This window comes from Lactuca saligna, chromosome 5 (assembly GCF_052625555.1).
Source record: "Lactuca saligna cultivar CGN05327 chromosome 5, ASM5262555v1, whole genome shotgun sequence".
Lineage (NCBI taxonomy): Eukaryota > Viridiplantae > Streptophyta > Magnoliopsida > Asterales > Asteraceae > Lactuca > Lactuca saligna.
The window spans coordinates 208667396-208811574 of record NC_136421.1 but is presented as its reverse complement, the minus strand read 5'-3'; the positions used below and the strand labels follow the sequence as shown (position 1 = coordinate 208811574).

The window sequence follows — 144179 nt, the reverse complement described above, 5'->3', positions numbered from 1 at the left end:
TACACCTTGCTGCTAAATAGAGCCGGACCTGCAGGTCTGCGGGTGCCAAACGTCATATCATTTTATGACCTACATTTGTCGTTGTTTATCCAGTCGATAGTATGGTACAATTAATCACATGTTGCCTTAATATAAATCCGGTTTAAGGTAGTTAGTACAGCAGTAGTTCCTATAATACAACACTATAGTACTACATTAATTTACTCTTTACACAATTAGTGATCTTTTCACTTAAACATTTATGTACAAACTATATTTTGAGAATGATAGTTACACTTGAGTAAATTACACACTTTTACAGTAAACGAACATACAAAACAGTTAAGCCTTGGTTAAAGGCTACTTTAATAGAAAATATAGGTTTTTCTGAGAGATTCAAACTTTTACAAACACATACATACATTTTACAAACTTACACTTGAGACATGTTCAAATTTTTTGATAACAAACACCGACACTAAAATACTTATGAACTCACCAGCTTTATGCTGATAAACTCTTTCAAAATAACTTGTATTCTCAGGTCATCAGTAGACAGGTACTGGGACCAGCTTTTGGGAAGATGGAGCGCATCCAAGACTCATCTTATTATTTTGATTTACATTATTTTGGGTTTCTATAACTGTACAGAACACGCTTGTATTAAAATTATATATTTAATGCAATGGATGATGTTGTTTGCTTATTTACTGTTATACTGTGTTGTGATACTTTACATGACGTCCTCCACCCCAGAACGTTTCCGCCATTCATGGTTTTGGGGTGTGACAATAGGGATGGTGTCTAGTTGATCTAGCAACAGTGCGTGTGACTTTGCAAGGCGATGTTTTGATACATAATTTATTATCGGATATCTTCCTTTTGCTTTCAATTATGGCTGGTATTGTTTCTTTGGTTGACCCCGGTTGTTTCTCACTGGGTACCTTCGATCACTTGTTCCTTTAATGTTTATTACGTCCTCCGTGTTTTCTTCTTCTTCTTCAGGTTCCTGCAAAACAAAACTAGGAAAGATCTGTGATGCATCGTTAGTTTCTGTGATGATTGGCTCGGTGGGGATAGTTGTTTCTGTTTCAGCTGGAGTGACTGTTGTAGCAAGAGGTGTGCTATCAAAGTACCCACTCATGCTCTGGTTAAATTCATCATTATTTCCCTCACTTCCTGCTGGTGCATCGGTGTTGTGTAGTACGAATGCCTCCAGATCTTCAGTGAGGTTTTCAAGTGGGTTCACTTTTTTTTTTCTCTCTCCCACTGACGTGGACCTGCATGATCAAAGTAAGGCACTGTTTCGTGAAACACAACATCCCGAGTTACATATACCTTGTCTTCATGGGGATCATAGCACTGGTATCCCTTCTTATAATCTGCATATCCCATGAAAAAACATCGAATAGCACGTGGCTCCAATTTTCCGATGTTTTGGTCAACGTAAGCTGTACATCCAAAGACTCGTGGTTCAAGGGTGTGGTTTAATGGTTTATCAATGGATTCATGTAGCTTTTGAAGAGGGGTTTGAAACTCAATAACTCGTGAAGGTGTGCGATTCATGAGATACGCAACGGATTTTACAACCTCTCCCCAATACTTTCGTGGTACTGTCATATCAAACAGAGATGCATGAACTGTTTCCAGAATCTGTCGGTTTCTCCGTTCAGCCAACCCATTTTGTTGGGGTGTTCGAGCACATGAAGTTTGATGTCTGATTGAGTGTTCTTGACATAATTGCATCATCTCATGATTGATGTATTCGCCCCCATTGTCAGATTGGAAGGTGTGAATATCCCTCATGTATTTGGTTTTTATAAGGGTATGTAGTTCTTTGAAGGCTTGGACAACTTCTCCCTTAGATTTGAGAAGAGATATCCACACTATACGAGTACACACACATCAATAAAGGTAACAAAATAACGAGCACCACCATGGGTGATAATCGGGGCAGGCCCCCAGACATCTGTATGAATTTTCATGAATGGTTCTGTAGTTTTATTATCACTAGGAATATATGATATTTGTTTTTTCTTTGCTAATTCACATATCCCACAACTAAATTCATTATCAGATACATTCAAAAACAAATTTGGTTTCAGTTTTCTAACGTAGCTAAATGATAAATGCCCAAGGCGGCGATGCCATAACATAGCCACAGACTTATTTGCTTGAGCTACTCCTACATGATTAGCTTGACTGAGATGGTGTTCTTCCAGGTAGTACAACCTCCCCTGCCTAGTACCATAGCCAAGAATTTGATGTGTCGCCATATCATGAAACACGTAATCATTTTTCCAAAAAATCACATAGCAGTTTAGTGCTTCAGTAATCTGAATAACTGATAATAGGTTTGATGATAGTGAAGGCACAACTAGAACCGAATCAAGGTCCATGGAGTTTGACACTTTTACTGTACCCTCAGCTGTTACGTGTTCTACGGCCCCACTAGCAGTATGAATGACCACTTGTTTGGGTAAGTATGATGTGGTTAAGTTTTCAGGATTATTGGTCATATGATCTATTGCCTTTGTGTCGATTATCCAGTTATTATTTTGACTACAGGTTGGACGAGACAAACCAGAGTTGGCGGAGGTGTGGGCTGCCATAGGGGAATTGACTTCATGGTTTGACGGAGGTGGTGAAGCAGCCACAGAAGCTTGACTAATACTTTTCCTTGGTTTTTTAGTGAAGTCCCACCATTCCGGATAGCCTATGATCTCATAGCATCTAGTTTTCGAGTGTCCCTCTTTTCCACAGTGAGTACATGTGAAACTATTTCCTCCTTTTCCATTCGAGTTTTTTCCTTTCGTGGGACGACTGTTGTTTGCCATATGAACTACACTGTCTGGTTCAGTCTTTGGTTCCTCCATAGTTTGACGTTGGCTGTGGTCCTTTCGAATGTATGCGTAGCATGATTCAAGATTGAGAGGTGGGTCTTTCCTCAAAATCCCGCTTCTAGCCTGGTTAAACTCTTGATCCAGACCTGCCAAGAATATGTGTACACGGAAACGTGATATGGTTTTATTGGTTGTTACAGCCTGATCGACGGTGTCTTCAGCAGCACTTAGACATGTATCTATTTCTTGGAATAGACTCACTAATTTATTGTAATATGTTGGTAGGGATCTTCCGTTTTGGCGGGTACTAAAGGTCTTCCTGTTCAGTTCAAAGAGTCGGGTCTCATATGTTCCATCATAGAACGTTTTTGAGATGACATCCCAGATTTCAGCCGCTGTTGAGAGCCTGATGAACCGATGCATTAGGGTTGGACTCATGGAATCAATGAGCCAACTCTTAACCCTATTATTGTCGATTAGCCATGTTTCAATTGCCTTTTCATTCGCTGTTGGTTTCGCCGATTTACCAGTGAGGTATCCGAGTTTATTTCGTGCTCCGATCCGCATCTCCATTAGCTAAGACCATAGAGGGTAGTTCGTGTCATCGAGAATGACTCCGGTGGGGAAAGGTGCGTCTTGCACATTCTGAACAATGACAGACGAAGAGTTGGATGAATCGTCACCGACCGCCATTGCTGATTACAGGCTTCGAAGGGTCAGGCTTTGGTAAGCTCTGATACCGTGTAGAATTAAGAATCAGAGGAGGAATCAACTTCCGTTTTTCTATTATGAAGTCAATGTAGGAGGTAACCCCATATATACATGGAATACTGTAAACAAACTTTGGAATCTATCTTCTATACAAGGGAACTAGATAATTACAATTATTAACAATCATTCCTGACTTTTAGCTCCTGATTTCTAGCTCTCGCCAACACCCTTCACAATTCCTTATTGCCTACTCTGAAGGTGAATGAATGCTGAATGAATTGGTTGTCCCATCACTCAACACTCCACATCATGCTATCGAGTATTTATGGGCCACAATCTTTTGTTCTAGTCTTCTAAACGGTAGGGCACTATCTTTGATAAATTAAGTCATGGGTTTGAATATCAAAGAGTTGCAAATGTAGTGGCTGAAACATGTTGGATTTGAAACCTTCTTTGAGAGTTGCATCGACCTCTTGTCAAAATACCATTTTTTATTATGACAACGTTAGTGCTTTATAAGTGTCAAACAATCCAGTCTAGCATCAGAGAACAAAACACATCGAGATCAATACCCATTTTGTGTGTGATCAAGTAGAGTTGGGTTATGCTCATGTGCTTCATGTACCTTCTTCATCTTAATATTCTGAAACCTAGTTTTATTTCCATGTTGTTCCTTGACTTTTGATTTAATTTAAACGTCCAAAATCATCCACCCAATCAAATTGTGGGGCTGTCAATGTCATATATATATATATATATATATATATATATATATATATATATATATATATATATATATATATATATATATATATATATATATATATATATATATATATATTATGTCTTATGTATTCTTAGCCATGGTATAGTCCGGTCCAATATTTTTCATGTGTACAGTTAATTAGTATTAGTAAATAATTATATACTGAATGTCAATGAGAATGTGTTTTAATGGAAAATATTTTGATTACATATAAAACCGATTAATTTTAATTTATTCAATATGTTTAATAATATATTTACCTTCCCATCATATAAAATATAATATTTTTTGGGTCTCAAGAAAGGCTATAACTAAACCAAATAAATGTCAAACGACACTTAACTTTCTGTACAACAAAGCCATGAACATTCCGGCAAGTAGGTTATCGGAGTTTCCAGAAATTCCTGTGGCCCAACCAAAGAAACGTCTGCTAATCATCATATTAGTCATCATCATCTCCTCTCATCCAACAAACTCACAATCCTTTTCTTCTTCTCCAGCCGATGATCTTTCCGATTCACCGGATTCCGCCACAAATTTCCAGCCAAGTTTAGCAGTTGTCATCGGAGTTCTTGCCATCATGTTCGCTTTAACATTTATGCTCTTGGTTTACGCAAAATGTTGTCACAGACCATCGTCTCTTCAGTACTTGAATCAAGAAAACTTGGGTGAGTTACCTCGACCACTCTCCAGGGTTTCCGGCATCGATAAAACTGTGATCCAATCGCTGCCGTTTTTCCGGTTTTCCACCTTAAAAGGATGGAGAAACGGCTTGGAATGTTCTATCTGTTTGTCGAAATTTGAAGACATAGAGATTCTTAGATTGTTGCCAAAATGCAAACACGCGTTTCATATCGATTGTGTGGATCAATGGCTCGAGCAACACTCTGGGTGTCCACTTTGTAGGTGTAAAGTACGCGAAGAGGATGCGATGCTTTTTGCAAATTCGAGTAGTTTAAGGTTTTTAAATTCTGATCGAACGCGAGAAGGTTCAAACCTGGAACTTTTCATAGAGAGGGAAGGGTCCACACGATTTGGAAGTCAAAGAAGTTATGGAAAAATGGAACACGAAATGATGGGTCAAGATATCTTGGAAGATGAAGACATCTTGCATAAGTTTAATCATCGAATCATTATATCTGATTATGATTATGATCTAATGATGAAGAGCAGATGGAGCAATTTGAACTCATCAGATCTTTTGTTTTTGAAATCGGAGATGATAACTTCTTTTTCAAACAAGGTACTTGATCATCATGGTGATCAAGGAACTGATGCTCGTATGTCGGAGAACAATAGTTTTCATCGTTACCCGCCTGTTAAAACAGGCAAAAACGATCAAACTGATGATCATGATCATCAAGTGATCAAGATCAAAGAAGAACTGAAACGAAAAAGAGAATTCGAGAGCAAAATCAAGAAATTTTCCAATGGAGAGAGAGATATGAAATCTGCTAAACTCGTTTCTCAACGATCTATGTCGGAAATCATTGTACATCCAAGAATTCTTCGTGTTGAATCAAGTAATGAGGTGGGTAATTTGGGAGAGATTAGTGCTAAAGAAGAGAGATTAAAGAAATTATGGCTACCAATTGCTCGAAGAACAGTTCACTGGTTTGCTAATCGAGATCAACAGCTACAGATTAATTAACACGAAATCACAAGTTTAATTTTGATCGAAGAGCTATTTTTCATGGTTCTCGTCACAGGTTATAAAAGAAAAAAAGTCATACTTTTTTTGTAGAGATTTCTTTAGACTTTACACATATTACAGAAATTAATAACCTTTTCTTATTATATTTAGTTGTAAAGTGTCCTAATATATTGCTCTTGTTAGTTGTATTACGTACCTTACATGTGTTTTACTATAATTTTGTGGCTAGTGGATTTAAGATGCTTAAATTAATTATATTTTATATGATTAAATCTGATTACTAATAAGTTAATTTCTACTTTCAGAATCAATATTTGTTAATTATAAATTTATAATTAAATAACATAGAGGTAAAACGTTAATTGGTTTGGGATCAAATAAATTATTCAAGTTTAAGTACTATTAGCGTTGTTATCTTTTGAGTCTGTTCCCTTGATTTTAGCTAATTGCTAAACTGATCTACAAACATGTGTCATTTTTTAAAACTCTTTTGAATAAAAATAAATATTAATTTTGTTTTCAATACACAATGACAACAATGACAGCATAATTTCTTACATGACTTCTTAACTCTTATTAATAATTATATAGCATGTTTAAGATAGTTTCCAGTAAAACAAATTAACAAAATCAACTCTATTGATATTTTGTAATATTAATAAAAGAAATATTGATAAATTTTTTTTAAAAACTTGGATTTTTAGAAAAACCAAAATGTTAGACGTTGTGGTGTTTTTAGAAAAATCCTTTTGAACCTAAAAAAATCATCCTCTCGTTGGAATTAAGGTTAAAGTTGAGGTGCGATATTTCATAGGAGATTTAAGATTAAATTTTCGACACACAAAATATTCATGGTGTTTTGTAATATATATGAGCGTAGGGATGTAAATGAGCCGAGCCGAGCCCGAGTCCGACTAAGCTTGAGCTCAGCTCGTTTAATTTTGAGGAAGCTCGAGCTTGAGCTCGATTCGAACCTTAAAATGAAGCTCGGGATCGGCTCGTGAACAATTTAGTGGCTTGCGAGCCTAATCGAGACTCTCTCTCTCTCTCTCTCTCTCTCTCTCTCTCTATATATATATATATATATATATATATATATATATATATATATAGTCAAGATCAAATAAGAAGGAAATTTTTGGTAGGAAGGTAAGAAGTTTTTTTTCTACATATTTTTTTCGCGAACAAACAAAATGAATCATTAGATGATTCACAAGAAAAAATTCTCAAAAAAACATCTCGATGATTCATTTATACAATGATTTTGTTGCTATTCACTAAAATTATCATAAAAATGAATTTTTTCTTAATTTACTTAAAAATGAATCATAAAGATGTTTTTTTGGAAATTTTTTTCTTGTGAATCATTTTACAAATGAATCATCTAGTGATTCATTTATTTTGTTCGTAAAAAAAATATGTAGAAAAAAAACTTCTTACCTTCCTACCAAAAAAAATTTCTTACCGGATCTATATATATATATATATATATATATATATATATATATATATATATATATATATATATATATATATGCTCCTTTAAGCTCGTTTAGGCTCGCAAGTCCATTAATTGAAGCTCGACTCAGGTTCGTTTAATTCGATCTCGAGTCGAACTTTTAACGAGTCGATCCCGAGTAGCTCACGAGTAGCTCGACTTACTTACACCTAATATATCGATCATACATGGTGGACCTTAGAATGGATTAAACGTAGACCTTGAATTTACCATTGACCGTCCATACAGTGCTTGATTATAATTACAAAAACTTAGATATGAATATAATAAAATAGAAATAGAAAGTTTTTCACCTTTTTTTGGAACAACCCTAAAAATCTAACATGGTGTATGTATGACTTAAGTTCGATATTTACTTGGCTTATTCGTCCATTATGCCAACTTTTGCACTTGAAATAAAAGGGTAATGACATTCTAGTCTATGGGACTTTCAACTTATGGTTTAAGTGGTCCCTAAACTAATTTTCTTGCTTTATTAGGAAATAAGGTGGATTTTGTCTTCAATAAATGGTCACTTTTGACAAATAAAATGGGTAAACAAATTACTATTATGCCATCTCATTTAATAAATCGACTAAATTGTACCCCTCTTATCCACATCTCTCTCCCTCCCTCTCTCTTTGTCTCTCTCACTCTCTCTCTCTCATGTTCACCGTTCGAAGATTTACTGCCACCATCAAAGGTATCGTTGGACACGTGATAACCCGACAGTTATCTAAAGATCCAATTCTTGCAACATTAACAACGGTTGTTGCTCTACGTTAGATTGTATTTCATGGAACGGATCCACTCAAGTTATAGTAATATTTTGACTTTTTTGAAATTGTCTATTTATGCGCTTTAAGGGCTCCAATTCATTTTTGGCTTTAGACCTGTTGGTTGTGACGATCGGCTACATTACCAGAGGTAAAGCTGACAATGTAATTCTAGAGATTATTAAATTTGGGGGAACATGTCAACGCCTTTCTTTTCAAGGTCTATTAGACACCGAAGAGAGGGTTAAATATGCAAACCTAATATAGTAATCGTGATACACAAAGATGATGGCATAAAACATATTTGGAATTCCCATTAACAATTTCTAGAATTTTGTATGAATTTTATCGATTTGATTTGCATGGTTTGAAGGTTGTTCATGTTCATTGCTGAAACTTAGATTGAGATTCAAAAGAGAGGAGATGGAGTCATTGCTTTGGTGTTGGTGGTGTAAGTTGGTGTATAAATGTAACATCCTGTTTAATATTGTGTTGTGATTTAAGGCCCATAGGCCTTAATCCGAGTAAGATAAAGTTGTGAGGCTCTGAAGGATGAAGGTTTAAGCCTTATTGGGATATGGGTAAGGTAGGTTGTGTGACAAAAGAGTTCGGTGTGTGCTTTAGAGCCCAAATGTATTGTTAAAGGCGTTGGTGCGGGCTTTTTATGAATTTTGGGATCTGAGTTTGAGTGGGCGTCAGGAAGAATAAGGTTGATAGAAGTGTAGAGTTTCTTGGATGTAAAGTGCATCGGAAACAGACTTAGAACGAAAAGTGATGGCACTTTAAAAGTTTTGGAAATCTTGGCCCCTATTGTAAATGGTTGACAAGTAGGTCCTATGCATGCAGGGAATGCATGCGTGTATGTAGCTGGGTACACCCAACGTAGCTTGGGTTACGCCCAGCGTATGATTGGAAATGATCGTGGATGCTTTTGTTGGATTAGTGTCTAAGTCCATAACTATTTTGGTATGTACTTGACCCGATGGTGCATGGTCCTTTTGGGTTGCCTTCACCAAAGCAACTTGATAGGATGAATTATGGAGAGAAATGATTAAATATGATTTATTAATATATTATGGGAATAATATATTAAAGGAGAAATCATATTGTTTAATTAATATTAGTCAATAATTAATTGGTAATTAGTTTTGTGACTAAAAGAGATTAATTAAACTTAAGGGACTGGAATTGTAATTATAAGATAATTGCAATTTGGGCCATGGATTGCCTTGTATTAAGGGATGGACGAATTCTAATGGGAAACCCATAAGGAAATCGTCCATGGGCTTAATTAAAGGAGTCTATGGGTTGCTTAGGGCTTAAGCATCCAAATTAGGGTTTCCTTGTTAGATAACCCTAATAGCCCAACTATATAAAGACCCCTTAAGGCTCAAAAACGTGGCTAAGCTTCTTGTAAGGGTTTACACACATTTTGGCATCCTCCAACCTCTCTCCTCTTCATCCTCTTGCTTATGGTGTTTGTGAACCATTAGAGGAGTGACACTTGTGACTCTAAGCATTCCAAAGTCAATACAAGGAGATTTGGGATTGTTATTGCTACATAACAATCAAGGTATGATCTTAAACCTAATTACATGTTAATATGATTACTTGCATGCTAGAATTAGGGTTTATAGTCTTGGATTCAAAGCATGTACAATAGAGAAACCTAGATCCAAGCATTAGGGTTTGTATGAGCACATAGGATGTCTTATGACCAAAACCCATCAGTGGTATCAGAGCCTGGCTTGGTTTCAATTGTATTGATGCATTGTATAACTGGAAAATTCGATTTTTTGGATTCTGGAGGCTGGACTCGCCGAGTCCATAGCTGAACTCGCTGAGTCCATGCAGACTCGACGAGTCCACGCCTGACTCGACGAGTCAACTCGTCAGATAATGCTTATCTCGGGATTTCTTGTTGTTTTTGCATATGGATAGTTACCTTATCATGTTAGATCAATATAAATCCGATTTTATGATATATATATGACTATATTCTTGATCTAATTAAAGATAATTATCAATTAATAAGATAATTGTTTCCTTATAAGATAATTGATTAATTATTTTGAGTAAATTGATAAATTGTTTTGCAAGAAATCATTAAACAAATCAAATATGGATAATTATGTAATTAAATTTTAGTATAGATTATTTGTTATTTGATCCTTGTTGTTATGAAAAGCTTCATATTTTGCCCTTTAGGTTTTATAGTTTAAATTTGAACCCAAAAGTTTTGAAGTTTTGAAATTTAAATAGTTAAAACCCTAATGTTTTGAAAAAGGTTTCAAAATTTGCCCTCAAGTTTTGGAATTTAAATTTTGATTAAAAAGTTTAATTTTGATGTATATTTAAATTCTAACCCTAATGTTTTGAAATGTTTCAAAATTTGCCCTCAAGTTTTGGAATTTAAAAGTTGATTAAAAGTTTAATTAGGAATGTTAAATTCAAAAACCCTAGTAATGTTTTGAAAAAGTTCAAATCACACCCTTATGGTTTTATTAATTAATTAAGGAGTATAATTAAAAGAGGTTTAATAAATCCATAAAAGTTTAGGTTAACCATTTAATTGAATTAAAAGTGTAATTGTTAAAGTTAACCATATAGTATTTTAAAAGTATAAAATACACCCTATACTATATATAACATTAAAAGTCTAACATTATATATATGTATGAGTAAAAGTCAGTCTTACCGTTAGTAGGCCTCATTCACGAAGCTGGTCTATAAGGGGTGTTTAAGGAAATTGCCTATAAAATGGCGATTGAATGGGTATCTACTCTTACCCACCGCACTCTTGACTAGTGGAGGGTCGTTACCCGAACGGGTAGGATAGGACGAAACCTTCCATTATAAGTATAATGAAATACAAAGTAACTAAATGTTTTTCAAATTCCCAATCTTAGTTACTTAGGAAAAAGTGAATTGATGCAATTCCATAAAATTACACTTTGTGCCCTTGCAAAGACGTTAGTGGAGCGTGTGTGGTTTACCGGCACACTAAATGGTTCTAAGCAAAGGTAGCAAAGGGTGACTCAATGTTTGTCATAGTTCGGTGGAGCGTGTGTGGTTTACTGACACATCGAATAGGTGATTGTAACATGTGAGGGCACCATGTAGTTTGCATGGTTATTCACACCCGTTTTGTGATCCTCGGCATCCCAGTCACAAACCAGAGGATCATATCGAGATTTAAACATGCCATTGAAATATTCAATGAATCTCAAAGGATCTAGGAGTTTTCATAGATTTAAAACTTAAAATTATTTTTCGTTTTTCATGGTGGAAATTAGTGAATCGTCATTCACTTACCTTCAAATGTTCTTCAATTTGGGTTACGGCATCCCTCTCCCGAGTTGTAGAATATTGTGTTGGGTCCTAGCCTTGGAATTTCATTTGGGTGATTTACAAAGGACTCAATCAATCAACTAACTTGAATTCGTTTTTCTCCCGATGTCAAAGTTCGACAACTATGGTCTTCTCAAATCCCGTGGAACAAGCATTCCACATGAAGGTGATATTCCACGATTCGAGGAACAAGAAATCATGCTTCACTTCCTCCTCCTCCTCCAATTATTCTCCCTAACCCACAAGATTGTAAAATTGAAAGGTTCAATATCACTCAAGCCCTTTTGGCAAGTAAACATAAAGAGGGCAAGTCGGTGTGTGAACACGTCTTAGGGATGAAGTCACACATTGATAGATTAAGAATGATGAGATCCGTTGTTGGTGAAGCGATGGCTGTTGTTTGGGTTCTTCAGTCACTTCCTAACTCGTATAGTGAGTTCGTAAGAGAGTACTATATGATGAACCACGACGTGGCACTTATAGATCTCACCTACATGCTGATTGCTGCTGAATCAGCAATGGTTTGGCGCAATAGAAAAGCAAAGTTGATTGGTGAATCTGCCTTCAAGACCTCTATGGATATAGACAATGGCAATGAAAGACATGCAATGATCGAAAAGTTTGATCATAAGAGAAAGGCGATGTCTGAGGTAGTTCCATGTTCCAAAAGAGTCAGTTTGCTTTTATTGCCAAGAGAAGGGGCATTGGAGACGAAGTTGCCCTATTTACCTAAGAGATCTAAGAGATGGGAGAGTCAAAAGTATGACTACGCTTTAGGTAAGAATCCACTATCTAACTCCATTAAGTTCCTATTCATTGATTCTTAATACATGATGTGATATGATTGCATTTGAATGTTTTGAAGGATCGGTGAAAAGAAAGGAAGCTTGATAAGAGAGCAAGATGAATCTAATCACAAGAGATGAATCTCGATCTCATGGACTTGAAGATTGGATTTTGAGCTTAGATAGTTATGATAGAGTTGTTAGAAATTTTCTTTTTACATAGTTTTCAATAGATTTTGCATTGTAAGGACAAATGTTTTTCCGCTACTTTTATAAATAAAATAAACTTTGTTTGGCTTATTTATTTATTTGTTTACTTCCTTGCAATGAAATTGTTATGAAAATTGGTGTTTGCAACGAATGGATATGATTCTTAGTTATGTTATTTATGGAAACGTCGAGAATTTACCAAATAGGGAGAGTTTCTCATCGCCCAAAGTTTCAATTGGATAGAAATTTGGAATCACGCAACTTGGTTGCATGATGAATGAGAAATTTCATATTTGGAAATTAGACTAATTCATTGACAAAGTGTAAAATGAAGGACTAGGAGATCGAGTACACAAAGTTGTGTGTTGATCAAGTTCACCATAAGAGTAACAAATATATTCGTCATGATTTACTAAAGGCTTAGTAAATATGATTACACTTACAAGATTAAGTATAATTCTGAATTGATTAATGGGTTTAGATCAATAGTAGAACGAATAAGAAGAATCAAGTAGGCAGAAAGATAAAAGTTTCTCCATTCTAAGAAGAAGGGAGAGTAGCTTTTATGCTTTATAATGGGTCTTAATGATTAAGAACCATATCTCAATTAATCCTCTAAGTAAGTCTTAGTACTATTGTATGAGGTATCAAGGATTGAAGAAATGGTTAAATCAAGAAGTCTATCATACTTCGTTCCAATAACAAGTCTTAAAGTTAAGATTGTGACAATGAGTGAAAAGTATTAAAGGTTTATAACATTCATTAAATGTGGAAAGTTGTGATGTCTTGAATAAGACAAAGACCGACTAGGACCAATTAATGAAGTGTTTTGATAAAAACTACACTAACTCTTGAATATTTGTATTGACAAAAGAATCTTATATGTCAAGGAGTCAGTGGGAGTCTTAATGGTCTTGAAAGGTTTCAAGAACAAATCAAATAAACCTTATCGATCATCACTAGCACATGAGTTGAGGTTTACAACCTATCGTGAAGATATTATTTTGTTTCTGTGCCAATCCAATCGAGTTAATTATGCATGTGAGTCCTATGAGTTCTCATTTGAATGCATAAAAGGCAAGGGCCTTGATCAATGGAAAGTACATTGATAGGAAAAGGTGAGCTGCTTAACTACTTGGAAGACGTGGTGGGCAGCTGTGCTACCATAAGGCAAGAAATCAAGATTAAGAAAGTTCGATCCATATAAGTTTGAATTTGTCGTAAACTTTGGTTTTTAACAAATTCACATGGATAGGAACACATACACCGTTTAAATCTAAGTGTTATAAGATTTCCTCCTTCATGAAAATGATTGTGAGAAAATGCTTTCACTAAGAAAGATTTTAAGAAGACAGTGATTGTAAAATTGCATTCTCAAATTCGATTATGGTTACGACATCCCTTTCCATAATTTGAGGTTTGGCAATTAGTCTTAATTGTTTAGACACACATATGAACTATCGAAGGCAAAGGTGTATAAGTTCAAGAAGCCTTGATAAAAGATTATCAAAGCACTAAGTATTAGAAACATGAACTTAAGAAATTCAATAAGTATTGTTTTTCTGAAAGTTAAGATGTTTATGAATACATGTCGAAGCTAGTGGGAGCATAAGTGTTATGTTTTATAATAATCATCATGATAGTGGGAGCATAAATGTTATGATTGTATGATTATTAAGGCACGTATTGCATAGTTGGCAATATTAATTATAGAAAACAAGAGTCATACTTTGCAAAGTTGTAAGAGTTGAAAGGTTGTTTTGCTATAATTAAGGGAGAGAATATTATGCTTCATTTCAAATCTAAAGGATTAGGTTGAGAAATGTTAATAAACTTAGTCAAGGGTACATAGTGTGTTCTTAAAGTTTCGATTATGATTACGGCATTCCTCTTCACAATTCGAATTTTGAGAACATAGCAAATAAAACATTATGCGTCGTGTCCCATACGCTTCGGGTATAGGATCGATTGCAAATGATTTAATGTTTGACCATTCTAAAATTTTCCAAATGTCTAGCATATTTAGAGGGAAAAGGGACTAGAATCGGTTTTGACTAAAATAATTAAACAACTATCAAAGGACAATCCAATGTTCGACGAGGATTGGTTGCTTGTAAGTAGTTGGAAGCATGGTATTGAATGGACCATATTGACATTATGATGAATAGAAAAGATTCTATTAAAAAAAATGAGTTTTCATATGGAACATATGGAAGCGTGTCCATACTGGGAAGTAAATATTGAAAATTTATGACTAGATTAGAAACCTTTATGCAAAAGGATGTTCAAAGGAATGTACTTTGAGTGAGAGACATCATATTTAAGGAATTGTCTTGTAACAATCTCCGATAGAGGACTTTGTAATATCATTGGCAATAGTCTTTGTGACTTTGGTGCAGTGACATTACGAGAGAATCATTGCATAGGATGTTAGAATCTATCATATTCTATAAGTAGCAAGAATTTGATATTCTTTCACTTATGAAGAAGGATTTAGAAGTTGTGAAATGAGAATGATTGGAAACGTGTTCAATTTGCTCTATTTCACAAAGTAAGAACCATAGGTAAACATTGTGTGCATGCTAGGAGCATGGGACAAGTGTAATAATTCAAGTAAGAAGTTGATTACCCAAAACGACAAATAATGAGTAATCGATATGGTGATAAATAAAACGTGTTTTATTTATGCTCAAAGGGTTGAGGCCATATGGAATTATTCAAATGGGCCACAGTTGTTCATATGTTGGAAGTAGATATGAATGAAGATTGTCGTGAGTTGGTGTGTGGATTGTCTAAAAGAGTATTAGACATAAGCAAATGTTTGCTGCAACGTTCATGAGTGCTTATGAATATGATTTGAGCATTGGATTAAACCCACGCTCACTTGGATCACTCCATGGATTATATCACGAGTGATTAGTGAGACGATAATATCTTATATTCTTGAAACCGAGATGTGTGAGTTGTATCTTGCTAATCGGTTGCACATTGATAATATGTAAACGCACTAGTAACTTGGTGTTATAAAACATATTGTTGTGTGTGATTTGGTTAGTGAGTGCAAGCAAGCATTGTATCAAAGTTTATCCGTTCCTTTTATCCAAAGAAGGATAAAAGCGATATCTTTGGGCCCCTCGATGGTTTAGTGATGACAAACGTAAATGCTCGGCCGGGCTAGGGCTAATTTGATTTGTTCAATTAGTTTGTCGTCATAAATCAGAAATCGAGATATAGTACAAAGAGAATGATTAAAAATCATATCTCAGACGATATCTATAATGGAGGAATATATGATCCCTTATCTAAGGCCACGCATATCTGATAGGATCAGAGTTGGCAGCGGCTTTGGAAAGCTATGATTGCAGATCGGGATCTGAAGTCATATGCATAATAGTTATTAGACTTATCCAAGTGGGAGACTGTTGGATTAGTGTCTAAGTCCATAACTATTTTGGTATGTACTTAACCCGATGGTGCATGGTCCTTTTGGGTTGCCTTCACCAAAGCAACTTGATAGGATGAATTATGGGGAGAAAGGATTAAATATGATTTATTAATATATTATGGGAATAATATATTAAAGGAGAAATCATATTGTTTAATTAATATTAGTCAATAATTAATTGGTAATTAGTTTTGTGACTAAAAGAGATTAATTAAACTTAAGGGACTGGAATTGTAATTATAAGATAATTGCAATTTGGGCCATGGATTGCCTTGTATTAAGGGATGGACGAATTCTAATGGGAAACCCATAAGGAAATCGTCCATGGGCTTAATTAAAGGAGTCTATGGGTTGCTTAGGGCTTAAGCATCCAAATTAGGGTTTCCTTGTTAGATAACCCTAATAGCCCAACTATATAAAGACCCCTTAAGGCTCAAAAACGTGGCTAAGCTTCTTGTAAGGGTTTACACACGTTTTGGCAGCCTCCAACCTCTCTCCTCTTCATCCTCTTGCTTATGGTGTTTGTGAACCATTAGAGGAGTGACACTTGTGACTCTAAGCATTCCAAAGTCAATACAAGGAGATTTGGGATTGTTATTGCTACATAACAATCAAGGTATGATCTTAAACCTAATTATATGTTAATATGATTACTTGCATGCTAGAATTAGGGTTTATAGTCTTGGATTGAAAGCATGTACAATAGAGAAACCTAGATCCAAGCATTAGGGTTTGTATGAGCACATAGGATGTCTTATGACCAAAACCCATCAGCTTTTTGGCGTACGCCCAGCATACAGGATGTACGCCCAGCGTATGTCCAGAGTCCAGATACCCTAAAATTAGGGTGTGCGACTATATATAGAACATTATGGTTCGAACCCAAGCCTCCATGTTTGTTGCCCAACCTCAGAGAAACCCTTGAACGCCTCATATCTTCTTCCTTGGGGAAAATTGGTTTTCAAGAGGTTCATTTGGTGGTGTAAGTTTGGCATTTGCAAAAGAGGAAGTTGCCCAGGAAGAACTTCGGAGTTTGGAGCTCATGGATCTGGAATAACATCATCATTTGGAGCTCTTTTGAGGTATAAAGTTCATAAATTTATTTAAGAATGCATAGATCTTGTGTAGTGAAGTTTTGGAGTTGTTTTAGTGCCAAGTTTGGACCTTAATTTATGTTGGAATCTCATTTTTGAGCTTATGGTTGCCACCCTCAGAGCTAAAAGGGTCCCATAAGCAGTAAAGTTTCAATCATGATGGTCCTAATGAGTTGATGCATGATATCTAGCCCTTGTTATGGAAGTATGTTGTTGCCTTTTGAGTTTGAGCTTATTTTGTGGATTGCAAGTCACCAAGATTATGACTTTAAGGATTAAGAGGATGATAAGGGCTTGGATCTAAATTTATAGTCTCTGGAATGATGTAATAAGAACTTAATGGAAAAAGGGCTTATCGGGAAGGTTACGTTGAGCGTACGTGCAGGTACGCCCATCGTACTTGCCATCGAGTTGGTACGCTTAGCGTACATAAGTGAACGCACCATGTAACTTGTCTGTGTTGGACTTTGTGTTTTGGGCCTTGCTTTGGGTTGTTGGGCCATCAATAGTCTGAAGTTATGGGCCAAGGATATATTTTAGGCTTGGAGTGAGGCCCATTGGAGGGAGTGGGCCCAGTTTAGTAAAGTGGGCCTTTAGTGGCCTTGGGGAGTTTATCTAATGTTGGGCCTACCGTTTAGATTGAGAATTAGGCCTTGATGAGCCTAATGGGTTTTAGATCATTAATGGGCTGGTCAGTGGGCTACATCTAGACCTAAAGAGTGAGAGTTGGAGTTAGTTCCTAATTGGGATAATTGTGGGTTTTGGCATAGAGCTAGAGGCCAGTGTATAGCAGCAACATTACTAGAGGTTGTTCATCATGTGAGGTGAGTCTTCTCACCATACGTTAACTAGAATGGTATTTATGTGTGACCGGAAGGTGTTATGTATTGTATGAGTTATGTGACTTCATGTGTTATGTATATGTTGTATGATTTGAGACCGAAAGGTCGTTAGAATTATGGTCAGAAGTCAATCAGTGTTATGGCCGAAAGGAAATCATAGATATTGTCGAAAAGCAGTCAGAGTTTGGCAGGAAGGCAAACCATGGTAGGGCTGGAAGGTCTACCAGAGTTGTGGGACCGGAAGGTCCAACTGAGACACATTGACCGGAAGGTCTTACAGAGTTGTAGCCTCGGGTGGCTAATATATGTATGTGGTATTTTGGGGAACTCACTAAGCTTTGTGCGTACGGTTTTATGTGTTATGTGTTTCAGGTTCTTATCAGGATCTCGAGAAGGCAGCGGCTCGATTTTACACACAAGATAAAAGAGTCACGAATGGAGATCCTGGATTTTTTAATTTCTTTTGAAAACTATTTTAAAATATGTTCTGACATCGACACTTGAGATTTTGAAAATTATTATATGTGATGTTGGTAAATCTTAAATTGAAAACTTTGTTTGAAAATTTACGGCGTTACAAGTTGGTATCAGAGCCTTGGTTTGAGGGATTCAGAAACACCTTCGGGTATGTCTGGAATCAAAATGGGGATTTGAGAAAAGTTTTCAAAATGAACGATTTTTCTAAAAATGAGTAAAGGAATTTAAAGAGAAAGAGGAACGAGTAGTGTGTACGATCAGCTGGCGCCCGAACAGTGATTTCGCAAAATACCCTTACTTATGTGTTTTAAGGTGTTATGATATATGATATGCATGCTAGAGAGTAGGCTAGGTATTTCATATTTTAGGACTAGAGTGGCTTGATTTGTGATTCCTTAGTCTAGGAGTTACTGCTATCTATGATTTTGCTTTTGAGTATGTGCGGAATAAGAGTATCCAACAGGAATCCTTTTTAGATAGGGATCTGAGTAGAAGAGTAATCTAGAAGAGATACCTAGATGAGCATTTGAGGAGCCTATCGAGAGAGTAGTCAGATGCCCGCGAGGGGTGGAGTTGCTTGAGCTCAGTGATACCTTTTTAGTACTAGTTTAGCAAGCGGAGTTGTAACCTAGGGTGGTTACACGTGTTGATAGAGATTATTCGATGCCCGAATGCTGCTTGCTTCGTGCTTTGTGGAACTCTCGGTGATGAGAGTTAGCTACTAAGTGAATATGACGATATTCAGGAGGTAGATGGTAGGCATCATTAGGAGTTTTTCAGCAACTGATGGCGGAGAAGTGTGAGCACCGAGGAAGAGCCTATGGGGTGACCGTGGCCAGATGAGTGCGTTGAAAGGGTAGAGCATTTCGTTGGGGAGCGAACACATGTAACGGGATGGACGAATGAGAAGGTTGAGGAGCTACTTAGGAAATCTGGGATGGTCCATGTGGAAAGTATGTGTAGATGTGGAAGGTAGTATGGGCCCATACTACTGAAAGCAGAGGAACCATACTTGATGCAGGGAGTATTCTGAAGGATCTAAGTAGCAAAATGATATGTGATGTCATGGTTCGAGTACCATGGGTTGTAGCAGAATGAGATGTGTTGAAGTACCATGGGTTGTAGCAAATTGAGAGGTGATGTCATGGTTCGAGTACCATGACTTGAGGAGGATTGAGAAGAGAGAACATGGTTCAAGTACCATGATCCGTAGCAGATTAAGGGGAGATACATGGTTCGGGTACCATGATTCATAGCAGATCGAGAGGTGGTCGCATGGTTTGAGTACCAAGACTAGTGATGGTTAGTGCTTCTGGTTAACATTTATTTTGATGTGGTAGGTCAGACTAAGATCAAATATGAAAGAGTATGGGGACAGAGGGCCATGTTGAATGAGTTTCGATGGAGCATACCTTGAGAGGGAAATCGAGTTAGTTTCCGAGGGATTTTTGGTGAGATGCCATTTGGAGTTGCAAGACTCAGGGATGAGTAGAAGATGGTGAGCTATGGAGGAGTACGGTATGAATTGAGGAATCGGCCGATAGTGGAGATGCCACTTCCTGTGACCACAGGGTGCTATTTTTTGTGAGGAACAGAAGGGATATGAGTTTATGAGTTGGAGGTAAACCCTGTGGGGTAGCAAGTGTGGTGAGCTTTTCACCAGAGTATTTAGGCAGTATGTTTGTTGCGAGGTATCCTTATACCAGGAAAGAGTCAATGGTGGAACTAAGATGGATGAAAACAAGGAGGTGCCTTGTTGGGGGAAAAGTACTTTTATTAGAAGTTACAGAGGATAGAAGGGGTATATATCAGGGCGGTGGTCCTCGTGATCTATGTTAGGTGTTGAATGTGGAAATGAGGTCTCTGCTCTTATGATAATTCACATGATGGAACATTGGTTGAGGAGTCAAGGATGAGGAGTAGCATAGCTCATTATTTTCAGACTAAGAGTCATGGTTAATACTGGATAGTTGGGATGTCCGGTGGTGGGATGGTATGAGATTCAGAATGACTAGAGGCAATCATGATGAGAATTTCTTAGGGTTTCATCTATGATTCGGTGTATTTGGTATTGTTTGATCTCTGTCGGTAAGATCATTGAGCGTTGTGTAGCAAATTGAAGGGTAGGTACGATTTTGCTGATGGAAACAGTTTGTGGGATCGATTGTTAGTGCACCAATTGGAGATGGTTCGAACCCTAAGTGGGGGAGAACCTGGTATTTTAATGAGGGGATCCGAGATTTGTTCAAGAGCGGTTAGAGGACTGGAAATAGAAACCTGCGGTTCAGATTTATGAGACCGAGATTATTAATGGTCGAGGCAAGGTGCAGAGCGAGATAATGCATGTGGTACGTGATCAGAAAAGGACGAGTGTCCCCACAGCAGGTGGCCGTTGGACACATACCATGTGGTGATTAGAAATTCTTCAAGATTGTAATGGTAAAATTTGAGGCGGTTGGGTCAAAGGATAGCTTCGGTGATGAATAACTTCGGTTTTAGCGTACAGGTTGTTATGTGCATTTTGGAAAGGGTAGAAGTGGATTGGGAAACCAACTCCAGGGCTGATATGTGTATACTTGCATGCGTTTGGAGAAATAGAGGAGGAACATTCAGATGTTTTTCAATGTGTTCTGAGTCGTTGACGATTCGTCTGTAAGAGTTGGAATATTCCAAAGTTGTGTGTTGTGGGGAAATGAAGATTAGATCCGAGATTAATTAACAATGTGAATTGCAGTAAGAGAAGGAGGTTTGTCATGGCGATGCCCGTCAGGAGTAGTGATTTTATTTCTGGATGGGTGTGTGATCACCTGTCTATGATTAGGCGTGGAACACGGGTTAATGGATGTAGAGTGTGGCATCAACTTGAGGATGAGAACGTGGGATGGTAAGGGAAAGTACTATAAGGCTGCAGGGAGCTGCAATATCCATGAGTTGGTATGAGAGGGTGTGGTGATACTACGGGGAGCCGTAGTATTCACCAATTAACGAGAGGGTGTGGTGGCACTACGGGGAGCCGTGGTCTTCACCAGTCAGCAAGAGGGTGTGGTGATACTGCAGGGAGCCGTAGTACTCACTAGGTAACTAGATGATGATGGCGATACTGCGGGGAGTCGTGGTACTCACTAAACAGTGAGGTAGAGCGTTATGGAATTACGGGGAGCCGTAGTTTTCACCAGCTAGATCATGACACATAAGAGTTCTTAGGATTGTGTAGCCTCATTAATTAAGTATGTAGGATCTTGGTGGTTGAACCAAGGGAGAGACCAAAGTCTACATATTTGTTAGGGATCTTTATATTCTGAGTTGAGTTGTGGTTATCGCAACCGAAGAGTATTGGAGAAGTGGTGTAAGCGTGGATTGCGAATCTTGGGTCATGAGTTGGGTACCAAATTGGAATTGCGTGGTTCCAATTATGTTGTTGAATCCGACTCTCGAGCTTGAGTCTGGATTTATACGTATGTTAGTAGGCAAGATGAGGTTTCAGATTCGTAGATGGGCACGTATTGAGAAGTATTGTTCTCCATCAAATATACTAGACAAGAGTGAGTTAGTTCATCGGTATGGGAAGAACCGCGAAACGCATGGAATCAGTGGTTAGTAGACGACAAAGGTCGAAGGTGAGAAGACTTCAGATAAGTTGTAGTATTCTATTGGGATAAAGCGAAATGTGTGACAAGTATCTCGCAATGAGCTGAGATAGATATTATGAGCATGAGGGTTGTAAAATCATTTTTTTTGGGTGTGCAAGGGGTATCCCTTGGAGGTTCGACTGTTGGGTCGGGATCTGCCCTGGTACTCCGAGTTGGGAGTGTTTCAATCGAGCCTGTTATGTGGTGAGCAATTATCAAGGCGATATTCTGCATGGGCAGTCTGTCGAGGAGACAAACCACTATAGTTTCCATTTCTAGAGAGTCAGAGCAGGTACCTTCACAGAAAAAGGTGTCTGTCCTTCTCTGGCTTGGGGAATTTCTGTGACATCTCTATTTTCACGGCCAGAAAAGACCGATTTTGTTTATTCTTTATAAAAATCAGAGTACCTCTTTTAATAAAAATGTTGTGGAATTTTTTCCCAATAAAACATGATAAATACCTTATCAAAGCATTTCCGAAGAAACGTATTTTTATTCATTTTAAAACATTTGGGATGCCATCGTCAAAACAGAAACATAAGCATAAAAAAACTTACATTCATTATCACTAGTGATTTATATCTCCTTAATCTCTTAGTGTAATGTGACTTTATATCAACACATGTGATATAAATAAACTGAGTGGGTCAGGTTGGGAAACCTGGTGAGTACATAGGGTTTTCAACCCACAATAAATAAGTTTATTAACTTTATCAAACCAAACAAACTTGATTACCTGTTCCCGTTATCCTCACTTTACGTCCCTAAAACGTCTAATACAAGGGACCTAGTCTAAGGACTTTCATTGGGGTGACAACACATGCTTCGGGGGTTCCTCAGCAATTCATGTCAAATAAGGCAACCATGTGGGGGATGGAGTACTGCTGGTGAGTACATAGTTTAAATAAACACCTACAGTTTGCGAGCCTACTAGCATTCCACTGGACTGTCTAGAATAGTCTGTGGTCTTCATCTATACTCTGCTAGATGGTTGGATCATCAATAACATATATATCGAGCCCTCTCATTATTTTATTTGGTCACACAACAACTATTACATCTACCCATGTTTTACCCAACATGTTTTGTAGATATAAAATACATATACAATTTAAATCATTTAAAAGGTGTATAAAAATATTTCACCCAGCATAGACAACAAGTATTCAGACAATATGCACACATAGCATGTAATTTATATTAAATACTTCATATCTATGTGTAAGATGAAAGTGACTATGCACTCACTTGAAAAGGTGGTGAATCTGAACTCAGACAGCGCTTTGCTTCTTAAAAATAATTTCCTTCGACGAAACCTAGTATTATTACCACTAGAGTTTAGTCTATTATTTGTCGAGACTAATTAATAGTCTCGCTATTATTACAATTATGTGAGACTTAAACAATACTTATATAACTCATAATAATAGTCCAAGTACTTATTTTAAGTTCCTAATAACGTTACTATAATTAAATAAACGATATATTAAAAATAGCGTAGGCATAGCTCACTTACAGCAGGTTTTATAGAAAACCGGACTTTGCTTAGAGTAGCGTTCCCTAGCCGAAAGCTCTTCTTCTCGAACCTGTCGAGCACTCCGGGGCTTCCACCTCGTGCTAGGGAGGTTCCCTAGGCTTTTCGGGGGGTTTCGGGCTAGAGAGAGGTTCTAGAGAAAGAGTAAAGAGAAAAAAGAATATGAAAGGTGTGAAGAAGATGAGGGTGGGAGAGATTCTATTTATAGGGTGAAAAATGGCTGAACTTGGTGCCACATGTCACCATCTAGTGGCAAGACTTTGGGAGAAAGCAATGGTCAAGATTGTACCACATCACCCATTTTCGCACAACACACTTCCGACTTCTAAAATCCGTAACCTTCACATATGACCTCCGTTTTTGACGTTATTTTTATCCATGCGTAGGTAAAAATAATATCTACAACTTTCATTTTGACTCCGTCGGATAATTTATCACACCCCAAAACCAAGAACGGCGGAAACGTTTTGGGGCGGAGGACATCATGTAAAGTATCTCAACAGTTTAAAAGTAGTAAACAAGCAACAACATCATCCATTGCATTAATAGTAAGATTTTAATATGTGTGTGTGTTCTTTCATAGAAAAATACATGAAAATAACTAATCAAAATAAAAGACAAGTCTTGACTGCTCCATCTTCTCAAAACCTGGTCATCGTACGTGTCTACTGGTGACTTGAAAATACAAGTTATTTTGAAAGCGTAGATCAGCATAAAGCTGGTGAATTCATAAGTATTTTCGTGTCATTGATTAGTAAAACTTGTAAAGAAAAGACTTGTAAATGTTTGAAGGATAAGTTTGTATAAGTATGAAAACCCTAGAAAATCCCATATTTCCTACTAGTATAAAAAGTAGTTTTCTACCAAGACTCGACTTTTTAAAGGTTTGAACCTCTGCAAAAATGCAGGTTTTTCCCTTGTATAATTATTATTATAAAAATCTAGTCTACCTCATCGATTATATGAATGTGTCACAAAATAAAGGTAGTAAGGAAAATAATATAGTTATTGAAAATAATATAGTTATTGAAATCGTATCTCTTCCTATAGTATGTAATAGTGTCTCTTCATATAGTATGTAATAGTATCTCTTCATATAGTATGTAATAACATCTCTTCATATAATATATAATATATTTGTATAGACTCATGAATGAACTGACTCTTGTGTGATTCCTTGTACTAGGACTAGTAAGTATTATCTCCTAACTATACCTATTATAGTTACTAGTAATGTACGTGTATAACCGAAAGTATGCCTTTGCTACCCAAAGGTACTGAAACGATTGATAGAACTTTTATGTCTATGTATGTATAAATAATATATAGGCATACATTTGACAATATATAAAGTTTAAAAGAAGTTTTGTAAAACTTTTGAAAAGTTTAATAAATAAGAATTGATGACTTGATATTAGTTTATAAAATGATTTAAAAGCAGTTTGTTTGATAAAAACAGTTTAAAGTATAAGAATCCTTTGATTGAAATGTAGTTACAACAGAGTTTGAAAGGAAACATATAATATGAAAGACAGTTTGATAAATAGTTTAACATGTAAAAACGTTTTAGGAAATCATTTGAAGTGCTATGCTTGGTAAAACAACTAAAACCGTAGTAAATCCATTTGTGTACTAGTTATTATTCACATGTGATTGATATAATAACTAATATGATTCAACTTGTATCCCCCCCCCCCCCCCCCCCATAAAAGCATTTAAAAACATTTAAAAGGTTAATTAAGGGGTATGAAATCACAAGTAGTAAGTGGATCGTATGGAAGTGTCGAACAAGGTGCTAGGTGTCAAGTGAAGACTTGAACACACACAATGATCCTATGAACATATCAAGATATATATATATATATATATATATATATATATATATATATATATATATATATATATATATATATATAGTTAATGATTTTAACACTAATTAGACAAGTATAAACACCCTAAAACGTGGTAAACACTTTGGTCTAAGTGTTAGGAGGCCATTGGGTTGCAACAAAGGAGCGTAAGGCATTGTGTTTGAGTTTATGGCCCAGGGACCACACTCAATGGAGTTTATGGCCCAGGGGAGTTTACTCTTGGCCGTAAACTCTCTAAGGGTCAAATTTAGAGGCTTAAAGGTAGGAAGTCTCAAGTGTTTAAGTGCTCCAAGGTTAAACAAGGGTCTATAAGAGTTTAAGGGCCAAGAATTGACCTTAACATGTGTTTACGGCCAAAGGACCATTCCTCCATGAGTTTACGGCCATAAAATCATGGTATTGAGTACCAACTCAAAGTTTAATGTCCCTAGTTCATTGGTGGAGGGTTCTAATCCAAGTTCTAAGCATAAGGAAGGAATTTGAGGCATCAATGCACCCTTATAGGGAGTTTACGGCCTTGGGAGATCCTTGGCCGTAAACTCTCATCCAACTTTTATTTCTTGATGATTCTAAGGCCTAAACATGTTTAATCTAGTATATAACAAGTTAGAAGAAGATTACTTATGATATAGGAGCTTGAAATGGTCGTTTTTGGCCAAGAACACTAGTGTGTGTTTTTGGTGTTCTTGGTGAAACTTGAAATCGATTCGTTGGGCTAGCTACACATCTCGTTAAGTATTTCTGATCACGTTTTGGACTCATACTATACTCTATTATTTGTATTAATTCATAGAATATATTTATCACGGAGTTATAGTTATTTTACAAAATCAGTCATAACGAGAACACTTTAAACATAACTGAAATAAAACTTCAAACTCATTTTTAACGTAGTTTGGCCTTTCTTTCTGGAATTTCGATCAAATATTTAGAATCCCCACGTCCCGGACATCTAATGGGCATATTTGGAAAAAGTACATGAAGTCGTTTTCATCGAGTTTCATCATGCAGTTCGAGGTGATGACATGTGTTACCATCTAAGTGGTGACAATTTTCAAGAAAATGGTAGAGCTAAATCTCTCCTCTTTCTCTATAAATAGAGGGGATGATCCCTCTCTCCCTCTAAACCACATACACACACACACACACTCTCTCTCTCTCTCTATATATATATATATATATATATATATATATATATATATATATATATATATATATATATATATTAGTGGTTTTTCGGACAAAGTTCATCGCACCGCCACCAGAGCAACCTCAGCCACCACCATAACTCCGACCACCTCTCCAGAAGCTCCCCTACAACCACCTTTTCTCCGGTAGAAAAGAAATGTGGTAAGACCGAAACAACCGGCAACTGACAACCGATTACCGATAACTACAACCGGCCGCCAGCTACCGCTGTTAACTACTACCAAAAGCCACAAATATTTGCCAGAAGAACATCCTCACTGCCGCTAATAGATATTTTTTGTCCCAACCTCATCCACTACCGGAAAACTACATTTCTAGCCATCTATTTGTTTAAAAGAGGTTTTTTCGACGATGCACCGACAAGATTTTGACAGCATCGACAGTCGCGGAAAGTACTTTTCTCGAATCGCTTTTACCTGATATACACTCCTCAATTGTTGTTTTGCTCCAAAAGTGTGTCAATTGAAAACTCAAAAATCGCAAATCGAATTACAGTTTCCGATTCGAACAATTTTCCTAAGAATCCATATAGTTTTTCCAACTCGCTTCTGCCCGATCTACAGCCTTCATGTGTCATTTTTGTTGAAAATGTGTTCTATTCGTGAGATCCTGACTGATGGTTTAGAAAATAAAAGTCATTGTTTTGATGAATTCGATTGAGGGTTTTCTTTTGATTTTTTTTTGTCTTATATCAAAAGATTATCATAGAATTGTTAGTCGTTTTCTAAAAATTATATATATATATATATATATATATATATATATATATATATATATATATATATATATATATATATATATATATAAAAGTTCAATAGATAACTATTATTAATCAAGGAACAAATCCAAAGCGTTAAAATTTTAAGCGATCAACGGTAAAAGAAAGGGTTACTGACTTTTACAATGGAATCACATACACCACATTATAACAAAACTTTCTTTCTTTTTTTAGTTTAATTTTTTTATAACATGTTTTCTATCAAAAATACTCGAGTATACCATTGTTCGTGATTTTTAGTTATCTTTCTATAGATATCCATATTGATGTATAAAAATAATTTTTTTTATTTCAAAAAACCTACTTCATTTATTTTTGTTTGTTGAAAAGTTAATGTCTATTTTATTCTAGAAAAAAATTAATAAATATATCAAAATTCATATTTTTTTGGCGCTCTTTAAACATAGATTCATATTAATGTTTAAAAAAATCGAAATTTTAGTTTAAATTCATATTGTGAACCTGTTCAGATTCAAAATTAATATTTTTTGGTACTCTTCAAACATAGATTCATATTAATGTTAAAAAAATCGAAATTTCTGTTCAAATTCACATTGTGAATCTGTTCAGATTCACATGATTTTTGTAATGGACGTACATGCATCAGATTATAACAAAACATACTTCCTTTTTTTATTTTAATATTTTTAGGCCATGTTATTTATCGGGAAAAAAAAACAAATATATCATTGTTCATGATTTTTCGGCATTTTTCAACAGAGATCTATATTGATAAATATAAGAAAATGAACATTTTATTTTCAGAAAACTCACTTTATTTTCTTTGTTTTTGGAAAGTTGAGATCTATTTTTTGTAGAAAAAAAATTAATAAATATATCAAAATTCATATTTTTGGTACTCTTTAAATATAGATTCATATTGATGTTTAAAAAAAATCTAAATTTCAATTCATATTCATATTGTGAACCTGATCAGATTCACATTATCAAACTATTCATATTCACATTTGAATAATAGTATGTCATATTCAAAATGTAAATAAACTCATTTGTTGATTTTACAAAACTAATTTATGAGCAACGAAAATGTTAAAATATTATAAAACTACATGGGATATATTTCAACTTATATATAAAATTCACTAAGTTAATTTGCGAATGATCAAATAGTTAAAATAATAAGTCAAATTCACATTGTGAATCCTACAAATTGAAATATTTACAGTTTAGATTCACAGTGTGAATCTGATCTGATGGAGACTTTTTTTTTTTTAATCGGTGTTGATGATTATTAATAGAGTATAAAAAAATTAATATTTTTGGTATAATTATTTTTTTTGGATAAAAATAAACTTAAATATTGAAAAAATAGCAAGCTGAAGTGAGTTTTTTTTTTTTTTAAATTGTTTTTTATATATTAACATAGATTTCTATGGAATGATGACAAAAAATCATGAACAACGTTATATTTGCCTTTTTCTTTTTTCAATAAAAAATGTAACCTAAAAAAAATTTAAACAAAAAACGAGGTGAGTTTTTTTGGTAAGGATATGAATTTTTGGGTATAACCTGTTTGTGTGTGCGTCCAATGTACAAATGTATATCAATTTCCTTGGTCGTTGATCATTAAGATATTCGATGCTTAGGGTTTGTTTCTTGGTTCTTTTTTAATTATGGTTATCTATTAAACCTTACGATATATATATATATATATATATATATATATATATATATATATATATATATATATATATATATATATATATATATATATATATATATATATATATATACACTATCTTATAAAACAAATCCCACTATTTCTAAAAATATATTTAATAAAATAATAATATTTTTTAAAGACGTCCAAATCATTAATCTAATTGTACAACTAATCACTAATAAAATAATATTAAAATTTAAACAAATTCCTATAAATCTTCTCTTTCTAAGGTTTTGACCATATTTTTTTTCATCCAAATAAATACTCAACACCCTATAATTTGGTCATTTCATGAATTTTCTTTATTTTTAATATGACATGTTTCCCAAAACAAACTAATGATTGAATTGAAAATAATCATTCTCCATCGAAAATAAATTAATTGTCGAAACAAATTATTTGTCGTCCGCCGCTTTGCGCGGGTAAACGGCTAGAATATATATATATATATATATATATATATATATATATATATATATATATATATATATATATATATATATATATATATATATATATATATATATATATATATATATATATATATATATATATATATATATATATAAAAGTTCAATACAGAACCATTATTATTCAAGGAACTAAGAAACCCAAGCAAAGTATCAGAATTTAAAGCGATCAACGGCAAAATGAAAGGTTGTAAATTTTTATAATGGATGCACATGTACTGGATTATAACAAAACTCACTTCCTTTTTTCATTTAAAATTTTTTTTAGGCCAAACTTTTTATCACAAAAAAAATCCGAATATACTGTTGTTCATGATTTTTCGTCCTCTTTTCATAGAGATCCATGATGATATATAAAAAACGAACTTTTTTTCGAAAAAAATCACTTAATTTTCTTATTTTTTTTCAATATTTAACCTTTTTTTTATAGAAAAAAACTAATTATACCAAATTTATTAATTTTTTGTACTCTACATCAATACCGATTAAAAAAAAAAATACTCAAACAGTGTAGATTCACACTGTGAATCTAAGCTGTAAATATTTCAATTTTTTACATTCACATTAAAGAAAATGAAGTGAGTTTTTTTATAAAAAAAAAAAAATCGTTTTTTATATATCATAATGTATCTCTAAGGAAAAAGGACGAAAAATCGTGAACAACGGTATATTCGGTTCTTTTTTTTTTTTTGATAAAAAACATGGCCTAAAAAATTTTTAATCGAAAAAAAATGATGAGTTTTTTTTTTTTTTTTTTTTTTGTAAATGGTGGATTTTTTTGGTATAATCCGGTGTCTAAAAGTGTAGATTAATTTTCTTGGCCATTGATCGTTATGATTTCCGATTCTCACCATTGGTTCTTTGATTTATTATGGTTCTCTATTGAACCTGACCACTATTGTGTTCATGTATGCACTAATGAGAATTCACGAAATAATAAAATAATTAAATAAATAAATAAGGGTATACTGGTAATCTTAGTATATTTAATTATGGTAAATGAATAATTCAGTTAATATATCCTAAAATAAGGGAATAAACACTACAAAACTTGCAATCATGTATCCCTTCTCAAAACCATATTCCTCTCCATTTGGAGGCGGCGGAAGCTTTGGTTGGATTAGGTCTTTTTCCTGCTACAATTTCTGAATCTCGATGTAGTGAATCAACTGCTAAACGAGTCAAGGACGAGTCTAACAATGAGGTTTGTCACAAATCTAGTAATCTCCAAATTATTTTAATGTTAGGGTTTTTTTTTATTCTAAAAAGAACGTCAAAACATCTGTTTCTTCCTTCACAAATTACAGCTTGAATCTCATAACAAATCTGATTGTAATGAATCAATGACGAACATGAGAAATAACAATTTAATTAGATAGTTTTCGTCAACTTTGATTTGTGCCCATGGCTGTGACAATGACATGACAGAAACATAAAACTGTTATCATGATTTTCATTGGGTTATATACATAATCTTGTACGATTTGAAATTCTTTTTGTCTTCTTTTTCTGTTACAGAGCAGTGGCATTGATTAGATATTCCATATCCAGTAGTAGTCTGATTTGCTAAATATGATTCTACTATGGTCTCCATGTGTTCGATAAAATGCCTCAATGAAAAAATAGTTAATAATCTTTAATTTTTTAACTTCGTTTTGTTCCTTATTCTTTTCAGAAATATATAACTTAATTTAGATTGGATTGGATGCCTTTTTCATAACAATAGATTGATGCTAGTTGATTTGGATTAAGTTTGGAATTGCATTCGATTCTTTAATCCCGTTTCACTGCTCTTTTATTATTGGTATTAAATTAGATTAGATAGATTTTGCATTTGTTGTTCCTACACGATTTAATATTATTTGATTGAGTTTTGGCAAAGTGGAATTTGCTTTCAAATTTCAGTGGGTTTTGAATACGTGTGTTGCTTAGTATGTTACCGAAATAAGAAAATAGTTGTATGTACTCTATTTATTCTGTCAGAATTTATTCTATGTATTCTGCCAGAATATATTCTATGTATTCTATCATATTTTATACATTCTTCCAAAATAAATTAAGTCATGGGGATTGCAAGTAACATGCTTTTAACCATTCTTAGTTTTGTTTTATTTGTGATAGGAATGGTTGGAAGAATGGATTGAAGAATTACATTCTTACGATAATACATCACATTTTCGTAAGAATAGATGGAATCAAGTCGATTATTTGGACTATTGAAGAAGATTAAGTGCATTTGTTCAATAACCATTTAACAAGATGAATGGGGCTGCATTAGTTGCTATCATTGCGTTGAAGACCTAATAGGAATAACTTGAAGAATGAATAATGTTTGAACATATTCACAATTTTAGAATGTTGATAATTTTTAAGTTTTTTTATTCATTTTTGTTGATATTCTTTTAGAATATGTATAATTATATTAAAATGTATAAGACTTTTAATCTATAAGAATATGTATGAATTTGTATTTAAGTTCAGATGTATAAGAATATATATATTAGAATGTTGTTATTTTTCAAACTCTGATTCAAGAATATTGTTATTCTTCAATAATATTCTAATAGAATAAAACTATGAAAGAACATCATTCTAACAAAAAAAAATATTCTAACAAAATAAAATCGGTTATGTATACAAATCACGTTAGGATTAAAATTGAATTACTTAAAAAAATTCAGATTTTTAAAATTAGGAGATTTAATCATCCTTAAAAATCCGAAAATTTCCTTTTATAACTATAGTTAATTGTTCAAAACACCATTTTGCTAAAATTTGTGTGATTATATAGTACATATTATCCTATTTTAATATCATACACCCTCAAAACATGTCCATTGATTAATTTCATCTATTGATCCAAATTTGTACATTCTGGCACACAATAGTTAGTAAAAACAAAATAACTTAACCTTTTATATATATATATATATATATATATATATATATATATATATATATATATATATATATATATATATATATATATATATATATATATATATATATATCCTTTATTTAATCTAAAGTTAAGTTTTATTCGACCGGAGAAGTAACTATTATTTTAAAATTATATATTATTATAATAATTATTGTAGTTCCCAATAAGTGTATAAAAATTAAATATTCGTTATATTAAGACGTAATTTATATGCAATGATAATATTTTTATATTGGCAACACTGTTGTTTAAAATATATTTTTTTCTGCAGGTTCTAATTGGACAATGGTCATGCAAGAACATGCTTATGACTTTGACGTCTCCCAATTTTTTGAATTTGATCAATTGTCTTATGATTTTACGTTTCTGACTCATTATTTAAGTTGCCTTATTACCTTTATTATTTCTCTATTTTTAAATTTGTGTTTATGAGTTTACATTTTACAAGCTTTGAATTTACTATCATACGTATTTAAATTAGATATAACTTTACGTTATAAGTTATTAACATGACTCACAGCATAATAATAACAACCGTCAAAAGACAATTAACATGACTCGTCCTTCTGTATATTTCTAATTTTTAATTTATAATTGTTGTTACCCTAAATGATCAATCCCACGCCATATATAAGTAAACGGGTATTATTTTTTATTGAAAATGAAATTAATACATGACAAAATTGTCAACATGACGACTTTGATAATAAGATATGTTTTGCTTACAATCAAGTAGTTGTGATCAAATAAATTATAGATACACTTTTGATCCAAACGAATTCAAAGTCAATGTACAACAAAAAAATACATTTGTTTTTCTTTATCAAGTTTTACATATAGAATTATGTAATTCAGTTTTCTCTGTCTTGTAAGCATTATAAAAGGTCAAAAAGTCTGACAATAATCTCAAAAGACAATTAGCCCAATAATAATATAAATTATTGACATTTTAATATTCTGCTTTTTTGACACGTAAAACATTAAAACATAGTGTTGGTGATTTCAGTTTAACATCAATATTGATGTAACTGAAATTTATATGATATCAAAAGATATATGGTTTGTGTAGAACGTTGATTTGTGTAAGACTAATTTGATGTTGAAACGTAAAACATTAAAACATGTGATGTTAGTGATTTTAGTTTAGCATGCATATTTGATGTATTTGAAATCTATATGAATATCAAAAGACATGCATTGTGATCTAATACAATTCAGTTTGTGTATAACACTGGTTTATGTATGACTAATTTGACATCAAACACAACGAATGACGAATGTCAAGAGGGTAGGGATGAGCAAAAGAACCGGCCAGAACCGGCCAGAACCGGTCCGAACCGAACCGGACCGGGGAACCGGATTCGGCCAAAATGAAGAACTGAACCGGCCTGGCGGTTCTACCGGTTCCGGTTCCGGGTCCGGTTTTTGCCGGTTTTTCGAGTTTGGAACCGGCTAAATTTTGATGTATCCAACGACTAAATTACTTTGCGTTTTATTGGTATTTCGGGTCCGATTTTTGCCGATTTTTCGAGTAATTCCAAAGACTAAATTACTTTGAGTTTTATTGGTTTTTTATGAAGAAGTGAATGTTTAAATACTAGTAAATAATCAACATTTTAATAAACGATTCAACATTCAAGCAAATTAACCATGGATCTTTTATTTAAATTATTACAAGCAAATTAAACATGGATGTCGTCAAAGTTATGTTATTAAATATCCAACATTCAAACATTCAACATTCAAAACACACTTTCGACATTCAAAATATACTTCCAAGTTTCACCAACAAAAAAAAAACAAAGTCTAATATGTGGATTCCAACATTTCTTTGACATTTTGACTAATTCTCCGATCTCTTCCCCGTTAGCTTCAAGTTGTGTATAGCATCCACAATGTCTATATATAATACAAAAGAAAAATGTTATTACTTACTAAAATGTAACAAATACTAATAAGAAGTTAAAAATAAGATGTAACAAGTATTAGTGTATTACCGATAGCGAGGTCATCGTCAGCTAACACATCGTGCACTTCGTCGTAGTCATATATAGGCAAGCTACTCTTTCTTAGCCAATCTTGAGTGCATATTAATGCCTCCACAATCACAACGGACAAATTAGTACGGTAGTCGGTAATTACTCGACGACCGTTACTGAATGTGGATTCGGATGCTACGGTGGAAATTTGCATCCCCAAAATATCTATTAATAAAGAAATTAGTGTATAATACATTACACAAATTTATAAATTAAAATTTTAAATTAGAGTAAAAGAAGGTCGATACCTCTTGCCATTCGAGCAACGATCGGAAACCGCACCGCATTATTTTTCCACCATGTGAGGATATCATATCCTTTGTCAAAGCCGATTGGGTCCTCGTTTAAGTATCGTTTCAATTGACTTTCTGACGATGTCGAGGGGAACTTCCCGAAGTCATATAGCTACCAAAGAATTCGTTTTCGTCATCAAAATTAACAACTTCTTAAGGAGTTTCTTGTTGAGACGATGAGGTCATGTTTGACCTTTCCAAGTATGTCTTGAAAAACTTGTCCAATTTGCATTCGATATCAATAACCTTTGCACGTGCTTTGGATTCTATCTCATCAGCGGACATCTTTTTATCTTTGTTCTTGGCTTTAAGCATTTGGGTAAAAACAACTTTCATAAACTTTGACTTGCATTGAGGATCTAACAATGCCGCAAAGAAGACATAATCACTTATAGTATCATAGTCACCCCAATATTTGTCATATTTATCTTTCATATTTGGTACCATAAACATAAAATCCGGGTTGGTTTCATGTTTCCTAAGATGTTGCTCTATATCTAGGATCTCCCGGGTATACGTATGGAAGATAGGCTTTGTTGAACACGAAACTTTTTCAGTTTTCTTCTTAAACTTCTCAAGGAACTCCATCATCTTTTTAATCATCTCAAAATCTGAATGTGATGGTACCCTTCCCACAGTTTTCTGAAACATTGGATCTACAAAAAAGAACAACAAAATCAGATTACGTTTTATTAATGTTAGAAAAAAAAAATCAGATTTGACACCCTTCCTTGCGGGGCTTGTAACTCATTTAATTTTTAACCAAATCAAGCGTTTTTATAGTCTAAATTCAACTACAAATCCTAATCTACATGTAGGAAAAAGATTCAGGTCAAAACAAGTTAAATTGAATGAGTTATACACATTTAAACAACAAAATCACATCACGTTTTATTGCTGTTAGAAAAAAAAAATCAGATTTGACACCCTTCCTTGGGGGGCTTGTAACTCATTCAATTTTTAACCAAATCAAGCGTTTCTATAGTCTAAACTCAACTACAAATCCTAATCTACATGCAGGAAAAATATTTAGGTCAAAACAAGTTAAATTGAATTAGTTATGCACAATTTAAAATTTGGACAGATTGCTAAAAAAGTAAATATTGCTAATTTTAGTGGTGAAATATATTTGATTTTATTTACCTTGATGGCTATATTCGAGAAATGCGTATTTCACATCGTATGCTGATCTTAGCAATTCAAAGGTAAAGTTCCACCTTGTTGGAGTTTCACCACACAAAAACCTTTGACTTTCTACAGCCGCATCCTTCATGGCTTGTTTAAAGGTCTTGATCCGTTGCGGGGAGGCTCTAATGTATTTCATCGCATCTTGTAGGTTTTTTACATGATAAACTTCGTATTTTAACCCCATTTTCACAACTAGGTTTATGATATGAGCCATACACCTAATGTGAAAATGTTTGCCATTCTCGTAAATACCCGGTAGTTCTTTCACAATGATGTTGATTGCAGCATCATTTGTCTTGGCATTATCAACGGTCATCGTCATGACATTCTTCATCCCCTACTCGTTTATGCAAATTAGCAACTCCCGGGCCATGTCTTCAGCTTTGTGAGTATCAACCTCTCTAAAGTTGACTACCCTTTTGTGCATGACAAAATCTTGGGTAATGAAGTGGGCCGTGACAACCATATAATTTATCTTTTGACACGAGGATGTCCACGTGTCGGTTATCAAGTGGATGGCTGTTTTGGGGTTGCTCAAATGTTTGTACAACTTCTGCCTCTCCATTAAATAGAATGACACAACATCACGAGAAATTTTATTCCTTGAAGGCAATTTCACCCTACCATTGAGGGCGTTCACAAATTCTATGAATGCCTCGTTTTCAATGAATTTAAATGGTAGTTTGCCGCTGGTGAAAAGGCCTAGCAAGGCAAGTTGGATCCTAGTATCATCATGTTTCCATGTGTATACATGACCCTCACCATTAGGAGCTTTCGTAAATGACAACTTTTGTTGTTTGTCATCAACTTCTTTCGGTATGTTGTCTGGATTTAACTTGCACCCATTAAAATGTTTATTTATTGAAGTTTTCCCATTCCGGTTTGGATCCGCAGCTATTAATGTAAACAACAAATACATTCGGCCCACTTTCTTTCAATTCCATCATCCTCCTTTATCCATTCTATCTCGAAGTATTTCCAAACAGGAGCGGTACAATTATCTCTACCCTCACCTCGTCTAGTTGGGTTAATCCGGTCCCTTAACTCTTTTTGAGTCTTTTTTTGTTTTTGGGTTTTGGTTTTGTTGGGTATTTTTCTTGTGTTCGTTTTTGTGGTGGTGGTGGTTTTTTTGTTTGTGTTGGTTTTTTTGGTTGTCTTCGTTTTTGTGGGGTTGCAAATTTTCGTTTTTTTGAAGGTTGTTGTTCTTGTGGCTCCTCTTCTTGGTTTGATTCATCACTTGGTATAACATTCCATGCCGGTGTTTCTTCTATATAATCTTCTTCTGAATCTTCTCCATAATCCTATATTCTCAAAATAAAACATATTATAAGTCATATTATGTTTAAATGCTGAAAAATAAATATAAAAAAAAAAAAAAAAAAATCAGATTTGACACCCTTTCTTCTGGGGCTTGTAAGTCATTCAAATTTTAACCAAATCAAGCGTTTTTATAGTCTAAATTCAACTACAAATCCTAATCTACTAGTAGGAAAAAGATTCAGGTCTAAACAAGTTAAATTGAATGATTTATGCACAATTGAACAATAAAATCAGATCACGTTTTATTGCTGTTAAAAAAAAAAAAAAATCAGATTTGACACCCTTCCTTGCGGGGCTTGTAACTCATTCAATTTTTAACCAAATTAAGCGTTTTTATAGTCTAAACTCAACTAAAAATCCTAATATACATGTAGGAAAAAGATTCAGGTCAAAAAAAGTTAAATTGAATGAGTTATGCACAATTGAACAACAAAATCACATCACGTTTTATTGCTGTTAGAAAAAATAAATCAGATTTGACACCCTTCCTTGCGGGGCTTGTAACTCATTCAATTTTTAACCAAATCAAGCGTTTTTATAGTCTAAAATCAACTACAAATCCTAATCTACATGTAGGAAAAAGATTCAGGTCAAAAAAAAGTTAAATTGAATGAGTTATGCACAATTGAACAACAAAATCAGATCACGTTTTATTGCTGTTAGAAAAAAAAAATCAGATTTGACACCCTTCCTTGCGGGGCTTGTAACTCATTCAATTTTTAACCAAATTAAGCGTTTTTATAGTCTAAACTCAACTACAAATCCTAATCTACATGTAGGAAAAAGATTCAGGTCAAAAAAAGTTAAATTGAATGAGTTATGAACAATTGAAAATGTGGACAGATTGCTAAAAAAGTAAATATTGCTAATGAGCTAAATGCTAATCTTACGTGATCATCAAAGTCTTTTCCAATCCAATTAGCCAGATTACCATCTTCAATATTGGCATCATGAACATCCGAGTTTCGGTATCTTGATGATGGTACATTTGGTAACCCATCCAAATCCTACATTGTCAATTTTACACATTAATTATATAACAAAAGTACTAACCAAATTCGTAGTTTTGACAATCTTACATAATTACATTCATACTATAAAAAATAAACTAATCTAACAAAAATCTTGCATGTATGTCTACAAAGTACATTGTTAAATGGAGCTTAAAACATGAAACATATATTAATGTACAAGAATCAAGATCTTTTAATTAAGTAGGGATAGGAATGCATATCTTTGGAATGGAGACAACAAAAGCAAAGAAAAAAAAACTTGCATGCATGCCATTATTTGGTGAATCATTGAAGTATTGAAGCAAATATTGAAATATATAATCTTAACACATGAAATATAAATATATGCCCTTACTTGATCTTCATGAACACCCATAGTTTGAATCATTGAAGCAATTGAAGATGAAAATCAATTAATGATGATGAAGAATTGAAGATCGATTGAAACTTGGAGATGGAAAGTTGTAATCAATGGAAACTTGGAGTTGGAGATGAAGAATTGAATGATGATGAAGAGATGTCGTGACTCGTGATTGTTGTCGATGGTCGCAGTAGGGTCGCTGATTCGTTCGTGACTTGGGGAGTTGGAATCACAATTTTTTTTGTTATGGGGACTAAGAACTCCAAGCGACAGCCCAACTACCCAAGGGTTTTATGTAGCCGGACCGGTTCCCGGTTTTGAGCTAGTTCCAACAATCGGTTCCAACAGCTGGTTCTTACCGGGTCCCGGTTCCAAATAAGCACGAAACTGTAGTATAGGTCCCGGCCCGACCGGTTCCATCGGGTGCCGGTTCCGGGACCGGTGCCGGCCGGTTCCCCGGTCCTTTTGCTCATCCCTACAAGAGGGTCATGCCTCTTTGAGAAGTCCAGGGACATAGACATTTGGGGTAAATGCCCAACTCCTTAAACACTGACACAATTTTGTACTATTAATTAGTACTAATAAAAAATGAATTATTATGAGGGAAACTTATATAACGTAGTGTTTGGTTTGCGGTATTTTATGGGATTTAGTACGAATTCAAATATAATTTGGACTAATTCCCGTATTTGGTTGTAATAACATAAGAAATTTAATTTCATTGAAATTCAAGAAACTACCTCGATAAGAATTTTAGAAAACGTTCACAACTCCTAAGAAAATCGATTCAAAACTTTTATCATTTGTTTAATTAATGAGAAATTAAATATCCTTCTAAATTTTATTCCTACATATCTTCCTTTTTTTTGGAAACAACAAATATTATTAATAAAAATAAAAACCCCCGACTAGTAAGTAACTATCAAAGGGAAAAAGACAAGCAACAGAAACAGAGTATGAAAGTTATCAAATACAAAAATGTGATGATGACCACTCTACCTATGAACATATACCATCTTTACCCCTACATTTAACCCACATGTATAGAAATTGATTTGATTTTCTCTACACCATACAAATGACTAATAAACACCTGATTGAACATCTGATCGTTACGATATTTCCATAGATTCCAAACTAGACCATAGCAAATGGTATGGAACCTAGCTTTCATTTTAGGGCTCCTCCCCCAATATGCAGTAAATCTGAGTAGTTCCCTAATGCTATTGTGTGACAACCCAAAATTTCCTAACCGATACATCCTTCATTTTAATCAAAGTTAGCCTCATTTTGCTATTTTGTAATAAGTGTTGGGTCCATATAAAGTGCTTTAGACTTAATACAATCGAGATAAAAGTCTTAGGGAGGGTTAGAATGTGTAAAACATCACAAAACCGGGCCAAACACACCAAACATGGTGTGTGCGGCCGCACACCCGAGTGTACGTCCAGCCAGCCGCACACAGCCAGCCGCACACCCCCTAGCCTCACATTGCAGCCTATATAAAGGACCTAAGTCAACCTTACACCCTTTTTTCACACTCCTTCAAGTTGGAACATTCTCTCTCAAGAGTTCTTCAAGTTTTCCTCTCCAATCATCAAAACAAGTAAGTAAACACCCTTAGATCTTTACAAAAACACGTTGGAAAGACTTTGCCTCGAGTTTGACCCATGAAATCATCATTTTAGATGATCTTCGTGTGTGTACGGCCGCACATACATCATGTGTGACCGCACGCACATCTTTTGGCCCTAAAATGGGTTTATACACTCACCCAAGCTTAACATTGACCAAAACACCTTCTTAGAATCATCATAAAGCCTTGGAAGATCGATTTGGACAAGTTTGTAGGACTGTGTACGGCCGCACACAGGCCTGGCCGCACACACCATGCACAACCGCACACACCCTTTTTAGGGTCCAAAATGGCCCCAAGCTCCCAATCTGGCTAAGCAATGGTCAAAACATCTTCACTAGAGCGTCCCAAAGGCTTGGAACCACGATTTTGACACACTCCATAGTGAGTGTACGGCCGCATATACACTTGGCGGCACACTCTGGCCGCACACACACAGAAGCCATGCTTTTTGTGGCCTTACACTCCGATATAGGGCTATACACTCCTTATGTGCAACCATATGAGTTGATAACACTTAATTCTAAGTGTTTTATGTCCTTAACACATGCCCTTATCACCATTAGTGATTATAACTACTAATGTACTCACATATATGTAATTATTTGTTAAATAGGATTCATTTGCGCCCAAGACTCCATTTGACACCCTACAATCCTATAGCGATCTTTCATTCGAGTTACTCACTATACGTGAGTTCATACCCCTTAATCAACCTTTTAATTTTTTTAAAAGCTTTTATGGGGGGGGGGGATACAAGTTAAATCAAACAAGTTATAGTATCAATCGCATGTGATTTATAACTTGCAACCAAAAAAGGATTTTCTATACTTTTAACTGCTTTAAATGGTTATCAAACTCATTTTTCATGTTAAATTGTTATAGAACTATTTCCAAACTCTTTTAAACTCCTTTGTTTTCCCAAACCATATCTACACCAATATATTTGTATAAGTAAGACTTGAAGGACTTAGGACTGATAACTCACCTTACATGATGTTCTTGTTTGATTGTGGACTTAGGGTACATTGTTATCTTTTCGACTGTCGTTGAATTCTTAGTTATATATATATATATATATATATATATATATATATATATATATATATATATATTTGTGTTGGATATAAAAGTCAACACTTCAATTCAATACCTCTGTCTATCAAAGGTAGGAAACTAAAATTCTTATTTAACTATAATAGGTATAGTTAAGGATTACTGCTCATTACTACAATTACCATGACACTTACTATAGTTAGTACAGTTATGAGTCTATACATGCTAAATACTATGCGAAGAGAATACTACACACTATAGAAGAGAACACTCAATACATTATACTATAATACAAGAGAATATACTAAAATAGAATGTGACATACTACTTCTCGATATGACACTTCACTGTGCGATCACCATGTAACCAGTGTCTCCTGGAGGGAGAGCGGGCATTATGTGTATAGATATATACGGTACAGACACTCCCACATCCCAACTGCTAGCTACAGTCCGAGCCGACTAGGCCCAGGGGTGACAAAATGTCACCATACTACGTGTGACCTGGAGGGTCATCTGTTATTCGATCGTCAATCAGCATGGTTACATACGAGTTCACATTTAGACCTTTAATTAACACATTAAGAATTAAAGGTAAGACAGACTCCCCGAGGTGTATTGCACATTTAATACTACCTGGAGTTTGCATCTTTATTACATTCAGCCGACAGTGATACTGCAAGGGTAAAACATTATTTTCCCAATTACTTTATATGAAAGAAATTTAAAACTATACTTTCATACTTATAGTTTCACTGGGAAAGCTTTTACATTTTCAAAGGATCGAACATGAAAATAACCGAGTCTTGGTAGAAAACTACTTTTGCTGGAAAATATAGGATTTTCTAGGGATCATACTATTTTCAAACCTTGATAACAACTATTATATTACATGATTGTAAACACTTTTATACAAGCAATGACACGAAATACTTATGAACTCACCAGCTTTATGCTGATACTCATTTTCAAAATAACTTGTATTCTCAGGTCATCAGTAGACAGGTACAGATGTAGCTTTTGGGAAGATAGAGCATATACAAGACTCATCTTGTATTTTGATTATACTTTTGGTGTCTAACAAACTGTACAGAACACGCTTGTATTACAAATTATTATACTAATGCAATGGATGTTGTTGATTATCTTTACTATTATGCATTGTTATGATACTGTACATAACGTCCTCCACAATTATTATATTAACGCTTGTATTACAAATTATTATATTAATGCAACGTATTCCGCCGTTCTCGGTTTTGGGGTGTGACAGATTGGTATCAGAGCATTGTTTATAATGAATCAAGTATATTAACCCATAAAATATATACGAACTATAAACACATCAGAATTAAAACACTCTGACCAAGAATATTTACTTTTAAGTAATAAAATATTTAACTAATTATATATATACATCCATCCATCCAAAGGGCCAGTATCATACTAGAACAGAACAAAAGTATTAAGATTGTTGAACAACACAATTAGGCTTAGAGACATATAGTCAAACCTGGGTGGATGTAGCCTGATCAACTACATTTTCCTAGGAGTGACTAGCATGTGCCTAAGAATGATTGTGGTGTTGCAACAAGTATAAAAACTTACCAACACTACTACAAGAAAATTAGAAAAAGAATACTATAGGAGTACTCTGTATTACTATAAATTACATATGTGAGAACTAAAAAGGTCGTTACTAGTAGAGCAATGGTTGCTAAGTGGGTACTATACGGTTACATGTGACTAAGGCGCTATAGACTTAGAATCTGTAATCTTTGCTTCACTTCCTGTTCCTTGTTTGGTTGAGGATTTAGAGTTAGGGTCACTTATTCGAAGGTCTATTCTATTTTGGTCGCATGTAATTAGTATGCACTATGCAGGTATTGGTCTAACTCATAACGATCATCTTATAAGTATCTTAGATTGGAACGCCTATTAACTATTCTTTCCCCATTCTTGCGTAGATAGCATGGCTGGTTTCCAACACTACTACAAGAACATTAGAATAAGAATACTATAGGAGTACTCTGTATTACTATAAATTACATATGTGAGAACTAAAAAGGTCGTTACTAGTAGAGCAATGGTTGCTAAGTGGATACTCTACGGTTACATGTGACTAAGGTGCTATAGACTTAGAATCTGTAATCTTTGCTTCACTTCCTGTTCCTTGTTTGGTTGAGGATTTAGAGTTAGGGTCACTTATTCGAAGGTTAATTCTATTTTGGTCTCATGTAATTAGTATGTACTATGCAGGTATTGGTCTAACTCATAACGATCATCTTATAAGTATCTTAGATTGGAACGCCTATTAACTATTCTTTCCCCATTCTTGCGTAGATAGCATGGCTGGTTTCCACCTTCCCGGTGATCTGTACTATCTGAACCAAGGCATTGGATGATGGCTCAATGAAGAGCTAGAAGATGATCACCCGATCCCTTTGGATGATCACCGTGCAGAAGGTTTTTTGGATAGCTCCGACTCCGAACCAGAAGTCAACAACCTACCCCCAGTAGCTGCAAACCCCAACCCCCGTCCAGCATTTCAAGGTCCTACTCCCATGTGGGCAACAACCTTGAATCGATGGAGCAATGAATAAGGTCAACCTTTACCTTTCAACGGAGACCGAAGTTTTTACAACATAAGCGAGGGAGGTTCAGCTGACCGAGTCTTGCCCATCATGGTCCGTAGGATTACTAGGAACGTCAAACAAGGTCACACAGCCATCGACAGAGTTGTGGGAATTGACGCCAACTCTAACCTTAACACTGTACGTATCCGTCAACTTGAAGAACTTATGGTTAGGACCAGGAGGACCAATGAGGCTCTGCAGCAATAGCTAGCTGCATCCTGAGCTGAAGTCAGGGAACTTTGAGTGCATCAGAGAGCTCATGAACAACATCTTCAGGAAGTTGTACGCCAACTGGCTGATCTTAGGGTCCGCCCAAGGGATACCCGTCGCCAGTAGAAGATGTCAACCCATCTTTCTCTTTTGTTTAAGAAATAGCTTTTTCTTTTCTATGCTCAGCAGAGCACTTGTCTGTAAACATTCCTAAACTTGAAAGCACTCTAACTAGACTTTTAAGCTGCCAACATTTTCCTTATGGTTTGATGTAAGACCTGCTATTAGGTCATTTTTCCCAAACTTATTTACATCAGTAATACCAGTAATATTGGCAGTTATCTAATCTGTTGGAAAATTCTATACTATTATGTTTCCCTACTCTGTGTTATGACTATATCTGACAGTTAGACTATAGCAATTTAGTCCATGAAACACCCTATCATGCTTACAATTGTTTCTCACTATTGTCATCATCCTTATGAATTTTTAGTAAAAGATGCCTCCTCGCAAGCATCCAACCAGAAACCCGCCTGCGAATTAAACTCCGCCTCCACCACCTCCTCCTCCGCAATTCGATGCGGTGATGTTCCAGGCAGCTTTAACCGTAGATGTGACCGCAGCTATGACCCAAGTAAATTCTGGTGATGCAAGTGGAGCGGGAATAGGCACCAACTCCAGACATGGTGAAATCCACTCGCGTACACATGGGTGTACCTATAAGGATTTCCTGAGCTGCAAACCCATGTACTTCAATGGGACCGGATGGATCATTGCACTGTCCCAATGGATCGAAAGGACTGAAGCCATCTTTGAGATGTGTGTCACACCCCAAAACCAAGAACAACGGAAACGTTCCGGGGTGGAGGACGTAATGTACAGTATCACAACAGTGTAAAGTAGTAAACAAGCAACAACATCATCCATTGCATTAAAAGTAAAGTTTTAATAAATATGTGTTCTTTCATTGTAATAAGACACCAAAATATACAATCAAAATAAAAGACAAGTCTTGTATGTGCTCCGTCTTCTCAAAAACCTGGCCATCGTACCTGTCTACTAGTGACCTGAGAATACAAGTTATTTTGAAAGCGAGTATCAGCCTAAAGCTGGTGAATTCATAAGTATTTAAATGGCATTGTCTTGTTTTGGAAATCTGTTATGTATGCTATGTAAATATTTGAATGAAACAGTTGATATAAGTATGAAAACCCTAGAACATCCCTTATTTCCTACTAGTATGAAATGTAGTCTTCTACAAAGACCCGAATGTTTTGTAAGTAAAATGATAGTTTTTCCTTTCTATTGACTAGTACTAAAAGTACTTAGTCTAACTCTTCGTTTATGTGAATGTATCACAAAATAAAGTAAATAGGAAAATGTACTAATGTAAGTGTTATCCTTTTGTATTAGGATTAACATGACATCGCGAAAAGCGAAATGTATAACCTAATGAACATCCGAAGATTGTCCAATTGTCCTATGTAGCAGCAGCAGGGTGGAGGAAGGGTTAGTCCTGTAAACGAATCCTAATATAAGTATTAACCATAGACATCCGTAGATGTTCATCAACCTCTATAGCGAACAGTAGGCTCGAGGACTGGTTAGGCCCATAATTGACTCCTAATATAAGTAGTAACCGTAAGCATCCATAGATGTTCATCAACCACTGGTGCTAATCAGCTGGGATTCGGAATGGTTAGTCTCGTCTAGATATCCCGTTGAACTGGGATAAGCAGGATAATTTACACAGAATGTACTAATAAATCATCCTCGTGAATCACGATACAAGTATTCATGTAAAGTATTCATGTAAGGTATTGATGTAAGGTATTCATGTATCATGTAAGCATATGTAAACGTACTCATGTATCATGTAAGCATATGTAAACGTACTCATGTATCATGTAAGCATATGTAAACGTACTCATGTATCATGTAATGTACTGGTATAGACTCATGAATGAACTGACTCTTGTGTGATTCCTTCTAATAGGAATAATGTTTTGTATCTTCTAACTATCCCTGTGATAATTAATTGGAAGGTAATTGGTTGTTCAAGTTGGTTAATACACCCTTGCTACCCAAGAGTGTGGGAAACTGAATGAAGGATGAAAACTATAACCTCAATACATATATAAGAACATACGTGTATAAGTATAGTTTTATTCAAGAATGTAAAAATGGTTTTGTAAGACATCCAAGAGTTTTGAACAATAATAAAGAGTGAATTGATGTCATTTTAAATAAACGTTTCAAAAGTAATACCTTTGATAACAAAGTATTTTTAAGATAGAAAACCATTTCATGCATCACATTTTGTAGTATGTGAAATCTGCTGAATGAAAACACAGTTATAAATACATATGATTTATTTAATAACATGTTATTTTCTACTTGTATCCCCCCCCCCCCCCCCATTAAAGAATTTAAAATCATTTAAAATATTAATTAAGGGGTATGAACTCACCTGAAGATGGTGGTTTGGATGTACTGAACGGTGTCAGATTGTTAGGTGTCAAGTGAGGACTTGTACACACACTATGATCCTAATGAACATATAATCACACATATATGCACCCAACTAGTCTTAAATTACTAATTGTAAATGTTAAGACATCCTAGAACATGATAAACACTTTATATAAGTGTTATAAGCCCTAAGGATTGCATCTAAGTTGTTGTGGGACAAGGCAATTGGGTTTAGGGTTCCAAAGGACCCTATACATGAGTTTACTCTCTCATACCAATCACACAAGGAGTTTACGGTTGTAAACTCTTGAGTTTATGGCCGTCTCCTAAACTTGGTGACATTTTGTGTTTTGAAGTTCTAAATGATCCCTAGAAGTATTCCAACTTGGTGGATTAATTCTTGGAAGGGTTTAGGGCATAGATACACTCCTTTGAGGAGTTTACGGCCCAAAGGCCAATTCCCTTTGAGTTTACTGCCATAAACTCATATGAAAGGGGTGTTTTTGATGCTTTCAAGTCTCATGCACATGTAGGATAGGTTCTAGACATTTACCTAAAGCAAATGAAGGCCTTAGGCACACTTTGGTGCCCTAGTTTGATGTTCATGGCCCAAGCAAAATCTTAGGGACGTAATCTCTCAAAAAGAGGGTTTTTTGATGTGTTAAAGTCCTTAATTTAAGTGGAAGTAAATCTATGTGATAGTCCAAGGCTTTAGGTGCATTAAAAGCACACTTTGGTCCATGTTTTTGGAGTTCACGGTCCAAGATCTTCTTGGGCCGTGAACACCTAAACTTTTGTGTTTCTTTGTTGTTTTCTTGTCCTAAATAAACCTATATATAAGCCTAAGGTAGTAACACATCACGAGGGAAAGGCTAGGCATCATTCCGGGAGTTTACCGCCCAAGAACACCTTGGGGAGTAAACTCCTAAATCTAGTTGTTTAGCTATGTAATCTATGTTACTAACACATTATAAGCTATATAACTTTACTAGAGAGAGGTACTCATGATTTGGGATGAAAACCCAAAGATTCGTGAGAGAGAAAAATGGCTTTTCTCTAGTTGTAAAAGTGAATAATGAATGAAATTGGTTCAGAATTCTATTTATAGTCCTGAGATTTTTGGCAAAAAATATTTTATTCCTGAAATGATATCTAATATAATAGGGTGTTGGAATAATAGTGTTGCACAAAACCCTAGTGCATCCACTCTCCTGATATTTCCTGAAGTGTAAACCCTGAATTACTCAAACTTATACGAAAAACTCTGAAAATTTACTATGACTGTTATAACTTATATTGAAGTGATATTGTTTGTACAGAATGGAAACTTCAGGCTGTCCCAAGGTGCTCGTGTCCCGAAGAGAGCAAGATAAAGTTCACAGCTTGCACCTTCACTGAAAGGGCCTTGGCGTAGTGGAATGGCCATGTCAAATCACTCTCCTTGGTAACAGCCAATGCCATGGGCTGGGACACACTAAAAGACCTTCTGACAAGGGAGTACTTCCCTAGGGGTGAGATTCAGAAACTCAAGGAGGAACTTTGAAACCTCAAGATTAAGAGGACCGACAAAGTGGCTTTTACGGACAGGTTCTGCGACTTGGCAACTCTGTGTCCTAACATGATCCCCACTGAGGGCAAGAAAATTGAACGATACATATGGGGTTTAGTACCCCCATATTGAGGGAACGTTTTAGCATCACACCCTACGACCTTTGACAGTGCCAAGGAATTGGCCCAAAGGTTAATTGATCATGAGGTTCCTTCCACTCCATCAAAAACCGCGGCGGTTGCCAATGCACTGACCAAAACATCTGACAACAAGAGGAAGCGGTGGGACCAAAAAAAAGGCAAGTCAACTCAATCCTCTTCCAAGAACCAACAGACTTTGGTTGTCCATGCTGCCACTACCCCTGCTGCCCCTGTACCAGCCAAAACATATGCTGGAAACCTACCCAAGTGCACCAAGTGCTCCTTCCATCATAACGGCCCTTGCTGTGAAATGCACAACACTAACTGCGACTGGAAGGGCCATACCGCCCGGTTTTGGAGATCTCAACCTAAACCCATTTCTCAGGTCCCCAGCTCGAGAGTAAGCCAGGCCTGCTATGGCTGTGGCGAAGTAGGGCATTTCAAAAGAAACTTTCCAAAAGTTGGGAATACGGGAGGAACAGGAAGACTACTTGCTATTGGCCACAATGAAGCAGTAGCAGACCCCACAGTAGTCACGGTTACGTTCCTTCTTGATAACTCTTCTGCTTGTATCCTATTCGATAGTGGGGTAGAGAGAAGCTTCGTAAACCAAAACTTTAAACACTTACTTAAACAATCCCCGCAACCATTAAAAGAAACCTTCGTCGTAGAAATGGCTAATAGAAAGACAAAGAGTTCTAAAGAGATCTACATGCGTTGTACCCTCACACTAGATAATCACTCATTCCCAATTGTCACACCCCGAAACCGATGGCGGAAACGTTCCGGGGCGGAGGACATCATGCGTAGTATCACAACCATTGTACATAGTAAGCATAGTAAACACAACCATTACATTACATAAAAATATTTACATTTGTTTGAAAGCTAAGAAATACCTAGTTTATATACAATCATAATAACAAAGTATAGACGAAACTTCTATATGCACCGTATTCTCCAAAAGTAAGCGGGATACCTGTCTAACGTGAACCTGAGAATACAAGCAGTTTTAGAAATATCAGCATAAAGTTATTGAGTTCATAAGCATGCTTTGTAAGGAAAAACGGGTTACTAAATCTTATGAAAATACTTCAGTTCCATTGATAAAGATTTTAGTAAATATAAAAAACCATCATTATTGAGTTATGAAATACATGTGCATGTTTTCCCAGAAAATCCCATATTTTCCAACATGTTTGTCGATTTCCATACGGTAAGAAAACCCTGGTTACCACCAGTAAGTATAGTAGTTTTATTACTAAAGATAAAACCATTAGTTGTGTCCCTGGAATACCCTCCAGTAAGTAAGTAGGTAGTTTTATTACATAAATAAAACTATAGAAGAAAGAAAGTGATTTTGAACAAAGTTAGTTTATATGTATTGTGAGTCGTATAACCATACTGATTTGACCTGTGCCCTCCTTGACATTCTTCAGGCGTCGTACGATTTCCAAAATTTGTCACCCCAGGTGTGCCCGCCTAACTGTAGCTAGCAGTTTAGGTGTGGGATTGTCAGTCCCGAATAGATCTATCCACAAATTTCACGCTCTCCCTTTAGGAGACTCTGGTTATACTACCAGAGAGGATTTATTAGTACCCCGTAGGGCATAAGAAAGATAAGTCTCACAAGCTAGTATTAACTAATTCACGAGGTATTTAGCTGTTATAAAGTTTCGAAGTCGTTTGGAACAAAGTAGAGTATAAATAATTAAACACCAGGTAATTATTTAGTATGATACTCTAGGTTAATAATGGATAAACTAAATCAGACATAGTTTATATATTGACTTTGCATGACATTAAAATCTGGAAGCAAGTAATGAAGATCCCAAATTATTCCCATAATAGTTTGAATGGTTTGATAAGTTCCCATGTTGTTTAGAAAACTATGTAATTATATTTAGAAGGCATCCCTTATGCTCTGCATAGTACAAAAGGGATAAAGGTATCTAAAAGTTTGATCAAAAGTCGTTATAATTACATCAGTTTTTTTGAAATACGAAATCCTTTATGTTTTGCTTGTATTCCCCACCCCCTGAAAACATGAAAAACTCGAAAAAGTGTAGGGGTATGAACTCACCTGACGTGTGTGTGCTGGGTAGGATGCTAGTGTCAATTTAGGACTTAAACACACACGAGGATCCTATGTAACACGAATTGATACATAATTGTATCTAATTAGTCATTAAACCACTAATTAAGCAAGTAAATACACTCAAATGCGCAGAAAAACTTTATTTCAAGTGTTAGGAATGATACGGGTTGCATCTAAGGAGTGTATGGCCTCGTTAAGGAGTTTACTCTTCAAGTGTGAACCCTTAGGGGTGTTTACAGTCCAAAGACCATATCCCCATGAGTTTACGACCATAAACTCATGGGAGTGGTGATATTGGGTGCTCAAAGGTCTTATCTCACTCAAGGACGGGTCCTAGGGTTGAGTCAAAGGGTATGGAAGTGATTGGAACTTGAAATGACCCTTAAATGGAGTTGACTATTCTTGAATGGCTCCTTGGTGAGTTTACGGTTGTAAACACATGAGTTTACGGCCGTAAACTCATGTTTGTCCATTTTTCATGTGTCTTGGAGATGTAGGTTAAGCATGCAAAGTTCTAGACCCAAATATAAGCTATACAAGGTGTTAGGGGCACTTAAAGAACCTTTGGAGGTGTTTACGGTTTTGGGACATTCCCAAACTATAAACTCATTTTTACACCTCTATTTTCATTTTTTGGGGTTCTTAGATCATTCATGCAAGTCCCTAGGCCATTAGCTAAGCATTGGAAGGGTTTTGGAAGGGTTTTGGGGCATCAAAACCTCCTTTTAGGGTGTTTACAGTTTTGGGATATTCCTATACCGTAAACACATGTTCTTTGGGTTTTTTGGATGATTAAACCTCGAATTAGTAAGTATGCTAAGCTAAACATCAAGCTAGGAAGGTTAACTTACAGTTATGAAGCTTGAAAGGGGCAATTCTCGACCAAAATCCAACTTTTCTAGAGAGAGAGTAGAGAGAGAAAGTTCCAAGGGTGTGAAAAAGGTTCAAATGGTGACTGCTCAACCCTTAGATAGGGTTGAGTTCACGGCCAGGTGGGGATCCTCCCAATCCCGACATGAAACGAAGTTTACGATTTTACCCGATTAAATGGCCGTAACCCGACTTAGTTGTGAGCTGGAAATTTTTCCGAACGAAATCGAGGGTATTTCACATGATTTTATTGCTTTAAGACGTATATGAAATATATAACAGTAACCCAAATGTATTTACCTAACTCAAAAGTTAACGAAAAACTTGAATAAAAATAACTTTTTATTAACGGAAGTGGGTTAAAGTGACGGAATAAATTTCGAGTTGTCACACCAATTGACCTCATACCAGTATCGATCAAGAGTTTCGATGTCATTGTGGGCATGGACTGGTTGAGTCTCCATCATGTCGACATCCTATGCTTCAACAAATCCATCTGTCTAAACCTACCGAATAACGAAACCTTGATAATCTACGGAGACAAACCCAGTACGAGCCTTCATGTGATCTCAAGTATTCAAGCCCAGAAGTACTTGCGTAAGGAATATCGTGCATTCCTTGCACACATTGTCAACACGAGCCAGAAAACAAAAGACCTAAAAGACTTCCCCATAGTACGCGACTTCCCCGACGTCTTTCCGGAAGAGCTACCAGGTTTACCTCCCCAACGTCAGGTCGAGTTCAGGATCGACTTAATTCTAGGAGCTACCCCCGTAGCCAAATCGCCCTATCATCTAGTGCCTGCTGAGATGCAAGAACTATCCGGTCAACTTAGCGAGCTGCTCAGTAAGGGATTTATAAGACCAAGCCTCTATTGGTCGCGTCCACTTTTTCTTGGATTTCTTTTGCCTTGTGCTTCTCCGGCTTCACTTTTCCTAACACTAGATTTCGATTGAATGAAAATGATAGAAAATATTAGATGAGGAAAAGGGAAAGTTGGCGGACAAAAGAAATAGTCAAAGAGGAAAAGAAAGAAAGTGAAAGGAAAATAAAAAGAAAAAGAATGGGGTGGGTATGGGTGGATGATTGGGGAAGCTTGATTTTCTTTTATTAGTTTTAAGTTAAATATATATTAACATACATATAAAAAATGGAAAAAAGAAAATTAAAAGGGTAAAAAAGACTTTTCACTTTTATCAGGGACTAAAACCACAAAAAAAGATTCAATTTTGGACTATTGGTGCAAGTCAGAAACTTTTTGAACTCCATCCACAATTTTTGACAAATCACAGGGACCAATTTTGCAGTTTAGTCCTAATTATACATAAACTTTAAAATCCTTCATTACAATTAGCTTATATTAATAAATAGACAAAATTGCAAAAATGGTCCCTGTGGTATGCAAAATTTTCGAGGTTTGGTCCAAACCTCGACTTTTTAGGGTTCAATGTCCTTTTGACATGGTTTGTTTGTGGAAATGGTCCCCCAACTTAACTCACATTAAATTGTTGTTGTTAACTCCATTACGTGCCTTCCACGTGAGGGCATTTTAGTCTTTTCATGTTCTAGGGACCATCTTTGCAGATGGAAATGTCAACGAATAAGAAAATCCTTTACCCCCTCATTTACGACCCCAAAGACACGTCAACTCCTCACCTCCCTCACTCTTCCTTTTCCTGCTCGATTAGAACCTGCAAAAACCCTCTTTTCTTATCCAAAAACCCTAATCGAAGCAACCAAGAGAAGGTGATTTCATATGTTAAAGTCGAAATTGTGTATGTAATGTGGCAAGTCAGACCAAAAAACGAAGTTTTGGAGGTATCATCTATGTATGGTAAGTTGCTTTGTTTTCTTTAACTTCCTATAAAGTATTTTCCCCTTGATTTTCACACTAAAAACACATAGTTTTGACTTTGTATTCATACAAAAATTTGACTTTATAGCTGGTGCACCCACATGGTTTAGTATTAAGCTACATCATGATGGGAAGATTACTAAATTACCTGATATAAAGTATATTGGAGGTGAAGTGCGTTATATTGATTATGTGGACATATATGGGTTCTCTGTACATGAACTTGATGCCATAATGCTTGACCTAAGTTACCCAGACCCACAGATGACTGAAGTAGTTGATGTCTCGGATTCCCCAGTAATATACTACCATTTTAAGATAGTCAATGGCGACTTTCAATTTGGTCTTAGAGCTTTAGGGAATGATCATGATGTTATCAATATATGATATTCATAGGAAACGAAGTTTTTTTAATTTGCAAAGTTTGAAAAAGTTGTTTCGTTGTAATAAGATTTAAGCGAAAGGATACTTATACTTCATTTCAAATCTAAAGGTTTAGATGGAAGTTTTAATTGGAATGTATCAACATGGGAATTCTATATATGGAAACATTATAGCAAGAGTCTGGTCAAATATCATGTCTTTATGTAAGACATTATGAATCGTATCTCATATGCTTCGGGTATAGGATCGATTGCATATGCTATAATGTTCATGTGTTTTGTTTTTCAAAATGCCTAGGGCATTAAGAAGGAAAAGGGACCCGAATTGAATAGGACTAAAATAGTTAAACAACTGTCAATGACGATCTAAGGTTTTCCAAGGATTGGTTGCTGAAGGACAGTTGGGACTATATTAATGGATGGACCATATTGATATAATTCTGAATATATGATTCTTTTTAGAATGGATTCTCATATGGGAAATATGGAAATGTTTCCATAGTGAGAATTGAATATTAAGAATCTATACACAAATTAACCTAATTAGAATTAAGTCATAACTTCAAGGCATAGGCCAAATCCCTAAGTCCAAACTCCTCTAATAAGGCCCAATAGTCTTTCTTTATTAATGGGCCTAACATCCAACATCCAAGAACAATAATGGTCCACAAGGCCCAATAGGCCTAACCATGTCACCTATGGAACAATAACAAGTTTAAGGGCCCAAATATTCTATTAGATCCAAGACTAAGGCTAAGTAAGGACCAAATGGCTCAAAAGCCCAAAGAAAATACAAAATCCACTAGAAGCATACGCCCAACGTACAACCTCGGTACGCTTAGCGTACTAGGTTCTTTGGTGGTACGCACAATGTACAAGATAGTACGCCAAATGTACAAGTAGATTTTGGACATAAAGCCATTAAGTGCTTAATTCATGAATCCGCTTCTTCTAATTCCAGATCTTGGTTATTCTAAAGATCTTAAGGCATAAAGTTGGGAAGTTTATGTCTTTGCATGCCATATGGGAACCCAACACCTTAATTTATCCATTAACAATCCATTTAAGATCTTAAAGTCTTGCATGGTACCACAACACCCATCAAGTTGGCATTTTCATGCTCTTAACATTCCAAGGGAACTCAGATCTAACATTTTTAGTCTATGGAGTTGCTTAAACTCACAAGAGAGGATCCATGGACCAAGAATGGACTTATAACCAAACCTTAACTCAAACTAACGAAACGATAAGCAAGGTCTATACTCTTTACCTCCAAAAGTTCCCCAAGGTGAAGTAGATGCAAGATCTAGAAGCTCAACCATGTCCAAGACTTGATCACCACAATCTCCTTCTTGCAAACCCCCTAAAATGGAGACCAAAATCACATTTAAGCTCAAGAATCACACTCTTTTGCAAACTATGGTTTAGGGACGATAAGAGGCAATGGAGGCTATTTAGGGTTAGGTCCAAATGACATAAGAGTGCTTAAATAAGGTTTGTAGACCAAAGATTAGGGTTTTGTCTTAAGCCACATATGCCCCACATACACCTTAGTATGCCCCGCATACGTGGTGCATGTCCGTGTCCAAATCACCCTAGTACGCTAAGCATAAGCATATGTACGCCTAGCGTATGTAGGGACCTCCTTTTCAAAAATAATTTCATTCCAAGGGTTAAAGGGTAAAGACTTGCATTATGAATATTACACTACCTTCCACACCTATCCATACTCGTCCCAAGAATTTTCTCATGGTTCCTAACTCACTACTCACTACCAATACTTAACGTTATAATCATATATACACATGCTCAGACGATCATACGTCACTAATCTTCCTAGATTCACCTTCTAGGACTCTTCTAACTATATATATTCCACCTCACCCTACTATCTTACCGAGAAAAAGAAACTTATATCAATGTTAATTAACTATCTTATAAATACTTACTACATGCATCTAAAACCAAACAATCATTCGACTGAGAGGTTCATCACTAAAATGATTGGACTCAAACAAGAGCTGCTCAATAGGTCCATATCAACGAATATAAGACTATTTAATTATGGGGGAATGTAATCACAACACATTCATTTTAACATTTAAATAACATTGATATAGATTTTAAGCAATTCATTAGTCAAGCAACTAATTTAACAAGAAATTCTAGCACACTATCCTGATAAGCTCCTTAGTCTATCTACTAGCATGCAATATCATGGAAGGTTAACTACAAGCTACCTCAGTGGAACTAATCATTTCCTATCATATGATCATATATTGATTGCATATAATCATAACATAAGGCACATAAATCAGTTTCATCACATAAATCAGTATATACCATATCACTTAGTCATGATGACTAACTGTGGAGCTCGGACGATTACATGATCTGTATTCTCTTCTCTGAGGAATGTGGTATTTCCCTTCACTTATATTATCAAAGTTGGTCCATTTTACATAGTTTTTCATATAAAAACAATTCTTTTATGAAAATATAAAGTGGTTTGAGTCTAAACACAACAGGAAAAATATTTAATTGTCTCAAACCATTACTTTGATATCAACTTGTAACATCCCAAAAAACCAACCATAAAATTTTGAAAATCATAGTATATTTTTTACAAAATGGTTTCATTTGTATTCATTAGTAACTCATAAAATTATCATTAACTGGTCACGCCAACATATTCATTGTAAAAACATGGAAGCTAAGTTTTGTTTTGAAAACCATAACGTAACGTGGAGTGGTTAAACGAAATGTCATGCCCTTCTGGGAATTTCTAGATATCCTAATCATGCCAGCTCCTTGCCCTTCGAGCGGAAGAACCTACAACTAAAAACATGAAGTAGCAACTATAATCTTAAGGCTTACTGAGTAATCACAACACTCACCCATTATAAAAATCATATGCATTCCACATGATAACACATAAACATCAAGTTATAATCACATAAATTTGATCACATAACATACAATGGCATGCTAAAATATCTTACCATAGTTTGCAAGATTCCCTCCGGGAGGTCTATCCCTAGTTGACTTGGTATTCACCACTTCCCTTCGTGAGGTATGTCATGGCCCAACATCCTTCTGAGTTAACTAGATCCCCCGAGGGGCTGATATCCAGTTAACATACATATAACACATAACCTACATAATAAGTATCTTCTCTTAGTCCTTATCCTAGGAAAAAAGACTATTTTTCCATTACTTAAAGGCCTAAGATACACTTTTACTAATGTTTGACCAAAAATCAAATTGGTCAAAAAGTTAAAGGTCAATGGTCAGGGCTAACCACATTGTGACAAGACACTGGCTACCATGTGGTCCGGCTAGACCATGATCATCGCGATGATCCTACCCACCAAGCCGTTGTCACCTGTTAATTGCTCCGTGAGCTGATTGGTAGATTCAAAGCCTTATTTTGTTCTTAATCCATTAAGACAACCCTAAATTTTTCTAGAAAGCTTCTTTGCATCCCAAAGGACCAAAAAAAATCGTAAATTTATGGACATACATGTCCTCCTAATATAGGTGAAAATGGTGAAAATAGAGTCAAAACTTTATGCATGGCATCAAGCAAGTGAACCACTTCAAATCTGAAACATATGATGTTCTATGCACCTCAAAGGGTGATAAAGTTGCAAACTTTATTAAACTTCAACTTCTCAAAAGTTACATATCACTAGGAAAGTTGCTCATTTTCTAGATCCAAATGGAATGAAACATAAAGAGAGGCTTGAATACTTACAAATGTCCATGAGGAGCTTTGGACTTTAGCTTGCTTAGGTGCTCTAAGACTCACAAAAGCTCTTCTCCCTTCAAGAACACAAAATGCACCAAAAGAGGCTTAGATCTAAAAAGAGAGTTTAGCTTTTTGGAGGACTCCTCTGGAGGAGAAGGAGGTCGAGGATAGGAAACAACCTAGCTCTAACATCCTTTTAAATGTGGCTCATGATCTGAGACCTAGGATTTTGATCCCATAGCAGCGTCGTCCCATGGCGAGTTACCTACCGCGTCGTTGTTACATGGAAAACACCACGCCATGGTAGACACCCTTCATTGCATTGTGGTAAAGCAAAACTCATAAAACCCAAGACTTAAAACATGAACATGCAAAACATAACTTCATACATGAAATGGGTGGCAGATGATCCCTAACGGAGTCAATTGTGTGAGTTGCATAGTGTCATATGCATTTCATTACATTAGTTTAGTATATATTTATTGTATGATAAATACAATCGTTATACTTAGCATAATATGTCTATTCACTTGTGATATAATGTTACGTATTATTATCTTGCTAGCCAGTAGGCAGTAGGCTTTGAGTAGTTAGTTGTTGATGGAATATGTTATAGGTTCATGTATAGATAATGATTAAGTAGGCTTTGAGTAGGCAGTAGGCTTTGAGTAGGCAGTAGGCTTTGAGTAGTTAGTTGTTGATGGAATATGTTATAGGTTCATGTATAGATAATGATTAAGTAAACTATTAGAAGATAATGCTTATGTGATAATAAGACGAAGTAAAGGCAAACGAGTAACTGTCAAAGTAACAACCCCATCATAGGAAGTGGTTATGAAGTATTGAATAGCTTTAGGGCATGTTAAGGTTAGAAATTATATTTTTATAGTTGATAGATTAGATATAACTAGTTTTTGACACTTATTTTATGAACGATAATCATAGTTGGTTTTCCTCCAAATATGTTGTAGTTACACATTGTCATTCCAAAATTTCAGTAGAATTTATAGAAAAAAATTTGGGATAACTTAAAAAAAATTTAGGATATTACACTTAGTTTCGTAGAAAGAAAAAATTGTGAACATTTATCCAATTTTTTATTTTAAAGTAAAAGAAAACAATTTTAAAAAAATTGTGAACATTTATCCATTTGCTCACCCTTCTTGTTTTTGTTTTTTTAGCTATTTTAGAACTTTCCTTAGGGCGATTTCCTAGTAGTTTAAGAAAGTATATAAGTAAAAGAAAGATTTTTTTTTCGCATATTTTCAAAATATTAAGAAATTCTCACCACTGTCTGCTTGGGCCAAGATAGTTCCAAAGCTTCGGTTAGATTGATGAGTGTCCATTGATTCCTCCTAGTGATTTTGGAACTTTAACATCAATACAACCAGATCATAGACTCATATCACAGTTTACCAAACAGGAAAAAATAAAAAGGCGTTGAGGAAGAAACCCACTAACGATTAAAATAATGACAATCCCCAAAACGAAAATTGCAGAACAATTTTTAGCAGAACAGACTTTGTTCTTGTTCTTTTCATGAGCAAACAAAAAGGCCATCGACACCTTTTGTTTCTCCTTCTTCCTTCCCTTTTGAAAGCCGATAGAAAACCCACAAACACATGGCCATTGTGTACCAGAGTCCTGAGGTAGAAAGCATATAGATAACATTAGATATAAACAACACCAAAATTAATAGTGTGGAATCACAAGAAACGAAGGTGTTGATTGTGTACCAGGTCTGAAAAATCGTGTTCATGTGTATGAAGGAGGGACGTCCACTGTGCATGACGAAGGTATCGGAAAAATGAAAGAAATAAGAAGAGATCCAAGTAATCTTTTTACCTGATTCCAGCTAGCTACCCCGGAGTCTAACGATTCAGCTACCATACACCGCCGTCAGTTCTTGTGGTGATAGAAAAGGGAAGGAAAGTCCTCCCTTCCATTATTGATATTGTTAAGAAAGGATGAAATAGACGATGGCGATGGTGGTGTGCGGTGGTTTTCCTCAGTTAAAACAAATGGGTCAGGATTTAATATGATAAGCATAACCCCTAAAGTTGTTGCTCATTTAGAGCCCTAGCCTTACCCTTAAACCCTTAATCTGAATTTCAGACTCCAAATTCTGCTCCGTCACTGGCGATGCCCGTCACCACCGCAGCCTCTTCATGCCGATTCCAGGTGTGTACTTTGATTTCATAAACCCTCTTCACGGAAACCACCACAAACCTGGCAGACCCACCTTCTTCATATGAACGGAGCGGCCAAGAGAGAACGAAATGTTTTGTGCAGGTAAAGCAAGATAGTTATGGAAAGGTTCGGGAAGTGTTTAGGTCGGTGGTGTAGAAGAAGCTGATTGAAGAACAATAGTGGTGGCAGCGTGGTGTAAAATAAGAAAAGAAAGGGAAGGGAGGTGAGTGTAAAATCCCAAAAAGGCGAGGCAATTGTGTTAAACCTGCATAAAGTTGTGGCCAAATCGAGAGTCAAAAAGCATTCCTGTTAACCAACCTTTTAAGGATTAATAGTATATATAATTATTACATTAAAATACTATACGGAATTTAATAAAATAACTTGTGGAAAAGAAAAGTTAAACCAAAATAACTACAAAATGATATTTAGCAAATTGAATTAAAATGTGACAAATGAAAAAAAAAAAAAAAAAAAAAAAAAAAAAAAAAAAAAAAAAAACTTCATTTATTTAAAATAAATAATATCTAAATGTTAATTTATATTTTTTTATTTCAATTTTTAAAATTAAAAAACCAAATAATACTTACACTTATATATGTAGTAGTAAATTGCAATTAACACGTTCTTCATTTCTTATTTTTTATTTTATTTTTAAAAAAATACATATTGTTTACATTTTAATATATTTTTTTAATTAACTAGTATAATAAAAAAGTTTTATGTAAAAGCCCTTCAATTTTATACCAATTTACTATACGTACACCCTTAAAGTAAACCATCTCACCGGATGAAGAATGAATACTCAAACAGCCCCTCAAGAACAAAATACCCCTCGGATACACAGAGCAATTCAAATTCACAACTACGTGTTTGTGTGCGTGATTGTTGAATGAAGATGGTCAGAATTTTAGGAATGGCGTCCTCCACAATCCGTCCTTTCTCATCAATGGCATCATCTCAATTCGCTGCAACTTTTTCCGCCTTCAATTCCTCCCGGAGCTTTAATTCGTTCGATTTCACCAGAGGTATGAATGCACATAGCCTTCCATTCTATTGGATTCGAGATTCTGATGCATTATTTTGTCGTTTCTAACATTCATTTATCGATCTTGGGCTCCTATTTGGAATCTTAGAATACATTATTCCTTGCATTTCGCATTGTCGGGAGTTTTGGAACATGGAATTTAAGGTTCATCTTTGGAACTAAGCTTCGTTTATTTACGTCCTATTCTAGTTCCAAGATTGATTTTAGCACCTGTAAAGAAATTTATAGCTTTAGTCTAGAATCAAATTCAACATGTTTAGGATCTGGATTATGATCATACGTTACTGATTAATCAACTACTAATCAATATCAACATTCAAAAGCAATATAACACAAGCATAAGCGAAAATCAATCATCATCCTCAATTTCATTACCTACCTTTGTATGTTTATCCAGTGGAAATGCAGTTACAAACTTTGGGTTATAATAAATCGTGTAAGTTAATAAGACGTGAAGGAAACATGGTGTCAACTAAAACTGTCACTAACATGGCCCATGGAAGCACGATAAGTAGCAAAGAAAGTGCCTTGGAATGGGTCAAACGTGACAATAGAAGAATGCTTCATGTTGTATATCATGTTGGTGATATTGATAGAACAATAAAGTAAGGTTTTTCAACTCGCATTTATGTTGGTTCTTTTAGTGGCAATTCTGTAATTTAATCGAAATGTGGGGTCAGGTTCTATAGAGAGTGCCTGGGGATGAAACTGTTAAGGAAGCGGGAGAACACTGAGAGAGATATGCAAAAGCATTTCTTGGATATGGCCCAGAAGATTCCCACTTTGTTATTGAACTCACTTATAGTAAGCCTTACTAAAACTTAGTGTTCTTGAACAAACTTTCTAATGTTATTTTTTAAATGTCACTTACGCTCTATAAACTTTTCTGTTTTGGTTTAAAAGATCTCTAATGTTATTTATTGGCTTTCTAGGGGCATAAAATCCATTTTAATATGTTAAAAAAGTCATTATCAAATAATGGAAGGGATAACATTTGCTTAGTCAAAATGATTTACTGCCACATCATTTGAAATTTGTCCACATGCGTTGCAATGTTTTTTGACTCTCTCTCTCTCTCTCTCTCTCTCTCTCTCTCTCTCTCTCTCTCTCTCTCTCTCTCTCTCTCTCTCTCTCTCTCTCTCTCTCTCTCTCATAGCAATAAACCCTTCAATAACTTATATCGTACTTTTGTTTTCTAGATTAAAAAGTTAAATAGATTTTTTTAATGTTTTATGAACAATATGAATAAATGTTTAATTTCAACCCATCACCAACATCTTTAGTTTGAAACTCCATTTTTGGGGTTTAGATTCAAATCCATAAACCAACAAGCATCGCCCACCAACAACATCTTATGTTGTTCACCACCAGCATCTTCCGCTATCTGCCATTATCTTTTTTCCAAGATCAGAAGAAACAAATCACACCTAGATTTGGAACAAAATCGGGAAAAAAACCAAAACAAAATGTGTCTGGGGAATAGAACACCAGAGGGGACTTCCATGAACGTGAGCTGAGTCCCTGCACCAAAGATGAAAATGAATGGGAGGTCCGGTCAGCTGACACAAATCTTTGAGTTTTGTCGTTTTCATTCTTGCAATCGTTTCTTAAGTTTCAAAAACAGCCACCAGCAATAAAAACTTAGAAGGTCTGATTTGGTTCAGATTTACTATGGTTCTTGTTTTTGACAAACAAATCTCAAAACCATCTCTTTGCAGCACAGATATCCGAGATCGTTGATTACAGTCGGATATCATGATATCATTGTTCCCGTTATGTTTAGTGGTTACATATTGATGTACACAGATTAGATGGCATTCTTGGGTCGATTATGATGGACTTATTTTGTTAGAGGAAGAATGATGGCTGGTTTTGTGAATGGGAGCAACATCAAAGCTTTGAGGAGGATTTTAGTTTTGTGGAGGAAGAAGACGATGGATAAAAAAGTGAGGAGGATTTTAGTTTAATTTCGATTTTAAGTGAAAAAGCCATGTTAATAAGGAAACTGGTAATTACAGGTTAAGGTCCTTTTTTAATAGGTAAAAATGGATTTTATGCCCCTTAAAAGACATAATAAAAAATAAAAATAAAAAAAAAAAGAAAAAAAAAGAAAAAAAAAAAAAAACCATTTAAAACAGAACCTGATAGTTGGTAGGGTTATAGTAATATTAACCCTTTTTTATAATTATACAATGATAAGGATACTTTTATCTTTTGTACAAACCAAAGATTGATACAAATCTCTGATCCCACCTTTTTGAGACAAATAAAAAAAAACATTTTTCTATTGTTATCATTCCACCTTGTTCTACTTTATTAGTTGTTATCATTTGATCCCACCATTTTCCAATTTTTTTGTGGGACAAAAATTGCATTTTTTTTTTTTGTTTTATTAATTTTTTGTCATATCTTGTGTAACAAGATGGGGTTTAAAGGGGTGTTTGGCTTTCCTTTTAGGGAATATGACTTATTAAGGTAATTAACTTTTTGGTATTTTTATATCTGGGTAACTATCTTTTTTTTGTACATATTTAGGTAACAAACTTGTTGGAAGTGTTCACATATGATCATTATGACCTGCTATAGCATGTTAAATCCTAGATGTGAACGCTTTCAATAAATTTGTTACCTACATGTGTACAAAAAAAATAGTTACCCAAATATGAACAAAACGAAAAGTAAAACTTAAATTACACGAATGGTCCTTGTGGTTTGGGGAAATTTGTGTTTTTGGTCGCTAACTTATTTTTTTTAAACTTAGATGGTCCATACTGTTTATTTTTGTTGCGCGTTTGGTCCTTGTCTTACCTAAAAAGACTGTTGTGTTCTAATTAATTTATTTTTTAGTTAATTTTCTTATTTATGTATTTATTTTTACATATTTATAAAATTAATAGACCACACATATTTGTATCTCCTCGAATGATCTCTACTGTTTATTTTTAATGATTTTTTTTTTAACTCGGATGATCCATACTGTTTATTTTTGTTACGTGTTTGGTCTCTATCTTACGTAAAAATACTATTTTTCCCTTATTATTTTTTTTAATTAATTTTCTTATTTATGTATTTATTTTATATAAAAAAAATTAATATACCCCACATATATGTATCTCCTCACCGTAAACCTGAAACCACATTTCAAAAATTTAATTTGGGTCCTACCGGTCATCATCTCATCTCTCATCTTTCCCATTTTCTATTTCTTTTTCATCTTTAGTAACATTAACGTCTTCACCATCTTTTTTTTGGTACTTCAACTTTGACGAACCAACATCATAACCTACTGTCTCTTCATCTTTAGTGAGTTGTGGTGTTGATTTTACGGAGTTGAATGACTGAAAAAAGAAGTGATGATGAAGACGTCGATATCACTAAAGATGGAAAATAAATAGAAGTTAAGAAGAATGAAAGATGAGATGGTGAGGAGATACAAATATGTGGGGTCTACTAATTTTTCTTAAGTATTGTAACGACCCAATTTTCACGCCCAAAAATTTCATTTAAATAAGTGGTTTGTAAAACAATTTGTAACAACCGGAAGTTCGTTCCGTTGTCGTAACCCGTTCCGTCGTTAAAAATTCTTCATTTTTAATTGTTTCCGTTCGTTTCAAAAATTAAGTCATTTATTTGAGTTTGCTAAAATGACTTAATAATTGTCCAAATACATTAGAAATGCATGGAAACGCCTCAATTTATTATTTGGAAGAATAATAAATTTTATTACGTCAATTTATAAAAATAATTAAAATCGGGTACGACTAAAAGCCTCGCTTGACGACAGTATCAAGTAGAATTCCACCGTGCCCCCAACTTTCAGCATATATAAAGTTGAGAGAGCCTCATTTGAAGCTTTTTCCACTCTCTCTCTACTTTCTCTCTCTACTCTCTCTAAAATCCGATTTTGAGCCAAAAACACCCAAATCAAGCTTCAAAACATCAAGGTAATTATTCTAGCTTCTAGTTTAACACATTTCGCCTTTAAATTCTAGATTTTTATGAGGATTAGGACCTTTAGCATGAGTTTACGGTCCTAGAACATCCCTAGGCCGTGAACTCATGAAAATGGGGTTTTTGTGCCATAAAACCCTTCCAAAACACTTCAAGGGCTTAGATTCGATTTAGAAACTTGCATGCATGAACCAAGGACCACAAAATCATGGAATTTGATGTGTAAACATGAGTTTACGGACCAAGAACCCTCTTGGACCATAAACCCCCATGCAAGGACCTTAAACACCTCTTAAGGTGTTAGTTTGCCCCTAAACACCTTCAATGAACTTCTATGGGAGTGTAGAACCTCATAAGCCTTCATGTAATGCACCAAAACATCATCAAATGGGATAAACTTGAGTTTACGGCCCAAGCACATTCTTGGACCGTAAACACCCATTCATGGGGAGTAAACTCATCTTCTTAGACCTTAAACCCACTTTTATGTGTTGAGATGCCACTTAAACACACCATGAGCCTTAGAAATGAGTCTAGAAGCAACCACAATCAAGTTAAGGACCTTAATTCATGCCAAAACTACCCCATGGATGTTTACGGCCATAAACCTCCCAAGAACATCTTCTTAGGCCGTAAACTCCATTACATGGTCCATATGTGGGTTTAATCCATTCCTAAGCCCTAGATTCCATTCTAGCCAATTTTCCCAAGTGTTGTAAGACCATTTGACACCATAGAACACCCCACATGAGTTTACAGTCGTAAACTCATGGGGAATGGGTCATTAGGACCGTAAACCCTCTTGTGAGTTTACTCTTGAGAGGTAAACTCCATATTCGAGCCTTATACGTCCCTAGATGTCACCCGGGTCACTCCAAACACTTGATTTGAAGTGTTTTCGCGTCTTGGAGTGTATAATCATATTTAATTAGTGATTTAAAGTCTAATTAGATACATTTTTATATCATGTCATATTACATAGGAACCTTACGCGTTATCAACCCCTGAACTGATACTTAGCATCGAATCCGACACGCTTCTCGACCTGTGAGTTAATACCCCTACCCTTTTTCAAATGTTTTTCACTGTTTTCAGGGGGGAATACAAGCAAAAGTACAAGGAAATCTTGTACTCCAACTTATTATTTTTAGTTCAATTGATTTTATACTGTATGTTCTAATATCAAAAACTGTGTTTATCAAATAGTTCGAATTACGAAGTTAGCTTTCAGACTAATCATAGATTTCTTAATAAAATGTTACAAATTATGTTTCATAATCTACGAATAACTCATACCAATCATCATTTAGAACGAATATGAATACGAATACGAATAGTAATAGGAGTAGGAGTAGGGATACGAATACGACTGCGAATACGAATACGAATACGAATGCGAATGCGAATACGAATACGAATAGTAATAGGAATAGGAGTAGGGATATGAATGCGAATACGAATACGAATACGAATGCGAATGCGAATACGAATACGAATAGTAATAGGAATAGGAGTAGGGATACGAATATGACTGCGAATACGAATACGAATACGAATGCGAATGCGAATACGAATACGAATAGTAATAGGAATAGGAGTAGGGATACGAATACGACTGCGAATACGAATACGAATAGTATTAGGAGTAGAAGTAGGGATACGAATACGACCCCGAATACGAATACGAATGTGAATATGAATACGAATAGGATTAGGATTAGGAGTAGGAATATGAATACGAATGCGAATACAAATACGAATAGGACTATAAATATAAATACGAATACGAATACAAATATAAGAATGAACATGATTAAGAATAGAGATACGAATACGAAGGCACACATTTAGGTACATTCAAGTGTAACACCATTAGGATATCAGAATACCTAGTTAATATAACAAGTACGAAAGGTAATCAAACATTACATCGAAATTTAGTAACTAAACTTACCTTTAGGAAAATATGGGATTTTCCTAGGGAAACATTGAACATAACCACGTTTCACAAAATACATCTTTTACATTGAAAACCAATATTCAGGAAAGTATGGGACTTTTCTGGGATCATAGTTAAACATAACCAAAACCGTGTAATCAACAATTAATCAAACATTACTTTTAAGAAAATATGGGATTTTATTGGATAACAAACTTTTCGGAAAACCAAGGGAAACTCGTACATTTTCACAAAACAACCATCTTATGAACTCACCAGCTTTAAACTACTTGTATTCTCAGGTCCATATTAGACAGGTAACCGCGAATCTTTTGGAGAAGACGGAGCGTACAGAAGACTTGTCTCTACTTTTGTTCACATATTCATATGTATAACACTTGTAACACTTTACTTTTGAACAAATGTAAATTCGAATATGTAATGTAATGGTTGTTTACTTTCCTTACTATGTACATTGGATTTGATACTCAACGTGGAGTCTGCCTCGGAAATGTTTCCGCCTTAGGTTTTCGGGGTGTGACACAATTGTAGTAAAACATCATCCGATCATATCATTTCATAAAACATATCTCGTGTCTAAAAACCCAAAACATGAAAATAATAATAATGTCGGAGTACAATCCCAGAACATCTCATAATGCAGAAATCCAATGTGTGTGTATGATGTGCCGCTACCGCGCCAACTCCTTCCCCTTCGCTGAAGAGGTACTTGAAACCAAAACTAAAAACTGTAAGCACGAAGCTTAGTGAGTCCCCTCATCGTACCACATACCATACAATCATATCACATACATACTGCCAGACATTTTTAGGGTGCCCGACCTACCCGGTACGACCATTCTGGGGTGCCGACCTACCCATGTCGAGCCATTCTGGGGTGCTGACTACCCTTCGGTCCTAACATCCGAACCTCAGGGACTATTTCACCCCTACTACTACTATCACATATAACATAACATAAACATATTATCAGACGTATCTGGGGTGACTGAGCTACCCTTCGGTCCTAACAACCAAACTCGGGGACTAGTCCCCTCCTACTACCTCTATCACATATAACATACCAAGCCAGCATGCAAACATATCATCACATACTGTCAGACGTACCCGGGGTGTCTGACTACCCTTCGGTCCTAACAACCGAACTCTACTACTATCACATACAACATATCATGATAGCATATAATATATCAGGTAGTAACAAACCTAGATGATATCACAAAGACAATCATCTATCATACGTCTCCTACTGGTGGGCCGACATTGTGGCTATAGATCCACCGCTACTAGAAGGTAACTCACCTCGAAAAGTAGCTGCTGAAAGTCTGCTTGCTAAGCGCCTGACTACTGAATCGGTAATCCTCCGACTATAAATCATAAACATAGATTAGCCTCTCATACACACCCTTAGGTCAGATGACTGACCCACCCCTGGTCCAAGGTCAACTCCTTGGTCAAAGTCAACTTCCAGTTGACTGGACTCGCCGAGTCATGGCACCGACTCGCCGAGTCCTTCTCCCACCAACCCGGTCCTACTCTACAAGTCCCTCATCCCACTCACTGAGTCACCCTTAACTCACTACTTGGGACGATAGAACTAACTCGCGATCCGACTCGCCGAGTCCAAGAACAACTCGTCGAGTCCATACGAGCAGATCTCCTACTCGCTTCCAAATCCTCACCAGAGCATCCTTTATGAGGATTTGGGTTTTGTGGGACCATTGCTACACGTTAAATTGCTAATTCCGCGTGCAGATACGAAGGGTTAGACCTTCAACACCTAAACCCCTCTTACTCAGTAACAGTTCATCTGACTCTCGCCGAGTTTGAAGAACAACTCGTCGAGCACCAGGCAATCTTCATAGGACTTGCCGAGTTGTTCATCCAACTCGCCGAGTCTAAGGCCATCTTCATAGAACTCGCCGAGTTACACTTTGGGACTCGCCGAGTCCCTTGACCCATTTCCCATATAGACCAAATCTGAGACATGCAACACTTCAAAACGATAGATCTATGTTCCTAGGGCATGCTTATCATGTAAAGTTGCAAACTTTACGTGCATGCATGGCCCTACAAGTTACAAAAGGCAAATCCAAGCTCTTTATGAGGTCATACACTCAATGGGGACCTCAATCACTTCAACCACAGAAACTTTATACTTCTAATATGTCCATAAGGTCTAGATCTAAAGTCCTTTCGGATCATTAAGCACAAACACATGGAGTTTGGTGTATTAGGGCTTGACAACCACCAATTAGGGACAAAAAAGGGAATTGAATGAACTAGTGATCAAGGTAGGGACTTTTCTACCTGAATGGAAGCCTCTTGCAGGGTAGATGTCGGATCTACTTCTCCTCCTTGCACTCTTCCACCTCCTTCTTCTTCTCTTAAGCTTCAAACTTCCTTCACAAGGCCAAAATCACTCACAAGGACACAAAGGGGCTAGGGTTTCGCTCTACAGCTCTTCTGGAAGTGTTAGGGACAAAGGAGACCGAGTTAGAGTGCTTAAATATGGTGCAAACACCCGGGTTAGGGTTTTTGCCTAAATAGGGCCTACTCGCCGAGTCCGGGAACCGACTCGCCGAGTCAGAGGCTCAGACCCCGCGTCTCATCCCGCTCCTACTCGGCGAGTTGGTCCTTCAACTCGCCGAGTCCAAGGCAAATTGCATGAATAAAAAAATTGTTAATTACAAGGAATACGTATCGGGAACCAGGTGCTACAAGTATATAAAGCATAAGTATATAAACAAGAAAAATAATTAAAAAAATTAATAAGGGCACAATAGTCTTTTTAAGTAAAACAGAGACCAAGTTCGTAACAACATTAACAGTAGGGACCATCCAAGATAAAAAATTAAATTAATTAAAAAATAAACGGTAAGGATCATCCGATGAGCTACAGATATGTGTGGTCTAATTTTTTTAAATATGTAAAAGATAAATACATAAATAAAAAAATTAATTAAAAAAATAAATTAATAAGGGCACAATATTCTTTTTAGGTAAGACATGAACCAAACGCGCAACAAAAATAAACAGTAAGGACCATCCAAGTTAAAAAAAATAAGTTAGGGACCAAAAACACAAATTCCCCCAAACCACAGGGACCATTCATGTAATTTAATTTATACTTTCGTTTTGTTCATATTTGGGTAACTATTTTTTTGTACACATCTAGGTAACGAACTTATTGAAAGCGTTCACATCTAGGATTTAACCTGCTATAGCAGGTCATAATGGTCATATGTGAACACTTCCAACGTTTGTTACCTACATGCGTACAGAAAAAAGATAGTTACCCAGATGTAAACATATCGAAAAGTTAATTACCTTAATAAGTCATATTCCCTTCCTTTTAAAACAACTTTTGAACTTTTAATTTTTCCAAAAAGTTAAAAAGTTTAAAAAATGTTCGGCAAAATAGAAAAGTTCTTTTAAATTAATTTTTTGTCATGAACAAAAATAAGCCTTTTTAAAAGTCATAAAATTTCATTTTTTTTACTTTCAACTTTTATCTTTTAAAAATCTTATAAGTCCAGCTAAATACATTTTAAAGACCTTTTTAGAAAAAATTCCTTTAGAAAACTCTTTTTTACAAAAGGACTTTTAAGTTAAAAAGGAATCTGAAACACACCCTAAAGCAGGGGTGGACATAGGATTTTACAGTAGGTGTTGCATGAGAAAGTTAGGGGTTGCACGATCGTAGAAAAAATAATAATTAAAAAAAAATCGTAACTTTTTCCACTATGGCTGTAAAAGTCAGGGGTTGCTGGTGCCACTGATGACCCCCCTAAATCCACCTCTGGTCTTAAGCCAACTTCAATGGACCTCTAAAACACCATTTAGTGACCAATTTTACTCCAATCAACCTTCAAAAATCGCACCATTTTTGTTTTGGCTCCATTTTATAACCAAGTATAGAGGCTAAATATAAAAGCCTCTAAATATCACCATTTTAAAGGTTAGTTTGAATGAAATCACTAAAATGGAGCTAAATAATCACCATTTTAGTGTTTATGGTTGGAGAAGCTCTAAGGCTATTATGAAATAATGGCCATGTAGATTCATTAAAGTTGACTAACTATGTGTTCATATTTGCAAGATTATGGAGTTGACAAATATGATCTTGGATCCGGATTTGGTCATTTTGGTATTGTAGTAGATGATGTGAGTTTGTAGATTTTCATTCTATTTTGTTGGGACACCTTAGTATTAATGTTTATACATAACTTGGAAGGACTGTCAATCTGATAAGGCTGGAGGGTGTGGTGTCACTGAAACCGTACTCCCTCTCCCGCCACATAAGTGTCATGTCATTTTTTACCACTCAAGTGTGGTTTCTTACCACATCAAGGGAGTGGTGTCACACTTTTAGTGTTTTTTTTTTTTTTTGTTTTTTTTTGTTTTTTTTTTTTTTTAACTATTTTAATTTAATAAAACTGATTTTTTTAATAAAAAACATAATTTTAAAAAAATAATATTTCATTAATTAAAAATACAAATACCATACATTACTTAATTTAAAAAAAAAAGTTGAAAATTTAGGAAAACAAAGTAGAAACATAAAACCTACAACTTAAAAAACATACACACACACACGAAACAATTAAAAACTTGAAAAAAAACTAGAAATTAGCCACGATTGATGTAACGGTTTTTCACTTCCTCCTTCATCGCCAAAACCACTTCAATCTCAGCAACGGTCATATTCGACGTGTCTATCGCTAGTATTCGCATGTCGCTCTCCCTTTGTTTTCGAAGCTCTCTTTCAGAAGCAATTTTCAAAATCTTGTCGATTCTGTCTTTTATACCCTTCATGTCGGATCCCATTTCTTTCGAATCATCTGGATCTGACGCTTTGCCTTTGCCTTTGCTTTTTGGTTTGTTTCTTCCCATTAGTCGGGAAGGTGGTGAAACTGAAACAGGTTCATCTTCGTTCAGATCAAATTGAACACGAGCATCTGATGTACTGTGGTCAGACTCAGATGTCCTGTTGCGTTTTGACCCACTATCGATATGCTCGTCTGATATTTTGCTACTCAACCATTTCCTGTTATCTTTCAAAAAATTTCAAACTTCAAGAAACTTGAAAGCCTTTAGATTTTCTTTTTTATACACCTTCAACGCTTTCTTCAAAATCACTTCATCGCTTTCTCCACTTTTCCATTGACGTTTCATGTTGTTCCACAAGTCATTAAACAACATGAATTCTTCGTTCATCTTCCCCCATTTGGAGTACAATTGATGTTTTGAACGGTATTCTCCACGGTTCATTCCTTTATGGAACCTGTGTAAAACACGAATCCAAAAGCGGTCATGCTTCCAACCATTGCATCTTCTGAAATATTGATTCAATGGTTCCAACATCTAGCCTCCGCCTTCTCTTTTCCTTTAGTTGCTACTTGAGTGGGCTGAATCTCTGTAATGAATTCCAGTTCAGAATTAGAAACAACCGTTTCTGGTTGTGTTTGTGTTTGTTGAACAAACTCGAGTTGAGATAAAAAATCAAATGGATTAAAATCCGGGTTGGGTTGTGGTAGTGGTGGTGTTTGTGGTTGTGGTTGCTCTGGTCGTTGTGGAAAATACGGAAACATACCGCCGTAGTGGTAATACGGAGGTGAGAAAATCCGTTGATCAAATGAAGGTAGTGGGGTGTTGGTATTTCTGACTGATGTTCTTTCTTTGCTGGATCATTTGGAAGATGACATTTTTCATAAAAAAAAATAGAGAAAAGGAGTAGAGATATGATAAAAAGTTGTGTAAAAATGTTGTGTAGAATGGTAATATATATATATATATATATATATATATATATATATATATATATATATATATATATATATATATATATATATATATATGTGTGTGTGTGTGTGTGTATGTGTGTGGGTGTGTATGTGTGTGTAGTAAAGTTAAAAAAAAAAAGAAATTAACCACAAAGACCATTCAACGGTCAAAAAGCTAGTCAACACCCAAAGACCAATCAAAATTCGCGGTATTCCCTTGTCGCACTGCGGCCAAGACCGCACCAAACCGCGGTCTGGGGACGGTGTTCCAAGTCTATGTGGCATAAAGTGCGGTATGAAACTGCACCCACACCGTGGAGCCTAAAAGCAAAGGGTGGCACTATGACTCGTGAACCGGGTCCAGTAAAAAATGGAAAAACAAATATAGCATTTATTGAATATCCTATGGTTATAAATTTGAACTTATAGAAAGAGGGCCGACACCCGAGCCACTTTGTAGTGTGATGCTTCGTGTTGGAGATCTTGATCGTTCTATTGCTTTCTATGAGAAGGTGTAAGGTTTTAAGTAGTCTTTAGTTGAAATTTCGTAATTTACATTTTTTTCCCTGTTAACTTTAGTTTTTTTTTTCCGTTACTTTAGGCTTTTGGTATGGAGCTTATACGCAAAAGAGATAGTCCTGAATATAAAGTAATCCGACTTTTTATATTCTAATCTTGTTGAAGTTGAAGTTATAATTATTTGTGTTTGTAAAGTTTTTGATAATTATGTAATTTCACTGTTTTTGCAGTATATGATTGCAATGATGGGGTATGGACCCGAAAGTAAAAATTGTTTATTGGAATTGACTTATAATTATGGAGTCACGGAATACGATAAGGGCAATGCTTATGCACAGGTCTTTTTCCAAAATAAAAAAAAAAACTTGTATTTGTTACATGAGACATAACAAGACATAACATAATATATCATGACATCAAACAAAAATAAGACAAGACATAATAGTAACATGATGAGAGAAGGTAAGGAGTGGACAAGTTTTAGAGGGTTATTTTTATATGGGGTGTCATTTTGGGTCCTTAATTGTAATATGAGATATGTTTTTAACCAATCTCTTTTTATATTTATGGATATGTGGACATTTATGACTTTTATACAAACAAGAGATCAAGAATAAGTAGCCCTTGCCCCACCTTTTTGAGAGAGAGAAAAAAATGATAGTTTTTGTGCCATTGACATTAGTCCCTCATCAAATGCACTACAACATGTTTAACTGTTTCTGTTATGTCGTGCCATGTTTAATGGACTTGTGGTTATTAATAGATGGCGATAGGGACAAATGATGTTTATAAATCTGCGGAAGCACTTAAGGTTTTTAGCGGGAAAATTACAAGAGAACCTGGACCATTACCTGATATTGATACCAAAATTACAGCATGTTTGGATCCCGATGGTTGGAAAATGGTAAAAATATTATTGAATTTAACGGTGTACAAATTTTAAATAAATAAATTGGTTTGATAAATTATTTTCAATTAATTGCAGGTTCTTGTTGATAATGTGGATTTTTGAAAGAGCTACAATGATTCATGCTTAAGCAAATATAGGTTCGATTAAGATTTGCTTCTCCGGAGTACCAAAGGCAAGCATGACATCATTATGAACATAAAGTCCCAAGGTATGGAAACCCAAAAAGAGGCTGACCTAACTTAAATGAGATATGATAGCTTCTTTATGTTCTAACATTCGTGCCAATACATTATCATCATTCTGTTCCGGATTGTAATCCCTAATAAAAAATATAGCTCCATGAGCAAAAGCTCCTGTCATGATGAATCCTACAATATATTGGCGATGAGTATATAATGCAGGTTGAGTAGGAAAGTCTTATGCTATAAATGCATAAGCGGGTAAAGAGTACATGTGTTGAGCTACCAAAGAAGTAATAACCCCTAAAAAACCTAGAGCAAGGCCTAATTAATTTTTTTTTTTAAATCTAACATGATATAGCTTCATATACGGTCATAAAATGGATCATCAAGGTGTTACACATTAGAGTGTGTATCCCCCAATTTTGTAGATGAGAAAACAGTGGTTGCTTCAGCAAAGATTGTATTAAGTTATATTTTAAACAACAAGCTTGCATATATGTATTTATATCTTATATGCATAAAAGTTTGTTTTTTTAAACAAGTGTTGAGCATAAATGTTTTGTAAAACAATTTTGTTGTAAGGCGTAAATAATCAACAGATTTTGTTGTAAGCGGAATCGAACAAAGCTCGAAAGTGTCGATTACTCCACATGGTTTGATATAGTTACTCATAGTAGCGGTACAATTTTAGATTTTTGGGTTAATTGCAAGAAAGAGCGTAAATAGCGAGTTATTACGGTCCATATTGAAGTTGGGGAATTTGAAGGACAGAGATTATGATGACGATTTTTGACGAGCCGTCGTCAATACTCAATAGTATTAAATTATCCTAGATCCTACGAAAAAGATATGATAACTTCTAAAACAATAAGATAAAGTCTAACAAATCCCTAAAAACTAGGTTTCATAAAATCTTGAGTAAATGACACGGTTTGTCCCCGGTCGAAATGTTAAATTGCACGTTCTATCCCTATTTCTAGAAATTAACTCGAACCGTCCTTATATTATATATTTTTTTGACTTGAGTTGTCCCTATGGATATAAAATGACTATTTTGCCCTTAATAATTTCTTCTTAAGATTTTATTTTATTAATTTATAATTTTTAGATTAAAAAAAAGAAAAAAATATCTCTACCCAAGAACACCCTAACCCCTTCCCTGATTTCCTTCTACCCATTCGTTTCCTTCTTTTTAATTCGCCTCCATCCCCGTTCAAAACCCTAGACCCACCTGCATCTCCGTTTGAAATACGAGAATCAAAGGTACAGAAAGGTGCGGGCAACAATGATTCAGTTGATGGCGAACACTAGATGGTTCGATGATGGCAGCACATTTCGAAGCCTTGGTCATCTTCTTTGAGTTTGCTTCTCATTTGGGAGTTGAAGCCATGTCCATGATTTCTCTATATTTGAAAGCAGACAACCTGAAGTTAAACCCAACCCTCTCTTTCCCGATTCTAGTTCACTAAAGATCAAGATTACATAACCCCCTCTCTAATTTGGGCTTTATTTATCTCAATGAAGTGAAGAGAGACAATGAATTGCATGTTATGGTGTAATAAGTTGTCGAACATGGACAATGATGATGGTGATTGCAGAGTTGGTGAAATCGTCTACAACTCTCTCAAAAAGAGATTATTATCAAATCAGATAGTTACATTGGCTGGAAAATGGTATCATTCATGTGCTATAGATGTACTTGCGAGGTATGGAACAATACTTTAGAGGGTGCTGGTTGTAACGAACCAATTTTTGGAAAATTTTTAAACTTTTTATTTCACAAATACCATCGATAGGAAGTACAAAAATCCCAATACATATCCATATTAATTTTGAATTCTGAGTACAAAAAGCTGATCGTGAAAATACTAGAGAATACACACCACGTCTTCCAGCCGAGCCCTTGCCCTTATCAACAGAAGTACTTGGAACATTCAATAAAAGTGTAAGCACAAGCTTAGTGAGTTCCTAATCATAGAAATCATATAATCACATAATGTCATGCTCATACATATGCATACAAAGTTGCCATACACTCCCTCTATGGTCTTCAATGGAATGTCATGGCTACCCCTATGGTATTATATCCTCATGTCATGGGCTCCCCCATGGTCTTGCCAAGTGTCATGGGCTCCTCCCATGGTCTTCACATAAACCCATATATAAATCAAATAACAAACCATTTCACACTCCAATACTAATCATATCATATCAATTAATGGGTCAGCCTTGGTGCATTCGACCCATGAGTGTGGTGAAAAGACTTACCTCAATACTGCATGAAAGTTGACTAGGTCGAGATTCCAATATCCACTCTACACAACCCTATATAATAGAAACAATTTCTTAAATACAACTCAGTATGCCCCAAACCCCATTACCGTCAAACGTTGTCAAAGACTAAGGTCAAAGGTCAAAGTTAACGTCCTGAGTTGACCCAACTCATCGAGTTTCTCTATTACCTGCACATATCGGGAAAAATCCCATCAACTCATCAAGTTGGCTAGAAAACCAACCTCTTAATGTAATAAGATGAACCCATCTAAACAAGGGACTCTAACACTCAGATCTCCTCCAAAATGATGTCTAGAAGGGTAAAGTTTCCAACTTTACCCTTAAGAATCATCCAATAAAAAGCAAACCCAAACCCTAGGCTCTTTTTAGTGAGTCTTAATCTATTAAGCCCTTGAACTCTCCCAATTTAGTCCCAAAACAATGATCTACAGTCCAAATGTTGGATAATCACGTAAAGTTTCCAACTTTACGTCTATGCAAGCTAGAAATACACTCTAGAGCTTAATAAGGACTTATTAAGAGACTTAATGCATGAATGAGGCTTGGAACTTATAAGGTTTGCAAGTTTCAGCCATGAAAAGTCATGAAGGGGTTAGATTTAGCATAATAACCCCTAGAACCTTCAATAGGGTGCAACACCCTAAAATTAGGGTTCAACTTCAGCCGCCAACACGTCGATTTGGGACTCCCCGACTCATCGAGTTGGGCCAATAAAACTTGAGGCCACAAAATTTTCAACACAACGAGTTGGAGCTCCCAAAATCGTCGAGTTCTCATAAAATTCTAATATTTTTGAGAAATGATTTATACCTGAATTAAGCATTACAAATCTCCCCTAGTTGAACTAGACTTCATCCTCGAAGTCTGCTAATGCAAAAAGGTCTTCTCTCGTCCTCCGGCTCCCAGGTCCATTCGAATCCTCTCCGATGCAGCCATTTCACTTTTACTAACTTCACTTCCTTGTTCCGAAGAGCTTTTGTTTCCCTATCCAAAATCATAATGGGATTTTCCACATAATTCAGACTCTTATCAATGTGAATATCATCTAGTGACAAAACCATCGACACGTCAGCCACACACTTCTGCAGTGGTGAAAAATGAAATATACGGTGGATCTGCCCAAGATCCTATGTAAAATCCAATTGATACGCAACCTTGCCCACCCGGGTTGATAATCCAAAATGGGCCAATATACATGGGACACAACTTGCCCCGCCTCCTGAACCGGATAACACCCTTCCAGGGTGACACCTTTAGAAGCACCATGTCCTTGACCTGGAACTCCAGGTTTGATTTGCGCCTATCCGTATAGCTCTTTTGTATACTATACGCTGTTTGAAGTCGGTTGCAAACCTGCTGAATCAACTCGGTCATCTTAAGCACCACTTTGGTACTTCCTATAACTCGATGCCCAACCTCCCCCCCCCCCCCCAACAAACTAGAGTCCTACACCTCTGACCATAAAGTGCCTCAAACGGGGGTCTGTCAATACTAGCATCATAATTATTGTTGTATGAGAATTCTGCTAGCAGAAGGTAAGTATCCCAACTCCTTCCGAAAGCCAATACACATGATCGAAGCATATCCTCGAGCATCGGAATCGTCCGCTCACTCTGACCGTCGGTATGGGGGTAATAAGCAGTGCTGAAATGCAGTTGAGTTTCCACCTCCTCGTGGAACTTCCTCCAAAACTTGGAGGTGTAACAATCATCACGGTCCAAGACCACAGACACTGGCACCCCGTTCCTAACCACCACTTTCTGCACATAAAAATCTGCTAATTTCTCGGTGGAGATACTCTTAGAGATCGGAATAAAAATGTGCACTCTTGGTCAACCTATCCACAACAACCCAAATATTCAAACCCTGCATCATCCTAGGTATATTCGTGAGAAAATCCATAGAAATCTCTTCCCATTTCCACATGGGAATAGGTAGCGGCTACATCTTGCCATGAGGCTTCTGATGTTCGGCCTTAACCTTCTTGCAGCTCAAGCACCGCTCGAAAAAAACACACAACCTCCCACTTCATGCAAGACCTCCAATAACTCAATCTTAGGTATCGATACGTCTTTTATCCCCCGGATGTATAGAAAATTTGGACTTGTGTGCCTCCTCCAAGATTCTTTGCCTCACACCGATGGACACCAGAACCCAAACTCTGCCACACTAAGTCAATAACCCTCGACTATCTCGAAAAAACAATGAAATCTCCCCCCCGAATCCGCTTGATCTTCTAGTTCTCTCTTTTTAAACCCTCCACTTGTGTCTCCTTAATCATATCCAATAAAGGTGAAATCACTATTATCCTCAATCAAATATCTTGAATCGGGGCACTTTCTGTCTTCTGCCTCAAAGCATCAACCAAAACATTGGCTTTCCCAGGATGGTACAATATCTAACATTCATAATCCTTTACTACGTCGAGCCATCTCCTTTGTAGCATATTCAGATTTTTCTGATCCATCAAATAGTTCAAACTCTTGTGATTAGTGAAACTAGTGCATCGGACCCCATACAAATAATGTCTCAAAAATTTAAGGAAAAACACCACCGCCCCCAATTCCAAGTCATGAGTAGGGTAATTCGCCTCATGCGGCTTCAATTGTCTTAAAGCATAAGCAATCACATGCCCCCTCTGCATCAGAACCACTTCTAATCCCAATATGGAAGCATCACAATACACTACAAGTCCTCCAATCCTTTGGGTAGTGCTAGAATCGGGGCCTCACGTAATTTTTGCCTTAAGGTTTCGAATGTCGACTGATGATCTGGACCCTAGGGATGAAAGTGGGTCCAAACGCGGACCTGATGGAACCGGACCCGGAAAACCCAAAACCAGTTAATAGGATTTTGAAGAAGCGGAAACCTGATCGGTATGTAGGAACCAATACCGGGTAAAGTGGGTCTAGAACCAGAAAACCTGGAAACATCAAAGTGGGTAGCTTGGAACTGGATAAAGTGGGTTTAAAACTGGAAACCCGGGAAAAACCGGAATTTTTTGGTAATTACTTACTACTTAGTGGGTTGAACTTTGAAAATTTTCATACTGATATCCCGACTTTGGGGTACTGTAACTCATTGAATATGAAACCAAAATTAACAAAATTATAGCCTAAAATCATGTCCAAACTCTAAAATACACTCTGGAAAAAACCGAATGTCAATCTGACTTTAAATGAATGAGATATGCATGTGTTAACATTTTCACAACAATACAAAGTACAAAAACAAATAGCAAAAAGTTGAAAATTTTCAGTTTTGATATCCCGAATTCGGTGGACTGTAAATCATTAAATATTAAACCAAAAATGATAAAATTATAGTCTAAACTCATGTACAAACTGTAAACTATAATTTGGAAAAACCCACATTTCAATCCGACTTCAAACGAATTAGATATACACGTTTTAAAACTTTCACCGAATACAAAAAAACTAAAAAAGTTAAAAACTTCCATCTTTGATATATCAACTTTGAGGGAATATAAGTCAATGAATATAAAACTAAAAATGACAAATTTATAGTCTAAAATCATGTACAAACTCTAAACTACATGTTGGAAAAAACTGCATGTCAATTGGAGTTGAAAAGAATGAGATATGCATCTTTTAAATGTTTCACAAAGAACCGGTTCCGGCCCTAAAAGTGGTTCTGGTTCGAAACACCGGTTTCGGTTTTTAGACCCGATTTACTCGGACCCGATGGAACCAAACCCGGATTACCCGGAACCTGGATAAAGTCAATTTTTAAGTCCGGAACCGAAACCGGTTTTATATATTCCGGTTCTAACTGTTTCGGTTCCGGTCTGATTCCAGTTCCGGTCCGGTTTTCTGGTTCTAAATCACATCCCTACTGGACCCCACTGAAAGGTCATGCTTTTCTTGGTAAACCGGGTTAAAGGTACCACACTCTTGGAGAAATCCTGAATAAACCTCCGATAGTACCTTGCAAGACCCAAGAAACTCTAGATCTTTGATGCGTTTTTCAGAACCTCCCAAAGCATCACCGCCTCAATTTTGGTAGGATCAACCAAACTACCCTCTTGATTGATGAAGTGCCCCCAAAAACTCTACCTCACGCAACAAAAAAAATCACATTTGGAGAATTTAGCATATAGAATCTCCATCCTTAAAGTCTCCAACACCTCCCTCAAATGTTGTTCATGCTGCTCCTTGGTCTTAGAATAGACCAAAATATCATCAATGAAGATGATCACAGACCGATCCAGCATCAGTCTACAAACCTGGTTGATAAGATCCATGAATTCCACTGGAGCATTGGTGAGACTAAATGGCATCCCCACAAACTCATAATCACCATAACGAGTCATGAAGGCCGTTTTTAGTATATCCTCATCTAGTGATACCCAGACCGATGATCAATATTGGAAAACCAAAATACACCCTGACGTTGGTCGAACAAATCAACAATCCTTGGTAGCGGATAACAGTTCTTCAGCGTTAGCTTATTCAGCTCCCGATAATCAATACACCTTTTTCACGAACAGGATCGGTGCTACCTACTGAGAATTGCTTGGGCGAATAAATCCTCGGTCTAGCAGCTCCTAAAGCTACGTGGACAACTCCTGCATCTCATACGGAGTTAGACGATAAGATGCCTTGGCTACCGGAGCTGCACCAGTCACTAAATCAATACGGAACTCCACTTGCCTCTCCGAAAGCACCCCTGACAACTCTTCAGGAAATACGTCAGGATAATCTCTCATAATTAGAAAACTGCTCAGCTCTGGTGTGGCCTCAAACCTCGTGTCTGAAACATAAGCCAAGAACCCAAAAAAACCCTGTTGAAGAAGTCTCCTAGCCCTCGCAGGCGAACATAGAGCTGGCCCTCGCAAGGCTCTCTCTCAATGAATAACCAGTTCTCCCCCACTTGGGGTTTGAACTCTCACCAGCTGATGCTCGCAGTCTGTCATGGCCCCATTAGGCCCTAACCAATTTATCCCGATGATCACCTTCAATCCCTGCAAAGGAATCATAACCAAATCAATAGAAAACCTCTCCCCAAACACATTCAGAATGCTCCTCTAATATACCCTCGCTGCAGTCACAGTGCGGTTATCCACAATCTCCACCTCAAGTGGGGAATCCAAGGTCCCCGAAGCATCCCGAAACTTCTTGATGAGCGTAAGAGATACGAATGATCGGGTAGCCCCCGATTCAAAAAGAACATTAGCCGACAAGCCATTGACCAAGAAGGTCCCTATGCACGATCATAATAACATAAGCATGAAAAAAAGAATAAACAAGACAAAAATAGATCACATACCATTAACGACGTCTGGTGCTGCTCGGGTTTCCTCAGTAGTTAGCTGAAATACGCAACTCTTCACTGCAGGAGCCTCCGCCTTGATCAGGCGGCCATTTGTAATCCTCATCGTGGCGGGCGCAGGCATCGCCACTGCTCCTCCTCCCCTAACCAACCTTGGAGAATCAACATTTTTATGACCTGTATGGTTGCAGTGGAAACAAATCAAGCCCTTGTTTGGGAAATCTCGGCTCATGTGACCATGCTGGCCACATGCATAACATAGTGAGCCCGCTACTCGACAGGATCTACTGTGTGGCCTACCACACTTGACGCAATGGCCATGGCCCTGCTGGCAACTACCATAAGGATTGGAGGTCTTAGGCTTATTGGCCTAACCTACTGTTACTTGAACCTGCTTCGGCTTCCGCTTCGCGCAGAGCTCTAACTCAATCTCCCGTTCCTGGGCCTTCTTCACCATCTCATTTATGGTCTTGCACCCTAAAAAACTCACAAAATCCTGAATGTCATCTCTCAACATTGAATGATACGTAGTCTTCATCTCCTCATCCGCAGCTTACTGCAAAACCAAAAGTGCTATCTCTCGAAACTTAGCGATGATCTCTGCAACAATCTTGGTAGTCTGTTATAGATCCTGAAACTCTTTCACCAAACGCCGCACCTCAATGGATGGTGCAAACTCCTGATCAAACCTCCTCACAAACTTCTCCCAAGTCATTTCAGCCACCCTTGCTAAACCCACCTCACGGGTTACCTCCTCCTACTAGTCTCGTGCTCGATCCCTCAATATACAAGATGTGAACCCCACCTTTGCCGCATCGGAGCAAAAACTCATGTGCTGGGCATTATACATGTCTGCTACCCAGCGTCGGCTAGTAATGGGATCCCTGACCCTAAAGAACTTAGGCGCTCCATACGCCTTGAACTCTATGAAGAAGGGAGCTCGGGTCCTAATCTGGCCTATAACAATCTCAGATTGGAAGTACTCGAGCCTCTTCATCATGATCTGCATGATGCCCTCCTTGATACCAAAAATCACCGGGGTAGCGTCAAGGATGCCACGAGTAACCTCGGCTGTGATAAGGTCGTGCAACCTCCCATCCATGGGCTTTGCACCGGAGCCCAAACCTGATCCCGATCCTAATCCTGATCCTAAAGCTTGCGTGATCATCACCATCCTCAAATGAAATATCACAATTAACCAAAATAAGGAATTATAAAGAGATTCCTCCTCACCAGAATTCTAAGAATTATCAAGTTTGTCATTGCTTTGGGTACAGGTCTTGTGCTTTCAGTAGTACGAGCCCAATACTACCTTTCACACTTACCTGTACCTTCCCCAAGGCCATAACTGATATTCGTAAATCATCCAACTGATGGGTTTTGAGCACTATACCATCCCTACGGTGTACATACGAACCTAATGCTTTGGATCTAAGTTTTCTCATGTTATACTTGCAATTTCATTTTATCCAAAGCATATACCCTAGCTAGCATGCAATTGGAGATATACAACATAAAAACTAGTTAGATGAATACCTCTTAGTTGTAGCTTGTAGTTCTTGGCCTTTCAAGAGCTTAGTACCTCAAGTGTGATACCTCTAATGTGTCATCGTGGATCGATTGACTAAGAGTGCCCATTTTATACCGATCCAGGAGAGTATATCGGCCGAGAAGCTAGCCGACATCTACATTTGAGAGGTGGTGGCTCGACATGGAGTGCCAGTCTTTGTGATTTCCGATAGAGATGTGCAGTTTACTTCCATATTTTGGAAGGAATTCCACGACGAGTTGGGTACCCGTCTACACTTTAGCACCGCTTTTCACCCGCAGACGGATGGACAGAGCGAGCGGACCATCTAGACTCTGGAGGATATGCTGCGGGCATATGTGCTAGACTTCGGTGGTAGTTGGGATACCTATCTCCTATTAGATGAGTTCTCCTACAATAATAGCTACCACGCAAGTATCGATCGTCCTCCCTTTGAGATGTTATACGTGAGGAAGTGCAGGACCCCAATAGGTTGGGGTGAGGTAGGCCAGAGGGTCATGGGGAGCTTCGAAGTGGTGCTTCAGACTGCTCAGAGTTAGCAAAAAAGTTATGCCGACAAGCGCCGCTCGGACCTGGAGTTCCAGGTTGGGGATATGGTCCTCCTAAAGGTGTCGCCATGGAAGGGCGTTATCTGATTCCAGAAGCGGGTTAAGCTGGGCCCCATGTATATTGGACCCTTAAGGGTTATAGCCCGGGTGGGCAAAGTGGCATATAGGCTGGATCTGCCAACGAAACTCAGTCAGATCCATAGCACTTTCCATGTCTCCCAGCTGCAGAAGTTATTGGTGGATGACTCGACAGTGGTACCTCTGGAAGATATTCAGGTAGATGACAGCCTGAACTACATTGAGCAACCTGTGGCGATCCTCGATTGGAAGTCGAAGGATATGAGGAACAAGAGGGTTGAGTTGGTGAAGGTGCAATGGTAGCACCGAAAGGGCTCAGAATGGACGTGGGAGCTGGAGGACGAGATGATGGAGCATTACCCAGAGCTTTTCAGGATCGAGCAGCAGACTTTGAGGAAGAAGTCTAAAATAAGTGGGGGATATTTGTAGCACCCGGTTCCTGGTACGTATTTTCATTCAAGTAATTATAACATTTTGGCCTGGGACTCGGCGAGTTGAAGGTCCAACTCGTCGAGTAGAATCGACTTTGGACGCGGGAGTTTAGTGACCTACTCGACGAGTTGGCAAACCGACTCGACGAGTAGGCGATGTTTGGATAAAATCCTAAATCCGAGGGAATGCACCCTATTTAAACATCTTTACTACAACCTCCATCGTCCCTTATGCTCCCGGAACACCTCATACTGAAATCCTAATCGTTTTGTGAGATCTAAGGTCCTTTTTGGTGATTTTGGTGGTTTGTGATAACAAGAAAGAAGGAAAAGATTGAGGAGCCAAGAGGAAACCAGAAGATTTCGAGTTTGTGCAGCACCTACAGTTCCTTAGAGGTATAAAGCTTATACCTTGTTCATTCATGTTCTATATCCCTTTTTGGAGTGAATTAGGGCTTTTTGGAACCATTTTTGGTGACCAATCATGAGTGCAAGCATGGTTAGGGGTTAAGACTCCAGATCCAGGGTCCTTAGGGGACTACATGGCCTAAAGTGGCTAACTTTGTAGCCATTGAGAGCCATATGCACCTTTAGACCTCATTTTTTGGTCCATTAAGCTTATACTCCCATACATGCACATGAAGTTCATAACTTTACGTGCTAGATCAGTCTTAGAAGCCAAGATCTGTCTTTTGGATAAATGTTGTACATCAGAAATCGAGATATAAGACTGGACAACACCGAGTCGTCGAGTTGTTCTTGGAACTCGGCAAGTCCAGGGCTTGAGTCCCCAAGCTGTTGAGGTTCAAAGGAACCCAGTTGAGTGTTAGAAGGGTTTTAGAGGGATCCAGGGGAGTGACTCAACATATTAGACTTAGAAATGGACCTGTGAATCATAGGACTCGGCGAGTGTATGAATAGACTCGATGAGTCCAAGGCAATCTCCCAACCCTTTGAAGATGGACTCGGCAAGTTGTTCATATAACTCGGCGAGTCGGATGAAGGCTCATTCAATGATATTATAGAAGGAGAACTTGTCGATTCTTTGCTAAACTTGATGAGTAGAGTCGGGAAGGGGTCAGATGAAAGAATAGGGACTCAGCGAGTCAGGTCAATTGGAAGTTGACTTTGATCAGCTTATAAGTAAGTGTCTTTATGAGAATTATAGCCGGAGAATCGTCGAAGCAACAGACAGATACTTCTCACTCAGATTGACAACATTCATTCATACGAGATGAGTTACCTTCCAGAAGTGGTGGATCTTCGGCCACAATGTCGGCCCACCAGTAGGAGTTGTATGATAGATGATTGTCTTGGTGATATTTATCTAGGTTTGCTACTACCTGTTATGTTATATGCTGGCATGAGATGTTATATGTGATAGTGGTAGTAGGAGGGGAATAGTCCCCAAGTTCAATTGTTAGGACCGAAGGGTAGGTCGGGCACCCTAGATATGCCTGACAGTATGTTATTTTATGTTTATATGCTGACATGATATGTTCTATGTGATAGTGGTAGTAGGAGGGGAATAGTACTAGATGTTCGGTTTTTAGGACCAAAGGGTAGGTCAGCACGCCAGATTGGCTTGACACGGGTAGGTCAACACCCCAGAATGGCTTGACACAGGTAGGTCGGCACCCTAGAATGGCCGTACCGTGTAGGTTGGGCACCCCAAAATTGCCCGACAGTATGTATGTTATATGATTGTATGGTATGTGGTACGATGGGGGAACTCACTAGGTTTTGTGCTTATAGGTTTCAGTTTTGTATCAGGTACCTCTTCAGCGAATGGGAAAGAACCGATGCGGTAGCTGCACATCATACACACACATTGGATTTCCGCATTACGAGCTTTCTTGCGATTCTAATCTGACAATGTTACTATTTTTATGATATGATGTTCAGACACGAGATTATGGTTTACAAATGATATGACTTGATGATGTTTTTTGATAAATGTTTTCCAAATCGTTATATTAAAACTGAAATTTTTGGAATTGAAATTTGAGAAGTTAATTAGTAAAGCTTTTAGAGAGCGTTTTCTTCAATTTTGCTTTAAAAAAAAAATATTGTTTAAGTCTATGTACCTCTCAGTTGCTCTAATGTCCTTAATGGTTGTGCTAGGGTTGTAAATTTTAATGTAATTTATATTATTGACTTTGTAGGGTTGAAGGCACGTACCGTATTGTCATAACTTATTAGTCACACAATTAGTAAAAATATGAACAAGTGTTAATACAGGACTATATATGCTGTAAAAGTTTTATAAAGTACTTATCAATATAATTGAATAATGAATATAATATTATAATTATTGAAGTAGCTACGTTCGATTGGGATGCACGTCTTATACAAAACCATAGCTAACACAAAGCCGGCTGTGCACCGGTTCAACTTATGCGTTCGATCATCTCTACAGCATGTACACAGCTTTTTATGGCGTAATACACCTACTAAAAGCGTGTTTATGTATACATGTAAGTATTAACTGTAGACATTCCATATATAATAAAGTATAAAACAAATTTCTTACTCCAAACATTTAAAAAATTAAAAAACAATGTATATACTAGATAAATAGCCAACTCATGTCATAATAAAATTATGAAATTAAATTTTACCGATTTAACATTTTTAATTAATAAACTACTAAATAGTAACCTTTTGGATCGAATTCAAATATGCAAAAATCTATATTGCTAATCTATCATATGTTAAATGCAACAGAAATATGCGTTGTATATATATTCTGAATTTTATGCATGGATTAGGGTGTGCACAATATTCTTGCTTGGCTTCTTTTTCCTTAATAGCACACACTTTAAATTTAACATGAACTTTTACAGCAGAAAGAAAATATATTAAGGCTGCAAGAATGTCAAAATGAAAGACAAGGTCAAGATATATTATAAAACAAAGTCAAAGAATACAAGATTCATCTTGGTAAGGTGCATAGGCAGGACAAAGGCTATATAAACTATCAAGAAACCAACACCACCACCAACAAACCCAGTAAATTTAGAGAAACATTCACCAGATTGAAAAATGGCAGGTTCTCAAGCTTTGCTGATTACGGTTTTGGTGATCGGAATAGCATTCCACTCCACCCTTCTGGTTGATGCAACTATCGCCAAAAGCATGTATTTCAATTGGGGTGCTCACCATTCTTCAATTCTAGGCAATGGTGATGACCTCCGACTTGTTTTGGACCAAACTTCAGGTATATATATTATGCATTTTCAAGAACGGGATGTTTGATTCCGATTGTAATTCCAGTTCAAACTTTGACTTACAGGATCAGGCATCCAATCAAAGAGAGCATTCCTGTTCGGAAGCATTGAAATGCTAATCAAGTTGGTCCCAGGGAACTCGGCTGGAACCGTGACAGCATATTATGTAAGTTCAAGAACCAACCTAAAAATAATTAGGGATAATATCTTAAAACAGCAACACACTTTCATCTGTTAGTTCTTTCTATTTAAACATTGTATACTTCAATCAAACAATATTAAGGAAAATGACGAAAAAGAAAAAAACATTATATCTTGGGCACTTTTGCCGTTTAACCACTAATGTTATATTTTTTCAATCAAACAATATTAAAAGTCTCAAATATTTTTCCAACTTAAGTATTATCACCTATTATATTAATCATGATGACCTGTTATAACAAGTCTAAATGGTTATATTGGAAAATGTGTAAGACAGAAAAAAATGAAGTATAAGTAGTTAAACCTTAAAGTTGTCAAAAATGTAATGTTTTTTCTGTGATTTCCATAAAGTATATACAGGTATACAAATGGAAATTGGTTTGTGTATGGATGACAATACCATAATTAGGTTTACTCTTCAAAGTACAATCCTATTAAAGAAAGAAATATAAGTTTGATGCTAAAATAAACAAATCAATGAAAACACGTTATTTCATGCATTTAACCCTAAAAAACACATCAAGATTGTATAATTTCATAAACAAATCTAAACACAAAGTTGAATAATGATCACAGTTGTCTTCTACGGGTGCTAAACATGATGAAATCGACTTTGAGTTCTTGGGGAACTCAACAGGAGAACCATACACAATCCACACAAACATCTACACTCAAGGTCAAGGCAACAAAGAGCAACAGTTCAAATTATGGTTTGACCCAACTTCCGATTATCACAACTACACCATTCATTGGAATCCTACACAAGTAGTGTAAGTAAAAACCAAATCGAAGAACCAAATTCTACATCTTTAATGATTGTTTAATAGTTATTTTAATATTGTTTATGTATTGCAGATGGTATGTTGATAGTGTGCCTATTCGGGTGTTCAGAAACTATGAGAGTCAAGGGGTTGCATACCCAAATCAACAGGGGATGAGAGTTTACTCCAGTTTATGGAATGCTGATAATTGGGCGACTAGAGGTGGACTGGTCAAGATTGACTGGACTTCTGCACCTTTTGTGGCTAATTATCGGAGGTTTAGGGCAAGAGCTTGTAAGTGGAATGGACCTGTTAGTATTAGTCTGTGTGCTATTCCCACCCCAGGAAACTGGTGGATGTCTCCTGTATACAAGCAATTGAGCAATGATCAACAGGGTCGACTCAAATGGGTGAGAGACAACTACATGGTCTATAACTATTGCACTGATTTTAAGCGGTTTAAAGGCCAGATCCCCACTGAATGCTCTAAGCCACAATTCTAACTAGAGGAAGATTAATTTCAAGTCTATTATTTCAATATTTTGAGATTCTTTCATTGCGTTATGGTCAACTTTTTTCTTTTGTATTCCTCATATGTTTGTTTCCAAAAACTGTACTTATCATATTGATGAAACTATTATTTATTGTATTTTTTTTATTAGTGTTTAAGATTCTTGTTTGCATCAACTATAGACTCTTTTAAGTACCTGATGATTCTAGTTTACATCAACTATAGGAACTATTTATGAGTCGGTAATAAGTAGTGCAATGCTCGAGGATTATTTTACCACAATCGAATATGTTTGAAGTTTCGAAAGATGAAACAATGCAAGTTATATGAATGGGAAGGTATGTTACCCAACGAAACAACTAATGGAAGCTAAAATAAATAATATGCTTTAGACAATTGCTTCAAGCATTTACACGAGCTGATATTGTGAACCCAACTATAAATTTTTCGTTTTTGAAATTTTAATAGATGACATAATTACGAAAATTCTAAAATAGATCTACAATATCATTTGATGTTGATAACCATAGAACAAATAAGAATATACATGACGTTGGTTTTGAGGAATGGAGCATCAGGAAGTGGCACAATATCACGTGATCGATCATCAAGAAATTGTAGCGCCCATTTTCCAGAATGAATCGAATTAGGGTTTCAAGAAGTCAAAAGGTTGGATTTTGGAGAAAAAAGAGCCTCACGGCGTGAGGCATAGAGACTCACGATGTCCAAGTTGCTGCAACCCAAACCCATGATCTTTTAGGGTTTCATTCGTATTTAAGCATCTCTAACTCATTTTAGGGTTTTTTATCAGCCCCAAATCCTCTTTCACCTCAGAAAAACGCTAGTCTCCATCCTTGCTTGATCCTTGGTGAATTGAGAGCCTTTCTTGGTGTGGAAGAAGAAGAAGAAGAAGAAGAAGAAGGTGACCTTTTGTGGATGCTTGCAAGGAATAATCATAATTATCATCACATTACTTTGTTTCAGGACCATTATAAGTGTTAAAGATTCAATCTTTATGATTATATGAGGATACATCTAACTTTTGTCCCACTTTTCTACTTGGATGTGCAAGTTTGAATGAATGGAAAACCATAATGTTGGCAACTTTATGGGTTATTAGGGCTTATGGGTATCTTGGAGTTTAGATCTACACAACGATTGAGTTTTGGAACCTTGCATGAAAGTTGAATGTCTTTTCTTCAAATTTTGACCTAATTGTGATCTACACATTTATTGGACATATATTTCTTCAAAGCATCGACTTTCTAGTATATTAAGAAGTCATAAGACCTCATGGAAAGTTTGGGTTCAAGGCTTAAGGGATGAAGGACTTAAAAGTTGGACCTTTGGCTTCAGACTATACACGACGTGAGACATGGGGTCTCATGAAGCGATGCTTGAATGATGCTGTTTCTAGTTAGCTTCTTGGAGATTACGACATGAGAGGAGGCTGCTCACGATGTGATGTCAGTTTCGTTGAATTTTCTTGACTGAGTTGGACATGGTGAGCCGGGATGAGTTGGAATCGAACCGAGTGAGATCTCTCGACATGACCAAGGGCTGGTAACGACTTGAGGATGTATAGTTGACATTAGTGTTGTAAAACTCACTGAGTTGTCCAATTACTCCTCCAAGTACTTGCTACTCGGCTCCATACCGATGTGAGTAAGAGAATCCCGAGTACTCCCCCGATTGATCACTTACTAAACTGAGCAGTGTTGTAAAACTCGGTCAACTCGGTGATTAATATGCATAATATACTTAATGAACTATTGTTTAACACACACATATGTGATTATTACTGCAAATATCTTAATTTTTCAGTAATTATTCACAAAGTGAGACCATTATGTGTTTTTCAGTTTTTGTGTATTCATATTTATGTAATTTTGTTATATATTTCAATCAACTTATGATTTTGACATATATAATTTCCCTAAAAATACTTCTTCATGAAATTAACAAATCCGAGTACTCCCGAGTTACTCGTTGGTCGGTAGTCGGCCGAACAGGTACCGAGTAACGAATTCTACTACATTGTTTGACATTTTAGGTTGTTGACTTTGACTTTGATCGTTGACTTTTGGCTTCGTTTGACCTTTGGTCAAAATTCTATTTTTTGAACGTCGACTTAGGGTTTACCTTGTATGGATTGATAGGAAGTGTCGAGCACTTGGATTTTGGCACGAGAGTAGTAAGCTAGGGTCAACTTTGTGATTCAGGTGAGTCTCCTCACATGTGGGTCGAAGGCACCAATGCCAACCAACTAGCATATGTTGTGGTAGTTGTTTTTGTGACTGTTACGTGGTTTGTTAGGCTAGGCCTATTTGTATGTTGGGCTAGGCCTATGGATCAAGAAGGGTTAGTCCCACTGTATGTTATGTAAGGTGTTGGTTGTGTAACAACGTAAATTTTAAAACAAAATTTTCATTTTTGCAAACATCAAAAACCATTGTTTAATTTTCCAAATTCAACGTAAACAATGTTATCATAACAAAATACATCCCATGATCATAAAAACAGTTTCTCCGATAGTGTGTACAATCACGCCGGCGCCTTCCCACGGTCCTCGCTAGTACCTGAAACACATAACAAAACAACTGTAAGCATAAATGCTTAGTGAGTTCCCCAAAATACCACTTACACACATACGCCTTTCCAGGCCCTGACCTTCCGGTCCATGTGTCTCAGGGGACTTCCGTCCCGACTAGGTAAACCTTCCGGTCCTACCTACGTCAACCTTACGGTCCACATTACGATGCCTTCCGGCCCATAACATATACGCCTTCCGGCCCATAACATATACGCCTTCCGGCCCATATCAAGCATATCATACATGGCACATAAAAACGTTTAACTTATCACATACAATGCATATAACTCATAACATATCCAACCTTCCGGTCACACAATAAAACCCTTCCGGGTACAGTATAGTGAGAAAACTCACCTCGTGGAAAGTCTAAGATCTCGCGTACTCGCTATCTCCAAATCCCAACGATGACTCTACCTCGCCTAATCATAAAAATATCATTTTAATAATCAAAGACTTCCACAACTAAACTTTACCCCTTATCATCATTCCTCAGAGGCTAAAAGACCATTTTAACCTTCCTTGACCCAAAGTCTATATGTTCACCAAAACCTTAAAAGTCAACAAAAGTCAAACCTTGTGAGTATGCGGGGCGTACATCGCCAACCCATGGATCGAGGTCTCCACCCAGTACGCTGCGCGTACTGGGAGTTACGCCCAGCGTAACCATCAGACTTTAACATACTTCATTTCTGGTCTTAATCGGTTAAGCCAATACTCCAACTTCTAGATCTGGCTCTGTTTATGCGTCTATACCCATAAAGTCGAGACCTTTAAGCCTTGGCATGGCTGTAAAGTCTCCAACACTTCTTAACATCATTCTATTCCAACTCAAGGACCTGGATCTCATGCATGGTGCAACATTCACGTCCAAGATATCATTTTTATGAGTCTACAACTCCAATAGACCAGAAATATGATGGATCTAAGCTTATGGAGACCATTTGCACAAAAAGTCTCCACCTTTTGGACTAAAACCCTAGAAAATGGTATTTGAAGCATATAACATGAACCATATGTCAAGATCCGAACTTTTTACCTGATAATGAAGCTTCAACCTTTGCAAAGCTCAGATCCACACTTGAACGCCACTTCTAGTCTTCCCAATGAGCTCTTCTTCTCCTTTGCTACCTTGGAATGGCACCACCAAGCTTAGAATATTCACAAAATGGCCTAAGAACGAATGCACACTCTCTTTAGGGTTTCTCTCTGAGGTATGGTGGCTGAGAAGTCCAGCCACACATTCCTTTTATATCCCTCCAAAAGAATTAGGGTTTTTAGGTATAGACCGGTTACGCCCAGCGTAATCTTGGGTACACCCACCGTACCCGAGGGTAAACACATCCAAATGAAGCGCACAAGTACGTGAAGCTTACTCCTGGTACGCCCAGCGTACTCGCCTAACATGCAAACCCTTAATGGCAATATATCAAAGATGCAAGGCTAAATAGAAGGATACTTGGATTTTAGGCTGTTACAGGCTATCTTTTTTACTCTTGCATTTTTTATGTTAGGCTAGGCCCAATAATATGTATGATATGTGGTACTTTGGGGAACTCACTAAGCTTTGTGCTTACAGTTTATGGTTATGGTTTCAAGTACTTCCGGTTCGAAAGGGAAGGGCCCAGCTTTATCGCAGCATATCCACCCATGTTTATGCAACTTGATGATTTTGGGATTGCACTCTCATAATTGTTTAATTATAATATACTTTTGTCTGTTTAGAAAGAGATAATTGGTGTTTTCGATTAAACATTAAATGAAAATTTTACCTTATAATTTATGGGATATTACATAAATGTTGGTAATTTTAGTGTTATCAATATATATTAATATAATTCTTATTATTATCGAGACATATCGGGTTTGGTTAACCATCCGAGACGTTGTGAGGAAACTCTCCTCGTACTGCCGAATCTCGCAAAAAGAATCTTTGGTTTTTTGGCCTGCAAGAATCCTCTCGCTATCAATCAGAAGTTAATCATCCATCTATAATTGGATCCCACCCACACTATGTGTCCAAAGTAGGGGAAAAGACCTTTTTACCCACATTATAACTTGTCCCAAATCCAATGCCCAATTCAACAATCTAAAAGGCCCAAACATGGCCCAAAATATCCCACGATCAACCATGATCAAACTTCTGGCCAAAGTTAAAGTCAACAGTCCATGCTGATCAATCACGTTGTGTTCGCCCTTGGCTATGTCGTGTTCCACTAGCATCCAATCAGTCGAGAAAATCCCGGCCACGCTTCGTGTTGGGTTTGCCTGAGTTTCAACAACTTAATACATTAAGTTGTTTTCTCCGAATCCAAGAGCTCCAAAGCTTAGATCTACTCCATAATGTGGTCCAGGAGGTTAAAGTTTCCAACTTTATCCATTGGGACTACCCAAAGAGGTTCAAACTCAATCCATAAAGCCCTATAACGCAAGAGTTTAACCAACAAGTACTTAATGCTTAAAGTTTGAGGTCCATCCTTTCCAAAAGTGATCAAACACCAAAATCATCCCAAAGGTTGGTGCTTTATAGACATACATGTCGAATGTATGTCTTGAACCCGAGTTAAGTCAAAATAAGGATTCAATACCTAATCTCTATGCATGACATCAAAACTTGATTATAATCTAGATCCAAAACACTGCTAACTCCTCTTGACCTAGAGATTCAAAAAGTTACCAACCTTATGAGGTCTAACCATGTCATCATTCAAAAATAAGAAGCTAAATTAACAAAACTCAAGATCTAACAACTTGGAATGATAAAAATCGAGTCTTGGACACTTACAAAGATCCAGAATAATGCCAAAATGAAGAATGAATGCTTGCTTGCTGGATCCTTGCTTCCTACCTTCACCTTCTTCTTGCTTTAGCCTCAAAAAGCCAAACTAGCTCAAAAATGGGAGGGAAAGATGATTAGGGTTTCTTTCGGGGCTTGAGGGATTGATGATGGACAAACCCTAGCCATCTTATTCCTTTAAATAGGCAACAAAAGCCCAGAAGATTAGGGTGCTCAAATTTGGTCGCAATATGTGCTGTCAAATTTCTTTCTTAAATTGTGAGAATAAAAAAAGGTGTAGCCCATTGTCTCCAAAAGAATTAAAGTCCATTATATTAATTTTGTTATATTTGCAAACAAGCAATTTTAGTTTTTTTTTAAATGCTTAAAATAAAACATAGTTAATTAAAACATAATTACAAAAGATTTAAAAACTACCAAAAGTAACATATCAATTTTATAAATTTGGTTTTAAGACCTTTTTTTATAAATTATATTAAATTAATTCACTAAGTAACTTATTTATAAAAATGTAAATTAAATTAAATAAATTGTTTAAGCGTATATCTTTTTAACAAAAAGGGGCGTAAATACGTTTTTGTACAAAAAAAAATATAAGGTATTTTTATCTTTAATCCTAAAAAATATATGTCACATTTAACCTAAAACATAATCATATTTTTTCGTTATTACTTCCAATCCTTTTTAAACCTAAAATAACAACAAACATTTTCATTTTAATAAATAACAACTTAAAATTCATTTGTAACCCATAACACCAATGTAATTATTTAGGTTGACAGTTGTTGCTTTTATTTTTAACTGAAAACAACATATTATATTCTAAAACTAAAACTATAGTATACTTATATTTATTAAGCGAACCCCCTCCCCCTCGACATTAAACACTAAACTTTAAACTCTAATTTACAATCTATAGTGTTTTATTTTTAGTATGATATGTTTTCTAAACCAATCTAAGTGTTAAATTGTAACTAATCATTGTCCGCCGAAAATAAGCTAATTTCCGAAACAAACTATTCGCCAATTTATAATTTGGATGCTGTTGAAGGTATTACATAACATTGTAATGTTGAGGATGAGTCTGAATTGAATGGATTGAGTTATTGTTAGTGAACAATGAGCATATAGTCAGGTGGATTGAGAATGAAAGTTTTAAGATTACCCTCAAGCGAGTTTTTAAGTCACACACACTATTTATTTAGTGTAGTAATCTGTTTGCCTAAAAGAACTAATCATCTCTAGAAACTAATTTCTGAAAAACTATTTGCATCCGTTGCATGATGCGGGTAAACGGCTAGTATGTGTGTGTGTGTGTGTAACATCCCGAAACATCAAGAGTAGAGTTGAAGGGTTAAAAGAGTAAATTAGGAAAGAGTGACTCGGCGAGTCCATGTACGGACTCGGCGAGTAGAGTCGCGACTTGGTCGCGTGTTAAGTGGCCGACTCGGCGAGTCAGTGTAATGGACTCGGCGAGTAGGCGCTGAGTGGAGAAAACCCTAATTCTCGGGGTTGAGCCTTATATAAAGATCACTATGTTTTCCTCCCAGCCTCTTTATCACCCCTTGAGCCCTAGAAAACCCTAAATCACGGAGAAGCACCATTGTTGAGTGGATTGGAGCTTGGAGAAGTAATGGTTGAAGGAATTTTGGGAAGATTGAAGGCTTGGAGCAAGGGGCTTTGCTTGGATTCGAATTGCATTGCAGTTGGGGCATCACTTAGAGGTAATATCTCGTTATTGACCTGTTGTTATGTTGTTTATTCATTTTGGGGTTTGTGAGAAATTGTCTATGGATGAAATGGGAAGTCTAGAGGTTAGATCTGAGGTTGCTACCTCAGATCTAGAAGGGAGAAGAATCAGAGAGCATGAAAGTCCCTGTGTTGGAGTGTTTAGTGAAGCTTACATGTCCCAAACCCTAGCCCCAATGTGCAAACAGCTTAGATCTCTTTGGATTCACGTAAAGTTTGCCACTTTACGTGATGGATGAGTGGTAGGAGACTAGATCTATGTTTTGGATCAATTGCATGGCCTGAGATGCTTCTGTATGGATTCAGACCCATGGTACTCGACGAGTCACTTGGGGCGACTCGACGAGTTGCTTGAAGATGGCCTGGAACTCGACGAGTTGGAAGAACAACTCGGCGAGTAGTTTGAAGATAGCCTTGGACTCGACAAGTCCATTTGGACTCGGCGAGTGTTGTCGAAGAGTCCCAAATATTCTCTGGTTGAGTCGAGAATCGGTGAGTCGAGGGATGACTCGGTGAGCCGTGTGCGAGTGGACTCAGAGTTGTTGGACTCGGCGAGTCTCGGGGTGACTCGGCGAGTTAGGTCGCAGATTGAGTGAAGTTCTGATTATGGGAACTCGACGAGTCACAGGGTTGACTCGGCGAGTAGGGTCTGTCAGGGGTTGACTTAGACTGAGGACTTTGATTTCGACCAAGGGTTGGCCGTTGACTTTTAGGGTTTGGTCAGCGATGTGGCCTTTGGGCCAAGAGAGAGGTAAAATAGTCTTTTACCCATAAGAGGGTGTTATGAGAGGATTTATTCTAGTCTCGAGAGTTATATTCATGAGAGTATTTGCCTTACGTGTTAGGCGGTGGCGAGTTCGAGATTCAAGTGTGGGGATATCTGCTTTCTGCTTACCAGGTGAGTCTTCTCACTACACTTTACCTTGAGTAGGTAACCAGAGTTATGTGATCAGAGTATTTGTATGCTATATGTACGTGATGTGTTGTACTGCATTATTTCTATGTGATTTATGCTGTGCATGTTTATAGAGTTGGAACCGGAAGGTTCCCAGAGTTAGAACTTGAGGGTTCACAGAGTTTGGGTGCACGGACCCATAGAGTTATAGCCTCGAGTGGCTAATATGTGTTATGTGTGGTATTTTGGGGAACTCACTAAGCTTCGTGCTTACAGAGTTTTGTGTGATGTTTTTCAGGTTTCTTTCAGTATCACGGGACGGCACCGGCTTGATTGTACACACCAGAGAAAGAGTCATATTTTGGAGGATCCTGGTTTTCTATGCAAGTGAAAATGGAGTCATGTTTTGTAAATCGACTATGAATGAGATTTTAAACAAGTGTTTCTAAGAATAAAATGATTATTTTAAATGAAAATTTTGTCTTGAAATTTATGGTGTTACAAGTTGGTATCAGAGCTTTGGTTTGAGGGATTTGGATGCGCCTTCGGGTAAATCTAGACTCAAACTGAGGAAGTAAGAAAAGTTTTAAGGAAATAATTTTCTAAAAATGAATAAAAGTTTAAAGAGGAAGCAAGAAGGAGCAGTGTGTACAATTAGCCAGAGCCCGAACGGTGATTTCCCAAAATACCCTTATTTTTGTGTTATGAGATATGTATGATGCACTTTATGAGATACTATTGCATGCTAGAGACAGGCTAGGTATTTCTTATGTTAGGACTAGAGTGGCCTGATTTGTGATGCCTTAGCCTAGGACTCGTTGTTATAGGTGTTATGCTTTTGAGTATGTGATGAGTGAGAGTATCCAGTTAGAACCCATGAGGGGTAGAGTTACAGAGTTCGGTGGTACTTTCGAGGATGAGCCGAGAAGGTGGAGTTATCACAGAGAGGGAGTCCTATGTATTCTTCGATGCTCGAACGCTTCTTGCTTTGTGCTTTGTGGAACTCTCGATGATGGGAGTCAACTACTAAGTGAATATGACGATATTCAGGAGGTAGATGGCTGGCATCATTAGGAGCTCTTCAGCAGCTGATAGCAAAGAAGTGGGAGGACAACGGAAGAGCCTAGGGAGTAACCCTATCCAGATGAGTGCGCTTGTAGAATGGAGAATTTCGCTGGGGAGCGATCACGCGCAATGGGATTGGTGAAAGAGCAGGTCGAGCAGCTATTTAGAAGCTCTGGGATGGTCCGTGTGGAAAGTATGGGTAGATGTGGCAGGTAGTATGGGCCCGTACTACTGAAAGCAGAGGACCCATACTTGATACAGGGAGTATTCTGAAGGTTCTAAGGAGCAGATTGAGGGGTGATGTTATGGTTTGAGTACCATACATCGGAGCGGATCGAGGAGTGATGTTATGGTCCGGGTACCATACATCAGGGCAGATTGAGGAGTGATGTTATGGTTCGGGTACCATACATCAGAGCAGATTGAGGAGTGATGTTATGGTTTGAGTACCATACATCGGAGCGGATCGAGGAGTGATGTTATGGTTCGGGTACCATACATCAGAGCAGATTGAGGAGTGATGTTATGGTTTGAGTACCATACATCGGAGCGGATCGAGGAGTGATGTTATGGTTCGGGTACCATACATCAGGGCAGATTGAGGAGTGATGTTATGGTTTGAGTACCATACATCGGAGCGGATCGAGGAATGATGTTATGGTTCGGGTATTATACATCAGGGCAGATTAAGGAGTGATGTTATGGTTCGGGTACCATACATCAGGGCAGATTGAGGAGTGATGTTATGGTTCGGGTACCATACATCAGGGCAGATTGAGGAGTGATGTTATGGTTCGGGTACCATACATCAGGGCAGATTGAGGAGTGATGTTATGGTTCGGGTACCGTACATCAGAGTAGATTGAGTAGTGATGTTATGGTCCGGGTACCATACATCAGAGCGGATTGGGGAGTGATGTTATGGTTAGGGTACCATACACCGGGGCATATTGAGAAGAGATGTCATGGAATGAGTACCATGGTTCGTAGTGAATGATGTTTGTGGTTCTCCGGTTATTCGGTCACAAGTAAGTTCGAAGAGGCGTCCCTTGAGAGGGAGATCGAGAGCCCCTCAGAGTATTTTAGTAAGGAGTCAGTGAGAAGGGAGAATTTCAATATAAGTTGGGCGATCAGTCGATAAAGGAGATGTCACCTCCTATGATCTGGGAGGTACTGATTATGCTCGTGTGAAAAATATGAGAAGCATGATGTTTTGGTTTTGGGTTTAGGGGTAAACCCTGCAGGTCGTCATTGATGATGATTTCCCACCAGAGTATCAGGTAGCATGTGTGCCGCGAGGCGGTGATCTATCATGAGCAGATAGTCAGTTGAGACTGGGTTAGTCGAGGGCCACGCTATACCTAATTGAGTTTAGTCGGGTGTACGGTAGTGGTATCAGCGGGGAGTTCAGTCGAGTTCAGCGGTGCCGAGAGTTTTCTATCCATGGGGTGTTGAATTTGGGAGTGGGTTCCTGTTCTTGGGATGATCCTGGTGTTGGAGCGTTGGTTAATGAGTTGAGGTGAGGGGTATGATGATTTTATGGTTCAGTCTATGAGCCAGGGATGTTATCAAGCAGTTGAGTTGTTTGGTACTAAATTGGTATGAGATTTGGAACGACTAGAGGCAGACGTGACGAGAAGTTCTTAAGGAGTTCACCAGAGGTTCAGAGTATATGAGGTTGATTCATTTCCTTAAGGGGGGATTATCGGGCGTTGTGTAGCACTTTCCGGGGGCAGGTACGATTTTGCTGGAGAATGTAGTTATGGGTTAGTTGCGTGCTATTTGGTGATGGTTCAAACCCTAAGTGGGGGAGAACCAGGTGCCGTATGTAAGAAAGCAGAGATTTGTCAAGAGCAGTTATAAGTGGAGTATAGAGATATGCGGTAAGAAATCATGAGACCAGAGATGTCGGTGATTGAGGAAAGGGGTCAGAGTGAGTTAATGCGGGAAGTACTTGTTTGAGAAGGATGAATGTCTCCACGACAGGTGTTTATTAGTCAGGAATCTGGTATTGGTCAGTGTTGGGGCAAGTAGATAAAGAATGATCAGGCAGCCAACTCCCGGGTCGGTATGCGTATCCTTGTTTGGATTTTGAGTGGCGGGAAAAAGGGTTTCGGAGAATTATCAGTGTATTTTGTAGCGTTAGCGTTTCTTCGTATTGCAATTGAGAAATTGAATACACCGAAGTTGCAACTTGGGAAAAATGAATATCTAGTTATGGGGTTAAGAGGGAATGTATTATTGCATCTATATGGTGCTTGGAGCAGGAGATCTGTGGTTGTGGCAGGATCTTGTGATGTTCGGTGGGGGTGTTCCGAGGTATCCGGGTATTGATATCTTTATTTCAAAGTTATTCGTGAATCTTGAGTTGAGACGACTTGTGGTATATAAGGTATCTATGGATCTAGTGAGAGCCTTCGAGTATGGGCATCCAGGGAGATTACTTGGGAGAGTGGATCTTCGCAAGGGTGGGCATCTGTTATGACGATTGCCTCCAGAGTCTGTGATGAATATTCGAGACGAGTATGGGTAGCCGCCTATGATAGTCTTGTTGGGTTTTGAGCAATCTAACACTTCCTAAGTGTGCATGCAACCCTAATAAACCTTGGATCTATGTTTGTCTAAATACATGCAAAATAATAATTTTCCAAGGTTTATAACCTATCTAACATGGCATGGGGAACATTTCAACATAAAAGAGTTAGAAGAGATTACATACCTTTTGGTGAGTTTGGTTCTAAGGAGTTTGAGGGCCAAGCACCAATAGTGTGAATGCCTCAAATGGAATCACAAACACCACAAACTCTTGGAAAACTTTGAGAGAGTATACACCTTGTATAAAATCGGCCACACACATGCACACACACACACACTAGTTCACTAGTTTTCTCTTTTAGGCTACATTTCATGCTCCATAAGCATGCTTATATAGTGTGCATGGTTAGGGTGAAACCCTAATAACCCATGTATTTTCCCTTTCCAAGGATCCATGGGTTAAAAGCTCCATGGATCATCCATGGACTTCCACATAAGCCTAGCCCATTAACAAATGAGTATTAGCCCACACTATATAAAACAAATAGCCCATAATTTAATTAGTATTCCTTTTAATCTCTAAATTAATTCATAATTAATTTAAGACTAAAACTAATTAAATAACGTAACTTCATATTGATATATTATAACTCATAATATATTAATAAACATATGTGTATAACTCTCATAAAATTATCCATAATAGTTTGGATGAGATGCAACCCAAATGGACCATGTCGGTCGGGTCAAGTATATACCAAATAAGTTATGGACTTAGACACCTTATCCAACAAGTCTGTGGAGCACGAGCTAGTGGAGTCAGAGGGTGTTGTGATACTGCGGGGAGCCGTAGTACTCACTAGTCAGAGGGTGTTGTGATACTGCGGAGAGCCGTAGTACTCACTAGTTAGAGGGTGTTGTTTTACTGCAGAGAGCCGTAGTACTCACTAGTCAGAGGGTGTTATGATACTGCAGGGAATGTGGTGAGATGCGCAAGGGATATGCGCAGCAGAAACCAGAGATTAAAGTGGAGACGATCCTCGGTTGGATTGTACTTTCTTGCATAAGGAAAAGAGAATTTCGTGACTTTCATGTCACGGGGCCGGGATAGTGGTCACGGGGAGGAAGTTAGTGGGATATTTGGATCATGATTTGGGTGACCTTTGGAGGCTCAGCTGTGGAGTCAAAAGCTGGCCTGGTGCCCAGTCTCGAAGAGGGATATGAGATGAGCTAGAGCCTATCATGATGATGTCTGAGGACACCTCAGAGGGAGTGAACGATTCAGACGCTCAAAGACATGCTTCGGGCATGTGTATTAGATTTCAGAGGGTGTTGCGGCACGTATTTATCCTTGGTTGACTTATCCTATTTCAACAGCCATCATTAGTGCATTGGTATGCCACCCTTTGTGCTGTTGTATGGGAGGAAGTGTCGGACCCTCATTTGCTGAGGAAAGTGTCGATTTGCGGAAGTGGAAGTTGTAGTGAGAATGGATGATTTGGAGTATGATGGTCGAACATTGTGTCTGTGACAGTGGTATGGAATGAGATCATGATGGGATGTCAGCTGAGGATGCGGAAGGGATTCTGCGGGTGTAGAGCCAAGAGTCTCAGGATGGATGTAGGGATGGAGTCTGGGACTCCCAGCTTGATTCTGATCAAGGGCCGTGTGCGTAGTGGTGGTGTCTCCTGGGGATGTTAGAGATGTCATCAGTGCGACGGGTTCTCCTAACCTGAGAGTGTGAAGGTTGGTGCGGCTTGGGTGCTTGATTGCAAGAAGAGGACTCATGAGAGTTGCTCTGGGATTGAAGAGTGGGCCTTTCTGTCGTCACGGATTGGATAGAATGGGATTCGGATCGGGGATCCGATGGTTCATGGCTTCTAACCCTTATGGGTCGAGTGATTGTTGAGATTTGGGACAGTGATGTTTCATGGGTAATTCTCGGATCGTTGAGTGTGGTTATCAAAGGGTACATCCGGTGCCCGGTTCGAGACAGTGGTCAAGACACCGTAAGGAAAGGAAAAGTGTGTTCGAGTTTAGATGGGTATGCCTTGTGAGATCTGGTCCGATTAAGGCCAGGTGGCATGTTATGGGAGTATTTCTGGAGTTGAGTTGCTGTAGGCTTCGAGGGCGAAGCCTAATTTAAGTAGGGGAGAATTGTAACATCCCGAAATATCAAGAGTAGAGTTGAAGGGCTAAAAGAGTAAATTGGGAAAGAGTGACTCGGCGAGTAGAGTCGCGACTTGGTCGCGTGTTAAGTGGCCGACTCGGCGAGTCAGTGTAATGGACTCGGTGAGTAGGCGCTGAGTGGAGAAAACCCTAATTCTCGAGGTTGAGCCTTATATAAAGATCACTATGTTTTCCTCCCAGCCTCTTTATCACCCCTTGAGCCCCAGAAAACCCTAAATCACGGAGAAGCACCATTCTTGAGTGGATTGGAGCTTGGAGAAGTAATGGTTGAAGGAATTTTGGGAAGATTGAAGGCTTGGAGCAAGGGGCTTTGCTTGGATTCGAATTGCATTGTAGTTGGGGCATCACTTAGAGGTAATATATCGTTATTGACCTGTTGTTATGTTGTTTCTTCATTTTGGGGTTTGTGAGAAATTGTCTATGGATGAAATGGGAAGTCTAGAGGTTAGATCTGAGGTTGCTACCTCAGATCTGGAAGGGAGAAGAATCAGAGAGCATGAAAGTCCCAGTGTTGGAGTGTTTAGTGAAGCTTACATGTCCCAAACCATAGCCCCAATGTGCAAACGGCTTAGATCTCTTTGGATTCACGTAAAGTTTGCCACTTTACGTGATGGATGAGTGGTAGGAGACTAGATCTATGTTTTGGATCAATTGCATGGCCTGAGATGCTTCTGTATGGATTCAGACCGGTGGTACTCGACGAGTCACTTGGGGCGACTCGACGAGTTGCTTGAAGATGGCCTGGAACTCGACGAGTTGGAAGAACAACTCGGCGAGTAGGTTGAAGATAGCCTTGGACTCGGCGAGTCTTGTCGAAGAGTCCCAAATATTCTCTGGTTGAGTCGAGAATCGGTGAGTTGAGGGATGACTCGGTGAGCCGTGTGCGAGTGGACTCAGAGTTGTTGGACTCGGCGAGTCTCGGGGTGACTCGGCGAGTTAGGTCGCAGATTGAGTGAAGTTCTGATTATGGGAACTCGACGAGTCACAGGGGTTGACTCGGCGAGTAGGGTCTGTCAGGGGTTGACTTAGACTGAGGACTTTGATTTCGACCAAGGGTTGGCCGTTGACTTTTAGGGTTTGGTCATCGATGTGGCCTTTGGGCCAAGAGAGAGGTAAAATAGTCTTTTACCCATAAGAGGGTGTTATGAGAGGATTTATTCTAGTCTCGAGAGTTATATTCATGAGAGTATTTGCCTTACGTGTTAGGCGGTGGCGAGTTCGGGATTCAAGTGTGGGGATATCTGCTTTCTGCTTACCAGGTGAGTCTTCTCACTATACTTTACCTTGAGTAGGTAACCAGAGTTATGTGATCAGAGTATTTGTATGCTATATGTACGTGATGTGTTGTACTGCATTATTTCTATGTGATTTATGTTGTGCATTTTTATAGAGTTGGAACCGGAAGGTTCCCAGTGTTAGAACCTGAGGGTTCACAGAGTTTGGGTGCACGTACCCATAGAGTTATAGCCTCGAGTGGCTAATATGTGTTATGTGTGGTATTTTGGGGAACTCACTAAGCTTCGTGCTTACAGTGTTTTGTGTGATGTTTTTCAGGTTTCTTTCAGTATCACGGGACGGCACCAGCTTGATTGTACACACCAGAGAAAGAGTCATATTTTGGAGGATCCTGGTTTTCTATGCAAGTGAAAATGGAGTCATGTTTTGTAAATCGACTATGAATGAGATTTTAAACAAGTGTTTCTAAGAATAAAATGATTATTTTAAATGAAAAATTTGTCTTTAAATTTACGGTGTTACAGTGTGTGTATATATATATATATGTATGTATGTATATATATATATATATATATATATATATATATATATATATATATATATACACACACAAGGTTCTAAATAGCGTAAGGCGTGATTTGGCGGCAATGTCAAGCCTCAAGCTTTTCCGAGCCTTGGCGAGTCATGACGTTTGTAAAGCGTGACTTAAGGTGGTAATTTTCTATATAATTAATATTTTTATATTTATTTTCAACTATTATTCATTTTTATACACATATATCAGTTAAGGCGGCGTTTTGGCAAAGCTTGGCGGCATGTACAAGCCTTGGAGTTGTGGCGCGCCATGACGAGCTTTTTAGAACCTTGTGTGTGTGTGTATATATATATATATATATAGAGAGAGAGAGAGAGAGAGAGAGAGCTAGGTTCAAATGTTTTTGACAACTATTGTGTGACTGAATGCACCAATAGGAATTGAGGAAATAATAAATCATTAAATAAATAATTTAAGGGTATTATAGTAATCTATGCATATTTAATTATGGTAATTCTTTAATTTCCTAAACCCTATTCTTCTCCCATCTTTATCTTCAAACGATCGGTTTCAAAAATCTGTACCCTCACCTCAACAGGCAACTTCACTGCCGCTCCTTTGCTAGCCGACCATCACCTTCTTCCTCCCTCTCCATCGTCGGCTTCGTATTCCATCACTGAAATAGGTTTATAGCTTCTGCCGTACACCAACATCCTAGTCTTGGTATGTTCTTGAACTCAATATCTAATTTTTAAACCTAATTTCTTATTTTACAATCAAAATTCTTTTAATAATGTTGATGTTACCAAGTTTTTTCCTACCAGAATCCACCATTGCAGGCAACAGATTGAAAGAAAAAGAAACATCGAAAGAGATATTACTACAGGTAATCGCCTCCTTTTCAATTTGTATTCTTTAACTTTTATCCCCATAATTTTCGCACATAATAAGCTTTAAAGACTCTTGATATCTTAAAATGAAATTAAAATTGATCTTGTTGAATCAAGAGTAATCACAATGATTCAATCAATAGGTAAAGGCTCCTTCTTTTCTTTTTGTTCTTGTTTGATTTGGCAGAATTACATAGGTGTTCGTTTGATTAAGAATCTATGGATGTTTGTAGAAATACCTCAAAGAGAATTTGGCAACTTTGTTGTAGAAATGGCCTGAAAGAAATTTTGATTTCTATGTTGCACGCTAGGTGTTTGTAGAAATGTCTCAAAGAGTATTTCTTTTATTTTCTTCATTAAACCTTTTGATATGTTTTTTTGTTGTTTTATTAACTCCTTATTTGTTAATTACCTGAGTAACATCAATCTTTGCTATTGGTATTTGATTTTTTTAATCAATTTAGGGTGAAGATTTGATTAAGGGTTTATAAGAGATTTTTACAAATTTGAGACATTTTAGAAATTGATCTAAACCCACACATATATGTATGTATTTCAATTTCAAGTTTTTCATACATGTTGTTTCATTTTTTAAATCACAGTTGTATGAACTTCTTTTAATTTATTGGATTGCTGGAAAGAGAAAGGAATAAACAAATGTAGAGATACATTCTGAAAGATACATGGATTCATGTCATTAGTTTACATCAAGGTGAACTTATGATAATTCCACTTATGTTCATGTTGATTATAGGTATCCTATTAAATTACTTTTATTCCTGTTTAGAATATTTAAAACCATTCTGCAAGAATAGTTTATTCTGTAAGAATATTTTTGTTGTATTCTGAAAGAATTTCAATTAATTATTTGTATGTTTAAGGTGAAATTGCTAGGATGAAGCAGAAATGATGAGGAAACTTATGAAAAAAAGATATATGATACTTTATTCTCAAAGAATGAAGAAAAACAACAATATTCTTTCAGAATGTCAAGATTCAACATCCAAAAACAACAATATTCTTTCAGAATTCAAGAATTCAAGAAGAAAACATGGCACACGATAGTATTCTAGCGGAATGTTGTTATTTTTTTAAGAATGTTATTCATTTTTGTTTATATTTTTTTTAGAATTTTTATAACTATATTAAAATGTATAAGACTTTTAGTCTGTAAGAATATGTATGAATTTGTATTTAAGTTCGGATGTATAAGAATATATTAGAATGTTTGTTATTTGAACATCTTATTCATGAATTTTGTTTTTCTTCAGTAATATTCTGTTAGAATAAAATGCTGAAATAGTATTATTCTAACAAAAAAAATATTCTGATAGAATAAAATCGGTAAAATTTGAAATTGAATAAATTAAAAAATTCAGATTTTTTTTTTTTAAATTAGGATAATTAATCATCCCAAAAATTCCGAAAATTTCCTTTTATAAATGTAGTTAATTGTCCAAAATACCCTTTTGATAAAAAATTGTGTGATTATATAATACATGCTACCCTATTGTAATATCATAGACCCTCAGATCATGATTGTTGATTCTATTCATCCGATGGTCAAGATCTGTGCATTCTGGTACACAATAGTTACTGGAAACAATATAACCTAACCCTATATATATATATATATATATATATATATATATATATATATATATATATATATATATATATATATATATATATATATATATATATATTAGATAAAAGTTACAAACTCTAGTATGTTGTTCATGTTTGAAAAAACAATTATAAACACAAATCAAATGTTCAAATGACATTTGAAGTATTTAAAATTGAATATATTTATATTTTAGAAGTATAAAATAAAAATTATATAAATCTTAAACAGATAGGTACATTGAAATGAAGTTTAAAATTTACAACTTAATAAAGCTCTTTAATTACACGGGTTGAATGAGTGATCCATTTGATTAAATAAGTTAAAAACTCAACCGAAACCGCTAAGTATTAGATTGGGTTCGGGTTAGTTTGGTAGATTAGGTCGCATTTTGTGTGTCTGTTCTAGTTGTAGTTGCCAATAAAAAGGAGTTTGGTTTAAGCATTTGACCTGTACGGAAGCACCGATTTCAATTTTGGGGTAACCATTCACTACACTATAATAAATGCAATTGGCCTACCCATTATGGATAATATCAGAAAAAATGCCAAGGATATGACTCACACATAATATAAACACAACCTACCTATAAGAGGTTTCATAAGAGGCGCCCAATCCACAAAGAAACCAATGGAGTTTATCTATATCTTCAATAGGTTGACCGATTCCAGCTACTTTGTCACAAATATTCTTAAACTTTTTTGCATACTCTGAAACAGAAGAAGTACCTTTAGAAAGTTGCCTTAGTGAGTCTTGCAAGGAGTGAATCCATTCTACAGAGTTGCTGTAGATAGATTCGAGAGAGTTCGAAATAGAGTGAGTTGTGGTAAGGCCAAGACCTTTAGCAACAACCTCCTATTTTAGAGAGGAATTAAGAAGGATGACATCTCGTTGGTTAAGCTCTTTCTAAGCAACAAAGGCAGGGTTCGTTTCTTGTTTGTCTGCAACAGTGATGGTTTCTGAAGGAGAAGTGGTACCATCAATGTGGTTGGTTAGCTTCTAATAAGAAAGAAGAGGTAACATTTGATTCTTCTAGAGAAGGTACTTGGTAGAAGAAATTTTAATGGGTATCATGTGGAAGAGGGTATTCATGGAAAAAGATTTGTCATCAGAAGTGGATGGAGCCGTGAGAAGAAGCCAAGATTGGATTAGGGTTTGGAAAATAAAAAGGATTGAAGAAGAAGAAAAGGCTGATACAATATAAGATTTATTAAATTAACCCACACAAAGGACATGAGACATATGTATTTCTTTTATAATAAGAGAATACAACAAATACTCCTATAACCAAGGAGTAGGATAAATACAAGAATATTGTAAAACAACTTAATACATGATTACCTATTATCTAATACTACCTCCCATTATCTAGTCACTTATAGCTAAGATATGATAGTACAACCTAAGATACGATAGTACAACCTGTTTGTTTGTTTGTTTTGTTTGTTAGTGTGTCTCATATCAGTGCAACACAGTCCTATAGGTGTTTATATATGTTGGAGCCCCCTTCATAATGGCTCTTTTGGAGATACAATCTTTGACTCCACATATATCTTACACGGTATAAATTGGGTCGCTTCCCACATCCCTTTTTTATCCTTATCGAGCCATCCGTCTCTGAAAAGGAGTGTTAGTGTATCTCACATTGATGCAACATGTTTCTATAAAGTGTGTATATATATATATATATATATATATATATATATATATATATATATATATATATATATGTTGGAATCCCCCCTCTTAATAAGGGCTCTTGTGGAAAGACAATCTTAAACTTCACATATACATATCTTAATTATAAGCCCAATTTAAACTTTGGTTAAGCTTTGGGAATACAATTCGGAGACCAGATAGAATTATTTCCACATATTTGTTCCTCCGTAATAATGCAGCACATCGGTCCCAATCGATACAAAAGCCACTCTCCTTGTCACACACATACATACACATCGATCAAGTCTCTCTATCTCTCTCTCTCTCTCTCTCACACACACACACACAATATGTATATATATATATATATATATATATATATATATATATATATATATATATATATATATATATATCTTTACTATCTTATAAAAGAAATCTAACTATTTCTAAAAATAGATTGATTATAATAATATTATTTTTTTAAGACGTTCAAATGATGAAGCTGATAGTATAAGTAACCATTAATAAAATAATATTAAATTTTAACCACATTTTGAATTCAAATATTTATCATCAAATCTCCTTATATTTCTCAACAATTTGATATGCTCCCTCAAATCCCGGATTCATTCAAATTTTGAACCCTTTTAGATATCCTTAAATTTAGCATGTTGATTCAAATATCCCTCCAATCGCATATACCTCTTTGTTCCCTCCTCTGCTATAAAGCCACCGTCCAGGAACAAAAAATGACTTCATCTCCCAAATAACACCATAGTTTGATTATTTTGTCTTCGACATGTACTTTCTTTTGTAAAATAACATTTTTGTAGAGGAAACATATCACCGAAATAATTTACACGCCCCGCCGCTTTGCGCGGATACACTGCTAGTATATATATATATATATATATATATATATATATATATATATATATATATATATATATATATAAGTATTTCCCCTCCTTAACTATTTGAATACACTCTAACATAACTGCCCGATATCCCTCAGTATTCGCCTAACAGGTTCTGGTGTCTTTGTCGTGTACCTGTTATATGTTGTTGCTAGCTAATCCAGATCTTGACCATCTTCATTTAGAAATTTCCGGAAAAGCTAATGGTCCGGTAACACTATTAGTAATTAGAATATTGTGGGTGTATTTTTGTAAAGCTTTTGATTACGTAGTGTTGTAATATGGTTAGTATATAGCAAAGCCTATGACAATGCAAACTCCAGTTAATTAGCAAAGCTTTTAGAAAGCTTTTTCTTCAATTTTGTTATTAAAAAAATACTGTTTAAGTATATGTACGTCTAAGTTGCTTTAATGTGCTTAATGGTTGTGCTAGAGTTCTAAATTTTAATGTAATTTATATTATTGATTTTATAGGGTTGAAGGCATGGTATTGTGAAAACTTATTAGTCAGACAATTAGCAAAAATATGTACAATTGTTAAGCTGTTATTATTTAATATAGGACTATATATGCTGTAAAAGCTTTATAAAGAACTTATCAGTATAATTCAATAATGAATATAATATTATAATTATTGAAGTAGCTACGTTCGATTGGGATGCACGTCTTATACAAAACCATAGGTAACCCAAAGCCGGCTTGTATGTATTTTAAAACAGTCCCACACCCCGCTGTGCACCGGTTCAATTTATGCGTTCGATCATCTCTACAGCTTGTACACAGGTTTTTATGGCGTAGTACACCTACTAAAAGCGTGTTTATGTATGCATGTAAGTATTAACTTTAGACATTCCTTATATAATAAAGTATAAAACATATTTCTTACTCCAAATGTTTTAACAACTAAAAAACAATGTATATACTAGACAAATAGACAACTCATGTCATAATAAAATTATGAATTTGAATTTTATTGATTTAACATTTTTAGATAATAAACTACTAATTAATAACATTCTGAATCGAATTAAAATATGCAAAAATCTATATTGCTAATCTATCATATATCAAATGCAGCAGAAATGTGTTGTATATCTAATCTGAGTTTTATACATGGAATACGGTGTGCACAATATTCTTGCTTGGCTTCTTTTTCCTTAATAAAACACACTTTGAATTTAACATGAACTTTTACAACAGAAAGCAAATATAAGGCTGCAAGAATGTCAAAATGAAAGACAAGGTCAAGATATATTATAAAACAAAGTCAAAGAATACAAGATTCATCTTGGTAAGGTGCATATTCTGGACAAAGGCTATATAAACTAAAAAGAAACCACCACCACCACCAACAAACCCAGTAAATTTAGAGAAACATTCACCAGATTGAAAAATGGCAGGTTCTCAAGCTTTGCTGATTACGGTTTTGGTGATCGGAATAGCATTCCATTCCGCCATGGTTGATGCAACTATCGCCAAAAGCATGTATTTCAATTGGGGTGCTCACCATTCTTCAATTCTAGGCAACGGTGATGACCTCCGACTTGTTTTGGACCAAACTTCAGGTATATATTCAAGAATGGGATCTTTGATTCCGACTCCAATTCCAATTCTAATTCCAGTTCCAACTTTGAATTACAGGATCAGGCATCCAATCAAAGAGGGCATTCCTGTTCGGAAGCATTGAAATGCTAATCAAGTTGGTGCCAGGAAACTCGGCTGGAACCGTGACAGCATATTATGTAAGTTCAAGAACCAACGTAAAATAATTAGGGATAATATCTTAAAACAGCAACACACTTTCATCTTTCAGTTCTTTCTAGTTAAACATTGTAGCTTCACCGTTTAACCACTAATGTTATATGTTTTCAATCAAACAATATTAAAAGTTCTAAATATTTTTCCAAATTAAGTATTATGACCTATTATAATAATCATGATAACCGGATATCATAACAAGCCTAGATGGTTAAGTAGTTAAACCTTAAAGTTGTCAAAAATGTAATGTTTTTTCTGTGATTTCCATAAAGTATATACAGGTATACAAATGGAAATTGGTTTGTGTATGGATGACAATACCATAATTAGGTTTACTCTTCAAAGTACAATCCTATTAAAGAAAGAAATATAAGTTTGATGCTAAAATAAACAAATCAATGAAAACACGTTATTTCATGCATTTAACCCTAAAAAACACATCAAGATTGTATAATTTCATAAACAAATCTAAACACAAAGTTGAATAATGATCACAGTTGTCTTCTACGGGTGCTAAACATGATGAAATCGACTTTGAGTTCTTGGGGAACTCAACAGGAGAACCATACACAATCCACACAAACATCTACACTCAAGGTCAAGGCAACAAAGAGCAACAGTTCAAATTATGGTTTGACCCAACTTCCGGTTATCACAACTACACCATTCACTGGAATCCTACAATGGTAGTGTAAGTAAAAACCAAATCGAAGTACCAAATTCTACATCTTTAATGATTGTTTAATAGTTATTTTAATATTGTTTATGTATTGCAGATGGTATGTTGATAGTGTGCCTATTCGGGTGTTCAGAAACTATGAGAGTGAAGGGATTGCATACCCAAATCAACAAGGGATGAGAGTTTACTCCAGTTTATGGAATGCAGATAATTGGGCGACTAGAGGTGGATTGGTCAAGATTGACTGGACTTCTGCACCTTTTGTGGCTAATTATCGGAGGTTTAGGGCAAGAGCTTGTAAGTGGAATGGACCTGTTAGTATTAGTCTGTGTGCTATTCCCACCCCAGGAAACTGGTGGATGTCTCCTGTATACAAGCAATTGAGCAATGATCAACAGGGTCGACTCAAATGGGTGAGAGACAACTACATGATCTATAACTATTGCACTGATTTTAAGCGGTTTAAAGGCCAGATCCCCCCTGAGTGCTCTAAGCCACAATTCTAACTAGAGGAAGATTAATTTCAAGTCTATTTTATTTCAATATTTTGAGATTCTTTCTTTGCGTTATGGTCAACTTTTTTCTTTTGTATTCCTCATATGTTTGTTTCCAAAAAATGTCCTTATCATATTGATGAAACTATTATTTATTGTATTTTTTATTAGTGTTTAAGATTCTTGTTTACATCAACTATAGACTCTTTTAAGTACCTGATGATTCTAGTTTACGTCAACTATACGAACTATTTATGAGTCGGTAATAAGTAGGGCGATGCTGGAGGATTATTTTACCACAATCGAATATGCTTGAAATTTCGATAGATGAAACAACGCAAGTTGTATGAATGGGAAGGTATGCCAAGCCAATGGTACCCAACGAAACGAATAATGGATGCTAAATTAAATAATATGCTTTAGACAATTGCCTCAAGCATTTACACGAACCGCTATTGTGAACCCAACTATACATTTTTCCTTAGAATAAATCCAAGAAGATCCCTCATTTGCACCAAACACAAATATGACAATTCTAAAATAGATCTACAGTATCATTTGATGTTTATAACCACAGGACAAATAAGAATATACATGACGTTAGTTTTGAGGAATGGAGCATCAGGAAGTGGCACAATATCACGTGATCGGTCATCAAGAAATTATAATGCCGATTTTTCAGAATGAATCGAATTAGGGTTTCAAGGAGTCAAAATGTTGATTTTTTGAGAAAAAGTGTTGCAGGCCAATCTCATGATCTTTTAGGGTTTCCTTTGTATTTAAGCATCTCTAACGCGAGCCTTTCTTGGTGTGGACGAAAGAGAAGAAGAAGAAGAAGAAGCAGACACTGCTAGAAAAATAGCCTTTTACGATGCGCAATGTGTGTCGTAAAACGCTCAGACGACGCGCAAATGCGCAATGCGTGTCGTAAAACGCTCAGAAGACGCGCAAATGCATGTCAAGGAAGGCCTTCTCATAACGAGAGATAACATGCTTTTGCGCGTCGTCTATTTACGATGTATTTATGACGTGCGTTTACGCCACGCAATGCATGTCAAGGAAGGCCCTGTCATAAAGGAAGATGACACACATTTGCGTGTCGTAACCATACGACGCGCATTTAAGACATGCATTGAGTATCATTTAAGCCCCTGTCATAAAAAAAAGACGACACACATTTTTGTGTGTCATAATTTTGAATGTTTTAAAAATTATATACTTTGATAGATTTAGTAATTTTCAAATTAAATAACACATTAAAAATCTTATACTACGAAATAAAATACAATAAATAAATAAGAAAGATAATTCATTGCACTAATATGTCAAATACAAATTATCATTCCAATAGTAAGTTATGTAATACATTGCTAATATTGCATAATATATTTTATAGAAAAGCAAAACATGTACAACATTAAAGGAACCTGTGAGTAATTTATCCATTGACAATCTTCATGGCAACTTCAAGCCTTGCAACTCACCATGGTATTGAACTTCACCAACACCGACCTAAGAAAAAAATTGCGTATAAATATCGAAAAACAAGATAGGAGCCAATCATTCTATGACACAAGGAAAAATATCACTAGAGAACTATGAAAAAAATATGTACGAGTGGGAGTAGAGAAATGTAAGTAGAGTACCTTAGATGTAAATGTGGAACCAGTTATGCTGATGAAGTTAGCTCCTGCTTCATTTGCAAGTGCGTTGGCAATAAATATTTTCCCAGGAGGCCCAAAAAGCAATACTCCTTCACAAGGCTGACAATAAAAATTCAAAGAGCAGTTGGATAACAGGATAGACAAAGAAAATGAAATCCAAACAAACAAACAGATCTAAAAGGGGATAAAATCTCAGATGATGTTATTAAACAAAACCTATTATACTTTAACATAAAACATTAAGAAAACAACACCTTCTGGAGTGCATCTCTATAAACCTTTTCCTCACTCCTTCAAGAACAACTTCTTGATAAGCTTCACCATTGAGTTCATCATTAAGAACAGGATCTGATTGGCATAAAATCATAGCAATACCTTATGGAGTGCATCTCCTACCAAAAGTATGCAACCTAACATAATTTGCCTGCACTACACCATTATTGTAGACCAACATAGTGGGAATATTACAATCTAGATAATTAGGAATGCAATGAGTTGATATAATCTTGACAAATTTGGTAGTTTAATACATTGTTGCCAGTTCTTCCACACACTGCATTATAACTCCACACTTTGGGTACTTATTCAATCACACGTTCCCATTAACAACCATATAATCAAAATCAATTGTTAATCAATAACAAACAAAATAGTAGTGAATTAGTGATTACCCATCTTTTTATAGACTAACAACCACCCACACATCAGATGGAGCTTGTGATACCTCACGCACAAAATCGAATCCTGAAATGGGAATGACTGACTGAAACTTTGCAACTTTCACAGTTTGCTTCATCTCTGCTAACCTTTTTCTCCTTCAACAACATAAAAGAAAATGAAACCATGAAAATACATAAAAGAATTAGAAGATTCGCATTTTTATATCTAATATACTTTTAGTGTTGGTGACACATTTTCACATCTTTGAGTATACCGAAATAAAAACATACCATTCTTGCCACTATTCATCAACTGTGCCCTAACCAATTGACAATTACAGGTAATACATGTTGTTAGGGGTCCTCTCTTCTTTCCAGATTGTTGCTACTATAACAACAATAACAGACACAAATAATATATAATATTAAAGCCATTTTTGTGGTCTGTGGACTGTAAATATAAGAAATATCAAAAATAATAAAAAAAAACTTTCAAAACTCAGAGTTAATCAAATTAATAGAATGATAGGAAGATTAGTAAATAATTAAATAAACTATTAAAAAAAACCAGAAAACACCTCAAAATAGGAATTACAATACAACATATACTTACTTTACTTCATAGGAATTAGCAAGGAAATGGATTAATTCCTTCATGATGACAGATTCACAGACATACTTTGTATTCATGCTTGATGAAGCGTGAGACCAAGTTGCATTCAGGAAAGCTTCAGGACCCACTTTTCTGGACCTGTGCAAGTGTTAAAGATTCTAAATTTTGTTTCACTTTTCTTATTGTATGTGCAAGTTTGAATGAATGGAAAACATAAAGTTGGCAAATTTATGGGTTATGAAAGCTTAAGGGTATCTTGGAGTATAGTTCTACAGAACAATTGAGTTTTGGAACCTTGCATGAAAGTCGAATGTCTTTTCTTCAACTTTTGACCTAAATGAGATCTATACATGTATTGGACATATACGTCTTAAAAGCATCAACTTTCTAGTGTATTAAAAAGTTATAAGACCTCATGGAAAGATTTAGGTTCAAGGCTTAAAGGATGAAGGACTTAAAATTTGGACCTTTGGCTTCAGACTATACACAACGTGAGACATAGGGGTCTCATGACGTGAGGATTGAATGAACCTTTTCCTATTTATCTTCTTGGAGCTTACGGCATGAGAGGAGGCTGCTCATGACATGATGTCTGTTTCGTTGACTTTTCATGATTAAGTTGGACAGGGTGAGTCGGAATGAGTTAGAATCGAACAGAGTGAGATCTCACGACATGACCAAGGATTGGTCACAACATGAAGATGGATAGTTGACATTAGTGTTGTAAAACTTGCCGAGTTGGCCGATTACTCCTCCGAGTACTCGCTACCTGACCCCTTACCGAGGTGAATTACAGAATCCCGAGTACTCTCCTTATCAACCCCTTACTAAACTTAGGAGTGTTGTAAAACTCGGTGAAATCAGTGACTAATATGTATGATATACTTAATGAATTATTATTTAACACACACACATGTGATTATTACTATATATATCTTAAATATTCAGTATTATTCATGAAGTGAGACCATTATGTGTTTTCTAGTTTTTGTGTATTCACATTTATGTAATTTTGTTATATATTTCAATCAACTTATGATTTTAACTTATGATTTTGACATATATAACTTTTATGAAATTCTTCTAAATGAATTACCAAATCTGAGTACTCGCCAAGTACTCCCCAAGTACTCGCTACTCGGTAGTCGGCCGAACAGGCCAAGTAACGAGTTCTACCACCTTGGTTGACATTTTGGGTTGTTGACTTTGACTTTGACCGTAGACTTTTGGCATGGTTTGACCTTTGGTCAAAATTCTATTTTTTAAGGTAGACTTAGGATTTACCTTGTATGGATTGATAGGAGGGGTCGAGCACTAGTCTTTTGGCAGGAGAGCAATTTGCTAAGGTCAGCTTTGTGATTTAGGCGAGTGTCTTCAATATACATGTGGGTCCAAGGAACCAATGCCAACCCACTAGCATATGTTGTGCTAGTTCTCATTGTGACTCTTGAATGGTTTGTTGCCTAGGCCCATTTGTATGTTAGGCTAGGCTATGGATCCGAAAGGGCTAGTCTCACTATATGTTATGTAAGGTGTTAGTTGTCTTTGTGACTCTTGCATTTGTATATTAGGCTAGGCCCAATAGTATGTATGGTATGTGGTATTTTGGGGAACTCACTAAACTTTATGCTTATAGTTTATGGTTATGGTTTCAAGTACTTCCGGTTCGAAAGGGAAGGGTCCAACTTGATTGCAGCACATCCACTCATGTTTCTACAACTTAATGATTTTGAGATTGTACTCTGATAACTGTTTAATTATGATATACTTTTTTCTGTTTAGAAAGAGATAATTGGTGTTTCTGATTATACATTAAATGAAAATTTTACCTTATAATTTTTGGGATGTTACATTAATGTTGGTAATTATAGTGTTAGCAACATATTTTAGTGTAATTGTTATTATTATTGAGACAGATTTGGGTTCGGTTAATCATCCGAGACCCAGTGAGGAAACTCTCCTTGTACTGCCGAATCTCGCAAAAAGAATCTCTGTTTTTTTGGTCTGTAAGAATCCTCACGCTATCAATCACAACTTAATCATCAATAATTGGATCCCACCCACACTACGGTTCAAAGTAGGGTAAAAGATCTTTTTACCCTCTTTATAACTTGACCCAAAGCCAAGGCCCAATTGAACAATCCAAATGGCCCAAACATGGTCCAAAATATCCCATGGTCAGCCCTGATTAAACTGCTGGTCAAAGTCAAAGTCAACAGTCCATGTTGATGAAACACATCGTGTTGCCCCTTGGCCATGTCGTGTTGCGCCAGCATCCAATCAGCCGAGAAAAATCTCGGTCACACGTCGTGTTGGCTTTTGCCAACATGCCATGTTTGCCCGAGTTTCAACAGCTTAATACATTAAGTTGTTTTGTCCGATTATAAGAGCTCCAAAGCTCATATCTTGTCCACAACGTGGTCCATAAGGATAAAATTTCCAACTTTGTCCATTGGGACTACCCAAAGAGGTTCAAAACTTAATCCATAAATCCCTATAATGCAAGAGTTTAACCAACAATTACTTAATCTTTAAAGTCTAAGGTCCATCATTTCCAAAAGTGATTCAAACACCAAAACCATCCCAAAGCTTGGTGCTTTATAGACATACATGTCCAATGTATGTCTTGAACCCGAATTAAGTCAAAATGGTGATTCATGACCTAATCTCTATGCATGACATCAAAATTTGATTATAATCCAGATATAAAACACTACTAACTTCTCTTGACCCGGAGATTGATAAGCTTGCCAACCTTTTGAGTTCTAACCATTCCATCATTCAAGAATAAGAAGCTAAAGGAACAAAACTCAAGATCTAACAACTTGGAATGATAAAAATCGAGTCTTGGACACTTACAAAGCTACAAAATAGTGTCAAACTAAAGAATGAATGCTTGCTTGCTTGCTGGATCCTTGCTTCCTACCTCCACCTTCTTCTTTCTTTAGCCTCAAAAATACCAAACTAGCTCAAAAATGGGAGGGAAGATGATTAATTAGGGTTTCTTTCAAGGCTTAAGGGGCTGATGATGGACAAACCTAGCCATTTTATTTCTTTAAATTGGGAGCAAAAACCCAAAAGATTAGGGTGCTCATATTTGGTCGCAAACAAGCAATTTTAGTTTTTTTTTTTTTAAATGCTTAAAATAAAATGTAGTTAATTAAAACATTATTAAAAAAGATTTAAAAACTACCAAATGTAACTTATTAATTTTTTAAATATGGTTTTAAGACCTTTTTTATAAATTATATTAAATTAATTCACTAAATAACTTATTTACAAAAATGTAAATAAAGTAAATAAAATGTTTAAGCATATTAAATTATATGTTGGAATCCCCCCACTCAATAAGACCTCTTGTGGAAAGACACAATCTTGAACTTCACATATACATATCTTAATTACAAGACCAATTTAAAATTTGGGTAAACTTTGGGAATACAATTAAGAGACCAGATAGAGTTATTTCCACATATTTCTCCCTCCGTAATAATGCACCACATCGGTCCCAACATATACTCAAGCCACTCTCCTTGTCACGCACATACATACACATCGATCAAGTCTCTCTCTCTCTCTCTCTCTCTCTCTCTCTCTCTCTCTCTCTCTCTCTAACTTAACCACCCGAGATTCCCCAATATTCGCCTAACAATTCGTGGTGATTTTGTCGTGTAACTGTTATAAGTCGTTGCCAGCTAATCTAGATCCCGACCATCTCGTTTGGAAATTTCCGGAAAAGCTAATGCTCTGGTAACACTATTAGTAATCAGAACATTGTGGGTGTATTTTTATAAAGCATTTGATTAAGTAGTTTTGTAATATTGTTAGTATATAGGAAAGCCTATGACAATGCAAACTCCAGTTAATTAGTAAAGCGTTTAGAAAGCGTTTTCTTAAATTTTGTTTTTAAAAAAATATTGTTTAAGTCTATGTACGTCTAAGTTGCTTTCTAAATTTTAATGTAATTTATATTATTGATTTTGTAGGGTTGAAGGCATGGTATTGTGATAACTTATTAGTTAGACAACTAGCAAAATTTATCAATATAATTGGATAATGAATATAATATTTAATATAGGACTATATATGTGTAAAAGTTTTATAAAGAACTTATCAATATAATTGAATAATGAATATAATATTATAATTATTGAAGTAGCTACGTTCGATTGGGATGCACGTCTTATACAAAACCATAGGTAACCCACACCCCATCGTGCACCGGTTCAATTTATGCGTTCGATCATCTCTACAGCTTGTACACAGGTTTTTATGGCGTAGTACACCTACTAAAAGCGTGTTTATGTATGCACGTAAGTATTAACTTTAGACATTCCTTATATAATAAAGTATAAAACATATTTCTTACTCCAAACATTTAAACAACTAAAAAACAATGTATATACTAGACAAATAGACAACACATGTCATAATAAAATTATGAAATTAAATTTTACTGATTTAAAATTTTTAGTTAATAAACTACTAATTAATAACATTTTGGATCGAATTCAAATATGCAAAAATCTATCATATATTAAATGCAACAGAAATGTGTTGTATATCTATTCTGAGTTTTATACATGGAATAGAGTGTGCACAATATTCTTGCTTGGCTTCTTTTTACTTAATAAATAACACTTTAAATTTAACATGAACTTTTACAACAGAAAGCAAATATAAGGCTGCAAGAATGTCAAAATGAAAGACAAGGTCAAGATATATTATAAAACAAAGTCAAAGAATACAAGATTCATCTTGGTAAGATGCATAGGCTGGACAAAGGCTATATAAACTATCAAGAAAACAACACCACCACCAACAAACCCAGTAAATTTAGAGAAACATTCACCAGATTGAAAAATGGCAGGTTCTCAAGCTTTGCTGATTACGGTTTTGGTGATCGGAATAGCATTCCATTCCGCCATGGTTGATGCAACTATCGCCAAAAGCATGTATTTCAATTGGGGTGCTCACCATTCCTCAATTCTGGGCAATGGTGATGACCTCCGACTTGTTTTGGACCAAACTTCAGGTATATTCATGAATGGGATGTTTGATTCCGACTCTGATTCCGATTCTAATTCCAGTTCCAACTTTGAATTACAGGATCAGGCATCCAATCAAAGAGGGCATTCCTGTTCGGAAGCATTGAAATGCTAATCAAGTTGGTGCCAGGAAACTCGGCTGGAACCGTGACAGCATATTATGTAAGTTCTAGAACCATCATAAAACAAAGGGATAATATCATGAAACAGCAACACACTTTCATCTAAATAGTCGTGTATATAGTATCTTAAAAATGTATACACAACAAAATATAAGGAAAATGACGAAAAAGAAAAAACCATTATATCTTGGGCACTTTCGCCGTTTAACCACTAATGTTATATTTTTCAATCAAACAATATTAAAAATTTCAAATATTTTTCCAACTTAAGTATTATGACCTATTATATTAATCATGATGACCGGTTATCATAACAAGCCTAGATGGTTATTGGAACATGTGTAACTTTTATATAGTTTTCGATAGAAAAAAATTAAGTTTAAGTAGTTAAACCTTAAAGTTGTCAAAAATTTAATGGTTTTTCTATGATTTCCGTAAAGTATAAACAATTATAGAAATGGAAATTGGTTTGTGTATCGATGACAATACCATAATTAGATTTACTCTTCAAAATACAATGCTATAAAAGAAAGTAATATAAGTTTGATGTTACAATAAACAAATCAATGAAAACACGTTATTTCATGCATTAAACTCTAATAAACAAATGAAGATTGTATTATTTCATAAATAACTCTAAACACAAAGTTGAATAATGATCACAGTTGTCTTCTACGGGTGCTAAACATGATGAAATCGACTTTGAGTTCTTGGGGAACTCAACAGGAGAACCATACACAATCCACACAAACATCTACACTCAAGGTCAAGGCAACAAAGAGCAACAGTTCAAATTATGGTTTGACCCAACTTCCGGTTATCACAACTACACCATTCACTGGAATCCTACAATGGTAGTGTAAGTAAAAACCAAATCGAAGTACCAAATTCTACATCTTTAATGATTGTTTAATAGTTATTTTAATATTGTTTATGTATTGCAGATGGTATGTTGATAGTGTGCCTATTCGGGTGTTCAGAAACTATGAGAGTGAAGGGATTGCATACCCAAATCAACAAGGGATGAGAGTTTACTCTAGTTTATGGAATGCTGATAATTGGGCGACTAGAGGTGGACTGGTCAAGATTGACTGGACTTCTGCACCTTTTGTGGCTAATTATCGGAGGTTTAGGGCAAGAGCTTGTAAGTGGAATGGACCTGTTAGTATTAGTCTGTGTGCTATTCCCACCCCAGGAAACTGGTGGATGTCTCCTATCTACAAGCAATTGAGCAATGATCAACAGGGTCGACTCAAATGGGTGAGAGACAACTACATGATCTATAACTATTGCACTGATTTTAAGCGGTTTAAAGGCCAGATCCCCCCTGAATGCTCTAAGCCACAATTCTAACCAAAGGAAAGATTAATTTCAAGTCTATTTTGTTTCAATATTTTGAGATTCTTACATTGGACTTTGGTTAACTTTTTGCTTTTTTGTATTCCTCTTTTGTTTGTTTTCGAAAAATGTACTTATCATATTGATGAAACTATTCTTCATTGTATTCTTTGTTAGTGTTTCAGATTCTTGTTTACATCAACTATACACTTTTTTAAGCACCTAATGATTCTTGTTCATATCAACTATAAAAACTATTTATGAGTCAGTAATAAGTAGGGCGAAGTCGGAGGCTTATTTTATCACAGTCGAATATGTTTGAAGTTTCTAAAGATGAAACAACACAAGTTACATGAATGGCAAGGTATGATAAACCCATGGTACCCAACGAAACAACTAATGGAAGCTAAAATAAATAATATGCTTAAGACAATTGTCTCAAGTATTTACATGAGCCACTATTGTGAACCCAACTATAGATTTTGGGTTGTCAAAATTTTAATAAATGACGTAGCCAATGCCTCGAATTAACCCAAGAAGACCCCACATTTGCACGAAATGAAATACAAGAATTCTAAAATAGGTCTACAATATCATTTGATGTTTATAACTACAGAACAAATAAGAATATACACAATGTTATGAGAAATGGAGCATCAAGAAGTGGTACTATATCAAATGATCATCTAGTAAACAAAGTAATACGACATACTTTTATATAGCATTGTAAATGAATTTAGTAACGGAAAACATACTAACTCGTCTTGTAGCAAATCAAGAAATTATATGAGATCAATCTTCTAATGTTTATGGCCAGTGACAATTTTGAACCACTGCCAACACCATAATCATCACCTACACCGATACCACCAGCAGAACCTCCTCCATTGATCACCATGCTAAAAACAAACCATACAAACCATCAGAACACGCTCAAGGACCCCTACATTCTACAAGCTCCTTGGTTTCATAGTGACTTTCCTTGACTCGAATATGGATCCTCTGCTTCCAGTAGTAAGGGCCCAATACTACTTTCCACATATATTCGTACTTTCCTCAAAGACTGTCCCAAATCCTCTAAGTTACTCCCTATCGATCCATACAATCTCTAGAAAACAAAGATAACTGCACCAAATCACCTAATAGGTTCTCCTAGGACTACCATCCCACCACTCTCCGCCATCAGCTGTAGAAGGAACTCCCTCCAACACCATCTAACTAGCTCATCAATGCAATTACATATTACTGAAACCAAATAATTCTTTGACTGATAGGTCTCTTACTACAAAGGTTGGACTCAAACAATAGTTGCAGAATATGACTAAACCTATCCTTCTAAAATTATCTAATCCTGGTAATGTCTAGCTTAATACATTCTCTTACCACTTAGCTGATATTAACGAGAAATTCTAAAAGCACAAAGCAAGCAGCATTCGAGCATTGAGTAATCTGCATCAAAGCATTACCAAAACAGGCCATCCTATATAGCGACTAATCCAATACTAGCTTGCAAGTCTACAAGGTCAAACATTAGGAATATAAAGGCATCTCTCCTAGCATTGTATCATGTAATCTTGAGCAGATCCTTAGCCCTAATCTAGCATGTGATTCACAAATTCTCAATTTAAAGCGTATCACATAGAACATGTATGGGTGAGCTCGGTCGATTGCATGCATTACACCCCTTTATTTTATTAGAAAATCCTTTAATAAAACATTTCTTTTTATAAAAATATCTACTAAACCCTCAACTTGAGTTCAGACACACTTGAGAGTATTCTTGAATCCTTCAAACCAAGACTCTGATACCAACTTGTAACGTCCCAAAAATTCATGGCCAAAAATTTCATTTTTGTTTAAATAACATCATTAACCAAACATGTTTATAAAATCTTAAGAGAAATCATAGTATGTCAATAATCATCCAAAAGTACATCAAAATCATAATAAGCAAAAAATCATGATGTTTGCAATGCGATCATCCCGAGTTCTTCACTTTTGAACCCGAAGTAGCTGAAACATAAACTGAAAAATGTAAGCAAAAATCTTAGTGAGTTCCCGAAAATACCACATACCATACATAAATGTTAGCTCAAGGCTAAATCGGGTCTGTTTCACTCTTGGGTCTATTTCAACACACATGACAACTTAAGGTTGTACCAGGTCTATTTCACTCCCGAGTTTATTTCAACTCAAATGAAAGCTCAAGCTTGTACCTGGTTTATTTCACCCTACATACATATATCAAATAGGCATATAGGTATACAACAAGAGTCACAAAGATAGAAAGCACATACTACCTTATTATCCTACAATATAGTGAGCAAACTCACCTTGATTCGTCGATAAATAAATAGATGTTCGGGTTGCTGAAACAGAAAATCCCCGCACTAATCAATCAAATAATATCCTAATGAATAATTAGGTCATAAACCATAACCATGAATCTAATTCATTACACCCAACTCTTTAGGGTAAAAAGGCCATTTTAATCTTTCCTTTAATTGAGCTAAACCCGAGACCCAACCAAAAAGCAACTAAAGCCCAAAACGGCCCAAAACCCTCCAAGCCTAGAGTTGGGAGTACGGTAAGCGTACCCAGCTCGTACGCCCCACGTACTCATGCTTGACCAAGTTACGGGGTTCGAACCTAGTACGTGCAACGTACATAGAAGTACGCCCGACGTACTAGTCTATGAGCCAATCCTCCTTTGGATAGCTTAATCCCTTAATACTTTTTTGTCCAAACTTCGGTTTTACTCCAAAACAAGTTCTTAATCCATAAATTTGGAAGCTCTAAGCTTATGCATGGCTTATTACACCCCAAAACCCAATTTTAACACTCTAACCTCATGAAATGAACATCAACCCTTACATGGTTGAGTTAAACACATAAAGCTACCATTTTTATGCATAAGGGACCTTACAAACACTAATATCTAACATCTTAAGATTATAGAGTAACTTATACTCACAAGAAACAACTCAAGGGACCAATATATGCCAAGAACTCCAAACTATCTAGATCTAAAAGATAAATGAACAATGTTGCAACTTTATACCTTTTGAGACTTGCCAAGATGACGAAGATTCTAGATCTTCAAGCTCCACTCCAACCAATGCTTGATCACCAAGCTCCTATTTCTTCACAAAGCACAGAAACACCAAAAGTTTACTTCCAAGGCTCAAGAACACACAAGGAAAGGCTAGAGTTTTATGAGGAGTCTTTAAAGGGAAGGAGGTTGATGAAGTGGCAACCTCAAAGTCCATAATGGCATTTAAATAGGGTCCAACCCCTAGAAATTAGGGTTTGGGGTCTTCTTACGTACATTTGGTGTATGCATGGGTACGCCCAGTGTAAACCACGCTACGCCTAGCATACTCAGGGACCAAAAATGTAAATTTTCGAAAACTAAATCCAATATTGAAGAGTACCTGAAACTTGATAATTACATAGTCTCTGCAATTTTGGAACCTTAACATCACATAAAGACAATACATGTAAAGATGAAATACCACTACATCTTAGATAGCGATAAGAATTTGGAATTACGAAATGAACATCACTGGAGTAATGTCCAATAGATATATTTATAAAGGAATGACCATCAAGAGGCATAGTATACATGTTTATAACATAGCATGACTGATGTTATTTAATTCAAGTGGTTAGTTGATTTCTCGAAACATTATACAATGAATAAATTCATAATTATTATAGTGATTAAATAGTGGGTATTTATTTATAATCATTGGGTATGATGCCATAGTTAATTAATTTATTATTGTGTTTCACTTTGCATGTTTTACTTCCCTAAGTAATTTTGATATTATTCAAAATTCCACACTCGTTCATACTTTTGGAAGTGAGTTGTGAATTAAGACTGTCTTTAATTGATTGTAGATTGTCGATTGAGGTTAAGACATTGCAATTGGAATTGCTACAATATTCATGAATCCTTTGAAAATAGAGCTTTTAAGTATTAGATAAACCCACACTTAGAGATTGCTTCATGGATTCGGTAACAACTAATTACAAGATGAAAATATCTTGTATTCTTAAAGTAGAGATATATAGTTCATAGTTTACAGATCAATTATGCATAGGTTTTCTCAAACGCATCTCATAGTCAATGTAATTCGTTCCTTTTGCCTGAATAAGGAAAAGCATAATTTTTGGGCCCCTCGATGATTTGTGTTGATCTATGAAAACTAGATGGCTGGTCCAAACTAAACTGATGCGTTCGATTTTGTAGTATGAATTAATTATAAATTAGGAAAACGGTAAACAAAAAAATTAACATGAGGTTGATCATTTAATCCATGACTTAGTTACGATATCTTGTAGAACGATAGAATAGTTGATCACTTATCTTAGGGCCAACGTTTGATTTAAATCACAGTTCGACAATGGCTTTCGAAAGTAGTCTTTGTTGTTTAGTTCAAGGTCTATACTTGCAATTGTAGTTACAGACTTATCCAAGTAGGAGATTGCTCGATTAAAGTGTCTAAGCTAGTAACTAAATTAGTATATCCTTGTAATTAGAAAAAAGTCCTTTTTGGGTTGCCCTCATTACTAGAAATAGATAGAAATTATATTAAGAGAGAGAAGTATAATTTATTAGCTTATTGTATGATTAATAAACTAATTGGATATTATGCAAAAATGATTTGTTAATATATTATGTGATTAATATATTAATTCGAAATAGACAATTGATTTGTTAATATATTATGTGATTAATAAATTAATATGAGATAAATTGGTAGATAATTAATTTGTTAATTTTTATGGTTAATAAATTAATTACAATGGATTAAATATTAATCAGAATTAATCTAGATATAATTCAGGATTAATTGGAATTAATTGAAGGTGCAAGGGGTGAATTATAAGTGTTTAATAGTTGAATAAAAGAGGCAATTCTAGAAGCATCCATATCATGGACGGTTTTGTGGAGTTCCTTAGGTTTTCTAGAAGCTTCCTCGTTGCATAAAAGGAAATGATTTGAATTAGGATTAAATCTATCATTTAATTAATTCAAATCTTGCTTTGCATGCAAGTTACCTAAACTATAAATAAGACCCCTTGGCTTGCAGTTTTTATTCACCACATTATCTAGAGTCATAGGAACGAAATTCCCTTTATATATCCTCTCTCCTCTTCATTTTAGGGTTTCTGATTTTGGGTGTGAGCCATTAAAGGAACCACCCTTTTGGTTCTTGCTTTCCAAGGAACTTCAAGATGATTTGATTATTTTCTATAATAATCAAATGGTATGTAATCCTAATCTTTATGTTAATTTAAATTTCAATAGCCTCTCTCTAGGGTTTCTTGATGTTTATAGTTTATTGCTATCAATAGAGAAAACATAGATCATTTCTAGGTTGCATGTGAACTTAAGGGTTTAAGTGTTTGTCCACCACATGATTTTTTTATAACCTAGAAAACCCATCAATCATCACATCATATTAACATACACTTTATGTCTTAAGCCTCTAGTCGCTTGATATAAGTTTATAATATGGTCATGATGATCATTCCAAACATGAATAAATTTCTAAGAATCAATCTATTTTGATCATATCTCATGATTCCATTTTCATCGTTAATGATTCTAATTCAAATTATGGAATAATGACACTTATACATACATATGGTAACAATGAGCTCTTATGTGTTTAGTTCACTTAAGTACTAAATTATTATAACTTGCTTCAAAATCATTTAACTGATTAAAAAACATTATTATTGACAAAACCTCATTAGAAAAATAGTTCCATTCATTACATTTGTGAATCTCCATGAAATCACCATTCAAGATCATCATCTCCATAAATTCTAATGGATCACTTGCAAATGAATCATGTTTAAGCTAATTATCCAATTCTAAAACTTAGGTATAACAACTATTTCCGAGATTATATCAGGAGTAAAAGGCATGGTTTTTAAGGAAAACCATATGCCACGACATGACATGAAGGGTGTCATGATGTTGCATGAGGATTAAAGATCGTGTGCTCATAAATTTGGTCATAACGTTATGAGTTGTATGTCACAACGTGATAGAAGCTGCAGCCCAAGACCATGTTCTTTAGGGTTTCTTCCATATTTAAAGCCATTAACTCGTGATCTAGGGTATCCCTCTCATCCTTCAACCTCTCTCAACGAAACTCTATCCCTATTTCATGTTTAGGAGCTTGTTTGATTGAATGGAGGATTTGTTCGTGGCTTTTGGTGAGACCTGAGAAGGAGGAAGTTCATTGTGGTGCAAGGAAGCAATGAGCTAGCTTGGATCCCTCATTCCCTTCAAAATTTCGAGTTGTTGGAGGTATAAACTTCACATCTTGATCCTTGATCTTCTTGTTTCAGTTTTGGGCTTATTTTAGATGTTTTTGGTGACTTCCACAAACAGTCTAGGAGTTTAAGGAACTCTACAGCTTATGGTGACTCTCAAATCGTCCTTAGGTTTTTTAGAATAAGAAAAGAGTCATGTTTGGAGCTATTTTGGGTCCATGAGCAAGTTAGGGTCATACTGAGGAATTAATGGACTTAGGGTTGTAGATCTAGCTTTAGGTTGTAGTCCTAAAGGATAAAACTGGAAACTTTATCCATTAAGTGAGTAAAGGAACTAGATCTGAAGTTATGGGCCTTAGTGTAAAGGAATTAAACATTTAATGAAGATTTTGGCTTTCTGCCAGAAGACACGATGTGACAAAAGGGGTTTGTTTACGACATGGCAGTGCATGAAATTTGTAACACCCGGTTTAGGATGTGCTAGGTTGTGGTCTCGGAGGCTAAGGGTAGGTGCAATTCGGTCTTTAATGGGTCTCAGGTTTTATTCGGAAGGTTTTAGGCTTCGGGTGTGGCTAGGACGGTATGGTTTCCCACCACCATTTATTGGATATAAACTTCATCGAAAATGGACTTAGAATGAAGGAGTTATGGCACTTTGAAGTTAATGTCAATTTTATCCCCTAATGGAACCCATGCATGCAAGGAATACATGTGTGTGTTTTGCTGGGTACGCCCAACAAATAATGTCATATGGTCGTGGGGTGTAGAGAGGCATACACCCAGCGTACGCTCAGAGTCCCTAAACCCTAATTTTTAGGGTATGCCACTATATAAAGAACATAATGCTTCAAGGGTCAGCCTCCTTTTCATCCTAAGACAGTCACCACAAAACCCTAATCCCCCATTGAGTGTTCAAGGAGCTTAGAAGGCCATTAGAGAGCATCTTAGTGTTGTGAAACCATTTTCCAAGCAAGAAAAGAGTAAAACAAGGTGGTGGATCAAAGGAGGAAGCAGTAGATCCGAGTTTGAGGTACCATTTTAGATCACCTAGAGGTATAAAGCTATAAGTATTCCTCATGGATGCTTATATCTAGTGTAGTTTGGTTTTGAGGTCATTTTGGTCCAAAGGATGAAGCTTTATAGTCCAAACCCGATTTCTAGGCTAAGGGTTGCCACCCTTGGTGCTAAATGACTCCCTAGAATAGAAAGTTGTCATCTTGGTAGTCTTAATGGGTTCATGCAAGGGTCAAGACCACTTTCATCGGAGAAGAATAGCATTTTCGGAGTTTGGGCTTATTAGGGTCATGTAAAGTCCTCAAGTTAGTGACTTTATGGATTAATACATTGAAGAGGACTTGGATCTTGTCACACCCCAAAATAGGAACTACGGAAAAGTTCAAGGGTGGAGGATGGCATGTTTAGTATCACAATACATGAATCATAGTAATCAAAGTAATAAACAACAATTTCATTAGAAAGAAAGTGTTTGGAAAGTATGTGGTTCACATAACATAGACTACAAAGTAAATAACCAAAAAGACATGAAGCTATTATGCTCTGTCTTCTGAATCCCAGTGCACATACCTGTCTACAAGTTTCCTGAGAATACAAGTTATTTTGAAAGCGTAGATCAACATTTAAGCTGGTGAGTTCATAAGATTTTAGTGATGTAATGTAAGTTGTAAGAAAGTTGTAGTAAGTTGTAAGTTCTGTTTTGAAAAGTTCGCATGTTCCTCCAGAAAATCCTATATTTCCTACTTTGATGAAAGATAAGTAAAAATGACTCTACAATCCTTTCTATGAGTACTAAGTGGATACAAGTTATATAAAACCCAGAGTAAACAAAAAATCGATTGTGTGTGCCTACCCTAAGCCCACAACCAAACTAGGAACAGGAAATGAGACAAAAGGCACACCTCCCATTTTTTGTTAGATCATCGTTGTATATAACCCTGGCGTATTCACTTGGTACTCATGGAGTTAACTGTAATAGTTCCTCTATATTTGATGAAAACATTCCTTAAGGAAAACCCTTATTTCCTTTAGTCAAAATGGTAGCCACAATAGTTCCTTCTATAATCACTTAGTTTATACAAGCTATATATAATATAATATCGAACGAATAGTTAATTGTCTGGATCTGGCCTAAGCCCATAACCAAACAAGGAATAGGAAGTAAGGCGGAAAGCAAACATCCAACTGCCTATCGGATATTAATTATCGCTTTCATGCAGTCTCAGATGTTATCGCTTTCATTATTTATTTTCTCTAAGTTTTGTAAACCCTAGCTCGCCTCTACAGATGAAGTTCTTTGTCGAGCTCTGATGAGGCATGACTTTATTTTGAATCATAAGCATACATTTGATTCCATCCTGTGTTTACTTTCATACTGTTTTTGACTTGTTCGATTTCTATAATCATACCTGTGAAAGATCTAATCGATCTAGAGTTTTATTCTCATCACTTCTTCACGTGAAGTAAGATTTAGATGTTCTCTATATTTTTTGAATTGTATGGACGTATACTTTGATTTATACTATAAAGTATGTATGAAAGTTCATATTTGTATTAGAACTATCATGAAATACATAGTAAGTTTACTACGTTACTTTTTTGACAAAATCACCTTACATGATTGGTATAATCACATATGATTGTTATTGACCTATTTTGACTGGTGTTACATTTTCCCCCCGTTAGAATAATTTCGTTCTGAAATTTATCTTGTGGACGAGGAATTGTTAATTAGCTGGGGAAAACATTTTGTATATTACTTAGCTATTGTGGTAACTTATGTTGTTATGCGACAAAACCAATTATTACTAGAATTTCAATAGGTCCTATATATTGTGGGCTTAGTTTGCCTTGTTTCTTGAATCGAATTACGACTTTCCAAGGAGATACCTTTAACATTACTCTATCTCGAACTTGGAATTCCAAAGGCTTACGTCTTACGTCAACATAACTCTTCTGACGATCACGTGTTGCCATTAATCAATCCTTAATTTGCATGATCTTTTGAGTTGTCTCGTGGATTATTTCAGGATCGGCACATAAAGTATCACCTATATGTTCTCTAGCCAATTGTGTGTCTCCAACCTCTCAATGCAAAAACTGCAACTCCCAGTTCAAGGTCATGGGTAGTGTAATTATTCTCATGCACCTTAAGTTGTCATGATGCGTAGGTGATAACTTTTCCTTTTTGCATCAAAACACATCCCAATCCTTAATTTTATGTGTCGCAGTATACGAAAAAATCTTCTGTCCCATCTGGAAGGGATAGGATTGGTGCACTACACAACATTTGCTTTATTTTCTAAAATGTAGCTTCTTGTTTGACTTCCCAGTTGAACTTCATATCCTTCTAGGTTAGTGTTGTAAGTGGCTTGGCTGCCTCGGAGAAATTCTCTATGAATCTACGGTAGTAGCCAGCAAGCCATAAGATATGACGCACTTCTTTTAGCATCTTTGGTGTTTCCTAATTCTTAATTGCTTCAATCTTGGAGGGTTGGACATGAATCCCTTTGTTACTAACTACATGTTCTAAAAATTTGTACTTCTCTAATCCAAAATTCACATTCGGGGAATTTGGCTTACAACTTCTCTTTTGTTAGTAGTTCCAAGATTATTTGCAAGTTTTGACCATGTTCTGCCTTGGTTCGTGAATGTATCAATATATCATCGATAACTACTATCACGAATTTATCCAAGTATGGTTTGTAAACACTATTCATGAGGTCCTTGAACATTTTTGGAACGTTGGTCAATCCAAAGAAATAACTAATAACTCTTAATGACCATAATGAGTCCTAAATGTTGTTTTCAAAACATCATCTTCTTATACTCCGAGTTGATTGTATCCTCATCTGAGATATATCTATAATCTTCAAGAATCTTCAGGTGTTTAAGTCTATCAACCAGCGTAACCAAGTTTAGCTGTGCATCGGTCTGAACAAAACTAAACATAGGTGATCAGTCTACGTTTAGTTGTGGTTCATCCAATGTACAATAAAACTCGACTAAGGAGTTTGACCTAAAACATAATGTTTTATATTTATCGAGGGTTTGGGCTTTCTATATTTTTTGTTTATATATGTGTTCTCATAGTGGGATTGAGTTCATACATAACTCCATATCTTTGTGCTTGTTGTATTCATGGGTATTATTAATTATTGTTTGTTACTTTAGGTCTAGCTGATAAGGCACTGGCTAGTCAGGACAGTCGGTGGGAAGGATCATTTTAGCATATAGGCGTTCTGATATACAACATCCCAACACGCTATGTCTATCCTATCACCACTCCCGTAAGTAGCCCTTCAGTTGTATGGTTAATAATACTTATTATTTGTAGATTAAGGGATATACCTAAACCTAACAGAGTAAGCCCTAAACTATAGTCGTGCTTTCCTAAGAAAGTACTAATTCAGTATAGTTAATCGCCCTGATACCAATCATGTCACACCCCGACCGTCGGCGGAAACACCACGCAGTATAACGTCATTTCTTGTATCACACTTATCAACTTCCTAAAAACACATGCATTTTAAATATACGTCAACATAAAGTTGGTGAGTTCATAGGTTTTGACTCCATATAAAATAACAGTTTTTCTCAAGTTCAAAAAGTATAGTTTTAAAAGTATCATTTTGACTCTCAAACATTAAGTATATATATCCTAGGTATAATGGATTAGTTACCAAATAAGTATAGACCTATAAGTCTTATATATTATAAATATAAATGTTTAATTCCATACAAACTAAGTTGCTACGTATAAATATTATTTCAGTTCTATACGAGTAAAACTGTTACGTATAAATTTATTTCAATTCTATATGAGTAAGTAGAATATGAATAGTGGTCTACTTAATATACAAATAATATACCTACTAGATTCTTTTACTTAGAGTATAAGTATTTGGGAAACTTATACATAACATTCATACTTCTATATCGACAAAGTATAATGCTTCTAAAGTTATGCTACCATGAGTCTATAACTACAAATGTATGACTTAGTTTTATATCTCTGGTTATTATTACAAGGATCACACCTTATGGTTGTACAAGGATCACCCCTTGTGGTAGTACAAGGATCAAACCTTGTGGTAGTACATGGATCACAATTGTGGTAGTACAAGGATCACACCTTGCGGTAGTTTCCACACACTTTATCGACGTCGAAAGGTAGTAAATTAGGCAAGTCCGTCACCGGCCGAATATTGGTTGTAGCTAACAACCACGGGTGGGGTTGTTATGCTCACACAGGATTAATGAATACATGTTAGAGTACTTTCACTAAGATCACTAATCTTATCAAGTACTAAATCCATAGCTATCAGACGCTAACTCCATAGTCGTCGGGGTTTACTCAAGCGGCCCTAACTCCATAGTCACCAAGGTTCACTTAACAAGCGCTAACTCCATAGTCGTCAAGGTTTACTCAACAAGCACTAACTCCATAGTCGCCAAAGTTTACTCAACGTGCACTAACTCCAGAGTCGCCAAGGTTCATCAAATAGGCACGAAGTCACATCGTCGCCAAGGTTTATACAATAGGCGCTAACTCCATAGTCACCAACTATTCCATCTACCTATGTTCTACCCAACAATTTTGTAGATATAAATACTTACAAAGTTTAAATCATTTAACACATGTATAAAACTCCAATTTCCATCCCCATCTCAAATAGACAAATAACATATAAACACATAGCACGTATTTCATAGCAAATACGTCATATTTATGTGTTAGAAGAAAATAACTACACACTCACACATATAAACAATAATAAACTTAATACACTCAAACCATACTTGTATTATTATCGTGTTTATGAAAGGTAGTATACACTCACTTGATCAGAAGATGATCGGAAAGCACTACGACTTCCAAAAGTAGTATTCCTCAGCAGATCTGGAAGATCTCTACAAAAATCGAACTTCTCGCGGGCAGAGCTTCGGCTCGGAAACCGCACTTCTCGGGATCTTCGGGATCTCGGGACTTGCTTCGGGACTCGGGAATATTACCGGGGCTTCGGGGTATTTCTGGCACGTAAATCGAGGCAAAACGGGAGAGAGAATGGAGAAAAATAGCAAAGAAGTCGGCTGCCCTCGCATCCTATTTATAGGAGGCTGATGCCTCGGAGTACGCGGGGTGTACTGGTCTGAAATCATCACTGCGTTCGTCATCCGAAGTCCTCGAGTGCAAGTGTCGAAATCTTCGCTGTACGCAGGGCATACTCGAGTACACGAGGCGTACTTCGGATCGGACCGCTGACTCCTCTTCGGATAATGTCGGGGTTTAATAATTAATTTTAATTATTAATTATTTAATAAACTTCGGAAATTCATATCTCCTTTATACGAACTCCGTTTTCGACGTTCTTTATATCCACGCGAAGGTGAGACTATGCTCTACAACTTTCGTTTAGATTCCGTCGGCTAATTTTGAATTTTATTTTTATTATTTATTTTTAATAGGTCGGGACAGAAAAATCTCGTTATAAATTCATAACTTCTTCGTCCGACATCCGTTCTTGCCTAACTTTTCGTCGTTTCGCTACTAACAACGAGAACTCCGACTCTCGTTTAGATTGCTAAGGCTAAATATCACTCTAACGTAAATTCACTTTTTACGTCATTCAGCGTTGTGCTGGTTCTGTCGCGAAACTTTAACAGTCATAACTTGTTCGTTATAACTCGGATTTTGGCGTTCTTGATAGGTGCGCACTTGTTGGCGTAGTGCCCTGTCTTCCCACATTTGTAGCAAGTCATCTCCTCGCTACATTTCCCGAAGTGTTTCTTCTTACACTTCTCACACCACTTAGCTTCATCTCTTCCCCCAGATTTCGAGAATTTACTTTCTTTGTCGATTATTGAAGATCCTTCGCGCTTCCTTTTCTCTCCAACTTCAGCTCTTTCCAGGCCCTTTTCTTTTATCTGGGTCTAAACATTCCTGGCTGCCGAGATGGCGGCTTTCAGAGTGGTTGCTTGTTTGACTATCGGACCAAAGTCCGCTGGTAATCCATTGGCAAACTTGTTGACCTTGGAAAGCTCAGTTGGAATTAGGTGTGGAATAAGCTTCATCTTCTCCGTAAAGCTCGTAGCGTATTCAGTAACGCTCAATTATCCTTTCTTCAGATCCTGGAACTCATTGTTGATTTCGTGAAGATCGTGCTCATAGCAGTATTGCAATTTCAGTTGCACCACGAATTCTTCCCAAGACATCTTGCTAGCTTCCCCCTTGGGCATCGAACCAGCCAGTAACTTCCACCAGCTCAATACTCCAGATTTTAACAGAGGGATTGCAAGAGCGGTCTTCTGTCTGTTGCTGCACTCACAACTTTCAAACATTGTCTCCATTTCGGAGATCCAGTCCATGACTTGCACTGGTGTCGGGCTCCCAAAAAGACATGGTGGTTTGGATGCCATGAAATCCTTGTACTTGCATCCACGTCCATCATCTCCTCTATCCTGGTTGTTTTGGCGAACTATTGGTGGGTTGGCTTGACCAACGGTCCCACTGTAGTTTCCTCCTTCAGACTGCCCTCCATTTACTTCGGGCTCTTCAACTTGAATTGACAATTCCTCGCGATTCTGCCTGATCAGACGTCTGGTTTCTTCCATCTGATTATTCAACATTGCCTGGATCATTACTTGAACCCCGGCCATTGTCATTGGTTCGGGCACTGCTGCTACAACAGGTATTTGTTCAATTACTGGTATTTGATTCCTGTTTTCATCAGCATTTCCAACTCCACTCCTTGTTCTCACCATTTTTGATCTATACACCGAATAAGGTTAAATTAGATCCTTAGTCACGATAGATATTCAAATCATCCTTATCACTCCGAAATGTTTACATATTAGTTCTAATATCGTAGATGTAACGCCCGTGTTTCTAGGCTTGCCATTTTTAGCAATGTAATAGTCTAGGTTAACCTTTGTAACTAAACTTGAAATAATAAGAATGTATTATTTGTGAATTATTTGAATTATGTGATTTATGTGTGTATTTTCTTAATTTTTATAATTTAATGAATTAAGAATAAAATAAGCGTCAAAATTTAAGTGTGAGATAAGCCCGACATCTTTGCATAAAGTTGTAGTGGTCGAAACAAGGATTCCGGAGATATAAGGAATGCCAAAATCCGAGTTATAACGAAGAAGTTATGACCTGTCGAAGTTTCGAGACAGAACCGGTACGACGCTGAGTGACGTAAAATATGAATTTAAGATAGAGCGATATTTAGCCTTAGCGATCTAAACGAAAGTCGTAGATTTTGTTAAACCGAGAGCATGCATAAAAGGAACGCCCAAATCTGACTTCGTATGAGGAAGTTATGATTTTTCTAAGTTTCGACTTAGCAGTATGCAGCCCGAATACTCGAATTGAGATCGAGCGGTTTTTAGCCGAAACAATCTAAATGAGAATCGAAGATCTTGTTGTTAGTAGCGAAGAAATGAAAAGTTAGGTGAGAACGGACGTCAGACGAAGAAGTTATGAATTTATAACGAAGTTTTTCTGTCCCGGCCTTCTAAAAATAAATAATAAAAATAAAAGTCAAAATTAGCCGACGGAGTCTAAATGAAAGTTGTAGAGTATGGTCTGACCTTCGCGTGGATATAAAGAACGTCGAAAACGGAGCTCGTATGCGAAAGTTACGCAATTTAGAAGTTTGACAAGTCAATTACGCCCCGCGTAATTTGAGTACGCCCCGCGTACTCAGTCGGATGCAACTTGTCTGACCAATACTCAAGTGCCACCAGTCGACGCACGCAGTGACGTCAAAGTACGCCCCACATAACCCGAGTACGCCCCGCGTACTGAGTACGCCCCGCGTAATTTGAGTACGCCCCGCGTAATCCCAGACCCAGCAGTCTATAAATAGAACTCGAATTCAGCCATTTTCTCTTGTTCAAACTCTTCCCTCTCTCTAAGTTTTGCCTCGATTTGCGTGCCGTTTATACCCCAAAGCCCCGGTAATATTCCCAAGCCCCGAAGTAAGATCCGAAGCCCCGAGGATCCCGAAGAGCGTTATTCCCGAGCCGAAACGTTGCCCGCGAGGAGCCCGGTTTTGTGAAGATCTTCCAGATCTACGGAGAAACACCTCTTCTGCAAGCCGTAGTGCTGCCCGATCATCTTCTGATCAAGTGAGTGTGTAGTTATTTTCATTCCAACGCAATATTATGAAGTATTTTCTATAAAATACGTGTTATGTGTATATATTTGGTTGTTATACGTGTGAGTGTATATTCACTCTCTTCTATCTTATAGATCTGATGTATTCTCTATGAAATACGTGTTATGTGTGTATGTCTCATCTGTTATGTGGAATATGTGTTGATTAAAACATGTTATACAGGTTTTTAAACTATGTATAAAAATGTATATTTTTATCTACTAATATGTTGGGTAGAACATGGGTAGATAATTGGTGTGTAATAAACAGATGAGAGGCCTCGGTGTTATTGGTGTTATTCTAGTCATTCAGCAGAGTATGGATGACGACCACGAACTATTCTAGACTGTCCTGTGGAACACTAGCAGGCTCATTACCTGTAGGTGTTGTGAACGACGTGTTCACCGGTGTACTCTATCCCCCACATGGTTGCCTTTAGGACACTTATTGTTGAGGAAGCCCCTCTGCAGTGATGTCCGTCCCGATGAAAAATCCTGAAATAGGTTCCTTATAATAGACGTTATTTTTAGGAACGTAAGGTGAGGATAACGGGAATGGGTAATCGGGTTTATTGTTGATTGTTGAAATTAAATATAATTATTGTGGGTTGAAAACCCTATATGCTCACCAGGCTCCCAAGCCTGACCCACTCAGTTGATTTATTTTACAGGAAGTGGCGCAAGAGCTTAAGATGGGCGAACATCAAGTTGTTTTGTTTACAAGTCTGTATATGTATATATTTGTTGAATGACTTGTAATGCTATTGTTTATGCTTTATGATCTGTATCGGAACATGACATCCCGACTTTTTATTGTGAAATGAAATCATATTTCTTTATGAAATGTTTTGATAAATATCTATTTTATCATGTTTTGTTTTTGGGAACAAATTCCGCATCTCTTTTAAAATTAAAAGGATTTACTCTGAAAATTATTTTAAAAAGCATAAATGAAATCGGTCTTTTCTGGCCGAGATTTTGGGGATGTCACAGTTGGTATCAGAGCATTAGTTTAAGCGAATTAGGAATTTGTAGGATTTCTAAACTTAAACTTAGGATTCTAAGTGGAGATTGTGAGGTGTGTGTCTAATAAATTTTAGACACGAGCACTAGTTTATTTTAGGAAAGTTTCCTAAAATGCTTTTATGTGCTAAATGTTATATGTTGCCATATATGATATTATTTGTTCAGATCTATGGTTTGTTGCCAACCGGATCTGAAGGTTTATGTGTTTTGGATTCTAAGCGTATGTATACGATATTAGAACTAGCATGTAATCGTTTGGAGTAATAAGGTGAAATTATTCGTTGTATAGATCAAAATGGTGAGAACAAGGAGCGGAGTTGGAAATGCTAATGAAAACAGGAATCAACCACCTGTAATCGAGCAAGTACGTGTCGTAGCTGCTGCACCTGAGCCGATAACAATGGTTGGTGTACAAATGATGATTCAAATGATGTTAGATCGTCAGATGGAAGAAACAAGACGCCTGCTTAGGCAAAATCGTGAAGAACCGTTAATTCAAGCGGAAGAGCCCAAGGAGAATGGAGGGCAGTCTGAAGGAGAAAACTTTAGTGGGATCATTGGTCAAGACGAACAACCAGTGGTTAGACGCAATAACCAGTATGGAGGAAATGATGGTTGTGGGTGCAAGTATAAGGATTTTATGGCATCCAAACCACCATGCCTATCCGGAAGCCCGACGCCGGTACAAGTTATGGACTGGGTCTCTAAAATGGAGACTATGTTTGAAAGTTGCGAATGCAGCAACAGGCAGAAGACCGCTCTTGCGATCCCTCTGCTAAAATCTGGCGTGTTGAGTTGGTGGAAGCTGTTAGCTGACTCTATGCCCAAGGGAGAAGCAAGCAAAATGTCTTGGGAAGACTTTCTGGAACAACTAAAACTGCAATACTGCTCCGAGCAGGACCTTCTGGAAATCAGTAATGAGTTTCAGAATTTGAAGAAAGGGAAATTGAGCGTTACTGAATACACTACAAGTTTCACGGAAAAGATGAAGTTTATCCCATATTTGGTGCCTACAGAACTCTCTAAGGTCAACAAGTTTGCCCTTGGACTACCAGCGGACTATGGTCCAATGGTTAAGCAAGCGACCACATTGAAAGCCGCCATCTGGGCTGCTAGAAATGTTGAGACCCAGATCAGGGAAAAAGGTCTAGAAAGGTCAGAGGTTGGTGAGAAAAGGAAAATCGATGGATTTTCAGGGTCCAACAAGAAAAGTAAATTCTCGAAGTCTAGTTCGAGAGGAAGTGGAGGAAAGGTAGAGGCGAAATGGTGCGACAAGTGCAAGAAGAAGCATCATGGGAAGTGTGGCGCGGAAACCACATGCGTCAAATGTGGAAAGCCAGGGCATTATGCCAACGAATGCACCTTCACCAAGAATGTTTGTTATGGTTGCGGTGAGGAGGGGCACATCTCAAGGGATTGTCCGAAGAAGAAGGAGGCAGCAAGACCCAACATTCCGCCGAAGCCAAAGGCGAGAGCATTCCAGATGACACTGGAAGCTGCTAAAGATGAAGCTGATGTCGCTTCAGGTACCTTTCTCGTTAACAAATTGCCTGCCCAAATTTTATTTGATTCTGGAGCCAACTACTCCTTTATATCGCATGAATTTGGTAGAAAACTAGCTTTGCCTATTGTGAGACTAGATAATGCTTTATTAGTTGAAGTTGCTAGTGGCAAGATTGTACCTGTTAGCCATCGTATGAAAAACATTTTAATTGATTTGAATGGGAATAAGTTCCACGAGGAATTATTACCTAAAGAACTTAATGGTTTCGACATCGTTTTGGGAATGGATTGGCTTAGTGCCAATGATGCCGAAATTTTATGCAAGAAGAAAATAGTGAAAGTAAATTCGCCTGGAAAGGAATCGTTTATGGTGTATGGAGATAAACGCAGAGTAAATTCTGGAATCATTTCTCTAATGAAAGCCAGAAAATGTTTGACCAATGGGTGTACATCATACTTAGCATTCGTGATCGATGCTAAGAAGGAAAAGAAGGTGATGCAAAATATTCCTGTTGTGTGTGATTATCCGGAAGTATTTCCCGAAGATCTTCCTGGATTACCGCCCGATCGACAAGTAGAATTTCGTATTGACTTGTTGCCCGGAACAACACCAATTGCAAAAGCACCTTATCGATTAGCACCAACGGAGATGAAGGAGCTAATGATGCAACTTCAGGAGTTATTGGACAAAGGTTTCATTAGACCTAGTTCATCACCCTGGGGAGCTCCGGTGTTATTCGTAAAGAAGAAAGATGGAAGCATGAGGATGTGCATTGATTACCGAGAGCTGAATAAGGCAACAATAAAGAATAGATATCCGTTGCCGAGGATTGATGACCTATTCGATCAGCTACAAGGTTCAAGTTATTTCTCAAAGATCGACTTGAGGTCAGGATATCATCAGCTAAAAGTAAGAGAGCAGGATATAGAGAAGACTGCATTCAGAACCCGATATGGACATTATGAGTTTTTGGTTATGTCGTTTGGACTAACCAATGCTCCCGCAGCATTCATGGATTTAATGAACAGAGTTTGTAACCCGTTCCTTGATAAATCTGTGATAGTGTTCATAGATGACATTCTGATTTATTCAAAAAGCCAAGAGGAGCATGGCAGACACTTGCGAGAAGTTTTGGAAGTCTTGAAGAAGGAGAAGCTGTATGCGAAGTTCTCCAAATGTGATTTTTGGATTCGAGAAGTCCAATTCTTGGGTCACGTGGTCAACCAAGAAGGTATAATGGTTGATCCAGCAAAGATTGAAGCTGTAATGAAGTGGGAACAACCAAAAAGTCCCACGGAGATTCGAAGCTTTTTAGGATTAGCCGGATATTACCGAAGGTTTATCCAAGGCTTTTCTTCGATCGCTAGTCCATTAACAGCTTTGACCCACAAAGGAGCTACTTATGCTTGGAGTGATAAGCATAAAGAAGCATTCGAGAAGCTAAAGAAGAAACTATGCGAGGCACCGATACTTTCTCTACCCGATGGAGTTGAAGACTTCGCTGTTTATAGCGATGCGTCTGGTGTTGGATTGGGTTGTGTTTTGACCCAAAGAGATAAGGTGATCGCATATGCATCTCGACAGCTGAAAGAGCATGAAAAGAACTACCCGACTCATGATTTGGAGTTGGCAGCGGTAGTTTTCGCTCTGAAAATATGGAGGCATTACATCTATGGCACGAAGTGCAAACTTTTCATTGATCATAAGAGTCTCCAATATCTCTTTAGTCAGAAAGAATTGAATATGAGGCAACGACGCTGGCTGGAACTACTTAAAGACTACGACTGTGAGATACTTTACCACCCCGGTAAGGCCAATGTTGTTGCTGATGCTCTCAGTCGGAAAGTCAATCTTGAAAAGCGAAGGCCAAGAGCGTTGAGAATTGAAGTTGTCTCAACCATTTTGGAAAGTATAAAGAAAGCTCAAGAGGAAGCTTCGGAGAAGAATGACCGAAAGGAGGAACGTTTGGGCAAAACGTTGGTGTTCGGTGTAAACAGTCACGGACTGAAGGTGTTCCAAGATCGGATTTGGATACCTAAGACAGGAGGAGTCAGAGATCTTCTGATGGAAGAGGCTCACAAGACCATGTACTCAATTCATCCCGGTAGCACTAAAATGTATAGGGACCTGAAACCTTATTATTGGTGGCCAACGATGAAGCTCGACATTGCGAAGTATGTGGCCGAGTGTGTGACTTGTGCAAGAGTCAAGGCACAACATCAGAAACCGTACGGGAGTTTAGAACCATTGCTTGTGCCTATGGGTAAGTGGGAAGACATTACTATGGATTTTGTCACTAAACTGCCCAGAACAAAGAATGGTCACGACATGATTTGGGTGGTCGTCGATCGATTCACTAAGAGTGTGCATTTCATAGCAGCCAATGAGAAATGGTCTATGGAAAAGCTTGCGAATTCTTATGTGAAGGAAATTGTGAGACTTCACGGTGTTCCGCTAACAATTGTGTCGGATCGTGATAGTCGTTTCACCTCAAGATTTTGGAAAAGTCTACAAGAGGAATTGGGTACCAAGTTGTGTTTAAGTACAGCTTACCATCCGCAGACTGATGGTCAGAGCGAACGGACGATACAAACACTTGAAGATATGTTGAGAGCGTGTACCTTGGAATTCCTAGGTAATTGGGATGAACATTTACCTTTGGTAGAATTTTCCTATAATAATAGTTTTCACTCGAGCATAAAGATGGCACCTTATCAAGCTTTGTATGGACAGAAGTGTCGTACACCGTCTTGTTGGCTTGAGGCTGGGGAAAAGCAGTTTATGGGGCCGGAGATAGTCCATCAAACTGCTAAAAAGTTGAAAATAATTAGGGAGAGAATGTTAGCAGCTCAGGATCGTCAAAAGAGTTATGCTGACAAAAAGCGAAGACCGATGACTTTTGAAGTTGGAGATTCGGTTTTGCTTAAAGTCTCGCCGTGGAAGGGACTTATAAGATTTGGAAAAAGGGGAAAGTTAAGTCCAAGGTTTATTGGACCGTTTAAAGTTCTTCAGAGGATTGGGAACCAAGCTTACAAGCTCGAACTACCAGAAGAATTGAATGGAATTCATAACACTTTCCATGTGTGTTATTTGAGGAAGTTCACGGGAGAAGTTCCCGACATAATTCCACTTTCAGAGTTGAGGATCGATGAGAACAAAAGGTTGATTGAGGAACCGGAGGCAATTGTTGACCGAAAGACTAAGAAATTGCGACGTAAGATGGTGGAGTTAGTGCTTGTCCGATGGAAACACACGAATGGGCCAAATCTCACCTGGGAGACGGAGAGTGACATGATGAGTCGCTATCCGTATTTGTTTGCTGGTGTGTGATTCCGGGGACGGAATCATTCTAAGGTGGAGAGAATTGTAACGCCCGTGTTTCTAGGCTTGCCATTTTTAGCAATGTAATAGTCTAGGTTAACCTTTGTAACTAAACTTGAAATAATAAGAATGTATTATTTGTGAATTATTTGAATTATGTGATTTATGTGTGTATTTTCTTAATTTTTATAATTTAATGAATTAAGAATAAAATAAGAGTCAAAATTTAAGTGTGAGATAAGCCCGACATCTTTGCATAAAGTTGTAGTGGTCGAAACAAGGATTCCGGAGATATAAGGAATGCCAAAATCCGAGTTATAACGAAGAAGTTATGACCTGTCGAAGTTTCGAGACAGAACCGGTACGACGCTGAGTGATGTAAAATATGAATTTAAGATAGAGCGATATTTAGCCTTAGCGATCTAAACGAAAGTCGTAGATTTCGTTAAACCGAGAGTATGCATAAAAGGAACGCCCAAATCTGACTTCGTATGAGGAAGTTATGATTTTTCTAAGTTTCGACTTAGCAGTATGCACCCCGAATACTCGATTTGAGATCGAGCGGTTTTTAGCCGAAACAATCTAAATGAGAATCGAAGATCTTGTTGTTAGTAGCAAAGCAATGCAAAGTTAGGTGAGAACGGACGTCAGACGAAGAAGTTATGAATTTATAACGAAGTTTTTCTGTCCCGGCCTTCTAAAAATAAATAATAAAAATAAAAGTCAAAATTAGCCGACGGAGTCTAAATGAAAGTTGTAGAGTATGGTCTGACCTTCGCGTGGATATAAAGAACGTCGAAAACGGAGCTCGTATGCGAAAGTTACGCAATTTAGAAGTTTGACAAGTCAATTACGCCCCGCGTAATTTGAGTACGCCCCGCGTACTCAGTCGGATGCAACTTGTCTGACCAATACTCGAGTGC

General features: G+C 36.5%; 4 protein-coding genes, 1 long non-coding RNA gene and 3 pseudogenes across 5 annotated transcripts; 5 read left to right on the top strand and 3 right to left on the bottom strand.

Moving 5' to 3' along the window:
- The first annotated feature begins 4618 nt into the window (after window positions 1–4618).
- LOC144998924 (E3 ubiquitin-protein ligase ATL42 pseudogene) lies at window positions 4619–6144 on the top strand (annotated as a pseudogene).
- A 43228-nt stretch (window positions 6145–49372) lies between these two features.
- LOC145047876 (uncharacterized) lies at window positions 49373–58890 on the bottom strand. The gene is made up of 3 exons (XR_013682504.1): window positions 58874–58890; window positions 58705–58771; window positions 49373–49453 (listed from the first exon to the last, which is right to left on the bottom strand). It is a non-coding gene; the product is annotated as an uncharacterized LOC145047876 (long non-coding RNA).
- A 1494-nt stretch (window positions 58891–60384) lies between these two features.
- LOC145046187 (putative lactoylglutathione lyase, chloroplastic) lies at window positions 60385–73882 on the top strand (annotated as a pseudogene).
- Window positions 73883–80830: 6948 nt separating this feature from the next.
- On the bottom strand, window positions 80831–81655 carry LOC145046186 (uncharacterized). The gene is made up of 4 exons (XM_078994490.1): window positions 81547–81655; window positions 81314–81480; window positions 81151–81241; window positions 80831–81030 (listed from the first exon to the last, which is right to left on the bottom strand). The coding sequence occupies exons 1-4, from the start codon at window positions 81653–81655 to the stop codon at window positions 80831–80833; spliced, it is 567 nt and encodes a 188-aa protein (XP_078850616.1).
- A 5490-nt stretch (window positions 81656–87145) lies between these two features.
- Window positions 87146–89034, top strand: LOC144998738 (putative xyloglucan endotransglucosylase/hydrolase protein 26). The gene is made up of 4 exons (XM_078958472.1): window positions 87146–87375; window positions 87451–87551; window positions 88163–88356; window positions 88442–89034. Exons 1-4 carry the CDS (start codon window positions 87201–87203, stop codon window positions 88848–88850), a joined length of 879 nt encoding a protein of 292 aa, XP_078814598.1. The 5' UTR covers window positions 87146–87200; the 3' UTR covers window positions 88851–89034.
- Window positions 89035–110890: 21856 nt separating this feature from the next.
- Window positions 110891–112645, top strand: LOC144998736 (putative xyloglucan endotransglucosylase/hydrolase protein 26). The gene is made up of 4 exons (XM_078958470.1): window positions 110891–111114; window positions 111191–111291; window positions 111805–111998; window positions 112084–112645. Exons 1-4 carry the CDS (start codon window positions 110943–110945, stop codon window positions 112490–112492), a joined length of 876 nt encoding a protein of 291 aa, XP_078814596.1. The 5' UTR covers window positions 110891–110942; the 3' UTR covers window positions 112493–112645.
- Window positions 112646–113935: 1290 nt separating this feature from the next.
- On the bottom strand, window positions 113936–115493 carry LOC145046185 (uncharacterized; annotated as a pseudogene).
- Window positions 115494–120236: 4743 nt separating this feature from the next.
- LOC144998735 (putative xyloglucan endotransglucosylase/hydrolase protein 26) lies at window positions 120237–122093 on the top strand. Its single transcript, XM_078958469.1, has 4 exons — window positions 120237–120451; window positions 120526–120626; window positions 121252–121445; window positions 121531–122093. The coding sequence occupies exons 1-4, from the start codon at window positions 120280–120282 to the stop codon at window positions 121937–121939; spliced, it is 876 nt and encodes a 291-aa protein (XP_078814595.1). The 5' UTR covers window positions 120237–120279; the 3' UTR covers window positions 121940–122093.
- The last annotated feature ends 22086 nt before the right edge of the window (window positions 122094–144179 follow it).

What these genes read in the sequence shown, in the direction of transcription:
- LOC145046186 (XM_078994490.1), bottom strand. Translation starts at nt 81,655, where the DNA reads ATGAGGATTACAAATGGCCGCCTGATCAAGGCGGAGGCTCCTGCAGTG. An exon ending in AGCACCAGACGTCGTTAATG is followed by an intron (nt 81,481 to 81,546) that starts GTATGTGATCTA and finishes GATCGTGCATAG; the next exon opens with GGACCTTCTTGGTCAATGGC. An exon ending in GGTGAGAGTTCAAACCCCAA is followed by an intron (nt 81,031 to 81,150) that starts GTGGGGGAGAAC and finishes CTTATGTTTCAG; the next exon opens with ACACGAGGTTTGAGGCCACA.
- LOC144998738 (XM_078958472.1), top strand. Translation starts at nt 87,201, where the DNA reads ATGGCAGGTTCTCAAGCTTTGCTGATTACGGTTTTGGTGATCGGAATA. An exon ending in GAACCGTGACAGCATATTAT is followed by an intron (nt 87,552 to 88,162) that starts GTAAGTTCAAGA and finishes TAATGATCACAG; the next exon opens with TTGTCTTCTACGGGTGCTAA. An exon ending in TGGAATCCTACACAAGTAGT is followed by an intron (nt 88,357 to 88,441) that starts GTAAGTAAAAAC and finishes TATGTATTGCAG; the next exon opens with ATGGTATGTTGATAGTGTGC.
- LOC144998736 (XM_078958470.1), top strand. Translation starts at nt 110,943, where the DNA reads ATGGCAGGTTCTCAAGCTTTGCTGATTACGGTTTTGGTGATCGGAATA. An exon ending in GAACCGTGACAGCATATTAT is followed by an intron (nt 111,292 to 111,804) that starts GTAAGTTCAAGA and finishes TAATGATCACAG; the next exon opens with TTGTCTTCTACGGGTGCTAA. An exon ending in TGGAATCCTACAATGGTAGT is followed by an intron (nt 111,999 to 112,083) that starts GTAAGTAAAAAC and finishes TATGTATTGCAG; the next exon opens with ATGGTATGTTGATAGTGTGC.
- LOC144998735 (XM_078958469.1), top strand. Translation starts at nt 120,280, where the DNA reads ATGGCAGGTTCTCAAGCTTTGCTGATTACGGTTTTGGTGATCGGAATA. An exon ending in TGTTTTGGACCAAACTTCAG is followed by an intron (nt 120,452 to 120,525) that starts GTATATTCATGA and finishes TTTGAATTACAG; the next exon opens with GATCAGGCATCCAATCAAAG. An exon ending in TGGAATCCTACAATGGTAGT is followed by an intron (nt 121,446 to 121,530) that starts GTAAGTAAAAAC and finishes TATGTATTGCAG; the next exon opens with ATGGTATGTTGATAGTGTGC.